General features: G+C 49.3%; 1 protein-coding gene across 1 annotated transcript; it reads left to right on the top strand.

Annotated features, from left to right (window-relative positions):
* The first annotated feature begins 45,902 nt into the window (after positions 1-45,902).
* Positions 45,903-120,269, top strand: LOC138580284 (tumor necrosis factor receptor superfamily member 3-like). The gene is made up of 5 exons (XM_069650697.1): positions 45,903-46,567; positions 47,701-47,829; positions 88,510-88,629; positions 118,836-118,897; positions 119,266-120,269. Exons 1-5 carry the CDS (start codon positions 46,414-46,416, stop codon positions 119,356-119,358), a joined length of 558 nt encoding a protein of 185 aa, XP_069506798.1. The 5' UTR covers positions 45,903-46,413; the 3' UTR covers positions 119,359-120,269.
* Positions 120,270-141,097: the final 20,828 nt, after the last annotated feature.

Genomic DNA, 141,097 nt, shown 5'->3' on the forward strand with positions numbered 1-141,097 from the left:
GGAATTTTGAGGCCCTCAGCAGCATCACATTTTATTGCGGGATTGTTAGAGGATAGGTCCTCTAACTTGTGAAGTTCCTGCCTCATCCAGATATGGTTTTTCCTGAAGTAATGTCTCTTCACAGGTTACAGGAGTTTTGTGGGTGAAACCTAATATACATTTGCTTTGGTCAACCCCCACATCATGTTTCCCAGACATTTTCTGTGTGAGCAGTGATATCTTTTTCCATTGTGGCTTTTTAAAGCCGTTTTTATTTGCAAACATGTGTAAGCCGTTTTTGCTTTTAATGTTTAAAGTCCTGTCTTGCAGGTCACAGGATTCTTTGTTCCTCCTTCTTGGGTGAATTTAAATTGCTGCTGGTCCATTGATAATAATGGGTAGGCCCCTTTCTCCATGGTTCTTTAATTTGACATGAACAAAAAGAAAAAGCCAGGCCGTTTTTGGTTACAGTGTTTAAATTCTTGCCACTCATGTGAAATAAAAGTAAAGCTTTGGTTTAAGTGTTTAAATGCTGCTGTTCAGGTGAAAGGGATTTCTGTTTGGGGCCTTTAAATGCACTCCACACTCCAAGCTCTACATATCCAATGTTGTCTCACTGAACACCCCCCCCACCACCCCTTGCATTTTCACATCAAAAATGAATTATAGAGAGGCCACCAGGGGGCGCACAGGCGATGGCTGCCTGAAGACGCTGCTCCCGCCGAAACTGGGCCGTGTTGAGGGATTGAGCCCCCCCGTAACCCCCTCACGAAATATCCGTGGTTCTCAGTGGCGGTGAACCCCGGGGGACCCCCTCGGGCGAAAGAGCGACGCCGAAAGACCCTTGGGTGCCCGAGAATGAGGCCTCATGGCCCAATGAGAGAATCCACGAGGCCCCGCCCGCCTCCGGAGTTGTGCAGGGAGTCGTGGTGCGCGGTAGCCGTTGAGGCCTGCAAGCGCGCCTGACCTCTCCACTCTACCCTGGTCACAGAGCATGCCAGCGCTCCAGCGGGGACTCCACCGTCGGGGCCCTGCGGCACAGGAGAACGGTACCAGTGCGGAGCGGAAGCCCCAGGCGACGGCGACTCGAGCCGCGGACCCGGACCCGCCAAAGGAGAGGCAGCCCGCTTGACCCGAGCTCCCGAACACAGAGTCGAGCAACGGGGCGCCGAGGCCCCATCCAGCGGACCCTGGCGAGGGCCATCAGAGCGGTGGACAGCGGACAACAGCGGGACACTGCTGGTGAGAGGCCCAGGCAGGAGGAGACTTACGCAGGTGGTGGCCCCTGGGCTCCTTCCGAGGGCGAGTGCCCGCCTGGAGACGAACTCTGAAGTAAACATGGCCGATAGTATCTAACCAGCACGCCGCGGGCGCTGCGCCCCCCTTCCCCGGGGGCCTAGCCTGGACCCTCATCCGATCACAATTTGACACACATCGTCGCCACCTCCCCACCACAGGGACAGACGACCACAAACAGCGGGAAAAGGACATGTAAAGAGTGTGAGGCCCCCGCCGGAGGCCGGTGGGGCGTGTGCCAGCTCAAAGATAGCTCCCTACGGAGCGGTTTTGCCCGAAGGAGAGAGGGTAGTCTCCCAGCAGGGTCATCGCTCCTGGCCCCCCGAGGACCACCGGCCGGAGAGAGAGAAAGAGAGATCAGATGAGCTGGCGCCACACACTCCAGGAGTACCGCTACCAGGACGCCAGAAGGGAGATTAGCGGCCCGGAACAGACGACCAGAATGTCCCAGCCCGAGACCTCGCCCCTGCCCACCCTTACAATGGAAAAGGGCTTTGCCTCGGTCCTGCAGGAGATCAGAGACATGCGGGTGGACATTGCCCAGAAAATGGAGAACATGGACCGTAGGGTGGACAAGGTCGAGGACAGACTGTTGCAGCTGGAGACCAACCAGTCCTCGGCAACGACCCAAGAGATGGACATGTCCCTGAGAATAGCCGCTCTAGAAAAAAAGAGACGAGGAGAGGGCCAGGCAAATGGACGATTTCGAAAATAGGGAACGGAGGAACAACCTCAGAATCTTTGGGGTGCCGGAGTCGGACAGAGAAACGGAAAGAGAATTAAACCGGGTGGGTGAGGAACATCATCACCCTCCTTTTCTCGGACGAGATGACGACCGAACCAATGTTTGATCGGGTCCACAGAGCAGGGGGCAGGGCTGGGGGCCCCCGGTCAATTCTAGTCCGCTTTCATTACTACACCGAGAAATCAAAGGTTCTGGAGGAGGCCAGAAAGACACGGGAGATTACCTACAACAATGCACAAGTGTCCATTTTCCAGGACCTCTCTTCATACACGCTGGCCAAATGCAGGATGTGCTGCCCTCTAACACAAATGCTAAAAGGGAAGGGGGTGCGCTATAGATGGGGGTACCCCTTCTCCCTCTCGTTCGAGGGTCAACGGTTGACCCTGATTACAGAGGAGGACATAAGGGGAGCCATCCAAGAGTATGTGTCAGACCCATCCCCGCGGAGAGAACCCACGGGATTCGCAGCGGAAGGAGCTAGAGAACGCAGGCCACAAGGAGAAAGGAGAAAGAAGACGGATCCACGGAAATTTAAGAAACTGAACCCGCCGTCCCCGACGACGGACATGGAGGACGCCGACCCCAGACACGGAGGAGCGATCCGGTCGGGCCTGGGGTAGTCTGGTAGCTGAAACACCAATCTGGAAGTGAAAAAGGGGTACGGGGAATCCGGGCGAAGAACTTGGTTCACGATCACGACGTCCGGCCTGGCTCAAAGACGAGTTGACTTCCAGGACCATGGGGTCCAAGGACGTAAGGGGCCTCCCAGAACAGCAAGTATGTCGGCTACCTGGGGGAGGGGGTTTGGGGGGGCGGGGGGAAGTAGGGGGGGGCTCGAGGAGGAGTGATTTCTGACATTAGCCCAGCCAGAGGTGGTAGGCTGGTGGTCCGGCCAATTACCAGCAATGGTGGAACTATTTGGCTGGACGCCGGGGTGGGGGGTGGGGGTCAAAGGAATAGTTGGGGTTGTTCAGTTCAGAGGGGGGACCAGGGGGCAGTTGGGGACAGGTTTAAGGCCCACCTGGGGGTGGGGGGAGGGGGCAAGGGAGATCAGGTTATAACACAAAAAGGAGCAGGAAAGGAAAAGTGCCATGAGTCAGCTATCCAGTAAAATGTTGATCCTAGACAATGGCTGAGGACCTGCCTGTCCTGGGCGTGGGTTCCCTTAATGTGCGGGGGTTGAACACCCCAACCAAAAGATCCTTAGTCTGCAGGGAATTCAGGAGGGCAAAGCTTGACCTGCTCTTTCTTCAGGAAACACACTGGGCTCGGGGGAAGGAACTGAAATTGCGAGGAGGCGGGATCGGGGAGGTCCTCAGCGCATCCCACAGAACCAAGAAAAGGGGGGTAGCCATACTGCTAGCAAGGGATGTTGGCTTTGAAGTGGAAGCCACGGTGAAGAACCCAGAGGGCCAATATCTGCTGGCAAGGGGCTCTTTGCGGGATTCCCTTCTGACTCTGGCAGTTGTGTACGGCCCCAATGAAGGCCAGGCGCAATTCTGGGAGGGAGTGAAGGACAGATTGAAATTGTTTGTTCACGGGATGTTGGTCATGGGGGGGGGGATTTCAATATGGTCCTAGACCCAACCACGGATAGAAAACGCTTGGGGCCCCAGCCCACTAGGCAGGGCCGGACTGGGAATGAAAAGTGGCCCCGGAATTTTTTTTCAAAGTGGCCCCATATTCCGCTGAACGAGGGAGCACAGCGTGTGAGCCCAACCCTTCTATGAGGGTATTGGGAGTATCCTCCAAGAAAACTTTGAATAAAATTAGTCAAAATGAGTGCATTTAAAGCATGTTTTAAGTTATATGGATTACAAAGTCTATTTTAAATAAGTTCATGATCTCTCAAAGTAGATCTTCAATGATAGAGGGACCTGGGACATTACACATTTTGCAGATAAGAAAATAGAATTCTTCTGGTATTAAAGGTGCCCAGACAACATGCATCCATAACCCATTTCACCCTATTCCTGGGATGGGAATTGCACACAGATAAAAGACATTCTTAAACGAGCATTGGCAATTCCATCAGTTTTGGCTTTTGTGTAGGCATGGGAAAGGCATTTGCCAGGCACTTCCGTAGTGGTACTAACTGTCCATTGATAGTAGCAGCTGCCAATTGATGAGAGTACCTCGGCATATAATAGCACGGTCTGGTGAATGCCTAATATTGATACACAAGCTCAAACTGTTGGCTTTTCCAATGCTTGTTTTTCACAGGACTTCAGTGAAGGACAGGCATAGTACTTTTTATTTCACCAGTAGCGTTTTTACAGTTCCAATACTGCTTTGCGAAAACACTGGCAGGCACGTTAGGCACACAGTTTGATGTTAAGGCTTCACAAAGCTAGATCAAATACATCCTAGGAGGACGTTTTTTGGGTGGAGAGGGGCAGAAAGCAGGTAGACATGGCCATAGGGATTACCACAGCCATGGGCAGTCAATGGGTGGGTAAATAACCAAACAACATGTACAAGCTTTGTGTCCCGCCTCACATGCCATTTCTCCCTAGCTGTACTCTAATGCAATAGTTTCAGCTTATAGGTGGCACTTTAGCCAAAACTAACAAAAAAGGTTGACTTGGTATGAGATCAGTGAGTCATGCCAATGTAGTGCCCACAATGTTCCGACAAAGAGTGGTTCGGCACCTGTGCCTTCAACCATAGTGGTTCGCTTTTCGCTGGCTACACGTCGCGAATGACACTGTGTTTGCATGTTGCACTTTTGGTTAAGGTAAAAGCCATATTGAGAGTTTGGGGCCTCATTTAGCACCATGCATGCGGCAAAAGGGGTGTATTTCTTACATGTGCCGTTTCACCATTTTGATTGGGATCACTTTTGTTTTGTAGAAGTGAGAGGACTGAGTAGACGGGCTAGACACTACTCATCCTTGTACTTCTGCAGGGCAGTAGTCATTTTGTCACTAGCGGGAAAAGTCCAAAGCTGCTCCGACCTCCGGTGGAACGAGTGGTGTAGAAAGGGCAGATGCACAAAGCAAGGTGATGAGTCAAAAGGACCAATACGAAGTCGCTCTCGCCTCCCAGCAGGTGGACGGCACAAAATGTGAGAGCTTGCTGACCACAAACCCCACATTCGAACAATAGCTACATTTTTCATTACAAGAAATTAATGTTTTGGCATACTGTCACACAGGACATCCTGGTTTGTGGTCGTAGCTTCAAGTCCACTCTATTCTGCCCTTTTCTATATTTAGCTTGCTCCCACCTGTGAGGCCAAAAACCTTGGGGTCATCTTCGACTCCACACTCTCCTTCTCTCTTCACATATCTGACGTCTCTAAGAAGTGTCACTAGCAGCTGCACCTCCTCAGACGCATTCTTCCTTGCCTCTCCTTCCCCCAGAAGCTCACTGTCTCCAGAGCTCTATTTCTCTCAAGGCTGGACTATTGCAACAGCCTCTTTCTAAATCTGCCTGCTTCTACTCTCCGCTCTCTGCAACTCATCCAGAACAGGACTGCGAGACTTGTCCTTGAACTCAAGCCCAGGTATCGTATCTCTCCAGGACTGAAATCTCTGCATTGGCTCCCAGTGGCTGCGAGGATTAAGTGAGGATTAAGTTCAAAACCCTCTGCATTGTCCATAAGGTCTTCTGGGGCCTCAATGTCTTCTTCCTTCTCGAGCTCTTCCCTCATCCGCCTCCAACTCCCTCAGGGTCAGACGCTTCTCCAAGCAACAAGTCGGTGGTAGATCTTTCTTCGGCTGGGGCCTCCCTCTGAAACAGCCGCCCTGCCTCCCTGAAACTTGAGGCGAATCAACTCTGGTTCCAGAAGCACCTCAAAACCTTTCTCTTTGCTTCTGCTTGTTCTCCTCCTCTCCCCTGCTGACTTCCTGGCTGATACTGAAACTGCACTGGTTACCTGTCCACCCTCTGATCTTGGGCCCAGGCCCCCTCCCCCGCCAGTCGCACTCCTGCACTGCCTTACTGGCAACCCCACACTTGGGGGCTGTTTTTCTGTATCCCTACAGTCCCACTACCAGCACTTGACACCCAATGTCTGCACTTACCCTTGCACTTGCCACCTGCTGGCCACACTTTTACTTTGTTTATTTATCTTATTATCCCATGTACTGCACTGTCCCCTCCCACCTCCCCCTCTGCGCTTTCCTCCTTCCCCTTCCCATGCACTTGCGCGATCTGAATGACACCTGTCCTAGTAGGATCGTTGTCTGTCTTCCCTCTGTTCCCCCTCCCTTGCCTCGTCGCGCCTTGAAACACTTGTGTATAGGCGCGTTATAAATGCTATATCATTTCACCAACTACAAAAGCAGCGAGAGAGGACAGTGATGTCAAGTAGCTGCAAGTTAGGCCTAGCACAAACATAACTATTTACTAAGTCAGACAACTCAGCATACAAAAGATGTGCACAGATGCTAGGTCCACTCTAGTGGGTAATTACATTACTCACTCCATCAGTCGCCACAGCCCAGTGACTCATGCCCGCATGGTACACAGCAGACAAATCGGTGCATTGCATGCCGCACACTCCCGAATTGTAATTCCTTGCAAGGAACACAACGCTCCCTGTGAAGACTCTTGCCTGTACACAGTAAATCATCCATGCAAGAATATTGCGCAGTGGCACCAAGCCAATAACTGCCAACATGGGGCCCCTTCCACTTGACTACAGTTGAAAGTACCTAGGCCTTCTCGGACAATCACTTTGCTTTCCATCCCAATGGTTTCCAATTGCCTTTTGTTCGCTGCCTCCCACTGCCAATTGAAACGCGTGGCCCAATTCCTTGCCCCTGTAGAGTATGTCAAAAAGTTGCTGTTTATCGCCCTAATCGCCAGCCCTTTAAACCCAAAGTCTTGCTCCTTGCCAAGGTCAAAACACGTGTTAGCTGGCTGTACAAACAAAGCATAAATACTGTCTGAATCCAGAATACTAACTATTGTTATTATATAGTGCATCAGGTTTTAAGGTAGTGGCGCAGGTGACCGGTTAGTCCACTAGATTAAATAATTGCAAACAAACCTGGTATGTCAAACAATAGAGCTCTGAAAAAAAGCAAGATTCCCAGTGTGACCGAAAGGCACAAACACATGAAAAAACAAACTGTTGCACTGTAAATGCAAAAGTGTGTCCAGGAAAACCACTGTATTGGAGATCTGCACACCGTAATGATGAAAACAGAATTTAAATCCTTTGTCACCTATAAGAAGCAAGCTGATGGTCAGCCTATAGGAGGGGTTGCCTGTGAGCCTTTCGTGACAATGCAAGGTTCTGCAATGGCAATCATGTATATTTGAAAATGACTGTCACTTCGCTGGGGCGCTACATGTGTTAAGGCTATGAAAATCCATCTACTGGGGAGAACTCCCGTTGGAAGAGTCCAAAGGCGAGCAAACCACACACTCTCACACAGGGCCAAGGTATTGCCTCTCTGTGGAGCCCCTATCTGGGGCTGCAGCTCTTACCTGTCAACGAAGCCCAATTATTGACTTCCCAATCTACGTCGCACACAAACGTTTATGATGTGATAGCTAGATAAGCTCGGAGGCGGGATATCGCTGTATCCATACTGCGGCCCTGTCCTCGGCTGCATGGATCTCGCTCTGCATCCACCGGCCAGACCTCCACAATGAAATCTCCATCGACTGAAATCCGTTTCCTGGCTTGGCAGTGCACACAGAGTCCGCACACTGCACACCTTCAATACAAAGGCAAAACTCCACTCACAGACCATGTAGAAAGCCCAGGAAGGGCATAAAATGCTCCTGAACAGGGGACCGGACAGATTAACCAGCCAGGTGGCTTTCTGCGCCCCCTGATGGTCTGTCTGACGCTGCCTTTTAATTTCGTAGCACTTAAAAGTCCTTCCCTGCTAAGAGGACTGGGCATAAAGCGCGAGTCACAAGTCCCAAAGTTAGTCCTTTCAGGGCACGTGTGGTTTTCTTCTTGCCTGGCCCCAGGCAGCAACCCAAATGCGCAGACGTGAGCCACACAGCCGGCATGTCCTGGGGAGAAATGAAGCAGCCTGCTGATGTCAAACCACCCAGGCTGGGCCGGATCATGGATGATGTTTCCATTATGTATCCTTCCACCAAGCAGAAAAAGAGGCCCTATGCCTCGAGGCCCACCGGGGAAAATCCCGGTGTCCCGGTGGGCCAGTCCAGCACTGCCACTAGGGATGCAGATGAAACCATGGCCCGTACCTTCCAGAGGGTCAACGCGGAGCTGGGCCTGGTGGACACCATTCCGACTCCCAGGACAGGGCTCCCCTCCTTCACATACTACTCAGCAATCCACACATCATACTCCCGTATAGACTACATCCTGGTAGACAAACCCCTTCTTCCACATGTCTCTGGCCACAGGGTTGACCCGGTCCCTTGGTCCAACCACGACTTGGTCCGTACCACCATAGTAGGGGGATGGCGGAGTGGCAGCAGAGGGCGATGGAAATGTAATGACTCCCTTTTGAAGGACGAAGTTCTGGCACAGGAAGTGCAGGACGCCATCTCGGAGTACTTCGAGTTGAACGACAATGGCGAGGTGGGCACACACGTGCTGTGGGACACCTTCAAGGTGACCTTACGTGGTGTCCTCATTAGAATGGGAGCCCAGAAAAAGAGGTAGAGGGAGGCCCAAGAAAAGTCCCTGAGGGAAAAGATAGCCCAACTTCAGCCGGGTGACCTCCCGGAGGCACCCCTGGAAAGGGATCAGATTGCCTCCCTAGAAAACTACAAACTCCAGTTGAAAGACCTCCTGCTACATAAGACTGAGCGGAGCCTCCAACTAGTGAAACAGAAATATTATGAGAAGGGGGACAGAGCTGACTAAATCCTGGCCTGGAAACTCAGAGAGATTCAGAGGAACAGAACGGTGAAGGCAGTGAAGAATGATCGGGGATCATTAGATCACGACACCCCAAACATTGGAGCAGCCTTTCGCCGTTATTATGAAAAGTTATACTCGGCAGAATATGACAGGGATGACACCCAGATTGAGGGTTTCCTGGACTCCATCCAGATCCCGTCCTTGACAGGTGAAATGGCGGAGGGTCTAGAGGGCCGGGTGACGGAAGAGGAGGTGGAGCACGCGATCAGTGGGATGAAGGTGGGAACGTCCCCGGGTGAAGACGGCTTCTCCGTATACTTCTACAAGAGGTTTCGGCTATCCTAGCCCCAAATCTGGTGAGGGTGTTACGGGGTGTTGGAGGGGGGCTCTCTGCCGGATACCATGATGAGGGCCATAATCGTGGTTCTGCCCAAAGAGGGCAAAGACCCCACTGAATGCTCCTCATATCGCCCGATTTCCCTCCTCAATATAGATGTTAAGATCCTGGCCAAGGTGATAGGCAAACGGATGGAGGGGATAATGCCCAAGCTGGTTCACGGGGATCAAGTGGGGTTCATAGGGGGAAGGCAAGTCTCTGATAACATCAGGAAGACGATAGACCTAATCCACCATGCCCAAGAATCGGACCTTGAAGCAAGTCTGCTTTCCCTGGACTCCGAGAAAGCTTTTGACAGGGTAGAGTGGAGGTACATGCAACTCCTCCTCTGTCGAATGGGCTTCGGGGCCCACATCAGGAACTGGGTTTCTGCCCTATACGGGCCCCAACGGCGAGAGTGCAGGTGAATGGAGAACTTTCCGACTCATTCCCTCGCACGCGGGGGACGCGGCAGGGATGCCCACTCTCCCCTTTAATATATGTCCTGACGATGGAGCCCCTGGCTATAGCGGTCCGAGCCCACCCCAACATTAAAGGGATTAAAAGAGGAGAGGTGGAGTTCAAGCTCTCCCTGTTTGCTGACGATATTCTAGCATACCTGGTGGAACCCGGCTCCTCGCTTCCCCCCCTCCTGTCCCCGATGACGACCTTTGGGCAATTCTCGGGGCTAAAACTTAACGCATCAAAATCAGTGTTACTCCCTATGAGGGCTCAGGACCCGGGGCTGGACCACCGGGATAGGTGTGCAGGGATTGTGGTGGGGAGGGACTCCATTAGGTATTTGGGTGTGCTCCTCACGAGAGATCTCTCAAAATTGGCTTCGGCGAATTATGGGCCCATTATGGCAGAGATTAAATCAGATCTGAGGAGGTGGGGAGGTATGATCCTGTCCTGGTACGGGCGCATGACAGCGGTAAAGATGAACATCCTCCCAAGACTGCTGTATCTTTTCACAGCACTCCCAACGGGGGTCCCTGACCAGATGTTCCGAGACTTACAGAGGGCAGTCCGAGAGTTTGTATGGCAAGGGCGGAACCTGAGGATAAGGAAGGCCATTCTAACGTTACCTAGGGAGGAGGGTGGTTTCGGGCTGCCGGACTTCCTTCTCTACCACCGGGCCGCCCAGCTAAGGGTCCTGTTGGAGCACATGAGGGAGGGGATGGGCATCTATTGGTCTCATCTGGAGAACATGGATGCCCACCCTCTGAAAGTGCGCGACCTTTTGTGGTTGCCGCGTAAACACATCCCAAATAAACTGCAGACCCACCCAACCCTGGGAATACTTTGGTCGATCTGGAAAGAGGGTCCCACAACTGCACACCTCACTTCATGGCCCTCCCCGATGTCTTCGCTCTGGGGCCACCCGCTCAAACTAGGTAGCAGGGGATTCAGGAATGCCCAGTCCTGGTCGGATGGGGAGCTGGAATGGGCGGGTCAACTGTTTAAGGAGGGCGAGTTCCTCGAATACGAGGAGCTGCGAGATGCCCTTGGGCGGGGGTCTCTTTCAGTCTTTGAATACTTGCGCCTGAAGGGCATCCTCTGTGACCACACTAGGGGCCTGAATCTGCGGAGACAGTTGACCCCCTTTGAAAAGTTACTAGACACGGCCACAACAAGGAAGGGGGTAGTATCCAAAATGTACCAGATATTGAATACTGTTAACTTGGAAGGGAGGAGAGGGTTTCGGGGTTCTGGAATGACTTGGCAGGAGAGGCTCTCTCGGAGGACGCACGATCCAGGGTATTTAAAATATCATTCCATGGGAACCTGTTCGCGGGGGTGTCCCCCAGATGCCCAAGAGGATGTGGCCAAGTGGGGACGAGGGGTCACATGTGGTGGTTCTGCCCTAAGGTACAGGGGTTCTGGGAGAAGGTACGGGGATGGATGGCGGAGGTCACCGAAGACCTACTCCCACTCAATCCATTGACGATGTTGTTGGGCCTCCCGCCGGAAATATATAGGTACCCAAGAATGTGGGAGACCATGTTGCGAGCAGGAAGAGTGGCCCTAGCGCAAAGGTGGAAAAGCCCGGAGACCCCCTCTAAGGAAGTCTGGCTAAAAAAACTTATGAACATATTCCTCATGGACAAACTGACGGCCATGGTAAACAATGAATCGAGCACCTTCCAGGCAAATTGGTATGGGGTTTACCAGGCATGGGGGTGGGATGCTCACTGACATTATGTGGACAACATGGGGCGTGAGGGCGATGGAGCCCAGAGAGTACCACTCAAGGACAATGGTGTAACCCACCGCCCGGGAGACAGCGGATCCGTCTAGGCCAGCATTTACGGGAACGCATAGCACAGCTCTAAGGCACCGAACTATGAGTACTGAGGACGACTCCTGCGATTGGTTTTTTGATGGGACACTGATCTGGGGGGAGGGGCGGAGTTCGGGAGGGGGGAGAGGGGAAGGAGACCACAGGGGTTTGATGATGATGTTAAATGTGATATTCATATTGCTCCCGATGTTGTCATTGTTTCTTTTTCTGAAAAATTACCAATAAAACCAAAGTTTAAAAAAAAAAAAAAAACAATTAATTATAAAAGGGCAGTTAAAAATACCACAGTAAAGAAAATGTGGTTAAAATACTGGACAACTGCAAGACAACACCAACAGAGTGCAATCTAGCCAATATTGTACGTTCAAACCCTCCAACACACTTCTAAGTCCCAGTTGAAATGGCCATTAGCACCCTGGGCAGAGGTGCTGGCCAATCAGGAAGCTCATAACATGGGCTGGATTCCCTGGTTCAAGCCCACGTTCCGAGCTCAACCATGGTTACGCTTCCCTCACCCTTTGCCTCTCTTGCTCCCTTCCACCTTTCCCATACTGGCGTTAGCACCTGCGAGTAAATACTCGTGGGTGCTAAAGGCGATTGGAAATGAAGGAAAAAAAAAAAAGAAAACTTTTCTTCTGTCCTCCGAGCCGCGTCTGCATCACTTCTGATGCAGACGCGGCATCGCAGGACTGAAGTGACATTTTTTTTAAAAAGATGTACCTTGCGTTTCGGCACTTCGCCACACAAAGTCTCCAAACTATGTTTCCTTGTTGATGACATGATGGTCATCAACATAGAAAACAGACTTGGAAAAAATGGCGCTGCGCTGAACAGCAAGGTACGTTTCTTTTCTTTTTTTTTTTTAAATTAACCACCATTAGCACCCACGTAGGGAAATACACATGGGTGCTAATGGCCATAATGACGAGGAACCCGGGCCCTACCTGGTTGTAATGGCCCGAGGCCCAAGTTAATATGACTGAGCGGTTTCCGCGTCAATATGACCATATTGAACACTTTCTGCTATCGAGAATCTTCATATTTGATATTGCTTGATTTCCTAAATTCTGTGAGGCAGTTTTAAACACACTGGCCCTCATTACGACCCTGGCGGAAAGTAACTGACATGACCGCCATAGCGTAAATAGCGTTTCCGCCATTGCACGATGGAGTAAAGTGCGGCTAATTCTGACCCATCGGGCACGAGCATTACGCCATGGCGGAAGTGCAAAGTCCGCGATGGCGGAAATGACCCCAAAACGCCCCTTACCGCCATCGTACGCCGCCCTAGGTGCAATTCCGCCACCCATCTTAGCGGTCACCGTAATGAGCGGTCAGCGCAAATTACGGTCACCGTAAATATACGGAAACGGAAGTAAAAACATGGGGCTGGAACGGGAAACAGCACGCCGTACACCTATAAAACCAGAATCCCAACACAACCATTAAAAATCCGACCCTGAGACACATCCCAACCAGTTAGCCACCCCAGTTAAAAAAATAAATATGGGAAAAGTTGCTAAAAAAGCGTGCGATCGCAAGCGGCAGGTCCACTTCTCCCATGAGGAACTCACCGTGCTCACAGAGACCCTCCAGGAGAATGCTGCCGTCGTCTTCTCGACGCAAATGACCAGGACGGCACTTGCGAACAAGAAGGCCATATGGGCCCTGGTGGCACAGCGGGTAAGTGCGGTGGGGACCGCACCCCGTAACCCACAGCAATGCAGAAAGCGATGGGACGACTTGCGGATACGCGTCCGGAGCATACTTTCTGCCAACCGAAACATTGCCACAGCTACCGGGGGAGGATCGGAATCACCCATCAAGTTGACCCCCTGGGAAGAAATCTGTGCCTCCACCATTGGAATGGAGAGCATAGAGGGAGTCGGAGGGATGGAGAAAGGAGTGCAGACATCCGAAGAATCAGGTAGGTGCCCCAAATAAAACAATGCTAAATCCACAATGTCCAATCATGTGAAGTACCATGTGTCCCCATAATGCAATAGAAACACATGTCCAGGAGAACGTCCACATACATTGCCATGATAGCGCCCTTTAAAAGTCAGATTAAATACATAAATAAGTAAAAATCCTAAAAACACCCTCTACATGTGCAGCATGCACACCCTAACTGCAGGCTGCAAAATAACTGCATCCTCAATCCACACAAAAATGAGACCACCTCCAAGGCCCTGACCCAAATCACCCTCAGGTACCACCCCAATGCATGTGATACATTGCCATTCCAATTTCCACAGACCCATAAATAACGCTCGCCCTCCTTTACTCCACCACAGGGTCCGATTCAAACGACGAGCTTCAGGACACCCCTACCAGCACACCTGCAAAGAGGGCCAAGACCAACGGCCAAAGACCCTCCACCTCAGCTGCACGGATCAAGACACGGCAGCAGCACAAATCAAGTGGCAGCACACTGGAGGGGACTTCAACAGGCACCCCAGCAGCCAGCATGTCCACAACAGCAGCACCACAGGTCCCCCCAATGGATGCCACAGAAGGCACTGCTTCTGGTGGCAGCAGCACCATAGGTGACACTGCTTTCATGCCAGCATGCTCCGACACAGAAAACGGTGCTGTCGATGTAGGACCCATCCATGACCTGTCTCAATCCCCCTGTTTGTTTCATCCCGTACACCATGAGGAAACCACGCAGGGGCACCCACAAGACGACGACTGGCCAACCCCCACAAGGCCTGTGGCAAGGCAACATGAGGTGATCAGCCCCTCTGTGACACCACCGCAAATGGGCATGGCCCAGCAGAGGCAACAGTCCCTCGAGCAGATGATTGTGCAACAGCAGCAACTGGCCACGCTCCTCAAGGAGCATGCTGCTGAATGTGGGGGTTCTAAGGCAGCCATTGAAACATCTACTGCGACACTTAGGGCAGAAATGGAGCGAAGTACCGAGACACTAAGGGCACAAATGGAGGGAAGCACCGAGAGCCTGAGGGGACAAATGGAGAGAAGCACCGAGAGCCTGAGGGGGGAACTGCATGCGACGTCCAAAGACGTATGTGGTGAACTTGCCGCTGTGCGCCGTGTGCTCACTGAGCTCTCACAAGCCCTTAGGGACATGCATGGACGTGAGCAGGCAGAGACATCATCCGTTGCAAGTTCCGTCCAGGGCAGCCCCCAACGTAGATCTGGGAGGAACCTGCGCTCCACAGGCAGGGGTGCCCCTGATACCCGGAGAGGGGGCTTGCAATAGCGTCTGCCCACTGACAATGAGCATCTTTGGACACTGGTGTTCGGGGGGGAGGTAGGAGGGTGGAGGGGGTGTGTTGGGCTTTTTTGGGTGGCGGGTCGATTGGGTGTGTAATATCATTTCACATTTGCCATACATTTCTTCATATTCATCCAATGAGATGTGTGGACATTGATATTTGTGTACGAGGCCTTTCTTGGCGTACAGTCCACATTGTGCATGTTCCAGACACACACAGTGCCACAAGTCCCGTGTCCATGTAACAGCCACCAGGCGTGAGTGATAGAAGCATGCATCTATGAGATTCTGTCATGATCTCTGCTTCCAAAAGGTCAGGGTTTTCCCAACTCCCTTGGAAGCAGATCCATAACCCAGGTTCCGAGTGCCAACCAGTCCCAATTGGGACCTTTTGGACCCAGTCCTGGCGCCAGTGGCACCAGGCTCATAAATATGCCCAGTCCCAGCGCTGGAAGCGCCGGGCTCATAATGCTTGGGTGGACTTACCTTCAGCAGACCATGCTGCTTACTTGCCTGCCAGTTGAGCCTCTGATCCTCTTCTGTTTGGAACTACTTTTCCTGTTGGGTGGGGCTGGAGCCACTCCCTAGATTCAGAACACTGGAACTCTTCTGGAAGGCAGGAACTCTTTTCTTACCAGGAACTCTTTTCTTACTTAGGCGTGGCTGTGGAAGGAGACACCTAAGCACTACAGGAGGCTATTTAAACCACACCCGGTGGATGAATCTTGCTTTGCGTTATTCTGCAACCTCTGCAGCAGAACGCTCATCGTGTCTTCTGCATCCGGTCCTGGGCCTAAGGAAAAAGGCTTACCATCCTGAATCCAGTCTTCAGCAACACCTATAAAGACAAGAAAGAACAGGTTAGCATTCCGGCATCTGAAAGGCAAAGGCTTACCATCCTGAATCCAGTCTTCAGCAACACCTATAAAGACAAGAAAGAACAGGTTAGCATTCCGGCATCTGAAAGGCAAAGGCTTACCTACTCTTTGTGCGCTCCGGAGGTCTTCACACTGCATTCCGGCATCTGAAAGACAAAAGTTTACCAACTCTTCGCACGCTCCGGAGGCCTTCGGCGCTGCATCCCGCATCTGAAAGACAAAACAAGGTGCGTTTAAAGACATTGGGGAACTTTAATACTCACGTGCCATTACTCCTTTCCACATCTAATCCAGTGGGTATTCCGGCACCCTGCAGCCGCTCCGAACTCGTACCTGCAAAATAAAAAGACAGTTAGAGCGCATAGTGAAGCAGGCAACAAGCGCTTACTTACGTGCTTCCAGGCGCTTCTATTCATCACACGGGCTCCATCTTCAACTCACTTCAGCCCGTCATCCGCCATCGCCGGAACCCTGCAAAACAAGAGACATCATTACTAAAGACTTTAAAGACATTTGAATGACTCGAAACTTACCGTTCGTGCAGTAAACGACGGACAGCAGTCCTCTGAGGTCAAGAGGCCTGCGCTACCTATCCAGTGAAGAAACTGGTTACAGCACCCTGCCCCGAGGCAGATGGAGAGCTCGGCATTCACTTACCTAAGGTGAGAGCGTTAACCTTTGGGGGGTCTACAGGAGAGGAGAAGAGGAAAGAGATAGGGACACCCCAATAACCCCAGTTCATTAACCCCATATTTTCTATCTGCAGACATCTTACTCTACACGTCAGGCATACAGTGCACAGAGGTCCAGCCCAAAGAGCCAACCGGGTGCTACACATCACCTTTGAAGATACGGTAGTCGCCCAGTCAAGACCGGCGCCTCTGCGAGAATCAGGTGAGCGTTACAGAACGCAAAGCCCACCGCAAAACTCTCGCCCAGGCGCTATGGAAACCTCGGATACTGACCCCCTAGCCCGGTTACTTGGGGAACTAAGGGCAGAAGTGCATGCAGCTCGTCAGGAAACGAATGCTCTCAGAAGGGAACTAATTATTTCCAAGGAGAGAACAGACAATCTTGCTAGAAAAGTGCTACAGTCACAAGCCGGACAGACCCCGTTACCCGCATCAGGGGCAAATCTTCCTTCAACATCCTCTATGAATCCAGTGCAGATCAACCTACCTGGGAATGTACCTCTGCCTCCGCCCGAACAATTTTCTGGTGACCCAAAGAGGTTTGCAGTATTTATCAATCAGTGCCGGTTGCACTTCTTATGCCGGCCAGCAGCCTTTCCAACTGATCAAGCAAAAGTAGCTTTTGTACTTTCGTACCTTAGTGGCAATGCGGCAGACTGGTCGATCCCTCTAGTTAATCAAGATGATCCGGTTCTCCATGATTTTCAAGCCTTTCAGCTTAGTATGGAAAAACTGTTCGCAAGACATTCACAGGGGCAGGCCTTGGACAATGAGCTTCTTTCGTTGCGACAGGGTAATCAAGACCTTTTGGCTTATATTGCATCTTTCAATAGACTAATAGTGGAAACTCAATGGCCTGAGGACAAAAGGATTACGCTGTTTTATAGAGGTCTACGTGGAGAGCTCAAAGACGTTTTAGCCCAAGTAGTGAATCCCCCACAAGACTGTTCGGATTATATAGACTTGGTCGTTCAAATAGATCACAGGCTGCAGAACAGGAAGGCCGATCGTTCCAAGTTTGATGCTCGAGTATTTTCCAAACCGCCAACTCCTTCCAAAGGAGTAGACTCCGGGGAACCCATGCAAATAGGGGGTCTGAAAGGTCCTCTAACACAAAGGGAGCGGGAAAGGAGGAAACAGTTGCAATTATGCCTATATTGCGGAAACTCAGGGCACTTTCTTCGAGACTGTCCGGTGAAACCTGCCAAGAAGGCAGTAGGAGCTGCAGTTACCAAAGTTACAAACTCTGAGCAGGGAAACGACCTCGCCCGACAAGAATAGAGGTCCTCTTGCCGAGCGTGAAAACCAGTTCCGTGACCTCGCATTTCGTGATACCTATGGTCCTCATTAGCCCTGATAATCCGGATCGATTACATGCAATTGAAGCTTACGTCGACAGCGGTGCCATCGGCAATTATGTGGATCATGAAATGGTTTTGAGGATGAATCTAACTCTTTGTCCCAAGGCTGTAAAGGACGTCATTACTACGGTGGATGGTACGGAGATAGCCTCCGGGCCAGTAACGCATACCACTCAAGAGGTGACGCTAGTAAGTCAAGATGGACACCATGAGAAGATCGTGTTCGATGTGATCAAGGCCCCTCAGTTTCAGATTATTCTAGGAATACCTTGGTTAGAGAAACACAATCCTCTGATCGATTGGCGAGCAAGAACGGTCCAGTTTCCAGAATGTGTCTCTACTTGTCACCCTCCACCTGGTGTTGCACTGGCCGCAATTTCTTCAGAGACTCCCCAGTTACCTCCCGAATACCTAGAATACCAAGATGTTTTCCGGAAGGATCAGGCTAACTCTCTACCTCCTCATAGGTCTTATGACTGCCAGATAGACCTGATACCTGGATCTACTCCTCCTTGTAGTAGAATTTATGCCCTCACCGAGCCCGAGAACCTTCACCTTCGACAATACCTGGATCAATACCTGGCAAATGGGTTTATTCGTCCTTCCAAGTCCCCTGCTTCTTCAGCTTTGTTCTTCGTTCCAAAAAAGGAAGGAGACCTTAGAACTTGTATCGATTATCGCTCCCTGAACCAGATCACCGTTAAGAATAGATATCCGTTACCTTTGATCCCTGAACTCCTGGACCAAGTCAGAAAAGCATGCATATATACAAAGCTGGATCTTAGAGGAGCTTACCACTTGGTACGAGTAAAAGAGGGCGATGAATGGAAGACGGCCTTCCGCACCAAGTATGGGCTATTTGAATATCAGGTCATGCCCTTCGGACTTTGCAATGCCCCGGCCGCCTTTCAATATTTTATGAACGATGTCCTCAGAGAGCTCATAGATGTATGTGTTGTTGTTTACATTGACGACATCCTCGTTTATTCTTCATCGGAATCTGAACATCGGAAACACGTGAAAATGGTCCTCGAAAGATTGCGTCAACACAAACTTTTCGCTAAGTTGGAAAAATGTGTTTTCAACGTGACTGAAGTTGAATTCTTGGGATTCATATTATCACCTGGCGGAGTGCGTATGGATTCAAAGAAGGTCGATGCAGTTCTCAAATGGCCATCACCATCCTCCGTAAAAGGTGTGCAAAGCATGTTAGGCTTCGCTAACTTTTACCGCAGGTTTATCCCCGAATTCTCTCGAATAGTCCAGCCCATCACTGCCTTGTTAAAGAAAAACAAACGTTTTGAATGGTCTACCGAGGCGGAACAAGCTTTCCAGGATTTGAAGACTAAATTTATCTCTGCACCAATCTTAAAACACCCTCGCCCCGAACTCCCCTACATCGTGGAAACTGATGCTTCAAGCCTTGCCATGGGGGCAGTTCTATCACAAAAGACCCGGTAACCAATCAGTTGCATCCCGTGGCATTTTGGTCCCGCAAATTCTCGCCTCCTGAAATCAATTACACGATTACTGACAAGGAACTTCTGGCTATCAAGTCTGCCTTTAAGGCTTGGCGGCATTATCTGCTGGGGGCCCGACACACCGTTACTGTGATTACGGATCACCGAAACCTGCAATATTTGAAGACCGCAAAAGCCCAATCCTCTAGACAACTCCGTTGGGCATTATTCTTTGCCGAGTTTGACTTCATAATTACCTATCGACCTGGTACAAAGAACGGTAAAGCCGATGCCCTTTCTCGGATGGGAGTGGAAGAACACTTGGTCAACCCTAAACCTTTACCAATCATTCCCGAACAAAGAATTCTGGGTGTAATCGCCACAGAATCCATAGAGGAAGTTAAGGATAAAGCCAGGCAACTTGTAACTCCAGCAGACATACAGAATTGGCATCTGCAGGGAAAGGACTTTGCAGTAAAGGACAACTTATTGTATTTCCAAGAACGATTATACCTACCCAGCACAGATTTACAGAAAAAAGTAATCTCTTGTTATCACGACTCTTTAATGGAAGGTCATCCCGGTATAGCCAAGACCTCAGAAAAGATCAAGCGCTACTTCTGGTGGCCGTCTTGGAAAAAAGATATCAGAGACTTTATAATGTCCTGTGGAGTATGCGCCCAAAACAAGAGTCAAAAGGAAAGACCAGCAGGCCTCTTACGCCCTATTGACATCCCACCTCGCCCTTGGCATACGCTTTCTATGGACTTCATCACCGATCTACCTCCATGCTCCGGATACAATACGATTCTAGTAATCGTGGACTTATTCTCCAAGATGGCGCATTTCATTCCGCTCAAAGGCTTGCCAACAGCAGCAACTCTGGCCCGAGAATTTCTCGAAAACATCGTCCGACTGCACGGTTTTCCTTCGGTTCTAATTTCGGATCGAGGTAGTCAATTTATTTCTCATTTTTGGCGAAGTTGCTGTCGGTCGGCTCAAATTGATGTGAGACTATCGACCAGTCACCACCCTCAGACCGACGGACAAACCGAGAGGACCAATCAAACTCTGGAACAGTATTTACGCTGCATGCTGCAACAAACTGAAAAAACTTGGAAAGATATCCTTTGGATAGCCGAGTATGCCTACAATAACTCTGTCCATTCGGGAACTGGGAAAACCCCGTTTTTTCTTTTGTACGGCAGTCACCCTCGAACCTCGGAGTTGGATCCCCTCCAAGATCTTGAAACACCAGCAGTAGACTACCTGCATTCTACAATCACCCAAGCCTTTAAGGAAGCTGTTTCTCACCTTCAAAGGGCTAAAGAACAATACAAGAAAGGAGCAGATCAACATCGGAAGGAAGCCCCTCACTATCAAGTAGGGGATCAAGTCTGGTTATCCACCAAATATCTATCTCTAAAAGGGCCACGCACATTCAACCCAAGATACCTTGGTCCCTATTCCATCACTACCATAGTAAACCCAGTAGCGGTCAAGTTGGACTTGCCCCCGCACATGAAGATACATCCGGTCTTCCACGTCTCTCTATTAAAACCTGTGCAACCTCAAACCCGACTAACCAAATCTCCAAAACCTATCCTAGTGGATGGAGAACTCGAGTTTGAAGTCAAAAGCATTCTGGACTCCAAGATCTCCAAATCTAAACTATTCTACCTAATTGACTGGAAAGGCTACGGCCCCCAAGAGAGATCCTGGGAACCTGCTGAATATGTCCACGCTCCTCGCCTAATCAAAAGATTTCACCGAACATTTCCTGACAAGCCAAAACCCCCGGAGAAGCCTGGTTTGGGAGGGGCCTTGAGGGGGGGTACTGTCATGATCTCTGCTTCCAAAAGGTCAGGGTTTTCCCAACTCCCTTGGAAGCAGATCCATAACCCAGGTTCCGAGTGCCAACCAGTCCCAATTGGGGCCTTTTGGACCCAGTCCTGGCGCCAGTGGCACCAGGCTCATAAATATGCCCAGTCCCAGCGCTGGAAGCGCCGGGCTCATAATGCTTGGGTGGACTTACCTTCAGCAGACCATGCTGCTTACTTGCCTGCCAGTTGAGCCTCTGATCCTCTTCTGTTTGGAACTACTTTTCATGTTGGGTGGGGCTGGAGCCACTCCCTAGATTCAGAACACTGGAACTCTTCTGGAAGGCAGGAACTCTTTTCTTACCAGGAACTCTTTTCTTACTTAGGCGTGGCTGTGGAAGGAGACACCTAAGCACTACAGGAGGCTATTTAAACCACACCCGGTGGATGAATCTTGCTTTGCGTTATTCTGCAACCTCTGCAGCAGAACGCTCATCGTGTCTTCTGCATCCGGTCCTGGGCCTAAGGAAAAAGGCTTACCATCCTGAATCCAGTCTTCAGCAACACCTATAAAGACAAGAAAGAACAGGTTAGCATTCCGGCATCTGAAAGGCAAAGGCTTACCATCCTGAATCCAGTCTTCAGCAACACCTATAAAGACAAGAAAGAACAGGTTAGCATTCCGGCATCTGAAAGGCAAAGGCTTACCTACTCTTTGTGCGCTCCGGAGGTCTTCACACTGCATTCCGGCATCTGAAAGACAAAAGTTTACCAACTCTTCGCACGCTCCGGAGGCCTTCGGCGCTGCATCTGAAAGACAAAACAAGGTGCGTTTAAAGACATTGGGGAACTTTAATACTCACGTGCCATTACTCCTTTCCACATCTAATCCAGTGGGTATTCCGGCACCCTGCAGCCGCTCCGAACTCGTACCTGCAAAATAAAAAGACAGTTAGAGCGCATAGTGAAGCAGGCAACAAGCGCTTACTTACGTGCTTCCAGGCGCTTCTATTCATCACACGGGCTCCATCTTCAACTCACTTCAGCCCGTCATCCGCCATCGCCGGAACCCTGCAAAACAAGAGACATCATTACTAAAGACTTTAAAGACATTTGAATGACTCGAAACTTACCGTTCGTGCAGTAAACGACGGACAGCAGTCCTCTGAGGTCAAGAGGCCTGCGCTACCTATCCAGTGAAGAAACTGGTTACAGCACCCTGCCCCGAGGCAGATGGAGAGCTCGGCATTCACTTACCTAAGGTGAGAGCGTTAACCTTTGGGGGGTCTACAGGAGAGGAGAAGAGGAAAGAGATAGGGACACCCCAATAACCCCAGTTCATTAACCCCATATTTTCTATCTGCAGACATCTTACTCTACACGTCAGGCATACAGTGCACAGAGGTCCAGCCCAAAGAGCCAACCGGGTGCTACACATCACCTTTGAAGATACGGTAGTCGCCCAGTCAAGACCGGCGCCTCTGCGAGAATCAGGTGAGCGTTACAGATTCTGACGAATTTCACGGGCCTCCTGTGCCTCGCGGACTCCTTGAGGTGCTGCCACATCCCCACCCTCATCATGACCATCTTCAGGTGCTTGCAGTTCTGCGTCAGGGGGCATGGCCACATTTCTAAGTACGCACATGTTGTGTAGCATGACACATGCCATGACCATCTTTGCAACCTTCTCATGGCGGTACAGGAGTGCCCCGCCAGACCTGCTGAGGCAGCGGAAACGAGCCTTCAGTAGGCCGAATGCCTGTTCTATGACTACACGGGTACGTGAGTGGGCATGGTTGTAGTCCTCCTCATGCTGGTTCTGTGGGTTCCGGATTGGTGTAAGGAGCCATCTCTTCAGTGGATACCCGGCATCACCTGTATGTGGACAATAAAGGATGTTTGTGGAATGACATTGCTACGTACGCATCCCCCCCCTTCCTGCCAGGTCATTGACGCATCACCTACCCCACATTCTCATGCATTAAATGAGACTCACCGAGTAGCCAGGATCGGTGCCCTGCGTGTCGCTCCATGTAGCGTGGTATTGTAGAGTTCCTCAAGACCATAGAATCATGGGTGATCCTGGAAATCGGGCACAACAATGTGTAAAGATCCTGTTGGAGTCACACACCATTTGTACATTGATAGAATGATATTGTTTCCGGTTGCGGTACTGGACCTCCATGGCATGTGGGACAACCAATTCCACATGGGTGCAGTCGATGGCACCAATGCAACCCGGTATGCCGCCAAGTGCATGGAATCCCACTTTTGTGTTTGTAATCTCCTGCTCCCAGCGTGGTAAAGAGATGTAGTCGTCTGTGTGCTTCAGGAGGGCATCAAGCACTTGGAATAGTGTCCGTGACAATAGTGGCTGTGAAATGCCATGCAACTGTCCGACTGTGTGCTGGTAGGTGCCTGTGGCCAGGAAGTGGAGTACAGACACCACCTTCAGTAGGGGTGGGATGGCGGTTGGGCTATCTATCATGCTGACAAGGTCAGCGTGTGTCATGTTGACAATGGCGGTTATGGTGTCCCGGTCCAAACGGTAGAGGGTGTGGATCTGCTCAGCAGTGAGGTTGAATGGATTAGCTTGGAGGCGTGGGATTGCGGGCTGCCTGCGTGGTGGTAGTGGCTGTGCTGGTGGGCCTTGCTGCCCCTGCCTTGCCCTCCTCCTCCTCCTGCGTCTCCTCTGTGCGGCCGGTTGTTGTAGTAGTTGGTGTTCGTCTTCTTCTTGGAGTTGGAGTACTCGCAGTGCTATCAGGTCCCCCAGGCCCAACATCGCTAGTCCTGTCGGTAGCATTTTGGAGTGGGTGTGGTTGTGGGAGGGGGTTGGGTGTGCAATTTATGTGTTTTCAGGCTGTATAGCCTCCACCTGTGGTGATTCATTCCACCTGTGCCAGCTGCAATTACTTTTGGGCGAGCACGTCCCGCACACAACGCTGCAATTTGACGCATGGCATCTTGCAATTACAATCATGTATTTAATCCCGATGGCAGTGAAATATTGGTTTATATGTTAATTCTGCTATGGTCCCATTGTTTCACATACTATATTTGCAGTCGCGAACAAACTTGTGAAGGGTCAGTGGAATGTAGTACTCGATCAACGGTGGACCCTCATGCAGCACTGTACCGACGTTCACCGACGGGCGGGGAGTCCCATTAGTGATTGAAGCCAGTTACCATTTTCACACACAGCCGCACTACATAGATGTATTTGTGAATTCAAGCGTTCACAGATGCCTTTTCGACGTGATGTTGCAAATGAGGAATTCGAAGGACAGCGCTTTTGGTTTTCAACTAGCGGCGAGGAGACGCCCACAGGTCTGACTGGAAATATAACGTTCTATTGTTGAATGTCCTTGGGACAGGGCCCATGACGAGAATGCAATGATTGATATGAATTGAATGGGATGCGCAATAGCGTAGTGGACGATAAGGCAGGACGTTCCCAAATACATGTTACTTCACTACACTAGAAATCCGGGCAGGAGCACAGTGGATTTTGCAGACTGCATTACGCACAGACTCAATGGAAATTTCAAATGTTATGTGAGTAAATATTCAGGCGTTTTTATACCGGGATGAGGGAATGATGAATGGATGCATGGACAGATGATTTAATTGAGAGTTTGCCATGTACATGGCTTTTTGGAATCTATCCCCTTCCCCTGCGCTATGTGATGCAAAGCTGCCATAGTGGGACCATCGTCTATCTGCCCTTGTTGAACCCTCCCTGTCTCGACGCGCCTTCAAACACTTGTGTCTATGCACGTTACTAATCCCATCTAATGGATTCTGTTTTAACAGACGCATGCACACAAACACTCGTTTGTAATAGTGTATTCACCTCGATTTATATCGTTATGATTCGCAAGTGATTTTGGGGTGAAATTAATCCTTTTGAGTGGGCTAGCATGCATATGGTTGTAGATTTAGTGTGTTGAATGAAGTGAGTAATACATATGAAGTTCGGATGCCCATACTATTATTTTTTTTTTCATTTGGGTGACAGGTATCTCCTCCCCTTTTGCCGCTGCCATCTGTACGCCACTCCTGCAGATGGCTTTTACAGTCGACACCTGCAGCTTCGAGTTAATCAGTGGAGCACCATTACGATCTTATGGGACGATCGCCAATGGGCCACATGCCCTTACGCAGTACTAGTGGCTAGGAGCAACATATCAACCTTTCAGCTGGACTAGTGCCTACTTCATGGGATGGCCCTGCGGTTCTAGGCGCTTCCATGTTGCCTTTTTGAACGTAAATGTAGCCCCTGTGTACCATGAAGGAACAGGGCGTCACACAAGAAGAAGCTGGTCATTTATTGCGGATGCAGCCCACAGTAATGAAAATTATTTTGGAGTTTATGAGCAAATAGCTGTATGGGCTTGGTGATTTTGATGTGCATTAAATTTATATTCAGATATTAACCGTGTAGCGTTATTCTTTGCTAGTAATGTAGCATATTCCGATTTGTGGCGCGATGTATTGTGAGATGATCTGCATTGGGTTCCGGCTTCTGAGTAGAGTTGTGTGGTACTGTACTGGCCGCGTTTGCCTACGAAGCCCAGTAAGGTCAGGGATAGGGGCTGCCATTATGACTGTTTTTATGATGTCATGCTCAGGGGCGGGGGATTAGCTTTTGTGCAACAGATGCCGGTCAGCCAGGTGGATTGGTGGAATGATGGGATTATCAGAAAATGGCTGGTCACAGGTGCCTGTGTTTGCGTGCGTTTCTTGGAGGGAGACTGAGGTCAGGTCCATTGGAATTGCTTCTGTATTCGTGCCATCTGTGCCCTACAGCTCCCATTGGCCCCTCTTGAGATGAGCCTGGCTGCTCAGTCACTCTGCCAACTTGTGTGGTACATGCTTATGCTGATGGTTGGTTTGTCTACTGGCAAGAGTACAGGGCTGGTGCAGTCTCCCTCAGGATACTGCTTTGAATGTTGATTTACACTGGTGGCAAGCGATGGGGGACTATTGTTGTTTTGTCTCATGGAATATTTCAGTTCATTTTGGTGTACTTGAACCTTCAAATGCCTGTGCTGCATCAGTACGGCAATGGTGACATGCCAAATATGGATGGCCACTCACAAGGCACTTGGAGCCCCTGCATGCATTTGTTCGTTGGCATGCATGGGTGACTTGTACATTTCACTGGTTGCATAGTGTGACTACGTTGCGCCTACGAGGAGTTGTGCAATGTGGGCAGGGAGTGGAGTACAGGCACTCAGTAGGGCCATTTACGGTTGGTTCGCGATGCCGTAATTCTCACCATGGCGGAATGGTACTTTCCGCCATGCTTGATGGCGTTAAGTAAATGTCCGCTAGGGTCAGAATTCGCGTACCGTTGCGCCATGGCGGAAATTACGGTTTTGCAAGGCGCGCGTGCGCGTACTTGGTGCAGTTAGCGTTGGCGTTCACTACGGTGTCGCTAATGGCATCGTACTTTACGGTGACGGGTCATAATCGCAACGGGCGGTATTCGATGGCGGTATTACATTTCCGCCATCGTTTTTCGAATTCCGCCAGGGTCGTAATGAGGCCCACTGTTTTTCTTAATGGCTTCTACACGCATCCCATGCTCTACAGTGGAAGGAGCTCCTGTAGTTTGGAAACAACTGGAAATGACTGAAAGGAAGTTCATCAAAGTGGAAGAGGAATGAGCCAAAGTACAACTGAAGGCCCCAGGCAACGGGGTGACCTTGGTTTCTCTGTAAACAAAGGTTCCGATACCATTCCCCCATCTTCATGAATGAGGCTGTAGGGGCGCAAGCGTACATATCTGCAGGAGATCCAAGCCCCCCCATGCCTTCCTTGTATTAGAGCCATGGGACTTTGTCCTGTCTAACACCATCTACTGTACCAGTAGCGCAGCAAGCATACAGAAGACGGTAAAACGGTATCCATTAAGACGACCATATCAAATTCCCCTTGAGTTGATGACAGCTTGCAGGAGGAACTCCCTTAAGGAATATGAGAACGGGTGAAGAAAACAAACTGATGACATCATAAGAAAGTGTGCACAATGTCTTGAAATACTGGACGAAGACGATGAATTTATTATTACACTTGTATTGCACACCTAACCCGCAGGCAACTGGGTGCATAAAATCGGTTACAGGTAATACATGCTTAAGCAGAATGGTTACATGGCATATTATGTTGGTTTCATGCTCGTAGACTTAAGAATTTGGTACAGATAAAGCAGATCACAAGTAGAGAATGCTTGGGAGAACAGTTACAAGGGTTACAAGCTTGAGAAAATGGTTACAAATTTGGCGGTCTTAAGATCTTGGTTACATATGCATTGGGCTTAGGAATTTGGTTATAGGTTATGCGGGTCACATATAATGCATACTTGAGAATTTAGTTACAGAGGCTGTGGGTCAGGGTGATGCAGCTGCTGGCTTTGTTACACATAAAGTTGGCTTTAAAAAGTGTGGTTACTTGACTAGTAGTGAATTACATGGGGGGTGTGGATCCTGTTGGGTTACTGGCCGGTGAGGTGAATGTCACTAGATGTCCTGAGTGTAGAGCCCAGAGGGGAAATGGATCCCAGAGGGGAAATGGTGAAATAAAGAATCAAGTGAACTTTAAAGTGTAAAAGAAGAACATTACACGATAGAAAGTGCTGCAGAAAATCAGAGTATAAAGAATGTACACATGCTGAAACGCAAGATAGATAAAGTCACTGTATAGGCTCGCTACAAGTAGTGAATAGAATGCAGGAGTAGCCACCATTGTACAGAGACTGGACATTGGTAGCATGAAATAATAAGCCAAGGAATCATGAAGAAAGAATGAAAGGTTGTGTCGCAGTAGAATAACAGGCTGCTGGAGCTGCATTGTGAGGCTGTCTGGCCTGAATTCAAGAACTGAGAAGTCGAGGTCAGCGATCTACAATGAGGAGGTACACGTGTGTGGAGGATGGATCTTCTCACGTTGAGGTAAAAGCTTGCAGAATTAACAGAATAATGGTCTCCTGTTACGTGAGCCAAGGATGGAAATAGGGTTTTAACTTGGAGTTCGGGACACGATACAGAGTGCCCTCAATCCTTTTGCATTCTGAGGACAAGACTACTCTGCAAGGTCAACTATAAAGAGAATTTCATGGCAGAACGCATGGATGATGAAAGATGTTGGACTAATTGTATGGTAGGACAGCCTCATGTCCTATCTACTTGCACCTGCGTCTTGACTTACGTGCTGCTAATTGAACCGAATATTCCAGACATGGCACAAGTGTGCCAACCAACTGTAGTAGTCTGTATAATGAAGGACCTTATAGCTTGGGAAAATCAATGAAACACTGTAACTGATTTGTCTTAACATGATACTCTGAAGAGGTAGTCATGAGTTGTCCACCTGATATCGGGCAACCAATAACTAACTTAGCTCCTATATGATTGTACATCTAGATGTGTCCCTTTACCAATCCCAACCCATGATAGGTTGTTCACTATTGTAACGTAGCATGACGTCATTCTAACGCATAAAAAGGTTTTATAATTGTATTTCATGCGGAAATCGCTGAGAGAATGAGCATACGTCCGTTGATGTTCGTTGTAAACTCCCCATTTTAGATAATTGCTAATAAAACAGCAACTTGACATCTTCTTGAGTTTTTCTGGTTATTTGTACTCCGACTTATTCTGGTGTAATCCCATCCACTACAGATGCACATTCCAAGGGCTATAAGCTGCTCCTGACTGCACTCGCATTCCTCTGAATGTACAAAAGCAGCACACTATTTCTATGAGCATGCATCGCACACACAAAGGACAGTTTTGGTTGAATGCCAGATCCAGGCACAGTCCGCCTTGCGACTACACTTCCCTGTCGTCTTTGAATGACGACACACCTGTACCTAAATGCGCGAATTTCCAAGACCTGTGCTTTTTTTAGAGCTGGAAAGTTTAGGGTATAAAGTATTTTCAGGCGCACAATTATAAATGAAAATTACTCTCACCTTAAGAAATATTGAGGGTAAAAGTCCCATGAAACAGAATGCAGGATGTTAGAGATGACTTGCAGAAAACTCCATCATTACAGAGCTCTGAAAATTCCCTCCTGAAGGGGACAAAGGGTGAACATGAGAGGAGAACAGGCTCTGCCAGGTGCTGCATGTCACCAGAGAGGTGGAGAGCCTTTTGGAGGAAGAGGAAGTAATGTGGAGTGACACCGTTCCACCCACCTCCCCTCTGCCACTCCCCCGGGGGGACTTCTGAGAGAACATTTAGGTCAGGTTCCTCTGTCCTCAGAACTGTAATGTGTTTATTCCCTGCATGGTAAGGACATGAGAAAAGGAAGAAAGATGATAGGAATAGATCAGGCCGGGCATTTTCACCTGGGAACGCCCATAGGCTTTGAATGCAGTATTTATTTATTTTCATTCTTAATAATGCGCCAACTCGCCCGAGGGCCTCAAGTGCAGCCTCAAATGTCCCCATAAAAAGAAGAGGACATGACTAAAGGACAACAATAAAGTTCAAATCTTCATAAGTGATACTATTCATGAAAGTACTTAATAGGAAAAAAAGGCACATGTTTCAGACAGAAATTGCAGCGCAAATCCACTGCTCTTTCAAGCCTTGGACAGCTGGGATTTACCCATTAAAATGGCAGCAGACACAGAGCTCCTACAAAGCACAAGCTAGCTACCAAAGCCAGTGGTAGAGGTGTACCAAAGAAATTAGTGGAACTGTGGTCTCGGCAGGGTAGGCAGAAGCATAGTGCAACTTGTGACAAGGTGTCACGACCTGGGGATTGCTAAGGAACTAGTAACTAACACTCCTATTGCAACTTTACACTTGAACAAGGACATGGACAAAACCTCTGTATAGAATGGTGAATATGGTCGTAAAAAGTAGAGGAAAGGTAAACAGACAAAAATAAAAGTAGTGTAACACCGCTCCCCACCGTTCCCGCTCATTTCGATCACTGACCCAAGTCCTTTTTTGTGCGTGTGAAAAAAAATGAAGCAGCATGTAAAAAACCAGGGCCATCTTAACAGTTTTAGGGGCCCGGGGCACAGACTGCCTTGGGGCCCCCCCACCGAAACCCATGTTGCCCCCTCGAAACCCATGTCCTACTCCCACCTCCCTCCATACCCATGTCCCCCCCCGCGACACGACACCCATGTCCCCTCCTTATCTCGAGTCTAATTCAACAGATACTCCGAAACAAGCAGCACCATTTAATGTGCAGAGTCCTACAAACTCCAAGGGGCATCGCCCACAGAGGCACGACTTTCCAAAGCCTGCATAGCCACGCACTGAACGCACATAGTTTTGCTAAACGGATACAACGCATTAGCACACGCATGCATTGGTGTGTTTGCGTGTGTGCAGGCCAGTAGCTACACTGTTAACATAAGAATTACAATTCACACTTTCATTTCCCCATAATTTCTACAAGAACTAAATAAGACACATACAACGCGACGCACCTGTGCAAATTCCTGAGTAACGTGTACAGTGTAGAATAATAAAGTTCCACCTCCTCTTTGATAATGTTATAAAATAAAAAATAAACCGCCGGCTTGCCGAATATATGTTGCTTGAGTGAGATACTTTGAGCATGCCAACTGGCGTGTACTTTGCTATAGCCCTGGGGCAACAACCAAAAGGCTAGCTAGCCCAGAGACCTGACAGCCCCAAAGTTAGTAATCCAGGTTTTGTTGGAGACCTAGCAACACCCCTGCCTGCATGAATTGTCACGAGCAGACACAGAGCTTCAGCAACACAAGCATGCACCCTCTCTTTTCTTTTCAAATGAAACAGAGCTAAACAACAGCAATATAATCCCAGCAGTCTAATCCCGGTTTCCTAATCCAAACACAAAGCGGCACATTTCCTAAAACCCATGAGCACTAAACTATGTGGTTTAACACCTATCTAAAGCTATACAGAATGTTCACAATTTCTGCAGGAGGAGACAGGGCGGGGCATGGAATCGGATAGCCGTTTCCACTGTGCATACGCCCAACATGATATTTTCACGCGGCAAATCATTGGATCACTAAGGAATCCATCTGTTTTTAGCACCTGCTAAAAGCTGGAAGTTTCCACAGGAATACATTGTAAATGCCTCCCTGGCGGCTTCAATGCAGGAGTCATTTACACTTGTTGCTCTATGAAGGGCAAACAAGCGCGTTAACCTTTTATTTGCCGCGTTTCACCATTTTTGAAATGCGTAGTGCAGATCATGAAAATTGCGCAGAGGCACCCAAAATGCAGTCCAATAGAGGCGATCCCATCCATGCAATTACATTTTTTTTATAAAATGGGGCCTACTACGTAAATCTGGACAGTCGTTGTATTGCCTTAAATCACAACTCGTGTAAAATCAAACACTGTGAGAGTTTAGAAACAGCTCAAACGTCAGCAATCCGCGCCATATCAAACAAAACCGGTCAGGTTCTAACCCTGGATGCTCCTTTCCCTCCACCTTGGTCCCATGGCTGAGAAGCAAGGCAATGAAGCCCTTTCACAGCGCTTAGGCACACAGGAATGCCTGTGGCTGTGCATAAACAAACTGTGGCAGCCTGGCAGGGGCAAACGCAAACCCGGTGCCTAGCTTGTCATTGGTATGGAAAGGGGTACACAGGTGCAGCTATCTAAAGGCCAGTGCATCCTGGGCACATGGTCTGCAGAGGAGCATGGTGTGGGCCACCCACACAGCTTAGGCATGGGTGCACTCCTATGACAGAGTGCTGCAGGGGCACTTTGTTCTGTTCAGGTTGTCTGAAGTTAACCGCGGCTAGCAACAGTACAACTTAGTTGAAACTGTCTGAAACCCGTGCCACCCTCAAGCCGTCACCTGTGTGGGCACTGGAGGACTGTCTGTGTGGGGCACGCAGCTTGATCTCACCTCCACCCCCCTCCCAGGGCAGGGGAGGGGCACGGTGTGCATGCAGCGTCAATGGCACAGTGCTCTGATAGTGGGGCCGCAGTTAACTCTACACAGGACTTCCTATACAGCTGCCCCTTAAGCATCCCCCTGCTGAACTCCAGGTAATTCAAGTCAAAGCACCTGGGTCGGATTAGCTTGAGGTTTGAGGAGGTGAACCCACATTATGAAAATTAAAGTATCACTTCACCAGTTCCCGACTGCCAAAGCAGAGTCTGTTTTAAAGTGACCTTTTTGGGTTTCATTAACCTCCTTGGCCTGACTACATGCTGTGTCCGGTAGGAGGTGGGTGCCTAACTGCACATAGTGAACCCCCCACACCTTGATTATAGATAGTGTCGACCCCGTTATCCAACCCTTCTCTGTCTACGTTACGAACCCACATGGTGAACCCCTGCCATCGTTCCCACAGATTCCAGCCACCCTAGAGCTGAGAAAAACTACAGTTTGGCTGCTCTAAATCCAACAGGGCAGAACGTCCTCAGCGCCTAGAGACCCTCAAGGCTAGAGGCGCTTTGTAAGTCAGGTATACGAATTTCAGAAGCAGTCATGCCCAGGCCAAGAAAAGGGAAAGAAGCTTACCTCACGCAAAGGAACACAACAACATATTCCCTCAGTCTGGCACGAACTGGAGGGAGCAGCCTCATTGCAACATGATGACCTGATGTGTTGAGTGATTGCATTTCACACATTTCAGGGGATAGCGAGCGTCGCTCAATGGGACTTGAAACCGCCGTCGTGTGAACAACGGAGAGAAAGTAGAGTGTGAAATACTCTTTACGTCTTGGCGTGAGGCGACACTTAACGCTGTCAAAATGTTGGCGCGGTTGGACCGGGAAATGCACCTTTCCGACTCCATACGCTAGACACGTAATGGGGGCTTCAAGTGCTCCGCGGTAAATGTCGCCAGAAACCAGAAAGGGTGGAGGCCCTGGGGCGGGTGTCATGAATTGTTGGAGCCATTTCTTTACCAATAATTGTTTTTGAGTGACAATGTCAGCGTGCACTCCTGTAATGGGGATTTCACTGTCTTTCTTAAATAGAATGTTGAGAGCAGGATTTCAAAATAGGGTGTCTCACTGACTCACTCACCGTCGTCCTGAGCCTCGGAAGCTCAGCACGCGTCCCTGCCTGCTGCTGCTGGCTTGTTCTGGAGGAGGCTGCAAGCTGCGCAGCAGTGCACTGCGCACTCCAGCCCAGTGGGCTGGCACGTGCCGTATTCCCTGGGGGTGGGGGAGGGGAACGCACGGCACAAGCAAGAGTTGTTGTCAACAACTCTTGCTCGTGGTCCTGCGTCGTTCTCCTCCCCCTCCCCCACTGTTGTTGTTCAGTCAGAATCATCTTTGGGAATCGAAACCATGGCCCGTGCTTGCTTCACAGATCACAGTGTCAGGAACAGGGGCCGGGCCAGGGCTGAACGCACACACAGAAATTAAAAAAAAACACACACAACTTGTTCAGCACTTCTGGGGCCCCCTCCAGGGCCACCAGGATGGGGGGCCCGGGGCACGTGCCCTGTTTGCCCCCCCATAGAGACGTCCCTGTAAAAAACAGACCAGCCAAAACGTTTTTACTCAGTTCAATAGCTAAGAGAGAAGGCATAACTTTGGGTAGCTAACTGGAGTTTTGTAGGCGCTTCCAGATCAAAATACCTCCATCACTTTTCTTATCACCGACGATCGACACCTATAAGGGACTTGCCCGGCCATGCTTACTCCAATGACCCATCGCACAAAACCCCCAGTGAGAAGCCCCGGGGGAGCTGGATCCAGTAGTCTGTCTTGCACAGGGCTCTGATACTCTTATCACAGCTCAGCAGGAGGAGTAGGACAGGGCTGCAAGGCATTCTGCTGTCCTATAAACTGTCCATGCGTGCCTATAGTAGCCCTCTCCTATGTGGCATCCCAATGCACACCATCTACCTGGCGTCTTGTCTGTCCCCCCCAAAACCACCCTCTCTTCCAGTAGCCTTACATCTTAAACCACCTACTTGGGGTGCTGCGGACAGAAGCTGCGGGGTGCACTGCTACATGCAAAGGGGGAATTGGGCAGGAACAAGACAGAGGTGGGAAACACCGTGAGACTCACATCTACTAAGAAGCTGCCCAATGCCCATTAGTCTGTATGGGTTGTGGTTTACCGACATTCTTCTGTTAGGGTGTGTATTCTGACAAAAGAAAAGGGCAGCGAGCCCAGTTTGAATGACTTGCTCAGAAGGGTGTCATGCTTAAATCACTATCAGAGACACAGTTCAAATATACAATTCTGTGGTCATTCCAATGTTCCCAAAATGCTCTATGCATTCATGCAAATCACCAGAATTGAGTTCCTTGAGGAATAGGTGCAGATCTGCCTGCACGAATGGTGGTGGGGGTGCTAGAGTACACTGTTAGTTTGCTCCATTTCCAGCACTATCCAAATGTGCATTTCTTTTTTTTGTATTTATTGACATGTTCAAGTTATACAAAGGGGTATTACAGAACAGTTTACAATAAGCAGATCCAGTGGATCATATTCGTGTGAAACATTTTCACCCCCAAAATAGGTAAACATGTAGTTTATTCAGAGTAACGTTTTCTCCCTCCCGCCTCCATCCTCGGCAAAAAAAGTTCCCCCCCTTTCTTATTTCATTGAAATACATTTAAAAAAATTAGAGAGTAGAGACTTGCTTGGTGCACATTATAACATATTCGGTAAGTTCACTGACATGGGTTGTTCGGACATAAAATCCTTGGGTCTTTATGTATGTCTTTTCCAACAGAACATATTAGAGTGTTCTCCCCAGGGGGGAGGGTACAACCTTTCACTTTCACTGTGCAGTTTACTGATTGTTTTCCGGCATGTACTTACAGATGAAGTCTCCCCACGACACTCAGATTGGGTTGAATTTCCATGCAGGGTTGCAGTGATTTTTTCCATAACACATATGTTTGATGGTACAATACTACAATAATCCATCCACCTTTGCCTGGTGTTTGTTCGGACTTCCATTTGATAACGAAGGTGGCACGGGCCGCCAATAAAAGGTAGGCTGCTAGGCCCCGGATTTTCTCTCTTTCGTCCTTACATTGGTCGAATCCGAAGAGAACCAAAAAGGGATCTGCAAACCTTGGGACTCCATCAAGATCTTTGATCCACCCCAGGACCTCATTCCAGTAGACCCTGATTCTGATTCTGGGGCAGTGCCACCACATGTGCCAGTAGTCAGCTATTCCACCACACTTACGCCAGCATAGTGGACTTAGTGACTGGAATGTTCTAGAGAGCCTGAGGGGGTCATATTGCCACCTGTGTAGCAATTTAATCGCATGTAGTTTGTATTGGCAGCCCTGCACATCCTAGCCCACATATTTGGGTCAATCTATTCCTCCAGATCCTTCGCCCATCTATTCTTCAGGTGCAATATGGAACCCCTCCCTGCCTCAACCAATTCCCTGCACATGGTGGATATTAACCCTTTCATTTCTCTTCTGGAATTCAGTAGTTTCTCAAAGGGGGCGAGTTCTCTATCCACTTTGTCTTTCCACTCGACCCTTGTCAGGGCTCCCTTGATCTGCAGGAAGTGGAAGACAGGGAGGGGACCCAGCCCGAGGTTCTCCTCCAGTTACGAAATGGTAATAAAAGGACCCATTCTTCCATAGCTGACCCACCCTTTCCAGGCCTGCTTCAAACCAGGTAAATTACATTTCTAAGAGCACATCTCAAAAGATTTAATTCGGACACGTATCAATAAAGAACTCTGATTATTTCTTGTTGAAAAGGTAATAAGATGGAGCCCCCCTTATTTGACTGTCATATGCACCATTCAAAGATGGTCTGGTGTCTACGGGGGAGGGGCGGGGTGAGAGGTATGTGTCTGTGTGTCGTCATTATTTTCCATATAGACAAAAAGATTGCAGTGGTAGTGACAGCACAAGTAGCTATTTATCTGTGGATGGCGCTCCCTCAGTCCAGGAATACGGCTGGGTTTCCCCGGAAGTTGAATCCTGCAAAAATGGCCTCCCTTCATGCTGGATCCAAGGAAGCCAGAAGCCCATGATCTGCCGCACAGCACAGCACAGTAAAGCAGCGGTTCTCATTGCTGCAAGTCTATCTTCCAGGCGCGGAAGAGCTCTCCTCCAGTTTGCCTATTCTTGTTATGTTTTGCATTTAAGCACATTATACTGGGATTAAGAGTAGATGGCGGCAGACACTGCAGCGAGATGGAAAGTGGAGGTGGCTATGGTCTGTGTCACAGCCAGTGCTCCAGAAAAGATTTTGTGTGTGGGTATTTTACTCCTATTTTTAAAGTTGGAAGTAAAATGATTGTTTAGGGAGTTCAAATGCAAGTCTAATTCCCAATGCGAGTACAAATGTTTTAACTGGAAATCAGAAATGTTTTGTATTCATTGTTTCTTTGCACCTGGTTATTCATACACATTAAAATACACAGGTCTACTTCTTCCTATCAGGCAGTAATAATAGTTTCTTCCTGTGGTTCTATGTGCACTACTGGTCCAAAATATCCATGGAGCTGTGAGGGTGAAAGCTGGAGCACTAGGTCATACTGCCTGTTTCCTATTTTTTGTTGGGAGTATTTTTACTCCATATTTTTATTTTTTCCAGAGTATTTGCCTATTTGTTTAGGGAGTATATGTGGCCGATAGTCCCCTTAACTATAGAGATGGTCACAGTTTAAAATAGGTGCAAATATGGACTGATTGAAGCAATGATAACAAGCAGATGATGGTGTCGTATATTTTTAACTGCGTTTCTTTGAGTGTTGATAGTATGATATGACATTTATAACGCACCTGTACACAAGGGTTGCTAGGCGCCATATTACAGTTGTGAAACGCAAAAGAGATTTCATAAGACATTGGTTTACATGCACGTACCTGTAGGCTATCAAACTTTAATATAGACAGTGGATCATTAATCTGATAGAGAATTGGGGAGGATAGCTCAGCGGCAGCGTGCGCGTCTTGGAAGCAAGACGACACGAAGCAACAGAGTTCGATCCCCGGGTCCGCGCTTAAAAACCTCTGGGTGTTTAAGCGCGTTATAAATACGTAACTAAGACAAAAAAAAAAAAAAAAAAAAAAAGCACAATTACGCAACTAATTCCTGTAACAGCGCCTCGATGCCTGCGGGCTGTGTGAGCGCTATATAAATGTAAAATAAATAAATAAAAAAATTAAAAAAAATTGTATGCCATTTCTTGCCTATCATTTCACACTAACATTTATTCTCTGCAATGTAATTATTCTAGAGTTAAATCGATAAGAAACCTCTCAAAATTAACAATCTTATTACATATCACACACATTTATTATGAATATCCTTTTTGTTAAAAAAGTAATCGCTTTAATATCTGCACCCTGGGCTACAGACATATATACCAATGAATGTGTGATAGGTTATTTCCGGTATCAACCAAGCGCAGTCAAGACCGGGACCCCCTCTAGTAAATACTGGTACTTGTTGGAGGCTACCATTCAAAGAGGGGGAAGTAAATGTAAGGTAGATACCGAAGAAAAGAGGTATCAGAGTTAGTTGAATCAGCTGTAAAAGATAATGTCAGATAAAGGTCAAGTCAGAGAGGTGACCTGCTAGGTCAGATGAGCTGATGTCTGTCCAGCTTCAATTCCTTGACGAGAATGCATGTAGTCGTCCGAAGACAATGCCGCGCATGGTCAGAATGATAAATTAATAAGCAATTGTTTTGTTATTTTTATTGTGATATAGTTTACAATAAACCTTAAACAAACATTAAGAACAAATGAATAAGTAAGTAAAATACCTAAGAAACGGTAATTCATTTTTTCAAATTATACATCAAACGCAGTTAAAGAACGACACAAAGCAATGATTAACGAGACATTCTCTCCCCACATGAGCATGGACCAGAATACGTTCTTAGACGAGACAGTCCCAGCTTTTAATAAATTCCTTTTGCCTTATCAAAGATAGACTGGGACATTCAATAACCCAGTGCAGTACCGTTTCCAACAAGTCATTAGACATACAGAAGCGACAAGTCCCCGTGTTCTCTACTAGATCTGGTAAATTCCAATGAATGGTCCTTTGCCTATTAGGAAGTTAGTTAAGTCTGAAGCGCATGTATGTAGTGCACAGTTTGTTGCAAGGAAAATTTAATTAATAAGCAATTGCGGCTCAAAACAAACATTATCAGATGAAACTTGTCTGAATAAACAAAAAAGGCCTCCAGGGGGTTATTCAGAGAATTGTATTATTGTGTGAATCGCCATACACCACCATGATTAGACACCATCAGTCTAATGTCTACCAATTGTAACTGAACATTACTTTTTAAGAATTGACCGTCAATGCAAGTGATTGAATTATTGAAAAAAAAGAAGAGGAAAATAGAGTCGCCCGATTAGGAAATTGCTAATGCATAACTACGTTCAAATAATGCCAAAATGCATCTAAAAAGATAAGTGAATTATGAATAAAAAGAACAACTAAGTCCAACTATAAATAAAAAAGGATTGTGGGTAATGACTTACCTGGGGGCAACATAACGCAGTCAGTCCATAACGATAATTTTGACCATGCGAGATGGTGCTTTATAAATTTTCGTCAGGGGAAATAAATGTACAAACCTACTAATTTTGCTCAAACACATTACTTTAAAGGTTTATATAGGACAAGGCTAGGTAATTGAATTATTTTTAGCATATTTAATTAAAGCCTGTTACCTTTATAAAATGAAGAATTTTTGCCCTGTGTTTTTTATTTTGTATTTTTTTACACGTTTAGCCTATCACTTGCCTTATATAATGCCATCCATAGCTCCACCCCCATTGTGCAAGCCACTCCCCCTGACCACAGGAGAATGGTTCCCAGAGTAATTGTTATCCATATTTTCTGCCCTGGATAAGCTGCCACTGCGGGGTCCACATGCCCCGTGAATCCAAACGCTGGGGGTGGTAAGAGAGCAGGGTCAAATAACTCACCAATCAGGCATGACTTTCTTTTTTCTTTCGAGGAGGGGTTGTTTGAGGCAGTCGGACTCAGTCCATGTTATCCCGGGGTAGTGGCTTTAAACTAGAGTCAAGGTTGAGTGTACCACATTGTCTAGACTGGACCCTATCCAAGCCCTTCCTGCCTCACACACCTCTCTGGCGCGGCTACATTACAGTGGATGGAGTCACTCTGACATTTTTAGAGAAGGGTCTCAGTCCCACTTGTGATGACGGGACTACTGCTCTGCAGGTTGCAGAAGTACATGGGTGAGTAGTATATAAAATGCCTGCTCCGCCCCACTCTTCAGGTGGGGTGTGAGCTGAGGCAGTTGCAACACAAGAAACACCATTACAGTGGTAAAAGAATGTCCAACCAAGGTTCTAGAAAAATAGGTACTTCAAATCTATCCATTCACAAAGCACTTAAGACCCACTGTGTCAAGGAAAAACAGAGAATGAATTTTGAATCATTTATAAACACGCACACAGGGCACTAAATCATCCTGGCGCAGATGGAACAAATTCAATGAACAGGGAGCAGACAAGACCATCTGGATCGTATTAAAAACAAACAGAAACTGAGGAGGGATCCAAAATCTTAGGTTTATTTGAAAAGATAGGTTTTGAGACCTCCTCTAAAGCTCATCAGCGAGTTAGCTTGTCTCAGGTATAGTGTGAGACTATTCCACAATCTGGGTCCGGTCACTGAAAAGCACCGGTCTCCTCTTGATCTGCACTTCATCCTAGGAATTACAAGGAGGAGTTGATCCTCTGACCTAACGGTGCGGGTGGGTTGGCATTGTTTCAATTTATTTATCTGATATACTGGTGCCATCCCATGCAAACATCTATAGGCCAGGCAACCAGTTTTAAATTTGATCTGATCTTCCACCGTCAGCCAGTGTAATGATCGACGGAGACCAGAAGTGTGAGTGTTTTTGGCTACATCAAAAACCAATCTCACTCCAGCATTTTTTGCTTTTTGAAGGCGATGGATTTGATTACTCTGTGCTCTTGCCAGAAGTCCATTGCAGTAGTCAAGGTTTGAATTGACCAACGCCCCCACCACCACCGCCCGATCTACTCGGGGCACCTAGGGTAGAGCTTGGCGCAAAAGGCCATTATAGAATACAGACTGAACCTTGGCTGAGACCTGGGCATTGCATCCCAAATCACTCTGCCAAATACAGCCCAGATTCTTTACCTTGGTAGAATATTTGAGGCTGGCTCCCAGAAACTGGGGGTGAGGGGGACATTTTTCTCCATCAAGGAGATGTTTAGAGCCAAACAAAATCACCTCCATTTTCTTTGGGTTCAGTTGCAGCCAGTTTTCTTCCATCCATGTACCTATTTCCTCTAAATATCTAGTAATCAGGGCGAGAGCTTCCTCTGCATCATCGAGCCTGATGTATAGCTGAGCATCGTCAGCATAAGAGTGAAACCTGAGATGGGGTTTTTCCAGGATATTCATCAGGGCACGAAGATAAATATTGAACAGAAGTGGGGAGAGAGCCGAACCCTGTGGCACACCACAGCACTGCACACCACAGCACTGGAGGAGGATTTCTGAGAGAAATCTTCCAACCCAGACACTTTGTTGATGATCAGTGAGAAAGGATGTAAACCACTGAAGTGCACCAGGGTCCACATTAACCAGATCCTTTAAACGATCCAGCAAAATGCTGTAGTCCACCGTATCGAATGCGGGTGAGAGATCGAGCATTACAAGAAGGGAGAGTTTCCCCGCATCCCCTGCCTGCAACATCTCATCCCAAACCGCCATCAGTGCAGTCTCTGTCCCGTGTAATGGACGGAAGCCAGATTGCAAAGGATGGAGCAAGCAATGTTCTTCAACAAAATCCTGTAACTGTTTGGTAACTACTTTCTCCAGGATTTTGCCAGGCCAAGGGAGACCCGCAATAGGGCGAGAATTGCCATAGTCTTCAGGGTCCAGGCAGTCTTCAGGGTCCAGGCCAACCTTTTTCAACAAAGGAGTGACAAACGAAATTTTCAAAGCATCAGGGACCAATCCCTGGGTGAGTGAAAGGTTGACAAACTTAGTCATGAAAGTTGTAAGCTCCAGACAGAGTTGTTTAGCAACCAAACCTGGCAATGGAAAGAACACATTAGTTTGTGGGTTTTAGCTCAGACAGGAGTGTTGTAATGTCCTCAGCTGATACTTGCTTAAAACTGAACTGGGTTATTGGTCTCATATTTTGTATAGTTTGGCTAGCAACCTCACATCGCAGGGTTTTATCTCGGTTTCTGTGAGTCCTAATGTTTTTTTGAATATTCAAAATGTCTAAAAAGGTTCTTTGAGCCATTAGTGTGGTTCAAAGATGAGGCCTTCACTGGTGCATATGTATTCGGATTAACATACTCATTAAATAATTTTTGAGGATGGTTTATTGCAGTTGAGATTTTTGTTGATAAAAAAAGTGATTTAGCTGTAAACAATGCCTTTTGTAGCTAGTTAGAGCTTTATTTGTCAAATTAAGATGTTCAGTTAATTTTGAGCAATACCATCTATTTTCATGGTATTTGTGTTCTTTCTTTAGCTCCAGAAGATCTCTAGCGAACCATGCTTTGGAAACTTTTTTTAGTGACCATGTTTTTCACAGGTGAATATTTTGTGCAAATAAGACACATAGCTTGAGTGCCTTCTTGAAAGAGGGTGTTACAGTCGTTAAGCTGAGTACACTTAGTCAGCACTGTACTAAGTTCCGTGCCAGGTATGGCATCCAGGTCTTTTATTTCTGCATCTGTTTAGTCCTTGCGGAAACTTGGGAAGGGGCCTTGCACTGATCTGTCTGAATATGAAACAACCTGAGATCATAGTCTGTCCAATGAATAAGGAGGGTATCAACCAAGCTGATCCCTTTTCCTCTTGCTAGCACTAAATCAAGGCAATGACCTTTTATATGGGAGGGCAGAGGCGTTGCTAGGGGGCGGCTGAGGGGGTTATAGCCCTGGGTCTTTTGGTTGTAGCCCGGATTGAAGCTCTGGAGCTACAAGCAAAAGGCTAGCTTGTCCCAAGTCTCGACATTAGTGTAGCCCCGGATCCTTTCCAGACATAGAAACACCCCTGTGGGAGGGGTTAGCGGCCAATGATAAAACCTCATGTTGGGCTAAAACATCATGTAATAGTCTGGAGTCAGGTTTTGTTGGATCGTCTAACCATATGTTAAGATCACCGATGCAGAGCAGTTCCCTATGTTTACTGCCTGTAAAACTGAGAAGTAATCTAAACCCTTCAGAAAGAGTGTAGCTGACCCAGGGGGCCTATAGATTAATATGATTTGTACAGTGTGTTTAGGATTCAAGGAAAAGGAAAAAGTGCCAATCTCTGAGGAGTTATCCCAATCTAAGCGCCTCAAGTAATCAAATTTTAAACGGGAACAGTAAATAATGTCTATCCATCCACCTATTTTACTTGCCCTATTGATATACTGAATAGAGTAGCCCTCGTGGACCACTTTGTGAAAGGTAGAGTGAGAGGTGTCAAGAAACCAAGTTTCAGTAATGAATAACACATCCAGCTTATGGGCCTCAATTAAAAGACAGATCTCCACTGCATGCGCAATGGCTGATCTGGTATTTAACAGTCCTCCTGATATCGACAACTGGTCAGTTATGTGCAGCGATGTACTGCCACACACCACTTTGCATTTTTCAATTCCCAAAGCACGTATTTTAGACAGGGCGCGTACAGAGAACGACCCCCTATCTATATTTATGTCCAGAAATGAGTCTCGAGAATACATAACATGTGGCATGCTTGAATATTCAATATTACAATTAGGGACAAGACTTACAACCCCAGGGAGGTGGCTAAATACAGGATGGGAGCATTACACGCTGACCGCCGTAACCAGGCCAAACAGGGTTCTGCGCTGACGCGGGCCCATTAAGGCCTGGGTCGCGTGAAAGCCGCATCAATAGAAGGCGCACCGGCAGTGGGGATGCTGGGAAATGAAGTCCCACAGCCACGCACCAGGTGCTTTTAGCAAAGTTCAAGGTTTTTAAAAATCTGTAAGTTAGTAAACAGCACAGGAAAGAAAAAAAGAACACTTTAAATATAGCTTATAGTGCTATTTAATCCAAAATTACAATTTAATTTTTCAATACAGCTAAAGTACTAAAGTAATCAATGGTCTAATGTACATATCAGCACCCTGGTGACTTTGTAACATCAGGGCTGCCTTTAAAGCAACAATACCCAGGGAACCTCTCTGGGAGGGTTCCTGTGCCCTGGAAGGAAGATGTTGGCCTTCCTCAGGGGGGATCAAAAGTTAATCTTGCTTGGCATTGTCCCACATGGCTGTTGTGGACATTCTCAAGAAAGACGGCTAATATACATCAGCCCTGTCATGTCTGAAGCACTGCTCACAATGCAGACATCAATATGAGATTCAAATGTTGTGACTGTAAAATGGTATGATCTTATTAACTGAAGGCACGCCCTTGCACGCACACACCAGAAAAAATGCAAACTGCTAGGGAAAAAGCCCAAGACCTGCTTGCAAGGCGAACAAGTATTTATTTCTACAGAATAGAAGCGCATCAGCAAAGAACTCTGCTGCCTCCAAATGTTCTGAGCTCCGTATGCATGTGCAGCACTTTATAAGCACAAACAACGTCACTCATGATGTAATTACATATAGTACAATACTACAATGCTGATTGGAGGAGCCCTATACATGTAGGGCCTGCTCCATTTGGGATGCCAGGCCATTGGTCCATCTTTATCTGTCCATCTCCGTCCACATGGGCGCTGCTGAGCTCATCATCTGCGGAGAAGCTGGCCTATCAATTAATTAGCTATTTGCGAAAACAATCTTATTTTATCGTTGTAACAATACACCTGGCATTTACAGGGATGAGCCCTGGAAGAGAGCCGAGGTCACACTATCTCACATACTACACTCACTCCCAGACAGATCAGCAACTCCCAAGGTCCTCCACCTTTGTTTTAGGCTATCATTTGACTCCACCCTGCACCTCGCTGCACAAATGACGTGACCCATTTGTGAAGGCGATACCCTTGACTTCTGATCGATCGAGGGGTGTAATGGTTTTATGGTCGGTGGTCTGGGTTTGGATGGTACTGTGGCATGCGGGGGTCTACGGATGAAAGCATTACGAAGATGTATTTCTCATGTGGGTATTGTTGGGGGAAGGAGGGCCTTGCTATCTGTTCTGTGGGATGGTACTGCCAAGAGGCGCTCCCTTCTCATGACCTTGCAGGGCACATTCTTCCCAGGGCGCAATGGCCTCTAATTTAGTGATCAATGGAGGGTGTTATGGATCTCTGAATCATGGCCAGGGTGGGGGTGATGTCCGCTCTCATGCAAGGGATCTAATGCTAACACATAGTGCTGCTCGCCGCACCTGGGCCTAACGTCTAAGATGGCTGTCGTTAGTTAAGCTGCCGTTCACCTCTGTATCTACTGTATAGATTCTAATACATGCAGTAAGGTGACTGTGTACCCTCCTCCATATGCACTGCCCTATCCCCTACTTTCTGAATGTGCTCTCTAGCATTTATTTCTCACTCTGTATCGCCTAGGGAGTGGGGGGGTTGGAAGACCCTCTCTCCTTCCCAACATTACCACCATGTCATAACTTAATATGGATCATATTTATAGGTTAAATTGCCACGAGGCTGATAAGGGTACACAATTATTAGGTTTTCATATCAGAGGTGGAAACGATTAAAAGGCAAGTGCTGCCTGCTGGAACTTTGTGTTACAGCAGCTGTCAGCAATGTACATGAGACATTTGGACCTGATCTGCTGCCACTGCAGGGCTGAAATGTCATGAGACAGTCTCAGCAAAGGCACATGAGTACACTATGATTTTGGCTTAGAGCATTATGAAAGTACGTCCTGGTTATCAGACCTCCCTTTCAGAAACAGAATTACCTGCCCCATTTTATTTATACAAATCAATATATTTCAGGCTATCCCACCCTCGCTAGATAGCATTCCGTCACAAACGTAGGTTTTATGGGGGGAAGGGGACATATTTCATTCATATGAAGATCTGTTATTCATCACAAAGATTCATTTAGGTGAATGTGTGCTTTACAATACAAAACTGCAATTAATAAGCTGGCCAATGCCATCTGTACCACTTGCATTAGGACTGCTTGCAGTAAAACTAAGTATTTATTCTGAGCACGCAGAACAGTAAGCTGCGTGGCTTTGGCAAAGAATGTCTACAGGCAGGTGCCATCACACATACACCGCTGAAGTGGGGCTCTAACGCAGTAAGGGGGTCTACACAAAGTGTCTGTTGTCAAGTGACATACCCAAGCTGTTCAGCCTGCCCCAGTTATAAATCCCACACCACTTTGCATGTTGGTACTTGTAGGAATAACTATATAAAGAGGGGAAAAACTACAGGTACATTACACCACCTCAAAATGGCAATCTAAAAGCTACGATATTCAGAAAAATCCATGTGGATGAGACCATTTGTTTAAATCAGTATACACGATCAAGGAGTGATATAGGTGAGAAGTCCGTGCAGCAGTTTGCCAACTTATTCGGGTTTATAGCCCTCCTCACCAGTTCCAGCTTGTCATGCAGATTACTACTGTGCGCCGGAAGCGGAAGCGGGAACATGCTCTGCTCCCTATCAAGGAAACGTATCCCAGTCGGCCAAATACAACCCCATTTACTGAAAGGGACTAGAAATGACGTCCTGGGCCCTGACGTCACGGGGCGGCGCATTCTGTACACCAATGACTGCCCCCGTTTACGATATAGCGCTTATTTCCTCCGGTTTAATTACTGGGATTTCGCTTAATTTATAGGAAGCCCCGTTGCTTCTCCTGCTTGGGTTTCCCCAGCATTGCTCAGCCTGCTAAACACGTGCCTTCCTCTGTTTCTGGTTTATCACTCCACTGTCATTCTGCTCCACACACCCCGCGCCCCACCCCACCCCCCCGAGCTCTCTCGGGGCTACACCTTGTTCGGGATGACTTTCAAGGAAACTGGTGATTAAGAGGGACTTCCCCCATATGGCCATCCCAGCCGGAGATAAAAGCCTGTCCCGTTCGCTGTCAAGTCCGGGCAGAGCGAGAGTAGGAGGGGGGAGTCCTCATACCCAGACAGAAGGGGAGAGCCTCGCGAGAGAGAGAGTTCACAGACTGGACAAGGAGAGGTTATGGGGGCGTCCTAATATCGAGGGACAAAGAGAGAGGGAGAGACACACCCTTTCATATCGCGATATTAATAAGCGGGCGCATCGCTCTCGCAATAAAGTTCCTGCGGTACCACAGGGTAAACGGAGTTATAGGACCATACTGCTCATAAAATATCGCAGAAACGTCCATGTCCTATTACGACAGCATTCCGGTCACAGAATAGGCACATTCGCTTGAGAACGTCGAACAGTACGCGTGAGAAGAGTACAGCCTTTAGTTACCATTGGGTATTAATTCAGGACCTCGCGGGATAGCCCAGTCTCCTCTTGCTCGCTAGGGCTCAGGATCTAGGGCTCTGATACAGAGGGGCTGTGTGCAGTGCACCCAGGCGGCTGCTGCTTTGGCGTCATGAGGCGAAGAGGGGCTCTCCAGGCCCTTTTCCTGCTCCCACTCTGCCTTAGCCTCCTGGGTACAGTGTCCGGGAGTCCACCCTGTGCCACGGGTCACGAGTACCAGCCCAGCACGGTCAGTGGAGGGCGCTGCTGCTCCAAATGCCCACCGGGTGAGCCTTACCCCACCCCCTCACATCCCTCAAACCTCTACTCTCTCCATAACGTTTGAGTGAATTCTCTACTGGTATGACACCTTCGCCGGTGGAACTGCTCCCCATTCTGCTCACTTTCCTCCATTACACCTCCCTTAATTCTTTCTCCTTCACGTTCTCCACTTGCACCTCTGTCAGCCTCCCCCGTCCATCTCCTTCCCGCTCCAATGTGTCTCCTTCACACATCCCACCATCTTCTCCTCCCCATCTCTCCCACCCCTTCGCCTCCTTCACACATCCCATCTTCTCCTCCCCATCTCTCCCACCCCTTCGCCTCCTTCACACATCCCATCTTCTCCACCCCATCGTTCCCACCCCTTCGCCTTCTTCACACATCCCATCTTCTCCTCCCCATCGTTCCCACCCCTTCGCCTCCTTCACACATCCCATCTTCTCCTATCCATCTCTCCCACCCCTTCGCCTCCTTCACACATCCCATCTTCTCCTCCCCATCGTTCCCACCCCTTCGCCTCCTTCACACATCCCATCTTCTCCTATCCATCCCTCCCACCCCTTTGCCTCCTTCACACATCCCACCTTCTCCTATCCACCTCCCCCTTTGTCTCCTTCACACATCCCACCTTCATCTCCTACCCATCTCTCCCTCCCCTTCGCCTCCTTCACACATCCCATCTTCTCCTATCCATCTCTCCCACCCCTTCGCCTCCTTCACACAACCCACATTCTCCTATCCATCCCTCCCACCCCTTTGCCTCCTTCACACATCCCACCTTCTCCTATCCAACTCCCCCTTTGTCTCCTTCACACATCCCACCTTCTTCTCCTGCCCATCTCCCCCTCCTTCACTCATCCCATCTTCTCCTCCCCGTCTCTCCCTCCCATCTGTCTCTTTTTACCACTCTTTCCGTTGCATATATGTCACCATTACCTGCCTGGTTCTTCTCTCCTGTGTCCATCCTTCAAGCAGGCCCTCGACTTTCTTTCCATGTGCCTCTCCACCGTTCCCATGCTCCATGTCTGTGTCCTTCACTCGTGTTTGTCTTCTTGCCCTCTGTTATCAGCCACTCCCACAGTCCCTTCTCCTCCCTCTGCTAAGCTCTGAGTAATCATGTCCTCTCTTGCATGTACAGGTCACTATATGACGAAGCGGTGCACTCCCCTGCGGGACACAGAGTGCCGCCCCTGCCGTGAGGGGGTTGCCTACAATCCAGCCTGGAATACCAAGTACCAATGTGAGCCCTGCCGGCAGTGCCACGGAGGTAAGTCACATTTCAGTATCCTCCCGTACCCTGGAAAATCAGCCTGCCTACCAGTGCAGTGGGTCTGACTGTGACTGTGTGTAGAATTATTACTGGAAAACCCTAAATAGAAAGGGAGAAAAGGACCCAGCGGCATAAATAACCTCCGACTTCTGCAGCAGGCTACCAGTTGGATTCGCAGCTACACATGACTGTTTCCAAGAGGCTTGAACGAGGAGTGTGACTGAGCTCAGCATGGGCTGGTGTAGGGACGCAACAGATCTTGTTAATTGACATTGGGTTGCGGAGGGTGACATCTTCTGTCCCTAAACATTTTTGTAAATTAACAGCTATTAGCACAGTTTATAAGCCCAAACTCTCGGTGTACCACACACAACTCTGGCGTCCTCCCCGAAATCGTGAATGGATTTCTTGTCACAGCTGCAGGGGCACCACAAATCCACATCTTGTTGCCTATATTCAGTTCCCTGGTTTCCAGTTTTGGAGTCCGTTGCTGGTCGTGCTTTCCTCTCAGTATGTTTGGGTCAACAACCAAAAGCACAATTGTCTCATAAGCGTATGCCCCCTTTCACTCCGCCTGCATGGCGAGGATGATGGCATAGGTGCCGAGTACACGGGGAAAGAGCGGGCATTTGCCCCCGTTCTCCTTGAAGAACGGGAGCAGGGGTGTCATGTTGCCCCCTGTGGAGATTCTGCAACCAACACTCTCCCAAATCACTGGGCGCAGCGGGGCGTCTGGCCCCTCTCCTGCTGGCTCGGTGTTGGTGAAGTCTTAGCATGCATCTGGCTAAATTAGCAAGGGCTGCGCCCTTCAAAGTGGGAAGACCACCTCATCATCACCTCAGCCTTGTTTAGGGATTGGCAGGGGACACACCAAAGCTATTTGCAGGCAAGATAGAAGTAGTAAATCCTAAAGGTGAATGTTGCAAAGACAGCTCAGCAGGTTCGATGACTGTTGCTGAGATTTTATATGTTTAGACTTGCCTAACATTGTGTGTTTTTCTAGCTCCTGCTGCTAAATGTGCTGTAAAATGCCCTGATTATTTACTAGTAATCATCTTTACCCCAAGTCCAGGTCTTCCTCGTCCCAGTCATCAGGGGAGGAAATAATTTTCAAAGTGGCCCTGTGTTACACATTTTCTGCAAGCACAACCCTTTTCCTATGAGACATTTGGGAATAGGTTACCACACAAAATAGCCGCAGGGTGCAGAGACCTACCGGGGGAAATCTCCAGAGTTCCAAATAGGACAGTCCACCCCTGGTAGTCATTCACTAATGAAGGTGACTGGGACGAGGAAGACAGGATGAGGAGCTAATGCCCCGATCACTTACCGGTAATCATAATTACTCTTAGTCCAGGCCTTTCTCGTCTGTTACTTTCATTAGTGAATGACTGGGACGAGGAAGACAGGACTCAGAGGTCATGTGTTGTTTTAAACTGGAGATGTGTAGCGCTCCCTCGCTTCGCATGGTGTGCACATTTCTGCCCGACCACCCTCTATCGAAAAGCAAAATGTGGTTCCGCCTCCATAGCAAAAATCATGTCCATTTTACAGGCCCTTATTGGTCGGTTTCTTGTGCCGTCACGCGGGTGAGTTTTTGCGTTGCCATTGCTGACACTTTGAGGCATTAAACACGTTCTGGCTGCAGAAACGGAGTCCCCGCAACCGCTAAATACGTCCGATTTTGACAGACAATGATCTTGTTAGGTGATGTCTGCATGGATGAAACATGTTTGAAGGCAGGCAGAAGAATGTTTTTTATTACATAAGACCTATCACTCTCGTACATACCTGCCTAACCTCCGGGTTTTACCCAGAGACTCCGGGTTTTTTCGCTCTTCTCCTGGGAAGAGTGTGGAGTTTTCCGGCCGTCCCGGCGTCTCCACTAGATGTGTGTGCTTTGATCCTTTTCCTGCCATGCATGCAGTACTGGCAAGTCTGTCCACGCTTCCTAACAGCACATCTGATGGGAGTGAACGTTTCTTTGCTGCCAACCCCCGCACCCCGCAAATGCGCTCATGTTTGCCTTCAAAGCGACTTACCTGTAATGAAGGGCAGACATTACGGCCTCCGCTATGGCAAACATGTGCTATGCCAAACATGTGCTATGCCACATGTGGATAAAAAAAAAGCAATTGTGCGGTGTAAGAGAGATTTCTTCATCACGTTGATGATGCCCTCAGTTTACATACACCTTCACATATATTTGTGATATGTTTTGCATGTTTCGTGCTTATTACAATCATGTTAGTTTATTGAACACATACAGCAAACTTAAATATATTGCAACGTGTGAGCGTAACCATGCGAACGTGTGGGCGGGGCATTCTGGTGACGTAGATCTCCGGGTTTTTCCATTTTGGAATGGAGGCGGGTATGTTCTCCAACAAAATCCGGATTACAAGTTTTATTTAAACTTCAGCCAAAGCCGCGAGAGAGCGCTGTGATGACTTGCCCCACCGTCCACCCGCAACTCTGGAGGGGGGATCGAGGGATCAGGAAATGTGTGCTTTGCTCGTGACCTGAGGGGATCCTTTTATAATGCCAACAGGACGCAACATATCAATTATTCTGCGTCAATCTGTTGACATGTGCGCACCCCGCCTTGGCATGTGCACATCCCTTTTTGGAAAAAGACCTGGATTTTTTTGTGTGTGGGCAAAACATGGTATGTGAACCGGTAACGTAGCTCAGTGGGCTGACCAGCAGCTGCAGACATCTGTGCAGGTCACGGGTTAAAATCCTAGCAGAGCTGGCCAGCCACTGATCTTTTTGGGATAGATACAACGTGGGCCATGGACGTGCGTAATTACCCGCAGGTTAAATGCATATAATCCCACCTTTCTTTACTGGGCGCGGAACATCTATCCTGCTCATGGGCCTGCAACATTTGGCTCGCCAGATGTTTTGGACTGCAATTCCCATGATACTGACTATTGATTATGCTGGTTAGGAATGATGGGAGTTGTAGTTCAAAACATCTGGAGAGCCATAGGGTGCAGACCCCACTGCAGGTTATGGCTCTCAGCAGAAGGCAGCTTCTCGGACTAGGGTTGGAACCGGTTGCCTATGGGGTGCTCCTTCCAAAATGAATTACCCGCTTGAGCTGTTTTTCTGTGATCTAAGCCTGTGACAGCGTTTACAATGTTCTCTCGCTGCAGCCTGGACACACTACGGGCTATGTTGGTGCGATTAGAACCTGCCCCCCCCCCCCCAGGTCACGCGCTGATGTGTATCTACAGCATTCGCATTAGCTTACTGAGCAATCATACCTGTCCCGCATGATGAACGTAGATATTTGCAGCAAGCGCATTAACCCAATGAGTTATCAGAGCTTGGATCATGGCACCGTGTATTCTACATACACGCGATTCCCCCTTAGTGTGTGTCTGGGTTGACACTGTGTGCGGTGCTCCCCCGGTACGTCAGAGTCCCAGCCATCGACGCACCTCGAGCGCCAGGGTTGGGCAGTTTGCATAGCAACTTGTGACGCGGAACGAGGAGCCACATACGTCACCCTCGGCTTCTCACCTCAGGGGGTTGAGCAAGTGGCTGCATTCCAACCGGCGCGGCCGGGCTACAATAACAAGCTCCACCTGGTAACCTGCCTGCTCTCCCGATCTAGTTATTTTATCTCAACCCACGGCCTCACCCCATTGGCTCGCAGTAGGTTGCTTAACCAATCACATTCTACGCCCTGTTACGCAGGGCCCCACCTACTCATGCCATGGCAGGAGTTATATGGCTCTGAGCGCTGGTTAAACAGAAAGAAAGAGGGAAAGTTCAAGCAGGCCAAGCAGTGCTCCAGTTCCCGTGAAGAGGGTCGTGGGGGAGAATGTTATGATCGTCTGCCGGTTGCTCTGGAACTAGACGTTGTCATCCCGGCTGTTAATGTGCAAATTGCCATCGGCGTCTGTAGAAGTCAATGTTAGGAGGGGTGAACAAGGGGGCACACGTGAAACAAGGGGGCCAGGAGGTGCGGCGGCTTGAACAAACAAATATGGGGCAACAGGCAAAATTGGTTTTTAGTAAACACATATTTTTCCAATCTGTTTGTAGTTTTTTAAAAAAGCCACATAATGCACGCACAGTGACGGTTTAAGAAAAAGAAAAGGTTTGAACCAAGTTAATATACACTATGAAAAGGTAACTTGGTGTAGTGGCCTCTAAGGACGACAGGACACTCAGGGTCTTAACTGTCTTTATTAATAACACAAACTGGTGGGCATAACTTGTCCTTGAGTAGGGCAGGGGAGTTACTCACAGTTCCAGTCTGGGCCTTCCAGTTACTTCACTGGAGGCAAGGTGTGCTCATGGATGGCACGCTGTGAGCTTCCAGGGCCCCCATGTGGCCTCCTGTGGCCGTGGACTTATGCCCTGGAAGCTGGGCTGCAGAGGCTTCTTTGGGCCTCATTTATAGTGGCTCCTTAATAGGAGCAGCGCTGTAAACCGACCTCTTGGTCTGGTTCTCTGTCAGAATGTGGCGGCAACGCTCTCCGATGTTTTCTCGCAGAGCGCGGGCTCGCGAGATCCCGTTACATTGAGATCTTGCGAGATCGCGCTCCCGCGATCACTTGACGTCCCCACACACCTCCTTTGCTGGGAAAAAGGATAGGATGTCATTCCATGACAAAGTCTGCAAACTTGCTGGGTTTCCTTTTCTCTCTTTGAGGTCTGCCTTGATCCGGAAACGGGGCAGGGCTGCGGGAGCACTCTTGGGGAGGTGCGGGTGATTCAGGTTCTCCTTGTCTTGCCCTTTGCTGTGACTCCCTGAGTGGAGTTGGGCAGTGGAGACTTGAGAACTCGTCGCCGTAGGGTGACTCTGAGGCATCTCTTCCTGACTGGTGAGGGTTTTCGGATGGCTCTTGTTGGTCTGGGTCTTCTCCGGTTTCCCAGTGTGGCTGCTCAACGTATTCTTTTCTACGGTACGTGGCCACCCTTTCTAGATTCCATTTCCTTCCGTCGCTGGTGCAGATGTGGTTTGACCCTTTCTCGATGACTTCTATGGGACTGCTGTATCTGGAGCTGGTCGAAGTGTCTTTGTGAGGGAGACGTATCTTTACCAGGTCGCCTTTGTCAACTGTTGTCTGGCGAGCGGCTCGACGCATGTCCCCTTGGGCCTTCATGGCTTTTTTGTTACGCTGCATGCGGAAAACCACATCTTCCATGTCCACATCTTCGTCAGCCCTCACTTGATGGAGCCAAGGTGGTACTAGTGTGGATGCTGCCCTTCTCCCCCTTAACAGATGGAAAGGTGAAACGCCGGTGACAGCATTGGGGGTGCGGTGGGCTGCGACAGCCTCCTTCACTGTCTTGTATGGGTTTAGGCCCGAGGCATGCGCTAGTTGCAGCGTCCCTTTGATGAAGCAGTTCGCCCGCTCGACCAGGCCATTGGCCTGTGGGTGGTAGAGACTTGCTCTCCGCTGCCGAATGTTGTTCAGGTTGAGGAATTTCTCCATCTCTCGAGAGACCAACTGGACTCCATTGTCCGTCACAATTTCCTCGGTGAGGCCTTCGCGCTGGAATATGGTGGTGAGTGCTTCGATGACTGTGCTTGTGGTGATGTCCGAGGTGAAGTCGACTTTGACCCATTTAGAGAAATAGTCGACTGTGACTATCCCATATTTATGTTCTGGGGGCATGCTGTCCAGGGGCCCGCACCACACCCCTTTGCGGACTTCGGTGGGCAGCATAGGGGCTTGTCTCACAACCAGACGCTTGTCACTGTTAGTGTACTCATGGCACCTTTCGACCATTTGTCGTATGTCCTGAACAATGCCTGGCCACCAGTAGGCGTTGCGTATCCTGCGTCGGGTCATGTTGCATCCCAGATGGCCTGAGTGAGCTCTGCACAGGATCACTTTGCGAATTCCGCTGGGCGGGATCACTTGGTCGCCTCTCAGAATGAGACCGTTCATACTGGTGATTTCGTCGTTCACCTTCCAGCATGGTCGTAGGCCTTCAGGGATTGCTCTTTCGTCAGGCCACCCTTCGCGGGCCCAGGCTGCTACGCGCCTTAGAGCATCGTCCTGCTCGAACTCTTCCTGCCAATGGCGCTCATTTAGGTCCATGTACTCGCCGTTCCTCAAGTCACCTATAGAGGCTACGACACATTCATCTTCCATGAATGGGGTCCCAGGGGCGTTTTGGTTGAGGAGCCTGGACATGCAGTCCGCTTGCGCGTTTCTCCAACCAGCAATGTGGGCTATCTCGTATGTGTACTCTTGCAGTTTTGCAGCAATCCTGGCCAGTCTCGGGGTGGCAGTCTTGGTGCCGCCCAGGATCAACATGTGGATGAGGGGTTTGTGGTTGGTGACCAGTCTAAATTTCGTGCTCCAAACATAAGATCTGAAGTAATCGACGGCCCAGGCACATGCCAACATTTCTTTCTCAACGGTGGAGTAATTCTTCTCCACTGATGATAGGGCTTTTGATGAAAACGCCATGATATTTTCAGTGTCGCCCTTCTTCTGGGTCAGGGTGGCCCCCAGCCCGTACGCGCTGGTGTCTGTTGTGATACAGGTGTCCCATTCAGGGTTGAACGGTTTCAGGCATGATGCGTGTAGAATTCTCCTTTTGATTTCAGTGAAGGCTTTATTTTGTTCTGGCACCCAGGAGTAGGCTGCCCCCTTCTTCAGAAGCTCCCACATGGGGGACGTGGTTTCGGAGAACCTTGGGACGAATTTTGCATAGTACTTGGCTAGGCCCAGGAACAAGAGTAGTTCTTCTCTGGACATCAGGGCCGGGGCGTCTGTAATGGCCTCCATCAGATTCTTCTTGGGGCTCACCCCTTCGCTTGAGATGCAGTACCCAAGGTATTCTACTTTGCTCACTCCAAAAACGCATTTCTCGTGCCTTAGATGGACGCCTGCCTCTTGAAGCTTGCTCAGGACTGCCCTGAGTGCTTTTTCATGGGTGTCGTTGTCCTTGGCGTACACGAGGATGTCGTCCTGAAAGAATGAAACATTTGTGAGTCCTTTAAGTAGAGAATTCATCATCCTCTGGAATGCGGACGCTGCCGAAGACAAACCAAAATGCATGCGGGTATATTGAAAGGTGCCGAACGGAGTGATGAGCGCCGTCAGGGGGCGTGAAGACTTGTGTAGAGGAATCTGGTGATAGGCGTCACACATGTCCAGCTTCGAAAAGATTGCCGCTTCTTTCATCATGAGGACAATTTCGTTAATGCTGGGGAGCAGAAAGCTATCAGTGACAACCTCTAGATTCAGGCTTCTCAAGTCGATACATATTCTGAGGTCGTTGCTGGATTTCTTTTTAACTAGAACCACTGGACTCAACCATTCAGGCGATTACACTGTCTTGATGGTTCCTTCTTCGACCATTTTCCAAAGGTGGGCCTCTAATGTAGGTCTCACCGTGGCAGGTACTGCTCTAACTTTGTGTTTCACCGGGACCGCGTTGGGTTTCAAATGAATTTTGTGGACAAAGTCTCTCACTTTCCCCGGGTTCTCGGAAAACAGGCTAGGAAACATCTCCTTGAAATTTTGCGCTGCTCCTGAGGAGACCATGAGTATCTGTTCCGAAGTGCTGGGATCGAGTTTAATGCTGAGTCTCTGTTGATCGTCCCTTCCAAGCACGGCTGGGCCTTTGGGTGAGAAGTACACTTTGGTGGTGGTAGACCTCCCTTTGAAATCAATCCGGGCTCTGATGTAGCCCAGCAGGTTGACAGTTGCACCTCTGAAGACCGTCGGTTTTTGCCTGGTCGTTCTGATTTCCACTTGTGCTTGGCCCATCATTTCCTTATACATGCCGATGGGGAGGATAGTGAGGTCTGATCCCGAATCTGCCATGACACGTGTTTCCATTCCGTCCACTTTAATGTTGCAGTGGGGCTTTTCTCTCCTGGCGTGGAGGGCGTTGACGATGATGACCATGGGTCTGTCCTGTAGCTCGTCATCATTGCTTGAGGTGCAGTCGCCATTGACGCGGGAAATGGTTTTCTTCCGCCACGTACATTGCGGAGCCACGTGACCAATGCATCCGCACTTGGAGCACTCCTTATTCCTGTCGGGGTAGTCAGGATCATTCGCCATGTGCTTGGTACTGTCGCATCTATAACATTTCGGCAGATCCTTTTGTCTGGTGCCTTTATTTGTGGGGCTGTCACGGGATTGCTTGTCTCTGCGCCCTCTCCATTGCAGCGCCGCAAGTTCTGGTATGGGCAGGTGGCTTCCCGCCTCTTTGCGCCTGCTGGAGGTTTCTTCCTCTGCCCTGGCAATTTGAATGGCCTTGTCGAGGGTCCTTTCTTTTTCTTGGATGAACTTGTCCTGCACTTTCCTGGAGTTAGTGAGAACGACCAGCATGTCGCAGATAACGTGTTCTGCGTTTTCGCCGAACGCGCAAAGAGAAGCCAGCTCCCTCATCCTGGTGATATAGTCGTCCACAGGTTCGCTCCCTTCTTGTTTACGGGTGTAGAACCTCAGCCTGTGTAGCACCACATTCTCTTTATTGGTGAACCTCTTCACAATGCGACGGGCGCCTCCTTGTAGACGTCGTCGTCATCGACTACTGGTATGGCTGTTAAGCTGGCAAAAATGCGCTGACCTTCAACCCCCATTGCGTTCAGCAGCATTGCCGTCTTCCTGGCGGGGGCATATCCCATGGCGCCCACAGCCTCCAGATACATGGTGAAAAGGGGCTCCCATTGCATCCACAGAATTGCTGGGGTCCCAGGTGAAGGGAGAAACGCAGGGGGCGGTGTGGCGCCTTGCATGGTGGGCCCGTGGGTCTTTTGGTATCCTCGTTGCCAATTATGTAGTGGCCTCTAAGGACGAAAGGACGCTCAGATGGGTCTTAACTGTCTTTATTAATAAGACAAACTGGTGGGCATAACTTGTCCTTGAGTAGGGCAGGGGAGTTACTCACAGTTCCAGTCTGAGCCTTCCAGTTACTTCACTGAAGGCAAGGTGTGCTTATGGAAGGCACGCTGTGAGCTTCCAGGGCCCCCATGTGGCCTCCTGTGGCCTTGGAATTATGCCCTGGAAGCTGGGCTGCAGGGGCTTCTTTGGGCCTCATTTATAGTGGCTCCTTAATAGGAGCAGCGCTGTAAGCTGACCTCTTGGTCTAGCGCTCTTCCAGAATGTGGCGGCAACGCTCTCCGATGTTTTCTCACAGAGCGCGGTCTCGCGAGATCCCGTTACATCGAGATCTCGCGAGATCGCGCTCCAGCGATCACGTGACGTTTCCACACTTAGGTTCAACGTTTGCAAAAAAGGGCCCCAAAAACGTCTAGGGTCATTGTTAAGACGGATTTCTGAACTCTGTCCTGGTGGCGCAGAGGTTCAGAAGGCCAACCTAATTACTTGGAACAGGGTAACCTCTGGACAAGCCAGACCAATCAAGGTAGCGATCGCGGCGGTCAAGACTAGGTCTCAAGAGGGGTGAGGGTGACTGAAAGCCCGCAATGAGCACACAAAGCAAGAGCGCTTACAAACTACTCCAAACAGTTGTTTATATCAAAAATAGATACACATTTATTATAAGGCCTTGAAACTAATAACCACAGTAAAAGCAGCGATATACAACGATATTAAACCAACACATACACTATCCACCCAATATATATACAGAATACTCAGTTTCACAGCATTAGCAGCACGAAATATGTTATCCACCTGCAGGGGAAGGAAAACAGGCAGTGCGAACCAATGCGTGTGATATGTCCGCCTTCTGAGGCCCCTAACTAGATGGTAGTCCAATCCCTACGAAGAGTGGAGCCTAGCGCTCAAAAGTACCTGCACACGCCGGTGCCAATGGGCAGAAGGTGAAGCTCTTCGGAGGACGTTGAACAGCTCTGTAGGGAGCTCTAATGAAGGAGAACACGGTCCGCGACTCTAGCGCAGCCTCCACTGTGAGGCAGAAGCAGGGCGCGAGTACGGACAAGGGGTGCTGTATTTACAGCGGGGAAAAGCAAGGGGCACTGCAGGAGGGCGACCAGATCCTAGCTAATCTACTCACCGGTACCCGAAGCAAGCAGGCCCGAGCTTCTCCTCGATAGATGCAGCTTCTCGCAGGTTCTGAAGAGCAGGGAACGTCTCGTCGTCGTGCAGAGAAAAAAGACGTCCCGATCGAAGAAACAAGCACAGTTTTGTCGCCACAGCAGGGCAACGGAACGGCCGGGTGTATTCAAGCCAAACGAGCACTGCTCACCTCTAGCTTAGGGTTGCTAAGCAAACGAAGCGTGTGAGCGTGCCCCGGACTCAGAATACCACCCAACCTGTCGGCGATTACAGAGCAGGCCTCCTTAGTAAGCTGGTCAGTCAACTGGATGGCCCAGAGACACTTCCGAAGGCTTACAGCAGGAGTTGATGAAGGTGCCGGGAATAGCTGGTCCTGCTATTCCAATAGGTCGAAGCGCCAGTACAGGCCTTCTTGTTCGATCTTAGGTGGAAAGGGCTTCACCGGACGACAGCAATGAGGAGCAGAAGTTCTTCAGGGGGTCACCAGCGATTCCTCGGTCCAGCCTCGTGTTCGCAGGATACTTGGCTCCTGTATCCCTGGGTTCGTAAGAACTCAGGAGATCGACATGGTAGTGGTGTTTCCAGCTCCCTCTCATCCACGGTTCCCTTCGCGCCAAAACGGAGGGGAGCCAATGGGAGATCCGCTCATCAACACACATACCATACGTGGACCAATCACGGACCACAGTGGTCCCAGGCATTCACACCACCCTAGACTCTCTGGCACCCAGGATGTGTATTGGGACCAGACAGCCCAGCCCACATCCTGGGGGCACTCAAACGACATGTAGAAGCCCGCGAAAGCAACCGTGTTTCGCGGGAAACTACATGCCCAAATAAGGAAGGCCCCGGGTCGCCTGACCCGGGGGAAGGTAAAGGGAGCAAGACGGACAGTGGACGAGACAAAGGAGCCTCGTGGTCCGGCCATTTTGGGTAGCCGGGCCACCCTTTTGTGTTCGCGGCAAAAAGGTGCTCAGAACGGCAAAAGGAGCTCAAAATAAACCAAATGATCGCTGCCACCAGCCCAGTCCCTGAATGACTTGCACCGATCCAAAAACCATCCTATAAGAGTGTCTAGGGTCTGTAGAAGGCTAGAGACCCAAGAGAGCTGTAACTTAGCTTACAGTGCCCTCTTGTGTCGTGTTGCACTAAAATGGCGACACGATAAAAGAAACTACGGGAAACAGCGTTCCCCGGTACTGACTGTCTTAAGGGCATGTCAGTTTCCCCGTAAGAAAGGAGCGAAAGCCCAGAGGAGTACAGCAGAAGGCTGCACTTCTCTGGCAAAGTCAAGAAAACAGGTTGAAAACAATAGCAAAAAGTTTAGGGGTTGCCACATGGAAGGAAAGTTCCCTACAATAACGAAATCTTTCCTAACACTCGCCCCTCCCAGACTATGGACAGGGGGAACTAATCCACCCCTGGATGAGTCTCTTGTTCAGGTCGGTAAAACATTCTGGACAACCCATCAGCATTGCTATGTTGGACACCTGGCCTATGCTCAATAGTGAAGTCGAAGCCTTGTAGACTTATGGACCACCTAAGCAACTTTGGATTCTCCCCCTTCATGTTCATTAGCCACTTTAACGGCTTATGGTCAGTCTGCACAGTGAAGTGGGTCCCATAGAGGTAGGGCCGCAGCTTCCTTAGGGCCCACACAACAGAGAAACATTCTTTCTCTACCGTGGACCATCTGAGCTCTCTGTCCTTAAGCTGGCGACTAATAAAACCGATAGGGTGTTCCTTACCCTTCTCATCTACTTGTGATAGTACAGCTCCTATCCCAGTGTCAGAGGCATCCGTCTGCACGATAAAAGGTCTTTGATAATCAGGGGCCCTGAGCACAGGGGCCTGGCACAAGGAGTCTTTCAAGCCATTGAAGGCCTTCTCACACTCGTCAGTCCAAGTTACCTTCTTGGGTTTCTTCGGAGTTGTGAGGGCAGTCAGAGGAGCAGCTATGGTGCCATAGTCTGCCATAAAATTGCGGTAATAACCCGTGAGTCCTAAGAAGGCTCTCACTTGGGTTTGTGTAGTGGGGGTAGGCCAGTCTTGTACTGCTTGTACTTTACTGGGGAGAGGCTGTATCCTTCCTCCACCTACTTCATGCCCAAGGTAAACCACTGAGCCTTGTCCAATCTGGCATTTACTCGCCTTTATGGTCAAGTGGGCTTTCTGAAGAGCCTGGAGCACAATCCCGAGGTGTTTCACATGGTCTTCCCAGGTGGCACTGAAAACTGCTATATCGTCCAGATATGCAAGACAGAATTCGTCCAACCCATTCAACACATGATTCACAAGCCTCTGGAAAGTGGCAGGTGCATTCTTCAATCCGAACGGCATTACCCGGAATTGGTAAAGCCCGTCGGGAGTTGAAAATGCTGTCTTCTCCTTGGCATGTTCTGCTAAAGCTATTTGCCAATAGCCCGCAGTCAGGTCAAACGTGCTGAGGTACTTGGAGGCACCCAAGGTATCCACCAGCTCGTCAGTTCGAGGCAAGGGGTGAGCGTCTGTCTTGGTGACAGCATTCAGAGCCCTGTAATCCACGCAGAACCTCAATTCAGAAGTGCCTGCTTTTGGAACCAGAACCACAGGACTGGACCAAGGACTACTAGAGGGTTCAATCACCCCAAGGTCTAACATCTTGTTGACCTCGGTCTTAATATAAGACCGTACTTTATCCGACATCCTGTATCCCCTACTTTTGGTAGGTACACTGTCTCCTGTGTCAATGTTATGTTTGCACCAAGGTGTCAAACCAGGCGACTGTGAAAACAGGGGGGAAAACTGCCTAAGCAAACTTTTCACCTCAGCCTGCTGATCAGAAGTCAGGTGAGGGGCCACTCGGACACCCTCAACGGAGCTATCTGAAGGACCGCTTTGGAACAGGTCGGGAAGAGGTTCTGACTCCTCTTCCTCAACGTCTGACGCCAGTAGCAGTGCTGCGATTTCGACTCTTGGGACGAAAGCCTTCAGCCTATTTACGTGGAACACTTTTGGAGCCTGTCCAGGCCTTCCAAGGTCCACTAAATAGTTCACCTCACCCAGGGGCTCCACCACTGTGTAAGGGCCTGACCATTTGTCCTGTAAAGCGCGAGGCCTTATAGGGTTCATGATCAGGACTTGCTGACCAGGGGTAAAGTGAATTAAGGAAGCTTTCTGGTCGTACCAATGTTTCACCAGCGCTTGTCCGGCCTTCAACTTTTCACTAGCCAAGCCCATCAGGAGTACCATCCGTTTTCTGAGCCCTAGCACATAGTCAACTACATTGGTAGTAACAGGGGGAGTGGGCATCTCCCATCCCTCTTTGACGATGGCTAAGGGTCCCCGTACGGGATGACCGAACAGAAGTTCGAAGGGGCTGAAGCCAACACCCTCCTGTGGTACCTCTCTGTAGGCAAACAACAAGCATGGTAAAAGAAGGTCCCATTTCCTCCTCTGGGGCTCCTCCAGAGCCCCAATCATGCTCTTTAGCGTTCTGTTGAAACGCTCCACCAGACCATTGGTCTGGGGGTGGTATGCAGAAGAGAACTTGTAGGTGACCCCACATTCTTTCCACATAGCCTGCATATACTTCGACATAAAGTTGCTGCCACGATCTGACACAACTTCTTTAGGGAAGCCAACCCTAGTAAATATGCCGAGTAACGCTTTTGCAACTGACTTGGCAGTTACAGTCTTTAATGGGATGGCCTCAGGATACCTGGTTGCATGGTCGACCAGCACCAGGATAAACCTATTGCCTGAGGATGTTTGCGGGTCAAGGGGACCAACGATGTCGATCCCTACCCTTTCAAATGGTACCCCCACAACTGGGAGCGGTACCAACGGAGCTTGGATTGTCGCGCCAACCTTACCAGACAACTGGCAGGAGGCACAACTCCTGCAGTGACTTTCTACTTGCACCCCCATCTTGGGCCAGTAGAAGTGCATAGATAACCTTTGCTTGGTCCTCTTCATTCCAAGGTGACCAGCAAGGGGAACTTCATGCGCCAACTGCAGGAGGAAGGGTCTAACAGAAAGGGGAACCACCAACCTCCTATGGTCTCCTTCTGTAGACTCTGTGGGCTCACTGTACAGGAGTCCACCTTCCCAATAAATCCGATGCTTCCCAGGAGGTTCACCCTCAAGCTGGGAGCAGGCCTGTCTCCTTAGGCCTTCCAGAGATGGGCACTCACGTTGGCCCTTACTGAAGTCGTCCCTATCAGGACCTCCTTCAACTAACAAGTCTTTTAGTTCAGGATGGTCGTTGGGGTCGAACACTTCAGGCATCGCCACCTCCTCGTCAGGCTCGGGCGATTGACCAACTCCCTCCACCGCAGTGGTAGGCGAGTTCGGGGGAATATTCTCTTTCCCCCGTCGGGACTTGTTGACTCCTTTCGCCTTGGGTTTCCCCTTCGGCTGGGGCGGCGTATTGGACTTGGCCAATGCTGCCCGTGCTTGAGACCGTGTGTAGGGTCTTTCGGCAGTGTCTCCTACGAGCCCTAGAGCTCTGAGATCATTGCCCAACAAGACCTTTCCCGGGACGTTTCTCTGAATGCTCACTGGAATCCTAACTGCTGTACCATTTAAAGTTAGATTAACAGGGATCACGGGAAACATACGGAGGGGGCCGTCAGCCAACTTAGTGGGCATCAGAGTAGCTCTGGCAACTTCCTCTGAGTCTACCAAGGTAGAATCCACTACAGTTCGACTGCACCCACTATCACTAAGAGCTGGAGTATCCACTCCATTGATCAGCACACTGTCTTTAAAGTAGTGCTTGGTATTATCCGGAATCCTAGCATACGCCTCTGCGACTTTAGGCTCCCAGGAACCCAGGGACACTAAAACTACCTCAGCCTCTATTCCGCTGGGAAATGAGTCTGAGGAGAAGGATGCTCCTGTAATCTCTTCTTCCTCGTAGGAGGAGAAGGCCAGATTAGCGGAGTGGACCCCCAAAGGTCTAACCTTACAACGGGGATCCCCCTTCACATGGTCAGTTGCTCCACAAGAAAAACAAGCCCCATTGGGTCTGTTTACGTAGGGAGGCTTATTATAACCAGAGTTCTGTTTCGGAGGCGAACCTCCACTACCCTGTGAGTTCTCGGATGGCTTACCCTTATTTTTCTTTTTGTGGCCCTTATGGGAAGAAGATTTAGCAGATTCCCCACCCTCCACATCTTTGGACTTTTTCCCTTCCTCCTGCTTACCAGGATGAGTTTTGTCCTTATGGGACACTCGATGTGACACCCATAAATCTGCTGCAATGGCCAGCTTCTTAGGATCTATCTCCTTCGAATCGGCCAAATGCTGCTTAAGCTCCGGGGAAGAAGAAGCAAAAATGTGTTCCAGCATGACCAGATTGATCATGCCTTCGAAGGTAGAAACCTTATAACCTTCAACCCAGCCAGTCAAGTTTTTCAGGGACTCAGCTACATACGACACCCAAGTACCACCTTCCTTTTTCTTATACTCTCTAAACCTTTTCAAATATTGGGTCGGAGTCTTCCCAAACTTTAAAATGAGAGTCTGCTTCAACATTGCAAAATCAGCGCGCTCAGCCTTCGACATTTCCATAATGGCACTGCAACCAGAATGGGGCAGTCTGCTGAGTAACCATGCAATCTTATCCGCATTATCAACCTCTTGAACCTCGCATGCATACTCAAACGCATTTAACCAGTCCATAATGTCATTTCGTTCCTCATACACACTGAGCAGATCTTTTGGAAACCGTGGATGAGAGGAAGCCCCAGAACCATGTCCAGGACCCTTGGACCCATTTGCGAACTGAAGCTTGGCCAGTTCCAACTGGTGATCCCTGTCTTTTTGTTTTTCTGCCTGGTCGATTTTCAGTTTGGCTATGCTGAATTCAAGCTCCTGCTGCCTAAACCGCAGCTCTTGCTTCTTGAATTCAAGCATAGCCTCCCCATCAACACTGGCAGAGGAAACGTTAGACATTACATCCTCCCTGTCCTCGTGGTCGTGATGGATCAGTGCAGCGGCAGAACCGTCGGTTCTGCCAGTGAGAGCAGCCCCACCACCTTCTGCACTGTCCTCGGAAGTTATAGCGTCAAGCTGCGCTTCTTGCCACGCCACGATTCTCTGGATCATTTCCAATTTAGTGCCTTGAGAGGAAACCCCTCTCTCCGCACACATCTTCCCCAATGTTTCAGATTTCGAAGCATTTAAGGTTAATAAAGTATTCGTTTCCATACTGTTGATAGGACTATGGCCTTTTTAACGTTATATTCAATACTTTACTGCGTGTCCTGGTTGGAATAACCTGAAAACGCCTTAGCTCGTGCGCAACACTGGATACCTTCAGTCGTATCCCACCGCTGTACACCAATTTGTTAAGACGGATTTCTGAACTCTGTCCTGGTGGCGCAGAGGTTCAGAAGGCCAACCTAATTACTTGGAACAGGGTAACCTCTGGACAAGCCAGACCAATCAAGGTAGCGATCGCGGCGGTCAAGACTAGGTCTCAAGAGGGGTGAGGGTGACTGAAAGCCCGCAATGAGCACACAAAGCAAGAGCGCTTACAAACTACTCCAAACAGTTGTTTATATCAAAAATAGATACACATTTATTATAAGGCCTTGAAACTAATAACCACAGTAAAAGCAGCGATATACAACGATATTAAACCAACACATACACTATCCACCCAATATATATACAGAATACTCAGTTTCACAGCATTAGCAGCACGAAATATGTTATCCACCTGCAGGGGAAGGAAAACAGGCAGTGCGAACCAATGCGTGTGATATGTCCGCCTTCTGAGGCCCCTAACTAGATGGTAGTCCAATCCCTACGAAGAGTGGAGCCTAGCGCTCAAAAGTACCTGCACACGCCGGTGCCAATGGGCAGAAGGTGAAGCTCTTCGGAGGACGTTGAACAGCTCTGTAGGGAGCTCTAATGAAGGAGAACACGGTCCGCGACTCTAGCGCAGCCTCCACTGTGAGGCAGAAGCAGGGCGCGAGTACGGACAAGGGGTGCTGTATTTACAGCGGGGAAAAGCAAGGGGCACTGCAGGAGGGCGACCAGATCCTAGCTAATCTACTCACCGGTACCCGAAGCAAGCAGGCCCGAGCTTCTCCTCGATAGATGCAGCTTCTCGCAGGTTCTGAAGAGCAGGGAACGTCTCGTCGTCGTGCAGAGAAAAAAGACGTCCCGATCGAAGAAACAAGCACAGTTTTGTCGCCACAGCAGGGCAACGGAACGGCCGGGTGTATTCAAGCCAAACGAGCACTGCTCACCTCTAGCTTAGGGTTGCTAAGCAAACGAAGCGTGTGAGCGTGCCCCGGACTCAGAATACCACCCAACCTGTCGGCGATTACAGAGCAGGCCTCCTTAGTAAGCTGGTCAGTCAACTGGATGGCCCAGAGACACTTCCGAAGGCTTACAGCAGGAGTTGATGAAGGTGCCGGGAATAGCTGGTCCTGCTATTCCAATAGGTCGAAGCGCCAGTACAGGCCTTCTTGTTCGATCTTAGGTGGAAAGGGCTTCACCGGACGACAGCAATGAGGAGCAGAAGTTCTTCAGGGGGTCACCAGCGATTCCTCGGTCCAGCCTCGTGTTCGCAGGATACTTGGCTCCTGTATCCCTGGGTTCGTAAGAACTCAGGAGATCGACATGGTAGTGGTGTTTCCAGCTCCCTCTCATCCACGGTTCCCTTCGCGCCAAAACGGAGGGGAGCCAATGGGAGATCCGCTCATCAACACACATACCATACGTGGACCAATCACGGACCACAGTGGTCCCAGGCATTCACACCACCCTAGACTCTCTGGCACCCAGGATGTGTATTGGGACCAGACAGCCCAGCCCACATCCTGGGGGCACTCAAACGACATGTAGAAGCCCGCGAAAGCAACCGTGTTTCGCGGGAAACTACATGCCCAAATAAGGAAGGCCCCGGGTCGCCTGACCCGGGGGAAGGTAAAGGGAGCAAGACGGACAGTGGACGAGACAAAGGAGCCTCGTGGTCCGGCCATTTTGGGTAGCCGGGCCACCCTTTTGTGTTCGCGGCAAAAAGGTGCTCAGAACGGCAAAAGGAGCTCAAAATAAACCAAATGATCGCTGCCACCAGCCCAGTCCCTGAATGACTTGCACCGATCCAAAAACCATCCTATAAGAGTGTCTAGGGTCTGTAGAAGGCTAGAGACCCAAGAGAGCTGTAACTTAGCTTACAGTGCCCTCTTGTGTCGTGTTGCACTAAAATGGCGACACGATAAAAGAAACTACGGGAAACAGCGTTCCCCGGTACTGACTGTCTTAAGGGCATGTCAGTTTCCCCGTAAGAAAGGAGCGAAAGCCCAGAGGAGTACAGCAGAAGGCTGCACTTCTCTGGCAAAGTCAAGAAAACAGGTTGAAAACAATAGCAAAAAGTTTAGGGGTTGCCACATGGAAGGAAAGTTCCCTACAATAACGAAATCTTTCCTAACAGTCATTTGGTCATAAAAAGTGTTTTCCTTGTGTTTTTCCTTGAACGTCTTTCCTTTTCGTCTTTTGTTGCTCTCGCCTAAAATCAATGTACAATGCCAAACAAGAGCAAATAACAGTCTACAATCACCACACTCTTTTCTTTCATTAGGTACCTTGAAGGTCACCCTGAATTGCACCTGAGCCAACACACAACATGGCAGTTCAAAGGTCTTCCATAAGGTGCCCACTCAGAGGTTTTAATAGATGACCCATAACAGCGCTCCATCTAACCCGATAACATGGCAGTCGGGTACTGCTCGCCCCCCACCTGGCAAGATAACATACCATCCCGCTACTGCCGAGCCTTGGCTAAATAGCTGAGGCCAGACTAGCTTTTCTCATTTGTGGCATAACAAGGCTGCAGTTTACTTTCAAACATTTCACGGCAGCAGCTTTCTGTGTAATATTCTTGTTCCTTTGCAACCGCTTTTTCCTCCAGTCAACTCTCGTTTTCCTTAGCCGTTCATTTTCCTGCATACTTAGGTCTCACTCCCCGAACCTCCCAGAGCCTCGCACTCTGGGCGAAACACATTGGCAGTCGCTGCTGATGGGCTGCAGGGAGTGCCGTTATGCTTCCTTTTTCCACCAGCCCAAGCTGGAAGCTAATGACCACAGGGCGGTGCCCCTCCTCTTTTTTCCATGCTGCCCCCGCCGTGCTAGGCTAATGGGGCCATTTGCCTGTGGTCCTCTTTACCCTCCATCAGGAGGTTGGTTTAGGCACTGCTCGATCGCCTGAGTGACCGCCACAACAAAACAAGGTTTTTGCCCCTATGCCGCCCCCACTAGTGCCAAATTGGCGTACTATTCGCACCCTCGCCCTCTCATTGCGTCCTGGTACCACCCATGTCTGACAGGTGAATCCCCCTTCTCGTAATACCTAGGCACCCCGAGGTACATCAGCCTGTGCCTTATTTTTGAGAAAACCAGCACCCCTGCAAAAAATGTTTGCCATTGCCATGTTCAGCTTTCTCAGACTTTTCCCATCTGAGTTACAATTGGCCTCTCTCCCCGTGTACATAGGGGTCAATTCTGACCACACCAACTCGCAATCCCCCAAGGTCTTGCACAATGCCCACTTTATGCAGCACATATCGTGCCGCCGATGACCTCTGCCCAGTTGGGCCAGGTCATTCCCCCCCCTAGGTGGACTACACTTACTAAGTCAGAGGTGGGGGCCTCTTCTTTGATCAATTGCACCACTGTTTTCTCCAGTTCATTCCCTCTCATTCCTTCCTTCCCAAACCAAAGGGTGTCATTCTTACTTAATGTCCTCTTCCTTCTGCTCCTTGTGACCTAGCACCGTTTTCCTGCCTGATCTATCTTTAACCTCCTGCAAAAACACGCACCTCCTTCCCCTGCAGTCCACGTCAGCCTCCATGAGACCACCCCTGAAGAGTATCTAGGATGCTACCATCATAAACGAGTTCATCAGAGGCCACCGTGCCTTGAGCTTGATAGGTGTGGGGGCCGTTTCCCCGACCTAGGTTCCACTTCCCTTCTGCTTTGCTTGCTCCCTCTGCTTGGGGACGTGTTGCTCCTTACTTCCATACCGGGTGGCCACGTGGTCTCCACCGCATATGCTGCATGCGTGCCTGACCTTGCACTTGGCTCCACCACGTGCAGCTCCCTTTTCTCAAATTTCCAGCAGGTTGTATCCTTCTCCGATCCCTTTTCCCTGGATCAAGCACCTCCCCCACCCTAAGAGGGGTACATTCCTATATCGCTACTCTCAAAACTCCTGTCACCCCAATACGGGTATCGACTCCTAACTGGCTGCTGCTCCCCCACTGGCATGCTCTCGTGGCCATTGCTGGATATCATCCTGTGGATGTACCCTAACACATCCTCGTCATCCCAGTTCATGCTGGGAAACATTTGCATTTTTAACCTGAACCCCTCATCGTATTTGAGCCAGGCATCCCCCCATACTCCTTCTGGGCCTCGTGGATGCGCTGCCCATACGTGATGAGTGCAGCACCGCCACCTGGGTTCTTCACCATGATGGAGGTGTACCTCCTGAAGGCATACAGCCAGTTCATGATGTTCCTTTCCTTCCTCACTCTTTTCCTGCTATCTCTCCTGTCATCCTCCTTCTCGGCCTCCATTACTATGTCCAACTGTACCTTCTCCAGCACGAGTAATGTAAAAATGTCGAAGAACACGTGCTCCATATTTTCTCTTTGTCTTCCAAGGGTACGTACCACACTAAGCCCACTGCCCTTGTAGCCATGGGCGTGCACCCTGGGTCCCTCTTGACCCCACCGCTGAAGCAAGGTTGTCTACTAGTCTGCCCGCCCACTGTTAGCCCCTTCTTCCAAACCCCCAGGCCTCCCCTGGAAATCTCACTGGTGCGTGACTGGCTACCTCCTTTGTACTGTGCTCTCCCTTTCTTAGTTGGGAATCTGCGCACCTCACCTGCTGCAATTGACTTGCTGCGCCCTTCACCTGCCCGCCACCGCCCGCCATAGCTACATCGTCTCCCGAATCATGGGCCTGCTTTGTTCCACCAGCGCTATGTTCGTGCACCCTTCATTACTTGCCCCTGCCTGAAAACCATAATTGTCCTTGCAGGAATTCACATTCTTAACCTGCCAGTTCTCATGCAACCCTTTCAGCACTCTTTCTACATGCACTTCTACCGTCTTTGCAATTCTCTCACCCAATGCATCCTGGTCTGCCTCTGCTGTTAAGGCCCCTAGTGGCTCCTTGGCCCCGGCATTGACCTGCTGCTTCTGCTTCAGTGATTCCCTCTCGCCATTAGCTTCTGCCACCTTCCACAATGCCTTCCTGGCTCTTTGTGGTCCCTTGACCAAAAAAGGGTCAGCCCCTACTCTGCCCAGGACTGGGGAATTAAAAGGTAAGAAACAGGGAAGAGTCCTGGCTGGAAATGGATTTCTCAAAGAAAATAAATGGCTGCCATTTTAATTCAATGTCGGTTATCCGAGGAGCTCTCGGGTATGTATCACTTCTCAGTCATTTAAAGTCAAAATCTAGGGTGTTAATGCATGTAACTGCACATCGGTGTATGTGTTGGAACAATTCACCTTGCACAAAAATGTAGATTTGTCATTTAATCTACATTTATTCTAGCAAGGTTTAGTACATAGAATCATAGTACATAGAAATAATTAAACGTAAATACCAAAAGACAAATGGCTGCCACGTTGCCCTATGCCTTGTGGCCCTTTCCTCTAATGCGTGGGTCCCCATCCTGCTATTCGTTGCCTTATGTATGCCACAGTGGTCCCCAGCATTCAGCCATCCCCAGGCGCTCTCTTACAGCTGCGCTCTGCCCGTAGGGGGTGGGAGGACTCACCAGTGCCTCCGCTTCAATGCCTCCTTATTTCCACCACTCCGAAGTCCACTGCTGCTGGACTGCAGGTCTTACCCATGTCTTGGCTGCCTTCGCTCGTGCCGTGCCACTGGTTGCTGCCAGAAGACTGATCATGCCCCGCTCATTACGTCCGAGCTCCTCCCTGCATCACCCGAGTCTCCTGTTGATTGTACGCTCTGTTGCAGGTTCTGTCTCTTTAAGACAGCCCTCCTGGGAGAGTGTCACGGGAGGACGGGACGTGGGGGAAAAAGGGAAGTTGAAGGGAGGAGCAAGAGGGGGTCCTCAGTTTCCTAATGTTCAAATAAAGAGTACGTACATGAACCCGAGGCCCCAAACAAATACAGGGCCACACCTCCACTGCTTCAGACACTTACTAAAAGACATAGAGACACGGCCATCACAGCAAAGAGGAACTGCACAAATATTAACAACACCAGATGGGTGTTCTTTTTCTTCAAGGGACCCAACCCTGGTCCTCACCACACCACCAAGCACAGGGTGAGGCCCAGCCACCGCGCAGACCCCAAGACCTTGCCCCAACAACTTGAATGGGCACCAACACATTAGGTGCACAATAGCAGGCTGTGAAAGGACCCTGACCCAGACCAAGGACACACACCTACCTACCGCCTCAGTACCACCTTTGCCTTACTCACCATGAGCACGTCACCTGATCATGCTGGGCAAGCCCCACAGCCCCCTGCATCAGTAACCCGGTCGATGACGACGGCATGGCGCATGCCCCCACCTTTTTCCATGACCCCACAAGCAGACAAAGGCCTGGGGTGGGTTGAATGGCTCGAGGACTTCAACAACTTTATAGCAGCTGCAGGCAAAGAGACCTCCCCACGCCTAAGCAGCATGTTTATCAACACGGCTGGCACCGAAATAAAAACATTAATCAAAACCATCCCGCCAGCAGAACACACTGACTTTGCAGCCTTAACAAAAGACTGGTCATTGAACCCAACAGGGACTATGAATGGTATATATTTAATCAATGCACCCAACGCATTGACGAAACGGTGGATGAATTCATCACTAGACTCCAGATCAAAGGAGCACACTGCCAATTTCACGCATTTTCCCTAGAGGAAACCATTCGTCTAAGGGTAATAGAAGGGTGCCTCTCTCCCACATTAAAAAAGCAGCTTCTGAAAAAGCCCCTCACCATTGAAGAAGTTAGCGAAATGGCTAGAATCCTCGAAAGAGTTGATAAGCAAGCTACGCAGATGACCAGCATGACAGCACTCAAGCAAGAGAAAAGTGACGTAATAGCGGCAGTCTACATGGGTAGCACCAGAGTGGGCGAAAGACCCAGTGGATCAAACTATGCATCGATCCCACGAATGCAAAGGCAGTGCTACAGGTATGGGATGGCCTATCCCCATGCCGGGTCTTGCCCTGCACTGACCTAAAAGTGCGGAAACCGCGCAGGGAAGGCTACTTTCAATCGGTCTGCAGAGAAGGCAAACCTTTTCCCACACCACAAACAACCTTGTCACCGCAGTACAGCTCATTCCAAAGGACACCTCCAAGTCAATCATACCAGGCACGCCCGTATCAACAAGGGTCAAGGAGGTATGTGAGAGTGATAGAAGAAATCTATCCGAGGACGATCCCCAAGAATATGAGCCACCAGAGCCAAGCCCACGGATTTGCAATGAATATGACAATCCACCGCGACCAAACTACCACGCCATGTCACAAGTTAGCCAAGACTACGAGAGTGATCACTATGACCTATACGCACAGGACACATTCGTGAACCTCATCATGGATGAAGATGAAGACGAGAAGCACCATGGATACCGGTAGACATATGCGGCAAATGGTTCTGCTTCCTTATCGACTCAGGGGCCACAGTAAACATTATGGGGGAAAAGGAGTTTCAACAACTTCAGAACAAACCCCTACTAACGCAGACGCCCTGCAGAATATTCCAATGGGGTGCCGACACCGCTCTACACATTGATGGATCATTCAAGAGACGGCTCATCCATGGTGGCAAGTCAACTACCACCATAATACAGGTGATAAAGAGCACGACCAAAGGGCGACGCCTGCTGAGCTACAAAACAGCTTCCTGCTTATCTTAAATGTTAAATGTTAAAGGTATTTGTACCGCGCACCGTCACCAACGGAATTGGTCCCCAGGCGCTCTGGCGGATCTGCAAACGACAAGGTGGGATGGGTTAGTAAGGTGAAGAGGGAGTAGGATAGTGAGAGGAGTGGTGTTCTGTTGGCAGCTTCAACTCGGTATACACCGGGTGCTGAGCTTTGGTGCAGGTATTGGATCGGTGTCAGTCCGCATGTGCTGTTGCTCCGGCTTATGTGTTGTTGCAGTCTTGTGAAGTGCATGCGGCTTGTGGTGCGAGAGATGGTTGTGTGAGTTTTTGGGTGAGATAGGTATGCAGAGTTTGAGGTTATATTGGTTAGTGGGTTACATGACCTTTGGCATGCTAACATTCACAGTTTTGTTTAAGTGTGGCACTTGTTGGCCTTTACAATCCTATCCAGATGCGGCGCCGGCTGGTGTTCACAGTTCTAAGTGTGGCACATGTTAACATTCAAGTTTCATCTAGGCGTTGGCATGCTTTCCTTCAATCAAAGTCCCATCTAGATGCGACGCAGGCTAACGTTCACAATTCTATCTAAGTGTGGACATGCTAATATTCACAATTCTATGTAAGTGTGGACATTCTAATGTTTAAAATTCTATCTAAGTGTGGACATGCTAGTATTCACAATTCTATCCAGATGCGACGCAGGCTAACGTTCACAATTCTATCTAAGTGGGCACATGCTAATATTCACAATTCTATCTAAGTGTGGACATGCTAGTATTCACAATTCCATCCAGATGCGACGCAGGCTAACGTTCACAAATCTATCTAAGTGTGGACATACTAATGTTTACAATTCTAGCTAAGTATGGACATGCTAGTATTCACAATTCTTATGCCTAATCAACAAACTTGTACATGAAGGTGACACGATCAGCTCGACAGCACCTGGATGCGAAACCCAAGGACACATCTATAACATGGACCATGCACCACCCATGAGCCCAACCATCACAAAGGACGACATCCTGAAACAATTTCCACGTCTATGCCAAGGCCTGGGCAAAATCTAAGATCCACCGATCAAGCTACACATTGACCCGGCAGTCCACCCGGTCCCACATGACCCGCGCAGATTTGAGTTCCACCTCCAAGCGGCGGTCTCCAATTAACTTAATCAACTCCTACAGGATGACATCATAGAACCGGCCACTGGGCCGACACCATGGGTCTCTTCACTCGTGTTTGTCCCAAAGGAAGGTGGTCGCCTGCGACTATGTGTCGAGTTGAGGGGGGCCAACACAGCCATTCAAAGGGAATGCCATCCAGGACCCAAGATCAAGGACATGATCGTTCAACTGAACAAAGCTGTTCTCTTTTCAAAACTAGATCTGAACCAAGGATACCACCAGTTGGTACTCCATCCCGAGTCACGACGAATGACCACTTTTGCATCTCATGATGGACTGTTTCGTTATAAAAGATTGAACTTTGGTATATCATCAGCCGCTGAAATCTTTCATGAAACCATCAGGCAAATCATCCGACCTGTAAAAGGGACTTTGAATTACAGCGATGACATCCTTGTATTTGGAAAGACTCGCAAAGAGCATGACAAAGTACTCCGCACTGCCTGCACAGCCGTACAGGATGCTGGGCTAACCCTAAATCTGGAAAAGTGTCGATTCAGTAAGTTCAAGCTCAAATTCTTTGGCCATATTTCCTCAGCTGACAGGATGACCCCCGATGCAGACAAAGTTTCCACTATCTTCCGCCTGCAGAAACCCGAACAAGTGGCCGACGTAAGATCATTCCAGGGGGTGGCCGGATAATGCGCCCGTTACGTACCCCACTTTGCCAGCATCACTAAACCCCTAAGGCGCCTGCTACAAAAAGAAATTCCATTCGCATGGACAGATGAATGCCAAAGTGCATTTGACACCATTAAACAAGCCCTTGCCAAAGCCCGAAAACTCGCCTACTTTGATCCCGACTGGCACACTGAAATTGTTGTAGATGCCAGCCCAATGGGCCTAGGGGCCATCCTTGCACAAATCAGCGGCCCAGATACCTACCCGAGGCATGTAGTAGCCTATGTCAGCAGGGCGCTGGCTCCACCTGAATCGGCATACTCCCAGGAAGAGAAGGAAAGCTTGGCAGCCGTCTGGGCCTGTGAACATTTTTATAACTTTGTTATCAGAAAAAGATTCACACTTATCATGGACCATCAGGTGCTGCTATCCCTCTTCGGGAATTTGAGAATGAAAATGCCCCCCAGAATCGAACGATGGGGCATTCGCCTACAGGAATATGATTACGAGATCATTCACCGACCAGGGGGCGAGAACAACCCAGCGGACTATCTGTCCAGGTACCCGACTGGCAAACCAGTCCCTAGGCCTGGTGACACTGAATACGTAAGCTACGTAACCGCCAATGCACTACCCCCCAGCCATTTCCATTGAAACCATTGCCGCAGCCTCAGCAGCAGATCCTTCCATGGCCTTAGCCATAAGCCTGACGGAGATCAATAAGTGGAATGACTTTCGATGTGCAGTTCAGAGACACCCTGACGCATGCAGAGATGAGCTTAAAAAGCTTGCCGAGATTCACGCGGAACTGGCTGCTAGTGATACCAGCGACGCTCGGGTCTGATATCATCAAGACGGCCCATGAAGGTCACAGGGGTGCTCACAACACCAAAAGACAACTCAGGTTCTACGTCTGGTTCCCCTTCATGGATGATATGGTCGACCGGTGGGTGAAGAAGTGTGCAGCCTGTCAGTGCACTGCAAATGCAGAACCCCCAGTGACGCTCAGAGTGACCACAATTCCAGATCACCCCTGGGAACGTGTCGCAGTAGATTTTTATGGCCCACTCGAAACGGGTGAGTACCTGCTGCTCTTCATTGACGAACACTCCAGGTTCCCCATTGTAAAGAAGGTGAAAACCACAGCATTCGCCCACATAGCCGTCACTTTCACCAAAGTCATCATTGAATGGGGGATCCCAAACACAATAAAGTCGGACAATGGCCCGCCTTTCAGTGGACACGAGTTCAGAATATTTGCAAGGCATATGGGGTTCATTCATGAAAAGATCACGCCACGCTGGCCCCAAGCCAACGGAATGGCAGAAAGGTTCATGGCCTCAATCAAAAAGACGATGCAAAGAGCACGAATTGAAGGTTCAGACACCCATCAAGCGTTGTGCAGAATGCTGAGAGACTATCGGAACAAACCCCATGAGGTCACCAACAAAACCCCAGCTGAATTTATGACGAAATACCAAGTTAGAACCATAATTGTCAACAACCCAATAACCGGGACTGAACCTGATCGAGAGGTCATCCAAAGGGACGCTGAATGAAAGGAGAAAACCAGAATTCAGACAGACAGCAGAAGGAGATGAAGGAGTTTCAAGTAGTAGAATGAAGTATGGGTCCAACAAAACATGAACAAGAAAACAGACTCACAGTTTGCACCGGAGCCACTACAAATAATTGCTGTTAAAGGGACAATGATAACAGTAGCCTATGACCCAAAAGAGGTGACCAGGAACAGTTCTTTGTTCAAGCACGTCATGAGGGGAGAGGAACGAGACCTCCGCCTGTCAACCCAGACCTTGAACACTATGACGCAAATGACGAAGAGTGGATTCCCCTCGAACCACAGGGTCTACGTCAGTCGGATCTGAATGACAATACTGACAGTGGTTCAAGTCAAGAGTCACAAGGACGGCCTCAAAGGGTCATCAATAGACCTCCGAGACTAGTTGAAGAGTGTTAAGCCACAATTAAAGGAGTTCAAGTTAAATCCCTTGCAAGGACATTTTCCGGGGGTGTTGTTGCAGGGTCTGTCTTTTTAAGACAGCCCTCCTGTGAGAGTGTCATGGGAGGATGTGACATGGGGGAAAAAGGGAAATTGAAGGGAGGAGCAAGAGGGGGTCCTCAGTTTCCTGATGTTCAGAAAAAGAGTTAGATGCAAAATCCAAACCTGGTGTGCCTCCTTTATTTCTACAGGCCTAACGGCTTAACACGCTCCAGCACAGACTCCTGCACAAGGCCGATGAACTGCTCGTTGTAGTGAAAAGGGGAACCCGCACCCTCCTGGGGCCAGCCCTTAATGCAATAATCACTCCTAATCACTCTCCCACACAAGTAAGAATCTATGCGAGGCACAATTAACTCAGTCTGGAAGAAAGCCAATCACACAGAAGATTTGATGCTTGCAATTATTACTACAGTGACTAATCAGAATTAAGCAGCAGTTTTCAATAATATGGGAATGAAAGTGCAAGCTGAATAATACAAATGATCAGTTACAGATGAATAAGCAATGAATCTTACGCTCCTAGGAATCGTGGATGGCGATACGATAGAACCACACCCAGGACCCACGCCACTCAGTGTGCCTGGCACCGTTCAGGGACTGGCCTAGTCCCCTGAAAGCCTGCACCAGAGCGGGGATGTGATGCCAGGAGCCTCTGCCCTCTAGTGCTGGCTGGTTATCCAGGCGCTGTCTCTCTCTGTGCGCGCGTCTCACAAACAGCCCATGAAGAGTCCTCCCCTAACTGGCCCAGGTAAAGTTCTCTTATTAGGGGCTGCATGTCAATCACTATGACGTAGTAGCTCTTCGAGAATCTTCTGGGCCCAACCTTTTATGCAGCAAAACATGTTTTCGTCTGGAAAGTTGCAACTAGAAAAGGCCAGTCTTGGCTCCCAGGCTCCGTGTACATTGTTTTGGGAAGGCCTTCTGTGTTATCAGTGCACCTGAAGAGAATGGCAGTGCCTGGCTCCTAAACGCTGCCCATGGCTTCTTGCAAAACTAGATATTTATGTCTCCAGAAGGGCCTTTGCAGTTAACCCCTTGCAAGCATGCTGGCTCACTCAGTCTTAAAGGCCTGGCTGGTTCAGCATTTTCCTCCATGCTTCTTATAAGCTCTAAATACACGCAAGATAGCTCAGTAGGTCAACGCAAGTGGAGGCTAGTGCAAGTGCCTAGATACTTTTCATGACATCCGGTAAGAACCACTTATGTAACGCTGATGCTGCGCACCACTCTTCCTTACGCAGCCTGATGGCGAACTGGGATTTATGCAGAGAAGAAAACACTGATCCTGCTGCAGGACATGCAAAGAGACTGTGCCCCCAGCGCAGTTACTAGATATAGGGGCTACTTTATGGCCCACTTCCTTTTCCTGCCTGTGCCTCTTTACTGAGGCAGCAGGCGCGGTCTGGGTTCGGCCCACATGCCCTGGTATGCCTTGGTGCTTTGAGCCCCTTTGGGCTGCGCCATGTGCTTTCAATCCATTTAACAGAAGAGAGGCACAGAGTACTTGGGTCTTTAGCAGTGGGTTGCAGGAGTCTCACTTTGCTCCATAGAGATGTTTGCAGTTTGACGATACCTCCTACGTCGGACTGTGTGCAGTTTCAGTGCCAGTTGCTTAAAGTGGCCTGAAAATCCTATTGCTTTTTGCAATTCACTACAACAAAAGTGTGCTTTAAATGCACCCTTCAGATCTTACACAAAGGTTCAAATTGACTACATCTGAGCTATATAATTACATGCAAATACCAACTCGCTGAAATCACAATTTAAAAACGATCATGATTTTCCAACTCTTTCTGCGTCGTAAATCAATGTGATCGCTTAAAAGAATGTAAAGAAATCTATTTCAACGCTATGCCTAGTTATTTTGTCACACACTCCCCACTCACTGCTCAAGGTATATTCCTAATGGGATAGAGATGTTGACCCAATGGAATCGGAGGAATGGACGGGGGTACTTTCCTTTGATTGTATACCCCTGGGAGGGGATCGTCTTGTCCAGACTCCGACTGATCCGGTTAAAAATACTCCCCACGATCCACTACTCACAGAGACGTTTCTATGGGACGGCAACATGGGCACTTGCCCCGGGCCCCCACCTTGGAGGGGGCCCCACAGGGCTGCCTCGTCTAAGAAGCAAGATTCCATTGTTTACCAGACTTGAATAGCACACATCAGGTTATTTTATGGGGTGCTGCTGAGGCTCTAAACCCATTGCCTATCTGTTTTGACAAGTACATTCTGCCTTGATCAATTCATCATGTAATGCTTTATGTGTTTGCTTTGGTATACATAGTTTGTGTGTTACTTAAGGGACAACTCTGTACCATTATTTCCTTCCTGTGGGAATTATGTTGATCATGTAATAGCCAAAGTTGAAATGCATATTGATAAATTGAGTGCCACAATGGTTGGTATCAGGTATTAATATCGCCACATATATGGTCACCGTAAATAATATTGCCGGGAAAATGTCGTGGTGATATTATTTGGGTGACCATATAAGTGGCGATAGGGGCAAAAAAAAAAAAGAATTAAAAAAATAAATAAAAAATGTGGGAGTTGCGGGGGTGTCCCCCGCATGTTCCATGCAATATTGTCGCCACAAAAAACGGCCATTTTTCGGCGATAATTTTGTATGGCGACATTATTACATGGAACCCAATGGTTCAGATGTTAGCTCAGTGTGTTAAGCACTCATTGCAGAGAAATGTGTTCATATGCAAGATTAGAATACCACATTCCAGCAAGGCTGTATAAACCTGCCTCCAAATGTACTTGGTTTTGCAGCATAACAGGTGCTATTATCAGCAATGGACCTGCTCCTGAGAGGGGTTGCTATCAAAACTAACATGTCATCCATATGGTGAAGGTCTAGAAATTGGTTTGTTCAGATGTGGTGTTGTAAAACCTAGGCAATCACCTCCAATGATGAACATGAACTGTTAGTCCAAGAGGTGATAAGTATCCAAATTCAAGACTGTGGAGCCAACACGTTCATACTTGTATCCTGGCTTTGCCAGCAGACGATACAGTGATCCTGGTCCAATCATCTAATATCTCTTACATTACTGTGCTGTCTTCTGTGAGGTTTGCCTCCTCACATGCTGGTGGCATCCTCTAGCCCATTACTTGATCTTTCTTCTTACGTAGGCTATTTGGAGTGGAAAGGTGGTAGACAGAAGAGAGCAGGCCAGATGTTGCAGGCCTCAGGCAAGCATATTTTAAGGTCTGCTTGTTTGACACAAAAAACGGTTTGCTTTTTTTGTAATGTTTTTCTGCATGTTAATAAATGACAATTTCATAAGCCAGTCTTTTGGAAGTATTTAAAGCTTTAAAATACAAAACACAAACCCAGATTAAATCTGTTAAATCACATTGATTGGTATGCTGGTCCTTATATACCTCCCTTGATGATGGAGAGAATGAAGCTAGAATAATTTCCGTTTTGTGTAACACCCTTCTATAATATTTTGTTTAAAAAATTGTCATGTTTGGTAATGTGATCTGTGTACTTATCAAGTCAGTTTTGTAAAATTTGATTATTTTAGTTCATGGTAAGAACTGGAAAAGAAAGTGTTCAAATGCAGAATTGGAAGAGTTGGAACAAATCCCAACTTTACCCATTAACCAATGTGTGATCCTGGGCATCTCATTTAATCTTGTATTGCATAACCTCTCAAAATTGCCAGTCCATAAACCTTTCAAAATTGTCAGCCCTTCAGAGTGATTTCCTTCTCAGGGTAGGATCTTCAAAAAAAGCCCCACTCATAGTTTCACTGGCTATAGTGTTGCTTCCACTATAAAAGTGAGCATTGATAAATTACACACCACAGGCACTTGGTCCTTTGATCTCTAACGACAACACTGTTTAAAAATCATGTCCCACTTCTAATCTCAGTCTGTCTGAAGACAGACACCGTCCTGGTAGCTTCTAATCTGCATCCACTACCCATGCTACGGTATGTGTAGCTTTCTTTTCCTTCCAGTTGGTCTCCTCTATCCATGCATGAGCACGTTTACATTCTGTGAGCCAGCTAATGTGAGTTCTCTGTCTATTCTGGGTCACATGTACCTTTACATATGGTCTTGCATTAACACTGCAGGCTGGATACCTTCCTGGATGCTATTGAGAAAAGGTATCCTGTATCTATACTAGAATAAACATAACCTCTTCGTAGACTGCTAATGTTGGCCTTCACATGCTACTTGTTTAGCATTTTGATTAGAGCAAGAATGCAGAGGGCAAGGGGAAATGAATAGAGTAAACATGCTTATTTTGAACGCTGCAAGGCAGCATATCAACCTATAAATTGTAATTGTGACAAGAGGTGGTGGGGCAACCAAACATTCTTGATCACTGAATTCCTTTGGTTGCGTGGAGGGGAGCCCCAAAGATATCCGTGCCCAGGGTCCCAAAAGTGCTTAAAATGGTCCTGACTACTGGCAAACAATGCCTTTTAAATGTGGTCGCTGACGTCAGCATCATTGTCTCCGATGGAAAACTGCGGAGGGAACTTTTTTGTTTCAAGATACTTTGCCAATGACCCAAAATACAAGTGTTTTGGGATTCATTTCTGACTGATCTACCAATGGACACGGGCAGCGAAATACCAAGTGAACCTAAAATGTTAATGCTGGGTGTTGGGGTGACGATACGCGATGCTGTTGACCCGGCCAGCTATAATGATGGCGAAACAAAGCCTTGCCATTAAGTGAGGAGCTGAGGAGCCCGGAGTCTCCACACGGCAATCTGGCGTGGATTATTGGATGCTAATGAAAGACATTATAGAGCACGCGCATATCCTCACACATGTGTTCAAATATGAAATACATTGTAAATTGCTGAATAGTACAAAGTATGAACGGCCGATGCTGCGCTGTTGGGATAACCGAGTAGACGCAGTGCTTGTAGCTACCTTAAGGACTCGTCTTGACGGATGGTTTTTGTTTTGACCTAAAGGCAGTGGTCGAAGTGTAAGAAAAGAAGTAGTGGAACTATGTTCCCTGCTGGCCGGCCTCGCTCCTCACAAGCCCCTTTGCCCTGCCCCCTCCCACTCACAATACAAACCCCCAAACACATTTACCTGCTGTTTAAGGGAATGTTCAGTGCAGTGCACTGAAAGTGCAAGTTTTAACTTCTTCCTACACTGTTATTTTAAAACGAAACCGTTCTGGAACAGTTTCTTTTTAAAATAAAAGTGTGGGAGCTGTAACACTTAATTTAAAAAAGTAGAGGAGCACCGCTCCCGTTCAATTCGACCACTGCCTAAAAGTTGTGTTGCAAAATGTAATACAATATTTTCTAAAAAATAAGATCGACCTTCAAGTAGGGCAGGGGTTGGGCTAGATGCTTGCTCATGTGCAGGGGGAGGGTGCTGCCCACATGGTGAACATCACATCTTGGCACCCAAGAACCCACAGTTCAGTTTCCTAATAACCGCTGTCAGAATAATATGAACATTTCATTTCGATTGAGCAGTTTGACAAGCCAATATCAACTTTAAATGTATACCATGTAAAAGGAAGGGGCACAACAATGGCACAGTGTTTGTGCGCAAATGAGCACAAAAAACAGAGGTCCAAAAATAAACGGTTGGCTTTAAATTTAAACAACGTGTTTCACTTTGAACATTTATTTTTTGCTGGTTCATGTTAAATTACTTTGTGCCCAGATTGTGGGAATCCCCCTTTTAACATAGATGCCCCCTCCCCCAGCAATATTCATGGCCCTTTAATTCTGTAGTGCCTGTTTTATTTTATTGCACATGAGTTAGGCGCTTATACCACTGAATAGTGTTTCAAAGCCCCACAAGTCTAAATGGGAAGGGAACAGGGCAAAAATAACAGTGGCAAAACCAGTAAAAAAAATAACAATCATTGTCCTACCAGGCCTAGTGGCATTCGGACGTGCAAGTGCAGTAAGGAGAAGTGCAGAAGATAGGGAGGAGAGGGGGGAGCAGAGGAGTGGACAAGTGCTGGTGGAGGGCCTGGAAGGGAAGTGCTAAGGGCAGCCAAGGAGGAGAACCTCAGGCTAAGTGCTAGTGCAGTCAAGATGCAGGGTGGGATGCAGAGCCGCTAAGCAGGGGCCAGCAAGGGCAGTGCAGTGGGGGGGAGGGGTGCTGGTATAGACTGGGATGAAGGACCTGAAATCCTGTGAGATTCATGAGGATCAGGCCACCAGCCACAGCAGCAGTGGGGCGATTAGCAGGGAAGGGAAAGAGGGAAGTAGGTAGAGAACAGCAGAGTTTTGGCAGAGGTTTGAGCAGTTTCCAGAACTTGAGGAGGTCCGGCTCGGTCTGTGAGGGGCAGGGAGGCTGTTCCAAAGCAAGGCCCCAGCCGAGGAGAAAGACCTGCCCCCCACTTTGCTTGCAGAAGCGTTTGACAGTCAAAGCGTTGGAGGTAGAGGAGTGTAGGGCTCTAGCAGGGGAGCCTTTAGGGGAGGGAACGTTGGAGATTGCATGGTCCCAGTCCCCAGAAGGCCTTGTGGATGAAGCAGAGGGATTTGTATTTGATCCTTGCAGCAACCAGAGCTAGTGGAGAGATTTTAGGGCTGGAAAGATACAGTCCCCATGCTTGAGGCCAAGGATAAGTCTTGCAGCCCGATTCTGGATTAGCTGGAGGGAGTGAAGGGAGGAAAGGGGAAGATTGAGAAAGAGAATGTTGCAGTAGTCCAGCCTGGAAAGGACCAGAGCTCTGGAGACATTGAGCTTCTGGGGGAAGGTGAGGAAAGGAAGAATGCCTCTGGGGAGGTGGAGCTGGAAGTGGGACTTCTTTGTAAGGTCCATGATTTGAGAGATGAAGGAGAGAGCTGAATCGAAGATGACCCCAACGTGTTTGTCCTCACAAGGGTATACAGTGATAATAACAAATTCACAATAGCAAAATACTTTTCAGTGAATAAAAAAGAACGAAAAAATATCGAATTGTTGGATGAAAGTATATATGGGGGTGGGGTAAGGGCTTAAAAAAGGGGAGGAGGTTTGGGTGGGGTAATAACACTAGGGAAACAGGGGGGCATGGTGGGGACCCCCCCAAATTGAGAAAAAAAAATCAACACTCTTTTGTTCTTTTTAATTCACTGAAAAGGTTTTTGGTATTTGTGAATTTGTTGTAAACACACAGAACCCTCACAAAATGGCAGGGGTACAGGGCCCAAAGAGGGTGGAGGAAAAGATGGAACAGGTGTCCCAATCAGAAGGATCTCCGTCTTACTGGCATTAAGGCAAAGATCGTTAGCTGCCTGAATGGCGGACAGACAGTCAGGTGTCAGAGAGGAGGAAGAGGAAGTAGTAGAGGGAAGTTTGAAGGAAGAGTTGTGTGTCATTGGCATAACACTACAATGGAAGAGAGAAGGAGGAAATCAGATGTGTAAGAGGGGCAAGATAGATATTGAAAAGCCAAGGTGATAGGATGGAGCACTGAGGGATGCCACAGGTAGAGAGTGAGATGGTGGAGGACAAAAGGCCCAATTGCAATTGGGAAGGGCGATTACTGAGAAAAAAGGTCAGCCAATCCAGTGCCCGGTTAGTGGTGCCGAGGGTGTCCCAGTCATTTTATGAGGATGGAATGGTTGACCATATCTAAAAAGGTGGAGAGATCAAGGAGAATGATGACAGCAAGAGAGTTGCAGTCGAGATTTTCAAGCATGGTTTCACAGGTGTTCAGGAGAGCAGTTTCTGTGCCTCTGGATGCCTGGAATCCAGATTGATGGTCATGAAGGCAACCAATATGATCAGTGTGGAGGGTCAGTTGGGGGAGGACCAGCTTCTCCAAGAGTTTACCCAGGAAGGGGGTAGTCAAAAGAGGGCGATAGTTAGTGGGCAGGAGGGGAGAGCCGACCAAATTTTTAAGAGAGGGTGCGCAAGGGAGTGCTTGAGGGATAGTGGGGAAGAGCCAGTGGCTAAGGTGTGGTTACAGAAGTCAGCACGAGCCGGGGCGAGAGAGGAGATGTTGTCCTTAATAGTTCTGGAGGAGCAGGGGAGCACCTGTTTGGAGGAGACCTTCATAGAGCAGACCACTTTAGAGTCCTCATCCAGTGCTATGGGCAGGAGGGACGAGAGTGAAGGGGGTGGAAGGAGAGGAGCCAAGGGATGCAGGGGAGCAGGCAAGGGAGTGGAGGTAGGAGTGGGGCAGAGTGAGGACAGGATGTCCTGAGTTTTAGATGTGAAATGAGAGGCCAAGGTGGTGCAGAGAACCTGGGAAGGGAGGAGAGAGGTGGAGACTGAAGCTGGATTGGGGAGTTCCTTACAGATTTTGAAAATGTTGGCCGTGTTGTTAGTGGCTCCGGCGATGCAGGTTTGGATGTGGGCCAGCTTCTTGCAGCGGATAGAGAAGCGATATTGCCTTTGGAGCAGGCAGCAGTGCAGTTTGTCAGAGGGTAAGCCCAAGGTATGCCAACTCTACATTTAAGTTTCAGAGAGGCTAGATCAGAGTTATACCAGCGGTTGTTCTTGGAGGCAGTTTTTAGGCAGATCCTCAGGACATCGGCAGGGATGTCAAGGGTGTTACAGATGGAGCGGTGCAGGCCAGCAAGGACAGAGTCAAAGGGAGAGTCAGAGGTGGGGGCGGGGGTGGGGGTGGAGGAAGTTGGAGGTGAAAGCAGTGACTGACACTCACTTCATAGGTTGGATGATGGTGAAGGAGGCTGGCAGTGCTGGGAGTGGCTCGGAGAGAGGGCCAAGAAGTCCCAGGTTAGAGGAGAGAGTGGTCAGACCAAGGGAGGGTGGTGGTGACCGGGTTAGAGATGGGATGTTTCCAGAGATGTAGGCATCCAGGGTGTGACCGGCAGAGTGGGTCGGGCTGGAAGGGAGAATAGGGAGAGAGAAGGAGTCACAGAGGACACAGAACTGAGGCAGACGATTCAAGCGAGTCGAGGTGGATGTTGAAATCAGCAAGGAGGAGAAGTTTGGAAGAAGAGGTTGGGAGGCAGGACGCGAGGTCAACCCATTCAGAGAGGAAGAGAGAGATAGGGCCAGGGGACTTGTATATAGTGGCAAGGGTAAGAGAGAGTATGTGGGACCCAAAGCTGGCAGACAAGGCATTCAAAGTAGGAGTAGGATTGAGTAAGTATGATGGAGGCAGGGACCCACTCAGGGAAGATCCAGGCCACTCCACCTCCAGGCCTGTTGGGTCTAGATTTGGAGAGGATTTTGTAACCCTCAGGAAGGAGATTGTCACGAGCAGTGACAGAGCTGGCATTGAACCACGTTGCAGTAAGAGTGAGGGTGTCTAGATCAAAGTCTTCGAGAAGTAGGCAGTTGTCAGGGGAATGTTTGACAGCAGAGCAAGTGTTTAGAGTAGCTAAGTGAAACTGGTTGCCACCTTAAAGTTTTTCCTAGGACGGGTGCAGGGGAGTGGTACTTCCGTCAGTGGTGGAGGAGGGGTGAGAGGAGAGGAAGAAGGAGTGGCAGGAGAAGGAAAGAAGTTTGAGAGAGGGCAGGCACCAGTCGAGAAGAAGAAGAGTAGGTTGAGAACCTTGGGCCATGATTTTGCCATTGTGATGGACATTAATTGTACACCTAGAGGATGAGAAGTATGTCAGGAGTACTTCCCACCTAATGCCACCATTATTGGGTGAGGAGGGGAAGGAGTGGAAACCAGATGGGGAGTGCATAGGTCAGGATAGGGGACAGAGAAGAGGATGTCCGTAATAGTCTGCCTGGAAGTGGCATTGACGTAGGTGTCAGCAATAGGTAGGCCTGGATTAGCCAGGCCTGCTTCATGCCAGGTGAAATGACAGGCTAAGAAAACAAAGGGCCTCATTACAAATTGGGCGGTGTGGGTAAAAGCTAGTGTGTTGTACATGGGATCAAAACAATAACAAGACGTGCGGCCAGCAGGTGGCAGGTAATTGCATGGGGGTTGATGATGCCCTTTCACCCACTAGAAAGTGGAGCTCGAGCCTAGTCTTCCTCAATTCCACTTGTGGAATTGCTTTGATGGTCAGGGTTTGAGAATGCCAGGGCAGTGTGTCGAGTAATGAGAAGGAGCAGAAATGTAAGGAAGAGCAGTCAGCATGGAGGAAAGACAGGGAGTTGAGAGCAGAAGAGCTCAGATTTGGGGGGGTCCAGATGGATGCAATCAGCAAGGTAATGATGGGGGCGGGGGGTGCATGAATAGTTTTAAAGCCGAGCAGTAGGAACCTAAAGAGGGAGCGCATTGGGCACCTGGAGACCATGCAAATGGTAGCAGAGCGTGGTATAAAGCATCATAACATAACATTTACAAGAGATCCATATAGCTTAAGGATGGTACATTGAGTACATAGTACATGGTACATTGAGGTGGAGAGAGGGTCTTGGTAGGTTGAAGAGTATACATATAGCAAAGTTAAACACTTTGTTGAGGGGATCGAAGGAATACAACAGAGGACCAGTGTGTCGGCTTGAGCAGCAGTCCACTTTCTGAGCACCCGAGTAGAGATCAGAGTTTTTGCAGCATGGTGAGTGAGGTGCAGGTAGATTTTCCTTATGGTGGCAATGATGAACTGAAAGAGTTTACGGCCACCAGTAAAAAGGGCCCCATGTTTGCGGGCCCCGGGTGATGGAGTGCGGAAGCGAAAGTGGAAGGAGAAGGAGAGACGGTTTAGCGTTGGAAGCCGGGAGAAAGATGACTTCTGTCTTGGTGGAGTTTAGCATAAGGTGCTGCACAGCCATATCTGGTAGTGGGTGGTGGTGCAGCAGCGGGTGATCCTTTCTGAGAAAGCTGGGATGAAGGAGGGAAACTAGAAGCAATGGAAGAAATTAGTTTACCCACAGAGGAGGTGCAGGAGTGTGCCCAAATGTTAACGTTGGGGATAGGTATAGGTAAGGACGTGTTAGAGTAGCTTGGGATGGAAAAGGAGTGGATGGAGCGATAGCAGTCCGCCCAGTTATGTGCAGTACCCTTGAAGCCAAAGAAAGAAAGTGCCTGGAGGAAGGAGGGGTGATCCACAGTGTCGATGGCTGCAGAGAGATCAAGTAGAATGAGGATGAAGGAGAGGAGAGTGCTGAAGAGCGGTTAGAAAGTGGGGGACTTAGGCGACAGCAGAGTATGTGGGCCGAAATCCGAATTAGAGGGAGTTGTAAAGTGTATGTACCTTGAGTTATTAGACAAGGCAGGTGAAGACAGGGTTTTCTGGGGATTTTGGATTGGTGGTATAGGACAGGTCTGCAGAAGGACCCGCCATTCCTTTAGTCAGAGCATAACTCTGGAGAGTTTATAATAGGCTGGAAAGATACCTGTTGAGAGAGGTGTTGAAGAGGGCAGAAGGAAGGTGACACATGCAATCCCTTTGATCATTTGGGGTGTTAAGGATGGGTTGTCAGAGTGAGGAATGGGTATGAATTTAGTAGGGGAGGTTGGAGTGAAATGTGATAGTGAAGAAATGGTTGTGTTGATGGGCAGTGGGAAGTATTGGGGAGGGAGCTGGAAAGATAGAAGAGTAAACAGGAAGTCACATATTGTGATTTTGAAGAAGGAAAGGGCATAGCAATCAGGAGGATGTGTAGTGTTTATTTTAGGCGGGGAGCATGGACTGGGCGGTTAAGGGTAGTTTCAAGGTGCGAGCAAGACAGGATATTAGATTTGTGTACTAAGAGGATGTTGCAGGGTCAAGAGCGGTAGTGAGGGCGAGTCTTTGTAGCCTGTAGGAAACATGGGTGGAGAAACCTACAGCACTATGGTGGGCTGGCGAGCAAACCTAAACCGGTTTATGAATTAACACTGAATGAGTGCTAGGCCTGGGACAGGCCAATAACAAGATATTTACTATCATGGATTTCCCCCCCTTCTCACCTGGATCCGGTGTTTGCCGGTGTCTTCGATCGCTGCCTTCTTGCGAACGCTCCTGGTCTTGAACAGCGCTGCTCGAGTCTCGTCTGGTTCCAGGTTGCGTTTAGTTCCAGGAGCGCGGAGTCCAGGAATCCGGGAGTCTGGGAAAAGCTAGTAATGCTCGGGATCAGGTAGGGGGAAAGGGTCAGGAGCGGGTAATAGCACTGGGACAAAAGAAACAATACCGCAAGCTACGAACACACGTCTGAGGCTACTCTGCAATAGCATTGAGACGCGCTGAGCCGCGCAGGCGTGGTCTATAAATAGATCACGCCGCGTTCAGCGCATGGAGCGAGCAAGGGCTTCAGCTCTGGACGGCCATGTTGGAAGTAGTACGGAATGTAAGCCCCGTTGAGACAAGGACCAGGAGGTCCAAAAGGGGTGTGATCTGAAGTTCATGACAATTTACCCCAGAAATGTCAAGGCCGCTGAAGGCTTCACTTTAGTTGGCCACCATCTTAGCAGCATTTGAAAGCAGGTGCACTCTTCTACCGGTGGTTCTCCCCTTTATAGCAATGAACTCCAAACGTTAACAGAGCGCTGGTTACAGTCTTTGTTTTATACCAAACTAGTGTACAGGCCTGTGTACATGGGCCAAAGGGCAGGTTGACATTAACACAGTAGGACCACTATATATCCTAAGGCAACAGCTCCCTCTGGCGGTGACAACAGGCGAAGATGCTGCATCGGACAAACATACATCTGGCCTTTTATTATATTTTTAGCTATTGCTATGTTCTAGTGCCTTTCTTTTTCTATGAGTCTAATTAATTCTGTGTCTAAATATTTATGTGTGCATATGCTCTGTGTGGGCTAGCACAGCAGATAGAGGGGCGGCTTGACCCCATCTGCACCAATAGCAAGTAGTGCGGCACGGCAATATTGGAGCGCGCTGTCACAGCTCTGTGCGGGTCTCTGTGCTGCACTAGCTGGGCTTGATGAGTCCCAGCTATTGCAGCACATGGAGGCACATTAACAACATTGCGCGTGGGTTTCAATAGAAGGGGGAGTTGCCGTCACAAATGACGCGCATTTGCAGAACAGGGTACGGTGGTGCCATGAGTCAGGGTTCATGATCAGGGCCAGGTCTGAGGTGTGTAAGAAGAGCTCTGTGACTCACTGTTAATGGAGGCCCTTTCACTTATTTTTAATCACTATTGCCCTTTTCTTCTCTCCACAGTTCTGGAATACCGAAGCCAATGCACCCTTGCCACAGATGCCATCTGCACATGCAGGGCTGGGCTGTACTGCGCCACTAAGGACTGCCTGCAGTGTCTGAACACTCCCCCAGAGGATCCAGGTGAATTTGGAATGTGTGAATGTCTGCTGGAGGCGTAGTGGGGTATAGGAATGCGGTGCCTAGGGGCTGTAAGGAGCAAGAGGCGGGGCAGTCAGCTGCCTGAAGTGTGTGTGAGTGGCAGACGCCCCAAGGAACCAGGTTTCCCTCAGTCACAGATGTACACTAACTGATTGTCATGCGAGGCCACAAAGCAGAGGCAGCCTGGTCTTGCAAGACTCTCGTACAGGGACATCCCTTCCACAAACAGCCAGGGTTAACTAGCATTGCCAAAGCCTTTTGAATGGTGTGCGACTATCCACATGCGTGGTTAGCTGGGTGATGGGTGCATAGATGGGTGAGGCAGGGAGTGAGTGGACCATGGCCAGTGAGGGGTTGAATTGAATGGACTGATGGGTGCTGGAGTGGGTGGAAGGGAATCAGTGGAGGATTGCAGGGCTGGGCGGATGAGTGAGTGGAGGAGCCAACCTAGACACAGCAACATATCCCTCCATACACTGCCTTGTAACATTGCATTACGGTGCCTGATAACTTGCCATCCATAAATATAGTCCTCATATAACAGTTTTTTTTTCTTCTCTATCTTGCCAACAGTGCCAGGTATAACACACACAAATACTTGCGTTATGCATACATTGTCATAGTTTGGCCCTGGTACTAGATGCCGGCAATATGAGTGCTTTACATACATTGGCCCTCATTCCGAGTTTGGTGGCAGTCATGGTGCTATTTGCGCCATGACTGCCACCAATAACAGTACCGTGTCCGGTTTGGTGGTGCAATGGGGACTTACCGGTGTAGTCAGACCTTGGCGGGACCGGTAAATCCCCATTCACCAAACCATTCCCCATTCCCATTTGAGCCCCCAAAGGGCTCAATGGGAATGGGGAGGGTGCAAAAAACGGGCTGGCGTATGTCAAGCCCGTTATTTGCGCCTAGGTCCCTTAACGGGTCCCCTACATAACGCCAGGTCAGACCAGGCGTTAAGGAAGGGACCTGCTAAGGGAGCTTGTAGTAGGGTGGTAAGGGATTACCGGCACCGGTCTCCTTACCGGTGCCCGGAATCGCTTACCGCCCTACTCGGAATGAGGGCCATTGTCCTACTTTGCCTGACAGCAGATACTTTGAATAAAAGACAGCCGTGACTCCGATCAAGGCTGGAGTATGATAAACAATGCTTTCTGTGTATTGCAATGCTAAAATAAATACCCAGCCTCCGTATGAATTGGGAAAAGTAATGGCTTAAATGGGGAAGATCCTATCCATGACAAAAATGATCCGACTGTTAGTGTACCGCGGCTAGACTTGTTGAGCTTAATCAGTAGTAACATCTAGGTAGTTCCAGACTATCACGCCCATAACATGGATAACACTCAGACACACTGGGAGGGGAATACAACATGAAACTCTGCCACTCCAGACCAGTGGTAGAAGTGAAATAGGCAGGATAGGCAGAAGCATAGTGCAACATGTGTCAAGGTGTCGTGGTCGGGGCAATGCAATAGTGTAACTGACTTGTAACTACGGCTCCTATTCCAACTTTACACTTACACAGGGACATGAATGGACAAATCCTCTGTACAAAATGGTGAATATGCTCATAAAAAGTAGTGGAATGGTAAACAGAAAAAAATAAAAGTAGTGGAACACCGCTCCTGGCTGTTCCCGCTAAATTCGATCACTGCTCCCGATCTTTCTCAGTCAAGGCAGGTGAGACCGCCCCTGAAAGAATGACCCCCAGCATATGGTCTCACTGATGCACAATACAGTGGACAGTGACATGCATGCAAACTTAGCGTAAAAACCAAAATCAAATGATTCACCTAGGCAGGGCTTAGTATGTGACCCTTCCAAGGTGTGTCACAGTGCTTTGGGGTTGTTATGACTCTCTCTGCGACAATGGTGAACATCCCTGTGCCTCTTAATCCAAACGAGTAAGGGTTTAAAATGAAAAACCCACTTAAAACAGTGTGAGATGCAGCATTTTGGTCGTCCTGTGTAAACATTTCACAGGCAGGCAAATGGGAGCAATAATCAATCCTCACAGTGCTCAAAACGGGAAAGAAAGCTGTTCCCACTCTTTGAAAGCCTGGGCTCTGCTACCCGTATCACAGTTCTTATAGGACCCAGAGGGAACACCTTGGTATGCCAATTAGGAAACAAAACCCCAAATCATCCAGCGAGTTTGCATGATGCCTAAAGGCCTTCGACAGTGGCTGATTCCTTGAAGAGGAAACTTATTTCAAAATTGGTGACGGAATGGGGAGCCTGGTGATAAAGCTCTGTTCAGTCTTAACACAAACTGTTCCATGACTGCACTCCCCTGTTTCTTTTATCTGCTCAGTGACTGCGCTCCCCTAACGCCCCCTCCCCCTCCAGCCTACTTCTGCAGGAGTCTGTCCTGATACATTCTGTTTTCACGATCACTGTCTTGTGGCCAATGATGGATTTGACTTTTATGGACTTCATTGATTCACAGTGTGTCACCCTTTCTCATGGTGGCCCTGAATCATGCTGTTCCCATCTTCATCTTGTATCCTGGCTTGCAACATTATGTGCTGCTACTGACTTCTGAAATTGTATTCGCTCTCCTCTCTTGCTTCTCCACTCTTTTTGACTGCTTACTCTGTTATCTCCTCCTCTTATCTCCTCCCCTCATCCCCTTTCTTTCTTCTATGCACTAAGTCTATCAGAATTGACCCTGGACCTAGTATGATAGCAACCTCATCTGTCTCCACCCCCTTCACCTTACTTGCCCCCCTCCGCCCCCAGCACTAACTGAAATGTCGTCAGGCCTAGTACGATAGTCGCTTGTTTTGTTCCTCCCCTACCTTTCTGAACCCCTCTCCCTCACCTCTTGTTTTTCTCCAGCTCTATCAGAAATGTCGTCAGGCCTAGTACGGTAGTCGCCTGTCTGTTTCCATTTCCTTCCCACTCTCCCCCTCCCTTCCTTATCTATGTCTTAGCTCTTGCACTATCTGAAATGTCGTCAGGCCGAGTACGATAGTTAATTTCACATCCTTACTGTTCATGGCCTGTAAGAATGTAATTGTATTTTCCCTTGTTCCCTCCCTTGCCTTGAACGCTTTGAAACACTTTGTGTATAGGCGCTATATAAATAAACTATCATATCATATTGTTCCTTCTTGTACTTTCAGGACGGGAAAGTTATGACGAGCCTGTCTACTAAATGGCAGTTTATTCAAACTGTAAGCGCAGAATCGCTTCACACTGCCCCCTGCCTGCTTTGCTCCTCTCGTCTCTTCCTTCATTCGCCTTCCAATACCATCACAAGGAAACAAAACACTGAAATACAGGCCGGAAAGGCCCATTACCTCTCGTCAGGGACGTGCACAGGGTTTTACGCCCTCCAACTTCAATACCCTCCGCTTCTTCTCTCTTATCTCCCAAAAGCCTGCGCTCACACTCCCCCGGGCCATACCAGGTGCTCTACACAGAAGGAGGTGGGGAGGGGGGTCCTCTGTCCATAAACTGAACTTCTCCTCAGGTAACACAACAACCTACCCTGGGATGCGAGCTGAACCACCGTCCTCCATTTTGGAATTTCATAAACATCCGCCCTAGGAACGGTAAAATGGATGACACCTGCTTTTAGTCATTACAAAATGGCTTTGACATACATTGTCTGCCAAAAGCAGGAAAACCCTATACCTGAATCGAAACCAAATTTCCCCAGCCACAGCAAAGTAAAACAAATACACATTCATACAACATGTAAATGACACCGCATTGCTACATGAACATTTCAGCCAGTGTTATTTTCCTTCTCATTTTCATTTTCATTTTTTCTTTTATGTTACAGGTTCAGACTCCGGCCTTTAGCAGGCCCGCAATTACATGCAGGGTTTCACACGCCCCCTTTCCAATCACCCACCAATCACACCACCATCCCAACTATTAAGCGACATGACCAGTATAGCAACCCCAACCCCACCCACTACCTGCACACAAGGCTTTGCTTGTGGCAATTCCAGGTTAAACACGCTCAATGGCTGAAAACAAACACTGATCTCTGCGCACAACACCGTGATCAGCATTTCATTTATGCGATGAAGCCGCGCTATAGTGGGGCTCGAGAATGGCCGTTATGTCCGAAGCAGGCTAGCCAAATAAACAAAAGATAACCAGTGCCTGCGAGGTAACTCAGCAGGATTCTACACTAGAGTTTCATAGGCATGGCATGGGTTTGAATCCCCGCTAAGGGGAAGGGGAATAAAAAAAACAAAGGCTCCCTTCCCTGATATCCAGGAATTGTGTTCTGCGGGGCTAAAAGTAAGGGAACGATGGAGAATTTTCCTGAAGACTACAGGAACGTTGTACCCTTTAGTTCCTGCCTACCTCGACCTCTGGATAGGGATCAGTGTGTGATGAGGTGGGTTAAGTGCATAGAGAGGATGGGTTTGAGCCATTTGATTAGCGATTGGCATGGTGCCACACTGGCACATAGGATTGCACCCCTGTCTGAAGGGTGGCCAAACAATCCAAGTAACAGGTGCTCACAGTACTATCCACCGGTGGTTACTGCGGTATCCGTAAGCACATAATGTTCTTTTTCCACACCAGACCATCCTGTTGGTGTAATTCCCGCCTCAGGAAGAAGGTGACCAATACAACCCAACCAGGCTCCACCTCTGCCTTAGCACTGCCATCTAATGCCCACCTGTTCCCACCACACTTCAGGTATTCACATTAATTCATAGAATCCAGCGCACAAGTAGCGCACGCGGCTGGCGCACAGCGTGCGCCTGCGATAGTCTGCGCCAGGCACGTGCGCTAAAACAGATTTCCGCGCACAGCGTATTCATGGATTTCAAGCTCCCAAAACAGCCGTGGCGCAGAGAATCGCAGCGAGCCTGCAGCAGCGCCAGTAACGCCCCCAAGAACGCCCTCGCGCACGGAAAAGCCATCAAAAGCGCTAAATCATCGCTAAGGGCTGCGCTAACCCCGGACCACTTCACAGGGCAGGCAAACAAGGAAAGCAAAGCGGGCAATCTCCAAATCAGGAGTACGCGGGAAGTACTACACGCGACTAGGCAGGGAACGTGAATCACAGGGGTACGCGGGAATCATCACACGCGAACAGCCAGGGTGCGTGTATTACAGGGGTAGCGGGAAGTACAACACGCGATGGGCCAGGGAACGTGTATCACAGGGGGACGCGTGAAGTAGAACACGCGATAGGCCAGGGAACGTGCATCACAGGGGTACGCGGGAATCATCACACGCGAACAGCCAGGGTGCGTGTATTACAGGGGTAGCGGGAAGTTCAACACGCGATGGGCCAGGGAACGTGTATTACAGGGGGACGCGTGAAGTAGAACACGCGATAGGCCAGGGAACGTGCATCACAGGGCTACGCGGGAATCATCACACGCGAACAGCCAGGGTGCGTGTATTACAGGGGTAGCGGGAAGTTCAACACGCGATGGGCCAGGGAACGTGTATTACAGGGGGACGCGTGAAGTAGAACACGCGATAGGCCAGGGAACGTGCATCACAGGGCTACGCGGGAATCATCACACGCGAACAGCCAGGGTGCGTGTATTACAGGGGTAGTGGGAAGTTCAACACGCGATGGGCCAGGGAACGTGTATTACAGGGGGACGCGTGAAGTAGAACACGCGATAGGCCAGGGAACGTGTATTACAGGGGTACGCGGGAATCATCACACGCGAACAGGCAGGGTGCGTGTATTACAGGGGTAGCGGGAAGTTCAACACGCGATTGGCCAGGGTACGTGTATCACAGGGGTGCGTGGGAATTATCACATGCGAATAGGCTGGGTGGGCCCCCACAGGTGTACCCTGTACACCCTCCCCGGCCCCTGCAGGCAGCCCACAAAACAGTGGACTACCCTGCACACCTGATCATGTCCCCCTGCACCCCCATCCACCAGGGGCACCCTCCACCAGGCCCCCACCCATGTCTCCCACCACCCCCACCCCCCAGCAGTGCAGGGGCACCTGCCATCAGGCCCCCATCCATGTCTCCCACCACCCCCAACCCCCATCCACCAGGGGCACCCTCCACCAGGCCCCCACCCATGTCTCCCACCACCCCCACCCACCAGCACTGTGGGGCACGTGGCCAGCAGGCAGTCAGGCAGCAGCCGATGGCAGGTGGGAGCGTGCTCAGGGTTCTTGGGGACTTAAATTCGGCCTCCTGGCCAGGAGCGTGGTCTTTCGTGTTAGAACGCGTGGACAGCCTGATAGGGAGCGATTTTGCACCTGAAAACCCCACACTCATCGCGCGAAAACCCGTCACCAGCATATGTGCGTCAATAGTTACCTGCACGTGCAGTGTCAAAGCGTGTGATTGGTGAAAAGTGAGCGACACGCAGGAGTGTCGAAGCGCGTGATTGGTGAAAAAGGATCCACATGCAGGAGTGACAAAGCGTGTGATTGGTGAAAAGTGAGCTACACGCAGGAGTGTCGAAGCGCGTGATTGGTGAAAAAGGATCCACATGCAGGAGTGACAAAGCGTGTGATTGGTGAAAAGATACCTACACGCAGGAGTGCCAAAGCGTGTGATTGGTGAAAATGGGCCAAGCACGTACACGCCGTAAGTGACGATGTACGTGTGGGCCTGTATAAAAGGTAGTGTTGAACACAATTTCCTTGTACGTGCTTTTCGTGGAGAGCGAGTGGGTGAATTCGGTACTTCTTGTCGTTTCACACGCGATTTACTTCACGGCGTTTCCAGTTCGTACTCCCTGTTACCTCTGACAGCTCTTTTCTCTTTTTCCTCTTGTACTGGTTTTCCTGGGCCTGTTCCCTCAAACAGTGTCCCCTTCTACAGTTGTCCTGTCTCCTCAGACAGCGTACACCTCTTCTTTTGGCGGGGGTGTTGCCAACCAAAAGTGCTATTTTTTCACGCTCTTTTACCTGGCAGACGGTGAGTCACGCACGTATCTAACATCGGTGCTTGCCCCGTGTGTAGCCTACCCCTTCAGAGGTCAATCTAGGCCGCGTGTGACACGCATACGTTCATTGTGTTACTGGATGCCACAGCGTAGTGCAGGGTTTTCCATCAGCACACGTGGTCTAGGAGGGGTATTGTGCACGTTCCTTAACTTTTTTGGGGTGCCTGTGCGTTGCGTGACCCGTCATCTTTCCCCAGGGGTGTCATATAGCCTTGCCACTGCACTAGGGTACGAATACCATCTGGTACCCAACCCCTTTGACACCCAATTGCCCAGGACAATTGTGCACACCCACTCCCATACGCACAATACCATCAGTGCCATGGTTGGGAGGCGTGCAAGCCGTAAGGGTGGCAAAGGTGGCCGAGCCACACGTGGTGGCCGTGGAGGATCCAACAGGGGACGTGGTTGTGACTTGCAGGGCGCCCCTGTTCCCCCCAGTCTGGAGGAACAGTCAGGGACACCCATGCCCCCCCCCCCCCCCCCCAGTTGAGAGTCATGTGGCTGATACCAACCCTGATCAGCCCATGTCGGACCAGGCCATTGTGGCACCAGACCTGTCCGAGGGTGATTCCATCGCTGACATCCAGGTCAGCAGGTCCACTGCACGTGCACCGGTGCACATTGGTGTCATCAGGGCACGCGCATCTATGCCAGATAGGTCATCTGCTGGCCCCCGTAGCCAGGGTGTGGCTCAATCCACCCCACCTCTCATACACCCTGCCAAGACTGTGTCGGTCCTAGTTCATGCACCTCAGATCAGGCCTGACCCCATCCCACTACCCCCAATGCCTGCACCTACTCCCATGCTGAGTGGGCAATCACACACACCCAGTACAGAGTCCACCACGGCTCCTGCCCCTAGTGTCCACAGCGGCGTAGGACACTCTGGATCCCCACCCCCTTCCAAGCGCAAGAGGAAGAGTGCACGTCCGGCACAGGCTGATGCCCCAGACACGGCTGCACAGTCCGGCCCATCAAGGAAGCCAAGCTTCACAGACGCCGAACTTAATGCACTTGTTCAGTATGTGTCAGATCATGATAGGGAAATGGTCATCGTTGCAGGGTCCAAGACCACACATGCCAGACGCCAGGCACACTGGCAGACCATTGCTGACAGAATAAGTGCCCTTGGAGTAGTGAGGCGCACAGCTAGTGATTGCCAGAAGCGCTGGAATGACCTTAAGCGCAGGGCAAAGGAGAAGCTGGCCTCAAGTCATGCCGCAACCTTGGTGACTGGAGGTGGGTCCCCAGCACAGGAAATAGAACTCACACCACACGAGTCCGTAGCTGGATCCTACGTCACCGAGGGACAACTCCAAGGTGTGGGAGACCTCCCTGATTACGAGGCATCATCCGGTGAGTGCACATGCATGTGTGTATTATCCATGTGCATGGTGTGTGTGTGAAGCATTCATGTTGGGTGCCTGTCAAGGGGGTGTGTGGCAGAGTTGATAGTGGCACCCATGTGCCTCATCCAGTATGTTCAGTGCAACACCATCTGGCCACAGCACTATCCCTACTGGCAACAGTGCACATATGGGCCAACACCATGGAAGTCGCCCTTGATTAGTAATTTTGTCACTACATTGTTGCTCATACTCCCCTGTCTATTCATCTGATGTCTTACATACCATTCCTCTCCTTTCCCCCAGCCATTCAAGTTTCATCTTCACATGCCTGACATGCAATGATACCACATGCTAATGCGTCCTCTGTATATAAATGCCTACCAACATGCAGTCATACTGTGGATGTAGCCTTGACATCCACCTCCTTCCTGGGTCCTTTGGTACCGTCTGGTTCCAAGCCCCATTCCCTCACACTCCATGCTGCTCTTCATGGTCTATCTTCCATGACTTCTACAGTTCAGACCATCGTGCCCTACGCACGACACCTGCTTGCCAAAAGTCAAATGAGGGCAGCCTGCCCTCCAATGCGACCCACCCTATTGCTGACCAGTGCATCTGAGCCTACTCTAAGCTAACTCTCACTGACATCTGCTCATACATGCCTTTGCCTGTCCCATAGACCCTTCACATGGTCCCTGTCCTCTCTCCTTGCTCCTCTTCCACCATCATAGGTGGGACCCGTTGGGGTGTACTCCTGGCCTCCTTCCAATCCTCAGATACCACTATTGATGTGCATGGTAATGGGAGCGTCTCAGTCCAAGGCCCTTAGGCCAACCTCAATCTCCTTGAGAAATGCTACCCACATCTCATCAACTTCCTTACCTCTCCTGCTGTCCCCCCTCCTCTCTCCTCATCAATCCTGCACTGCCTCCCTGCACCCTCCCATGAACCTTCTCCGCCTCCCACTCCAACTCCTACACATGCGGCACCTCTGATCTCTAGCACTCCCCGTAAGTCCTACAAGGCTGTCAACCTCCTCCACAATTACACTCCTTTCACTGCGGCTGCATCAGGCATTCCTCCGATAACTGTCACTTACATGAGGTTATGCACCTTGACATCCTTGGTCTCATGGAAACATGTCTGACGGCCAGCTCTGTCTGCATCCTTGACCCTCTCCTTGGCCCGCCACTACTGTGCAGGGGGGGTGTGCCCTTGGCTTCCCTGAGGGTATTCCTGCCACTGTCACACCTACTTAGACCTACTCCACTCTGGAATGGCTTGTGTGAGGTTTCTGTCCACCACACCTTGACATTCTCAAACAGTGCGTACTGTGTCTGGGAAAACTGGTCAAATGTACTACTTCCTTTCTGAGTGTCCTCACCTCTCCTCCTCACTCATGTCCCCAGACACAGAATTCCTCATCCTTGGTGCGGTACGCATCCACCTGCATGCCTGTTGACGCCCCCACGTGACCTTTCTGTGACCTCAGCAACTCCCTCTCACCCTCTAGACTCCCGTCTGTCCCTACTCATTCTGCAGGGCACACTCTTGATGCTCTGATCTCATCTGACTTTCCCCTCTCCGTCCATCTCTGCACTCCTCTCTCCTGGAGTGATCACATTCTCCTCTCCTCCCAGCTCACCCTCAACACCCCACAGGCAAAGCCACCCTCACCACTGTCACACACCTTCTTGGTATTCCGACCCATGAAGTGTGTGTCAGTCGAGGCTCATGCTGCCAAAATCTCCCCCCCATCCAGCTCCCCCTTAGGCTCACTCCCATCCTGACAGGGCCCACTCCATGCTCCACTCCATGTCAGGTACACTGGATGTCTTAGCCACGGTCATGACCACCTGTCTGAAGCCCCATGCCAATGCAGAGTCCTGGCATGACTCGGATCTTGGGAACCCAAACCACAGGTGCCGGGTGGCAGAGAGGGAATGTCCTGCATCATGGCCATCCTCTGGCAAACTGGCCTGCCACATGCCCCAAAGGCAATAGCGCCTCACCCTTCTCACCAAGATGAGATCCCCAATCCAAGGGCACATATCTGCGGCATGTGACAACTCTGCAGGACACATAGAAATCTGAAAGGACCTTGCCGAGCCAGAGGCAGTGTGTACCTCCCCTGTCCCCTCCGAGCCCACAGCACAGCATGATTGTCTCTGTACCCCTATAGGCCACCCCCCCAGCACTTGTCTGCGCCTAACACCATCTGCCCTTGACGTCAAGTCCTACTTACCTTGTACAGCACTTCCAGCCGCCACTCCCCCTTGCACTTCATTGTGCCACCCACCCCTGCACTTGCGTGACATGAATGACACCAGCACCAGTAGTATTGTTGACTGGCATCCCCTTCTGCCCCACCACCCCTCAGTGCTCCGCTGCACCTACAAACATTACTTGACCGGTGCTTCACGAATGCAAAATTATTCCGTTACAGGTGTTGGGGAGGTGGAATCACAATGTTTACTGCATTATGTTGATGTAGACAAGGCACTGTGCATCGTTGCCAATTTGGACTAGCAGATCCATGTACAACATGTATACTAATTGATGTGACGATGCAATGTCAGGACCAGAGTGGTTGAAATCCAAAAAAGTAGCCCTCCTCTCCCTCTTCACTTGGTGGCTATGTCACATGCCATGTGTGTGATGGCATGTGCCTTTGACATGGCAATCACCGCCCAATGTGTGATGGCAGTGCTAGGCATCAAGGTGAGCAGGCGTTGCTCTCCAATCAGTACATAGTATGCCCTGAGCCTCCCCTACAGACCCAGTGATGGTGAATGCATAGGAGGACTCCCAGTCATGTAGGACATGTGTCGTAGGACTACTGCCTATGTTGTTCATCAGCCCTTGTTGCATGCCATGGTGCTAATGCCTGTTTCCATTTTTCTCTTTCATGTCTTTGCAGGGGACGAAGCACTTGTTGATGCTGGGGATGTGGTGGTGGAGCCGTCCCAGGAGGGCAACCCGGGCCGACCTACCACAAGTGAGGGACGTGGTGTGTTTGTGGGTGAAAACCCACAAGTGCTGCAGGCCGTGCTGTCGAGGGGTGTCTCTGGGGGTTCCTCCCCCGAGCAGTATTCAGGTGTAGACTCGGAGGATGACACCTATGTGCAGTCGCAGGTGAGTGTTCTTGGGAGAGAATCTCCTCTGTCCGACCCACCTGCAGCCAGGCCATTGGCCTCAATGGGGATGTCAGTGTCGGCAGATCAGCCTCTGGTGGTTACGGATGCAGGGCCACACCACCCAATCTCTGATCCTGTTCCTGGGGCTGCAGATCAGAGAGGGAATGCAGTCCTGCAGCCTGAGGCCTTGCCGGCACAGCAAGGCGCAGTCCGCCTTGCCCCAGGCAGGTGTGGTGCCCGTCAACGTGGTGGCCGTATGCCACCTGGCAATACCGTATGGGAGCAATCCATCTACGGTATGGCCACCCAACAGGCAGCATCATCCGAGATGATTGCACAGGCCATGGATAGGGTGGCCACTTCCATTGTCCCCCCAGAAAGGCTGATGGAGCGACTGGAGCAGGCTACAGAGTCCATCTGCCAGGCACACAGGGAGGATATGTTGGCGTCCAACATGGACAGGCGGGCGGCACTGGCGACTCTGGGGGAATCACTTTCCATGGAGTCCCAGCGCCACAGGGAAGCCCTGAGGGAAGAACTCCGTCACCTCAGGTCGACCCTGTTAGAGCTTGAGGCTTCATCCCATAGAAGGACAGAGGAGCAGCTGGAGCGTCTGACACGGACGCTCTCGGCCGAGATGCAGGCAACTCGTGCGGAGGTCAGGTCATCCCGGGAGTTACTGCATGGGGACCTCCGCATGATTATAACCCAGAACCAGAACTACCAGACCCGCCTGCTTGCAGCCATGGAGGAGCAAACTCGTGCTTTGCGTGGGCTGCCTCCCATTGTCACACCATCTTCTGAGGCAGCTCCCCCACCTCCAGAGTCAGCTGCAGGGTCTGGGCAGAGCCATAGCGACTCATCTCCCACAACAGAGTAGCCGTGTGGGCCACGAGCCTATGGGGTGTTTTCCTTTCCCATGATCCACACAGGTGGATTGTGGCGTGCATCCTGTCCTCGGACCTCATAGGTGGCCCCCCCCCCCCCGCCGGCCCTTTCATGGCCATTTTTTCTCTTTTTCATTTTTATTTTGCAAGAGTGTTGCCTTGTGTGGGTACCTGGGCATACACTGTATTGTGGCTGGGCACATGCAGGCTTGTCCTGAGTTTGGTTTCGATGCTTGGGTAGCAGACATCCACACCCCTCCTGCTTCCCTTTCCATGGGCTTGCAAAGGGTGTGCCCAAGTGACAGCAAATTACACGGTGACATTGGACTCCCATGAGCTGTTGGCCAGTCCATAGTCAATACTGTGTAGACATTCATAGTGTTCATTGTTGTTGCACCTAACTATGCATGATGGTATGATATGTGCCTCTACTTACATATGTTGCTCATGTTTTGCAGGTATTTCACACAGATCTTCACAAGGGCATACTCTCTGGAGTCACACTACATGTCGGTAGATGTGCACTGACACTTTTGCATGGCGCCATCACTGTACATCTGGACGGTGAGGACATACCAGCTGAATCAGGTAATGAGACTACCATTGATTACATGCAATGTGTCTTGTTTGGGTGGGCTTCAGGGTGGGTTGGTGTGTAATTTGATAGAAATTACTCTTACACAGGTGTGTAGTAGTGGCTCCAGGGCGGTTAGCTGCTCAAGTGCGGCTATGTTCCATTTGGGGCACTGCTATTTGTGACACTGGTGTCATGTTGTGATGGCCAGTTTGTTTGCTGTCACATACCATGACATGGTGTCCTCAGTGGCGGGACTGTGAAGGGAGTGGGTGACATGGCAATGTTGTCATGTAGTGAATCGCCCGTGGCAATGCATTTTAGATTGAAGGAGTTGTGTCTTTGCGTTGTGATGCATAGCTGGTGTATGTGTAGCTAGGGGTGCACACATATTGACACTTCCATGTTAACAATCTCAGGCTGATGTGTATCTGACAGTTCATTGTCAAGTAATTTTCGGAGATTGTCAGGTAGAGTCATCATTGATTGTCAGATGGTATGTGCCAGAGCAGTGTGCACTAGCCAGCACTGTGATTCCTAGGTGAAGAAGTTGGCCACCAGTTGCGTACGGGCTGCCTCCCCCCGTGCCCTTTCCCCTCCCATGCGCAGCGGGCGTGCATGTGGTTGTGGATGTGGGGGCACCACCATGTCCACGGGCAGGCCCCGGCGTGTTGCAACGTTGTGCAGGACACATGCTGCCACTATGATCCTGCACACTATTCGGGGAGCATATAACAGCTGCCCGCCAGAACGGTCAAGGGAGCGAAAGCGTGACTTGAGCACTCCGAATGTGCGCTCCACTATGCCCCGTGTAGCAATGTGGGCTGTGTTGTACCTTACCTGGGGTGGCGTGGTGGGGTTCCGGATTGGGGTCATCATGTGGGGGCTGATAGGGTAGGCACTGTCCCCTGCGGAGGTGGTGATGGGTATCATTAGTGGTGTTGTGTCATGACCCAGTATCTGACATGCATGCATGTGGAGTGGCATTCATGCTCACCAAGCAGCCATGTATCTCCATGCTGGCCAGCCTCTAGGTCCCGGCATAGGGTAGACATTCTGTAGATGAAGCTGTCGTGGGTGGACCCTGGATAGTTGGCATATACTGATGTGATTATTCCCTTGGCATTGCATACAACTTGGACGTTGATGGAATGCCAGTGCTTGCGGTTTCTATAGATGTGCTCTGTTGCCCTGGGTGGACGTAGAGCCACATGTGTGCAGTCAATTGCACCAAGCACTTTGGGGAATTGAGACACACCATAGAATTCCTGGATGCACGTCCGCCTTTCTGCATGAGTCCTGGGGAGATATATGTGCCTGCGGACTGAAGGCCGTGCAGTGATGATGTTCAAGACCTGGTGTAGACAGCGTGACTGCGTGGCCTGTGACACACCACCCACTATGGCACTTGTCCGCTGAAAGGATCCAGTGGCCAAGAAGTGCAGTACATTCAGGACCTTCTGCAGGGGGCTGAGTGCTTGGGAGCACAGGGTGGGTGATGTGAGGTCATCCTCCCACTCACTGACCAGGTCCAGTATGATGTGTGCTGGAAACCTGTACCTCCCATACACCTGGTCATCAGGCATCCCGAATAGGCTGGTTCTGGGTGTGAATATTCTGGCCCTGACTCTCCTCCTCATCCTCCTTTGGTAGCCCACTGCCACTGCTGCTAGGAACGGTATGTTCATCCTGGCATCTGGCTTGTTTATTGAAAAGTGCGCAAATTAATGCCTTGCGCGTGTAGTAGGCAGCGTGTGAGCCTCGCACCCCTGGAATCGGGTTCCCACTCCTATCGCGTGTGGAAATTCCCACGCTGCAGGCATACAGGTGAGCTGACGTACTTGCCTGTGTAAGTGGCCGCGCGCCCCTGAAATACACGTACATAGGCCAATGGCGTGTACGCGCACTTTTGGCCAATTACACGCGATGACACTCTGACGTGCAGGATTTCCACGTGTGCTCCGTCTTCACGTGCTGAGTGGGGAACGCCCGTGCGGATCACGTCAGACGCGCTTACGCGATGAGGGACTCTGGTCCAATAGAATCGCGTATGCGTGCTGACGCACTTACGCGCTAAGGGCCTTTCCTCGGATTTCACGCTGACGTGCAGGAATTTCACGTGCCAAATCACTCCGTATCAAGCTGGCCACCCGAAAACACACGGAACACCACGCTCCTGCCCCGAAGGCCGAGTTACTGCCCCCCAAGTGCCCTGAGCAGCCTCCCACGTGCTATCTGCTGCTGCCTGCCTGCCTGCCTGCTGCCACCGTGCCCTGCCATTTGGTGCCTGCACATCAGCCATCTGCAGGGGTCCAGTTGCTGTGTCCACCCGTGCTGGAACTGAAGACTCCCAACTGGGATTACATCGCTCCACAGCCCAGCCCCAGGACCCAGTTGCCCACCCACACCTGCCTCTGGGGTTGCCATGTCGGGCACTTCTACATCTGGCACCAGTGGCAACCCCAGGCCAGAGGGGCAGAGGGGCACCAGCTTCACTGCCACCGAAGTTGGTGTCCTGGTGGAGCATGTCCTGGGGCAGTATGATGCCCTCTTTGGATCGTCCCGCGCCAGCAAGGAAGGACGGGAGAGGATCTGGGCCGACTGTGTGGTTGCCATCAACGCGGAGGGGGTGGCAACCCGCAACGTCTTGAAGATCAAGAAGCGCTGGGAGGACTTGAGGTCCAGGACCCTTGTGAAGGCCCGGCGCCTCGTGGAGGGGGGCCGGGGCCACATGAGTTCCATCCAGAAGAGGGTCCTGGAACGCGTACGCCCAGCGCTCCACGCCCAGATCCTTGAGAGGGAGACCCGTCTGGAGTTGAGCGGTAAGTGTCCAAGCATCACTGTGTGAGACAGGGCATGTTGCGGTGTGCTGGTTCTATGATACTTGCCTGTATGTGTGCCATGTGCCATGTATGCATGTATGTGTGCTGGGACATCATGGTAATGCATGTGCGACCAGTGATGTGTGACCCACATGGTTGTTGCATGTGTAGAAATGCGGCATGGGGAGCACTATGCAGATTTGGGACATGAGAGCATGCCAGTCTCTGTACCTGGACATGGATGGGGGTGAGGATGGGTGCTGATGCCAGGTACATATATGGTAGCCATGTCTGTGTGCCTGACCTGCATGTCTGTGACTTGTGCATGCCATGGATGCATGACTCATGTGTGTGACAATGCACAGATTCAGTGACGCACCCACCTTACCCTTGTTTTGCCTGTGTTTGGTGTGATTGTGGCCAGATGGATGTGACTGAGGTGTAGTGTGTGCATGTGATATGCATGAGCCATGATGCATGTGAGTTACATTTCATTGAATGTTTCAAGAGTCAATTGGACATGCATGGAAATGTGCATGGCATGCACCATGCCTGTTACTGTGTGTGTTTTGCCTGGACTGACCCATGTGTTGTGGAGGGACATGATGGAAGTGTACTTTGACAGGGGTGCTCATCTGCTATTGCTTCCTGTCTAGGGGACCATTGTACAGTAGCCTGATGCTTGTGTTCTTTGTCTCCCTCTACGCAGCGGCTAGTGAAGAAGAGGGCGGAGACGGCGCTGTGGAGCAAGGCGGCGGGGATGCCCCCACGGCTGCAGCGGAAGGGGTGGGTGAGCCCCCACAGGGGCCTGCTACGGCGGGAGACGGTGAGGAGCCATCCAGGTTGGTGGTTTGCACAGAGGAGGAGGAGGCCGACACTGGTGCACACATGGGCCCTGGTGGGAGCATCCCTGCTGGTGCAAGTGGTGCAGTCCAGGGCCAGGGGCAGGAGGCAGCACAGGTCACCGTGGAGGGGCCTGTGCATGTCGCTGTCCCTGACCCTGTGAGTGCACCACCATGCACCAGCAGGGATGCCCCGTCCCAGGCCCGTCCGCAGGTAGAGGGGATGTCCATGTCAACTGACTCCCCTCCACCTGCGGCCGTGGGAACCCCTGGCCGCGTGGAGCAGGTCCTGATTGGGGTCGCGATGCGCACGGCTGTGATTCGTGATGCCGTGCGTGCTTCCCGGGAGGAGCACGCACGTCATCACGAAGTGCACCGTGCCGACGTGGCCCAATTGGGATCGGCCATGTTCGGGGGGTTCCTGCATGTGTTGGCCAATCTGACGGCCCTCTCCTCCTCTGTGCAGGCTATCCACCAGTCGTTCTCCTTGCCGTCTTCCGGCCCAGATGCCACCATGGCCCCCTGTGGACCTGCCCCGACCAATGCAGCCAGCTCGGTGGGGATCCCATCCCTGCCACAGTTGGGAGTCGGAGGTCCAGCAGGGGTGGACGACACAGCAAGTGGACCCCAGCAGATGGAAGATGTGCCGGCATCATCGGGCAGGGCACGTGCACGACGGCGTCGGTGGTTACCATCAGCCTGGATGCCGTCGTGCTGGCAGAGGCAGTGGCGTCGCAGGCAGCAGCGGGCTCGACGTGGGAGGCATCATGGCTCAGGGCCATCAAGATCGGAGGGGCAGGCATCGGCCGGAGGGCAGGGCAACCCTGGCATGGCGGTGTGTTCCGTGTGGGAGGAGTTTGGCCAGCGGATAGGTGCGGAGCGGCAGCGGGCGGAAGAGGAGCGGCTCGCCATGGCCAGGGCGGAGATCTCCATGCATCAGGCATTGAGGCGGGCTGAGTGCCTCGAGGAGGCTCGCAGGGAATTTGGAGAGCACATGGGGTTGTCCCTGCGAGACCTCGGGGCCAGGACTGAGTCCCGCCTCCAGGACATTGACGTGGAGTTCGAGGATGCCCTGGCCAGCATCACCAAGTGAGCCGCAGGACTAGCCCGCTGCCTTTGTATATAGTTTTTTAGTTAGTTAGTGCTAGGTTTCCTTTATTTTTTTTTTTTTTTTTGGACCGCTTGGACAATGGCCACTTCTTTGTACATATTTTTTTAAATAGTTAGTATTAGGTTTAATTTGTGGTGTTGGGCTCATGGACCCTTGAACAATCCTGTAAATATAGTTATTTTTTGTGAGATAAATTTTTTAACTTTCATATTGGTCACACCATGTCGTAATGGTTTATCTTTCATTTCATTCTACATGTGTTTACTTTGGACAAAATCTATTCATTTTTCTATCCTTTGTTTTTTGGTTTCTCATTTTTGTTCCCGGACATGGACCTTTTATTTGCTTTACCAGATAGTTGTCAGAGTTTACTTTATTTTTATTTTTTAATACATTTTGATATTATCTTACACTTGTGTCATTTTTTCTTTGGTTTCTTACATGCCATGATATGGGTTTTGACATTGACTTGCACCCATTGTGTATGTGTGTGTGGCGGACATGTGTTCTTTTGCTTACTTGCCTTTGGGGTTGTGTCATGTGATTGCATTCACTATGTGGGTGCATGCAATCCTTGCCTGGGTGTTTGTGCTGGGTATGCTGGTCATTACTGCCATTATTGTGTATCGTCAGGACCAGGGGCCAGGGGGACATGGGTGGGGGCCTGGTGGCAGGTTCCCCACAGTGCTGGGGGTGGGGGTGGTGGTAGACATGGGTTGGCCATGGGTGGGGGCCTGCTGGCAGGTTCCCCACAGTGCTAGGGGTGGGGGTGGTGGGAGACATGGGTTGGCCATGGGTGGGGGGCTGCTGGCAGGTTCCCCACAGTGCTGGGGGTGGGGGTGGTGGTAGACATGGGTTGGCCATGGGTGGGGGCCTGCTGGCAGGTTGCCCACAGTGCTGGGGGTGGGGGTGGTGGGAGACATGGGTTGGCCATGGGTGGGGGCCTGCTGGCAGGTTGCCCACAGTGCTGGGGGTGGGGGTGGTGGGAGACATGGGTTGGCCATGGGTGGGGGCCTGCTGGCAGGTTGCCCACAGTGCTGGGGGTGGGGGTGGTGGGAGACATGGGTTGGCCATGGGTGGGGGCCTGCTGGCAGGTTGCCCACAGTGCTGGGGGTGGGGGTGGTGGGAGACATGGGTTGGCCATGGGTGGGGGCCTGCTGGCAGGTTCCCCACAGTGCTGGGGGTGGGGGTGGTGGGAGACATGGGTTGGCCATGGGTGGGGGCCTGCTGGCAGGTTCCCCACAGTGCTGGGGGTGGGGGTGGTGGGAGACATGGGTTGGCCATGGGTGGGGGCCTGCTGGCAGGTTGCCCACAGTGCTGGGGGTGGGGGGGGTGGGAGACATGGGTTGGCCATGGGTGGGGGCCTGCTGGCAGGTTCCCCACAGTGCTGGGGGTGGGGGTGGTGGGAGACATGGGTTGGCCATGGGTGGGGGCCTGCTGGCAGGTTCCCCACAGTGCTGGGGGTGGGGGTGGTGGGAGACATGGGTTGGCCATGGGTGGGGGCCTGCTGGCAGGTTGCCCACAGTGCTGGGGGTGGGGGTGGTGGGAGACATGAGCAGGTGTGCAGGGTAGTTCCCTGTGGTGTGTGCTGCCTGCAGGGGCCGTGGAGGGTGTACAGGTAATGCCTGGGAGCTCACAGCCAAATCGCGTGTGCAACTTCCCGCTCACCCCTCAAATCCACGTTCCCTGCCATGTCGCGTGTGGAACTTCCCGCGCGCCCCAGAAATCCACGTACCCGGCCATTTCGCGTGTGCAACTTCCAGCGCACTCCTGCAATCCACGTACCCGGCCATATCGCGTGTGGAACTTCCCGCGCGCCCCTGAAAACCACGTACCCGGCCATTTCGCGTGTGCAACTTCCCGCGCACCCCTCGAATCCACGTTCCCTGCCATATCGCGTGTGGAACTTCCCGCGCGCCCCAGAAATCCACGTACCCGGCCATATCGCGTGTGGAACTTCCCGCGCGCCCCTGAAAACCACGTACCCGGCCATTTCGCGTGTGCAACTTCCCGCTCACCCCTCAAATCCACGTTCCCTGCCATATCGCGTGTGGAAATTCCCGCGCGCCCCAGAAATCCACGTACCCGGCCATTTCGCGTGTGCAACTTCCAGCGCACTCCTGCAATCCACGTACCCGGCCATATCGCGTGTGGAACTTCCCGCGCGCCCCTGAAAACCACGTACCCGGCCATTTCGCGTGTGCAACTTCCCGCGCACCCCTCGAATCCACGTTCCCTGCCATATCGCGTGTGGAACTTCCCGCGCGCCCCAGAAATCCACGTACCCGGCCATATCGCGTGTGGAACTTCCCGCGCGCCCCTGAAAACCACGTACCCGGCCATTTCGCGTGTGCAACTTCCCGCGCACTCCTGCAATCCACGTACCCGGCCATTTCGCGTGTGCAACTTCCCGCGCACCCCTCGAATCCACGTTCCCTGCCATATCGCGTGTGGAACTTCCCGCGCACCCCTGCAATCCACGTACCCGCCCAGCCCATATCGCGTGTGGAACTTAACGCGCACCCCGGTATGCACGCACACGTTTATTTTTTCTCTCTGCGCGTGTCTGTGTTTGTGGGTACCCCTTTGTACGTCATTTGTCCAGGAGGGCAACAGTATTGTACATTGGTCATGTCTGTATATAGGTGCTATTTGTTGGCGCGCCTTTTAGCGCACATTTCTTGCAGGCGCAGACACGCTACCGCCTGCTTTCTTGTGGCGGTCGTGTTTGTGCCTGTTTGTGCCTGTGCGCTGCTTTGAGCGTGCGCTTTTTTGCCCTATTCTATTCCATGAATACGTGTTGTATGCGAGCGTGTGGGCGTTCCGCGCACTTGCCTCCTGAACTTTCCCCGTGCCGCCCACATTCTTCCCCATTCCGAGTGTTGTGCCCCATTTTATTCCCCATTCCGAGTGTCCCGCCCTGTGTTCCGCCTACTTTAGAGCTGTGCGCTGCGCTCGGAGTGATGGCGCAGTGGCCGTGGCGCACGACGTTGGTTGACCTGTGCGCCGGCCTGCGCCGCGCGTTATTTCCGCGCACGTCCTCTGCTTTTCTTGCGCAGGGACTTCCATGAATCGACGTGCGCTGGTTTCCCTGCGCTTTGCGCTGATTTTCGGCGCAGCGCACGCATTGGCCCCTCTGCGCTGGGATTTTCGGCGCACATTTATTCCATGAATCGGTATATGTCAATTTACTCGCACACCAATGGGGCGGGGAAACAGTGGAACCGATACAGCCAAGGGACAAGATCGGGAAAATCCCTGATAGGCTAGAAAAGCTCCTAAAACGGAACAGGAGGAACAATGGCTAAGTCTTAGATAGGCACCAACAGAAAACACACAGGTAATAAACATAGGACTGACAAAGATCAACAATGGGATAGATGGAAAACCAGGAACAACAGGTCAAGTGTAAGACCGGGTCAGGAAGGACTGGGAAGATCCGTGGAGAAGAGGACAGACACAGAGGGCGTTAGACATAACCCGCAAGTCTCCTCTTCCTTGTCCCAGTCCCAACGAAATGAAGGCGGTCCGTCTTCCCAAAGACCTTTTAACTAGAAACAAAATGCGTTCCCACCCTTGCCCCTACTGGCTCCAGAGTATATAAGATGGCTGCCAGCACGCCCACAGTCCTGTTTGTTCTGCTGGCCCTTGGGCAGGCGTTTCACATAGAGAAATCCTGCTGTGGCCATCTTTCTCACCTCACATTTTGATGTCTATGAACGGGCGGTTGCTCCCACCTCCCCGGCTAGTTTTGGGGATAGAGGAGCACAGGACTCCATGGTACCCATTCTAGGAACTGTAAGTTGGTCAAGGACGAGGCTCCTGATCAGGGCCAGCTGAAGAGGCCAAGGGGGACAATTTCAACACAACGGTTGCCCCCCCCCCCCCTTGGTTAAGAGAGGAGAACAAAAGTCTTAGCCACCCTTGGAATGCACACATTACAATGGAGACAAGGGGGTTACTAGCCGTTGGTTATCACAAGACAGCCAGCAGGGAGCTGAAACACCAAACGTCACCTGAAAAGGACGCTTAAATTTTCTACTCCCTTCTCACACGCAGTCTCGTGATTAGTGCTTCTTTATCCGCAAGGGGCTGATGTAAAGAAAGGCGATGCCCAGCTTGTAATGTGCGGGCTCAAAGCGCACAAAGTCCCAAATGAAAAGCGTGGACTGCAGCGCTATACGACCATTAGCTGCCAATATTGAGGCAGTTTCTGGAGACACCACAGATGCTCGAGGCCCCTTTCAACTGAAAAAATTCAAAGGCCCTGACACCATCCCTGCTCTCGACCCACAGTTTTAGCGAAGTTAGCTGGGTGGATCAAGGAGGGGCCCGTCTCCTGCTCATTTCTCATCGTTCGGCCCAGTAGGGACATAGAGAAAGACCTCCTGGGCCTACGCTGGATTGTGCCATAAAGTGACAGTGTTTTTGTCCTTACAAGAAAAAATATTTTTAAAAAGGCAAAACGGTGTGCAGGTGTTTGCCCAGACTGATGCTCAGGGGGCATAGTCTGTCTCTAGCCTCAGTTTAAAGCCTGGCTCCAGGGCACATGGTTGTTTTCCAGCATGGGACCTCACACGCACTTAGGGAAGAAAAAGTGTAGGGACCCTTACTCTTCCAGCTAATCCAGCTCTCCCCATCATGCTTCCAGGACGAGGCCGAGTGGATCTTCCCAGAAGTAGAAGGCTCTAGGGAGCTCTTGAGAGAAGAACAGAGGCTACTTTCACTCTGGGGCAGGGCCACCACTCACCACAGCATAGACTCTCCTCCCTTCCTTCCGCTTGTCCTATTCTTCCTCATCATCTTCATCATCCTCGTCTAATCTCCACTAAACCACCAATGAGTGCAAGAACCTGAAGGGGAAGTACCTTGATCGGGAGTCTGTGAGCAAGTTATAGGAGCACGCGGCATCCAGAATGTAGTTCTCAGGGGGTGAAGTCACCTGTTCCAACTCGAAGCCAACAGTGCAGCAATTTAAGAAGCAGTCATGTTCTTTCCTTTCCCCTTTCCATGACAGTTCTGGCCTTTAATATACGCTCTACACTCTGAGCCCACAATAGCAGGAGCCATCTCCTCCAATGTGACTGTGGTTCCCCTGACATTGCAATCCTTATTCAGGACCGCTTCCAGCTGGGCCTTTCTGTTTCCACCCTTAGGGCTCAGAAGGCATCTGATCGCGCCATTTGAGCTCCTTGGGTAAATGGCCCAAAGATCAGACCTCATCTCTAGGCTACTATGTAATTTATTTATCTCTTGCCCCAGGATTAAATCTTTGGCTCTACCTTGGGCCACCCTCTGGTTCTCACGTCCTCCATGGTTTCCTTTCATGCAGACCGCCTTCTTGGTTGTTATCACTTTGGCCAACAGGCTTGGGGAGATGGGTGCCCTCCTTGGTGCTGTTTTGTACCTTTCCATACATACAGAGGCGGTCACCCTACATCCTGATCCCAGGATCTGCCTAAAGGTTGTCCCTCCTTTCCAGCTTTCTCAGTTAATTGCCCTCCCCTCCTTCCCACTGTGATACCTCAGGAGGTCAGGGATCATTGCTCATCATTGGACGTTCAGGGTGTGATTCTGGCCTATCTGGAGAGAATCTCGCCCTTTTGGTCTTCAAACAGTCTCTTGTTCTTATGCAGTAGTCATTGGCTAAAGGACACAACCTTTCTGGCGTACTCTATTGCAGGCTTCCCACTACTGGGCAATGCAATAGGGAGATCTACCAAGAGGGGGCGAGAGGATGGCTCAGGGGCAACGCATTTGTCTTAGAAGCAAGACAACGCAGAGCAACAGAGGTTTCGAATCCTGTTCCCATGCTTAGAGACTGGTTTCGGGTATTGAGCATTTAATAAAAGCTGCATTAATTAATTACCAGAGCAATGGCCACCTCAAGGGCTGAGGCCAGTGGAGCCTCCTTGTTAGACATTTGCAAGCCTGCAACCTTGGCTTCTTGGAACATGTTTGCCCATCGCTACTGGATTTTGATTCCTGGGTAGTCAGTTCATGGGTGTGCCCCTGACGTTCAACATTCTGTTTTTTGCCGATGGGCCATGTGTGGGCTTTAAATGTCCACTGGGCTTCGCAGTACACCAGCGCTGCCTTTTATTTCTGACTGTACAGTCGCATTTATTTAGGAGTGGGACAAAGAAGGAGGAATGTGGGGGTAATTCTCAAATTACTTACTGGTAACCTTCCCCACAACTGTCCCACTCTTCCTGGTGACAGTCCTCACATCCTTCTTGTCCCTTCTTGTGTGTTTCGGTCACCCTGACCCTAGGACACGGTCACAGGACTATGAGACTGTCTACAGCTGTGGGGTGTGGCGGTAAACACATTTTACTTCTAGAGGTTGAGTGAAAGTGTCTGGGGGAAGCTGAGCAGCCTTCATTTAGTAAAGACTGTGACGAGGAAGAGTTGGGACTAGAAGTAATGAATATTGCTGTTAAGTGATCTGAGCACTGTTTTCACAGGATCATTTTATCTTTTAGAACTACCACGCAAGACCTGATTAGGGGAAATCCTACAAATGTATGGATTATAGTTAACGATGTGCAACCATTTCTGAAGAAAACACTGCCACCAGAAACCACTGCTATATGTTGCGGTGTTCCAAATCATACTTGGCAACATTCTGTGACCAAAAAGATGTAGGTTTCAAAAATAATACTTAACATAACAATTACATCACAGGAAAATACAAAACATATTTGTTGACACCACTGGAGCATTCTAAAATGCACAACCCATCAAACAGCACAACATGGAAAGATGCTCAAATGTGTAATTGTGAATGGTAAATTAACACCAAATTCAATTACCTAACTTCACAGAAGATTATCACACAGAGCTGGTAGGCAACGTTTGCTGCTACTCTGTAGTGGCAGCCCGGGTAGTGCATATTATTCCTGCAGTGCAGGTTGAACACTGAACAACATGGCAACTGATACCCTCCTCAATCTGATAGGCAGATGCTGTGTGATGGTGGCACGCTCTGCAACTTGCCTTCACTATTGGGTCACCTAAGGTATGTCCCGGCAAGAGTGCAGGGCAGAGTCATGTAGCTGTCAGGTCCGTGGGTTGATCTGAGCCCATCACTCAAATGTATCACTTACCTGCCCACTGCACAAACATATTAATTTGTTGCATGCTTTGTCCTGGACCTGGTCTCAAGCATCCTGCCTTAGAGTCACATAAATGACCTGTCCCTGTAAAAAGCAGTAGGATCTGTCACCCAAATCTGTAGGTGGTAGGACAGCTTAAAAAACAGTAGCCAACTGCCTAAATCAGTAGGGTTGGCAAGTATGCATAAGTAAATCCAAAGGACAAATAGACACAAATTTCATGATCCAACTGTTACTCTGTGGTGAAAATAATGAGGTCTGGGCAAAGTGAAACACCCAAAACATGTATCATACACATGTATACAACTGATCAGGTGCGGATACGGACTGAAATGCATGTTTTCCCACCATAATTCCACGAAGGACAAACATTGCTGCGGATACAGAGACTCACAGGCTGGAATGGACAGCATGTGCTGGAGCTGGAGTGACCAGAATTCTGTAGGACTACAGTGTTAATGGTACAAAAGATGGACTAAAACATAAATAGGACTCCAATAAAACTATCCTCCGACTTCTTTTTAGGTGGCCGGTTCTGATGCAAAGTGCAGGGGTGTTTTGCATTGGAGGAGAGAGGCCAGGGAGGACATGGGGGCATATAAGTGAGCAAGATAGCGGTGCTTGCCCCGATTTTGGGATTTGTGTATTGGTTCAAGCAAAACCGTGATGGAAGCCACCCGTCCCTCAAATCCCAGTATGGGATTTTGAAATGTAAAAAACTCTTGGGATGCTGGGACCAAGGGGAAAACTACTGGGAGTGTCCCGGCCCAACCGGGACGTCTGGTCACCCTAGCTGGAGCCCTCTTTGCCACATTGTTGCCAGGGCTACAGGAACTCTCAGTAACATCTCATTGCCAGATGCCTTCTCCACCTCAGCAGACAGCTTCTAGATCAAGGGCTAGACGGTTCAGGGGATGCATGTATTGTGGTCCAGGTCGCAGGTTCTAACCTCAGCCTTTCTTTTGTCATAAGCAAATAGCACTACGGTTCTGTGACCGTGCCGCTCTGCTTCACGTGTTGCTGCAACTGTTAATTCTGACAGCGACTTCTTTGAGCAGGAGTTTCATTGCTCAGCACTAACTGACGCATGATGCTCTGCCAGGAGAGGCCCTCAGGGATGCATGAGCTGCTTCCCTTTAGCATGGAACATGCCACATGCCTACAGTGCCCTCTATGGGCACCCCTTGCACCTGCAAGCTGACACGAGGTAGCTCGCTAAAAGCCAGTGGCTTCCGGAAAGAACAGGTGGTGCCAGGTGGATGTGGGAGAGTGAGGAGAGCTTACAGAAGCAGAACCAGAACAGGAAAATAATAACACCGGCTGACCTGCCCATGCCCCAGTGAGGTACTGCCTCCTTTCAATCAGCAGCACCTCCCACGGGCTCGCCGATCAGTACACATGATTAACCGGGTAAAGAATACGTAGACTGCCAGTTTTGGGGGTGAAGATGGGCGGGCAGTGGGCGGAGCAAACCATAACTATTCCAATAGTGATGGGCGGGTCGTACTGCAATCAAGGTACTCCTGTGCACCCCCAAGTGCCACCTCCCCCACTTCTAGTCCATCTCCTTCTATCCCTGAAAACCCATGTCTATACATGTGGCTGATTTGGAGGCTTACACCAGCTGTGCACTAAAACAAACAAACCATGCTTTAATTGAACTTAGTAGTAAACAAAGGCTGCAAGTATTCAAACAATATCAGTTATAGATGTATTTACAAAGGTCACTGTGTAGCACAGGGAACACAAACCAAGTCTACATAGTTGCTTGCAAACACATGACAATGCATAATTACTCAAGTTAGATAGTTTTCTCATTGATAAAGGGGCAGGGCTCTCTTTTAAGCCAGGCAGGGACCTGTCCAATTGCTGAGGGCCATCGCTGCACTGCCCCCATTATAAGCAGAATGTGCTTTGCACAGCTCTGTGCTGCAGGTTGCAACACTTGTCTCAAATTGTCCATCTCGTGCTATATATAGTCACTCTGGGGCGGTCCTGGTCAATAGGAACCAAGTACAATTATAAGGGGGCACTGTGCGCCACTCCCTGGGTTCATATGCATACATGGCATTTGAAATTACGTTTAAATCCTTGTTATCAGACAAATCTAGTGTGAGAGAAATGAAATGGGCAAGAGTAAAGCCAAGCTATGCAGTGGAAATCAGTAATGGAGGTCAAATGAGGAAGGCGACTAGATAAAATGAAGCTTAGAGCCCTAGCATATGTTCAGTAACTGGGGCTTAATTACAGTGCCCCCTCATCCCTGTAGGCATTAGTATATCCACGCCTACAGCTGACTCCTTCATGTTGAAAAAAATACTTGTCAGAATTAGAAAATGAAGATTTACACAATTCTAGCCACTACCTCATAAATACCCCGCCAAAAAAGTAATTGTAAATGGAACCCAGAGGAGCAGCAGAGTGCATGAGAGGTGTGGTCTGTGAATAGCTTTCGGATGGACGTGTTAGTTCCAGGGGGCAGATAGGCTGTGCTGTTGCTGCAATGCTTGGCCTTCAAGCCCATATGAGGGACCCAAAGCTTTTTTCCCACCTGGCTGTCCCGGATGACCAGGTTTTTAGCCAATACGGGATTACAGAAGATTCTGGTGCTCCGTTTGGCGACACAACTACTGCTCCGCAGGAGTACATCGTTGATTGGTGGCTTTGATGGTTACACAGTGCCGCACTACTACTAAACCAGCACTGACCCCAATCGTACAGGGGAAACAGGCGCAGCCCCACAAGCATACCTCCTGCGCCTCTTTTGGTAGCATGGGCCAGGGGCAGGCTCTACTCTTCCGGAGGGGTGTGAGCTAGCACAGTAGCAACCCAAACAACAATAGCACATTGGTACCAAAATATAAAGAAATGTCAAATCAAGAAACTATAAAAATATAAAACTTTAACTATAAATACACACAACAAATAAAAACACTAATAACCCACCCGTGAAAAGGAAAACGCAGAGAATGCAGGCTTCGGAATGAAGGGGGATGCTGGGTTTGAAGAGAGAGGGCAGACTGGCAAGAATTTCAGCAGCAAATGTTTAGGTTCAAAGAAGATGTCCTTTAAAAGGCAGAGAGCGGGGGTCATACAAGGCACTAGGGCACTTTAAGGCAGGCCAGAACAACTTACAATACCTTTATTTCTTGTTTTGGGGGGTTCAACAATGTTGTGCCAGGTATTCAGGAGCTTGGCATAGAGTTGGTGAGCTTTTCGACTAAGTCCAACATGCAGCGCGGTCCAAGCAGCAATGACACGTGGCATGAAAAAGCTTGGGACAAGCAGGCAATGTCCAGATCGGCACAGATAAAAAGCAAATCATGGTGTCAAACAGTTGCAGAGGCCTAGTCCGCAAAGCAGTTTAATTCCCAAATGTCCCCTTTCGGATGGGTAGGGAGAAGACCTTTCCTCTTCTTTGGATCCTTCTGTCCTCACCCCTATGGCCACTTTGGTATAGATTGTATCCCCAACAGAGTTCCAGATGAATCCTTCTTTTCTTGCAGTCCTAAGATGAATCAACTAAGGGTAGGAATCCCCCTTATAAAGACAAAATGATACAGTGGATTGGCCCAAAGCAAGCCTGCTGTCAGGGCTACAATACAGGATGCCTAAACAAGTTTCCTTTGCCTTCTGATGTCATACCCAAAGTGCTTTGCCTGCAGGAAGTGGTGAGGGAGCAGGAAGTTTGGGGAGCCCCAACAAAATCCATCCAAGATGGTGGAACCCCTCGATGGGATATGCCTCTCTTCTGGGATACTCTTACTCCACCCTTCCTTTGCCTGCCTAGTTCAAATGATCGCCAATAATGTGCACCCTGGTGTGAGAGGGTAATTGTCATGTCAGGACTGTCTTTGAAGCACCAATTCTCATGGGACCAACTGGCAATAGATACGGACTCCTGGAAGAAGGTGTTGTAATTTCTCAGGGGATCAAAAGAGAAGATTCCTGATCAGGGTTGCACATGGTTGATGTGGGTACACCAAGGGCAAATGGGTAATACATTGCCAGTCCTGTCATGAATGGGTCACCTTACCTAGCTGACAATAACATGGCATCCAAATGCTTGTGGCTTTATAATTGTGTAACCTCAAAAGCCACCATGTCATAAGTAGACATGGCTTATGTTTAGAGTTTAACATGCTACCAGAAGGCTGGGATGGACAATTATTATGCTGTAAACCAGAGGTGCAGATGACTAAAATGCCACTTCTTCCTGAAAGTTGCAAGTTTGTACTCCTGCATTGTTTCAAGTATGCACATGGGCCCTTTGAACCTGCCCTGCTGCTACTGCAGGGCAGGCAATGGGGGTCAGGAGATGGTCACAGCAAGTGTATATGGGTGCTCTATGTTTTTGACAATGCACATTATGAAACAGGGTGTCTGGTTAGCAGACCCCACTTTCAGAAATAGAAATACTCACATCAATCTATTGCTAAAAGAATAAAAAAGATTTAGGCTATCCTGCCCTCACCAGTTAGCGTTCTGTCACACATGGATTGCCCATTATAGTCTTATCGGCTGGAATTTCTGGCATATTTTATGGAACGGATTGCATCAGATAGGCCATTGGGGACCAACACCTGACTGAGTGGGCTGGAAGTGAGATGGGAGCAGATGCCTCGTGTGGCACTTTAATCCATAGTTAATGAAACATTTGTATTTTTCCCACCCCTAGTTTCAAGGTATATGGGGATGTTCACAGATAAAATGCTACAAGTGGCCAAACATATGTTTTTGTGGGTGGGTGTTTGTTGTGTTCATTATTATTATTATTATTATTATGTCGTTATTACTATTAAATCAACACCTGATTTTGCAGAGAAGATAACTTTTTAAGTTACCTCTCATTTTTAGTTTTGGCTATTAGATGTTGCTGAAATGTCTGCATTTAGCCAAAAACTATGTTTGCCACTATAAAGCAGATGCTGATGTACTATAGCTGTCTTAACCAAGTATTCCATCAGCCACTTGATTTATAAGCAGCGTGTTTGACCTTTCACCTGTTCCTTGCACTGAATCCCTCTTAAAAACAAGCCTTGGCAAAGGCAACAGTTTGAACTGTTATAAAGACCCTAAATAGGCACTTTCCAGGTACTACCATAATATGTCCAGGTACGAGCACAATTTGCCAGATGTTTCCATTTTATTGTCCGGTAGTGTCGTCATGGTGGCACCTGAAAATCTAAAGCCCGTGGCTACAGAAAAAAGATAACTGTTAGTTTTGCCAAAGCATGTTTCTGCTAGTCTGCAAGACCACCATGCTCTCTTTCACCATTGCTCAACCTAAAGTTCCAGGTAGTCCTGAAAGATAGCAGCCAGTAACATAAGTTTACCCAGTAAAGAGATCCTTTGTGTTTTTGTTTTTGAAACAAGCTGTACTTTGCCTAACATAGTATTTCTACCCTTTCATTTCTCTAAAGGAATTAAAAGACACACTGCTGCACCATCCAGGAGACCATCTCGCCAGCATGGGGCTGCCAAGGTGAGAGACCGTTATTATATCTCACTCCAGTTGAGATGAGAAAAGAGTGCTTGGGAGATGCAGGGAGAGAGGGCAGGTGACAGTCGCAATGCAGCAAAATTCCGATAAAGGAACGTGTTGCAGTCAGGTGATAACAGCAGTGTATTTTAGACTTAATCCCATAGCTCAACGAGTGGTTTTTTCCATTGTGCATCCGAAGGCAGCAGTCTGCAACCTTGGGCTCTCCAGATGTTTTGGACTACAACTACCACCAGCCCTAGCCAGCATAGTCAATGGTGAGGGATCATTGGAGTCATAGTCCCAAACCAGGTTTCAGACCCTTACCCTACAGAGTCACACTTTTTTACAAGGTCTTCTTTTCTGTGCAGGAATGTCGTCACTTGAAGAGGAGGAGGAGACGGCAAAGACGCCTTCTGAGGAGGGAGAAGCCACACCAAGGGAACCTGCCCTCCACCTTTTAGATAATACTAAAAGGACAAACACGGTGGAGTGTGCCGCGTGTGGATCAGGCTAAGGACAGTTCAAACGCAGAACTTGTATATACCATTACTAGCAAAGTCACCAAGGAAAGTCTAGGAATGTACCTACTGTCAAATCATGCGGATGAATCGCGCACACACCTGCTCTTTTTAGAGCATTCTGTGTCCAAGAAGCTCGACTGTCACAAATCTGTGTAAACCTTTCCAAGATGGCTGCTGAGCAGTTCATGTAAGATGGAAACGCTGCCTCAGGTCCTGGTTGTGGCCTCACTGTGGTATGTGAACACGTCCTAAGTACTGGGTTGGCACCAGCTGTGGACTCTTGTGTGCCGCCTCATGCAAAAATCAGCACACAATGTCACCACAAATCCATTAACGGACGTGGACCATAAACCCATGGCCCGTGGCCCATGGCTATCTCGAGCTCTCCCTGAAAAGCACCGTGCTGGGAAGTCTAATCTACATATTGTGTACATTGCTTGGTTAACCTGGACAGTCTTGCTGGAGTCAACCCAATGTGTCAAGGGATTTGTGCATTCCAGCTGCAGGCCGTGCCAGGAGGTGTTTCTTTTTTTAGGAGAATTGCAAACATTCACAATCACTTGCTCAGGATTCATGATAAATTGGACGTTCAAACACCAAAGATGTTGTAAAGTAACATTTGTTCTCAATAGGTTTCCATATGTGCAACATTCGTAGTGGAACCCTGCTCCTGACATCTCATTCCTCACTAGTATCCACACCTGCCTGTAGGCCACATACTCAATGTTGATGTATCCTATATGCCGGTCCGTTGTCTCCCTCACTATGCTGTGTATTTCACTCGGGACTCTAAGAACTTGAAACCAAATTTTAGCATGCAGATGTCAAATAAATTTTTATAAAATGGACAATCCTGGGTGCTGATGCCTATGTCAGTGGCCGGTAGACTGGCGTTAATTAAAATGATACAGGTACCCAAAATGCTATATACATTTGCCAACGTACCGATATGGCCGGGTAGGTGATTCTTTGAGGACCTTCATAGTAACACCTCTCAATTTCAATGGCATGCTGGTGCTGTATGGAAGAAATGGGTTTGCAATGGCATTGTCTTAGGACATGGGTGGATTTAATGTACCTAACACGGAAGTGTACTTGATGGCTGCCCAGGTGCTATTCGCCACCCACTCGTATGGCTCTGAAGGGGCTCCACCACACGTTAAGCTGGAAAGGCAGGTGGCTCGTGGCCTAGAGTTGAAAACACTGATACTCGATAACACATACAGAGACGACTGTCCGTATGACCCAGTGCAGACTACTCTGGGAGCCTGGAGATGAATATATCTTAGAGTGAATGAAAAAGCTCCATACTATCGTTGGTTATCAGTATGGAATTTCCCACATCTCTCCCCTATGCGGGATGTAGCAATGCGAATACGATGGGATGCACTGGGTTATCGCACCATAGGTGACCTGTTCCCAGATGGGAAGTTCTTGACGCTGGAGGGTTGGAGACACGGGAGGGATGCAGGGGGGTAGGAACTGCTGCAGTTTTATAGGCTGCATGTAGTGGTACAAAACAGGTGGGAAACGTATCCGGCGGAACCCTCAGAAAACAAGTTACTAACTTACATTACTAACTCTTAGCAGGTGTCGACACATATTAGCTACCCTATATAGGGAAATACTAATTGGAACTCCAATGGGGCAAGACCCCTCACGTGGGAAATGGGTGGCCGAGCTAGAGCATGAGATCACAGACGGGCAATGGCTGGCCATGTGAATATGCGCATGAAGCTCATCCAATATAAGATCCTACATGAGCCGCACTATACAACTCAAACGATCAGAAGAATATACGCGGACAATGCTGGCATATGTCTGCGATGCGGAACAGCAGAGGTCGGACATGCTAATATCTTATGGAATTTCCCAGACCTGGCTCGTTACTGGGAACAGGTATTCGCCAGTATGTCGGAGAGCGTAGAAAGACAGTTGCACAAGTCTCTGATGTCTGCATTAAATGGGTTGTGGCAGTATCTACCGGAAAGAAGACTGAGAGCTTTTCTGAATGTGGGATTTTTGGCTTAATGCACAAAACACCCATACTTGCTTGTAGTGGAAAAGGTCGCTTTAATGTGATAGGCCAAAGCTCACAAATAACCGCTGACCTGGCTCCCATGGCCTTACAGACTAACAAATGTTTTAAACAACCAATTTAATAATAATTCAACACTTTCATTTTTCCTCAACAAATAAATAATTAAATAGTTCCACTTCCTCCCTAACTATCCCTTGGTCCTGACCATCCCTTAACATCTTCTCAGGGCATCCCACTTTCTACACCGGGACCATGCCCCTCCAGGTTCAATACCTGTTCCCCCGGGGTAGCCCGTTTGTGCAAACGGCCTCACCCCCATCCTTTCCCGTGATATTCCCCCATTGTGCTTCACTCCCCCCACATCTAAAGGGGCCATGCCCCCGGCAACAGCAAAACCCTCCACTGAGGTGTTCTTTCTGCCCCACCCGTACCACTTCTTTCTACTTCCAACTCCTTACTATCTCTTCCACCTGCAAGGTCAAATCCGCCAGATAATAACTATTCCCGTAAACTGAAGAGTGGATACCATCCTCTCTGAAGATCTTGAAACCTATCATAAACTATTTCTTTGTGTTCCAAAACCTTCACCGCCACCGAGGCACAACATTTTTCCATCTCTCTGTTTATTCTCTTCCTTGCCTGCTCTAATGCTCCCTCGCTTCTCGCTCCCCTCCAAACTCTCCACGGCAACAACTTAGTCCAAACTACACATGATTGGGGCCACATTTCCCAGACCCATACCAAATCCCTTTTCATTTACTCAGCAGAGCGCACCTGTGTCTCTTACTAGTTTGTTCTCCCCTGCATCAATAATCGCCCCCTCTGGATACCCATAGCGACCCTTCAGCCCCGCCAACCTAGGCAGCAGCTGATCCCAGTGAAGCCCCCCTAAACCTGACCACCTTACCAGAGCCACTTTGTAGCTGCACCCCAATAGCTTGCCAAAAACCCATCTCTCCGCCTCCTTCCCCGCCCACTTAACAATAGAGTGGCCCACAAATCAAATCTGCAGCATCTCCCCCGAACTCCGCGCAGCATCTGAAAAAGAAATTACAATGTCACTTTCCAGTCACGACCACCCCACTACATTCTGCCCTCCCCTAGACCCCTGACCATATTTCAAACAGCCCCTTTACCCAGCCCTAATCTACCCTTTGTACTTCCCAGACCTCCACCGTCCTAAAGTCGTCACCTTATCAACCGATAAGCCCAACCAGCTATCTTTAGATGCCTTACCAATCCTAAATCAATGAGTTCCACACTCTTCCACATTTCCCCCACCGCTACTAACACCTTCCTCAGGCAACCCATCCTCAGCTGGCCATCTCCTTCTTCCCTCTACGGAAATACCCCTGGTCCTCTCCTACCTGTCACCCTATACTTTGCACCTTTAAAACCCATCCTTTAAACAATGCACCTACTCCCACTTAGACCCCCTTTCTCCTCTATCCTATTACCCTCCTGCTCACCCTTGCCCCCCACCCTCCCTCACCTTCCTACTATGTCCCCATGTTGCCCACCCTGCCTTACTCTTCCAGCACCTTGCGTCCATTACCCCATTTTTCCCACCTGCACCAGGGGCCCTAGGGCACCCCCGTCTATGCAGTGCCATCTCATCACTTCCCCCTGTGCACCAGGGGCGCTCCTGCACCACCGTACATGCAGTCACCTGTATTCTTTACCCCCAGCTGCACCAAAGTTCAATTGAGCCAAGTTCCTCCCGTGCTGTGAATCCTCAATTCCCACCATATCCTGTGCCCTGTCTCCTGCCCCTCCTTCGAACCGGGGCTACTTCCATACGCTCGAAGTTGCGATATCCTCTTAACCTCCGTCAGTCTCTCCTTTTTTAACTCTGTGCCGCTAATGGCCCCCTCACGTCCCCCTAAAGCTTGCTCACCTAGTTGTGCGGCAAGCGCGAGGGCTTCGCCACCGTCTTCATGACCTCCAAACGACGGCCACCACCCCTTAACATTTTCCATAGTTACATCCCCCCGTGGCCCTCCTCCACCCTACCTAAGCGTTTTCCTCCTCACCCCTCCCCTACCCCCTTGGGATCGCCCCCAAAACCTCTCCCCAAACTTTGCGCCCCCCCTCCTTTTCCGATAAACCGATGCCCAACCTACAGGAACCCCCCACTTTAACTGGCATGCGGTCCTTCCCCCCCACCTCCTATCCCCGCTTCTCGCCCTGTCCCACTGTCCCCTGCCTGCAAACAACATGTAATCTGATGCCGACCCGCACACCTGCTGCACTCGTGTTTAAATTTGCACATCACCCTTGTGCAGCCTTCTTTATTGAAAGCCCAACATGCTGCTGAGGGCTGACCCCGGCCTCCTACCCCCACCCTTTCCGAGGCGGGCGACCAAGAAAGGTCCGGTAAGGCACGGGTAAGCCGATTGCCGTGTGTATCGTTGGAGCTGGCCTTGTCAGCGCCATCCATTGCAACCAGAGATCAATAGCTATCTCCCCCAAACCGCCTGACTGTCCTCCACCTACCTTTCTCTAAACTCCTCGTCATAACGCACCCACGCGAAGCCCCCAAAACTTCTAAATGCTTTTCTAATCACATCCATGTATTTTAGCATAGCCACACATCTCTCTGGAAATTTCTCACAGTAGACACTCGCGTAGATAATAAATGCTGACATCCAATTTTCAATTGTCACTGGTACCCTTGGGTGCGAGGCCAATTCTCTCTCCTCTTCCTTAGAACCCTTCTTTGCTCTCACCTCCCTATGAAGCAAGTTAAACACATCCACAAATTCCCCTGCCTGAATCTTATCCTTACTCGCTGTCATCAAATGTGCTCCCAAAAGTTTTGTGATGCCCATGTATGGTAGCTTTTTCTCCTTGCCCTTTACCTCAACCTCTTTTTTTCTTTTGAAACCTGTACCTCGAGCGCCAATGGCTCAATCACCTTGTCTGTCTGTACCTCCACTGAGCAATTTTCCCTTTCTCCCACCAAGGCTCCAATAGCCTGTACACCAATCTCTCTCTTTACCCCTTGCAGACCTGACCCTTCACATCTTGCCCCCGTTCTTGTGTCCACCCTCTGCCATGCATTTGACCATTCTCCTTCCCGCTGACCTCTTTCCGCCCTGCCATCGCCCGTCTGCAGCCTGGCTCCACTCCGATGCTCCTCATCTCCTTCTTTACTGGGCTCCTGCTGCGGGGACAAAACATGTCAGCAGTCTCACCCAGCCAATTATTCCCCCAACCTCTTGCCCCCCAACCCTCTTGCTCCTGTGTTTCACAATCCCACCTAAGGCCCCTTCTCGCCCTACACATGAACATATAAGGCTCCTACACCTCTAATTGGTTTGGATTCACAAATTCACTGGAAAATACTGGGATTAACACACTTACAATGCAATTTGAACATTGTCAAGACGAAGTTCATGGCAAATACAACCAGACTTCAATAGTTATTCATTAAAAATAGATACAATTTAATTTAATAAGAAATAATGTTAAAAGCAAACATATAAAAACTCACAAAGTGGCCAGTGCTTCAAAAAGTGCTGAGTGCTAATCACCTATATGCTAGCAATGTGCAAAATATACAATATATTCGTATCTCTTATGGATACTGCAATCCCATTGAATAAACAGATATATACGTATGAACCGCTTCAGGGTTATTAAGACCTTGATTCGTTAGTACATAAAACCACACCATATAAAAAACCAGAGAACTTTGGTGTGAAGTAGCTCTATTATCCTTTGTTATTGATGCCTTGGTCAAGGAGTACCTACAGTGCACCTCATACACAGTTCTTATATTCTACTAGATACTTAACATTAGTATCTATAATTTCCCTACATGTTTCATTCCTATAATATTTGAGGATGGTGTTAGGAACTTCTTCAGGGGAGTGAATCGGTCGGTGCAAAAGAGCACCCTGTGCCCGATTCGTGATGGTATCAAAATGAAGCTTGACAAGTCGATATTGACGTGGTAGTGTGAGATCTTGGATGTAAGGTCCCAGAGGGCAATAAAGCAAAGTAAGAGTCCTCAAATACTTGTCTTTAATACAAGGAATCATATCCAGGCCAAACCTAAAGTCAAAAAAAGCAGACCACATTCTCATTAGTAGGAGTCGCTGCTTAAGTACATCATTCATCATTAGAGTAGTTGGATGTACTAATGGGCTTACCGTCTATTAGTGCTGGTAAGTCATCATACAAGGGCTGCATTGAGTCTCAGTGAGGCAGTCCCGTTATTCCCTAGAAACATACAAGCAAAAAGACACATAGTCCTATAATCCCAATTAGGAGACAAATTAAGTATTACTAGATTTCAAGTTGAAATGACCCTCATCAAGACTTACTTGACGGGTACATGGAGTTTGTACAGGATAGTCATCTTGTCAGGAAGATAGTGGCCTGGACTCTTAGTAGAGTCCTGTAATACGAACAATCAAAAATTCAAGGTTCGTATATTAAAGGTAACAAATTAAGTAAAATGCAGGTGCACTAGTAACTTCTCCGTTAACTAATGGGATCCATCACTGCTAAGAAAAAAGAAGATTAAGAGTAAATCGAGCTAGAGAGCCTATAACGAAAGCACTGTATCCAGTGTTCTAGATAGCTATGCTTAAAGTAATGGTGCAAGTGGCTAAGCACTGCTAGTCATGTTGAATAGCATCCAGCTCTTGCGTATATTCAAAAAAGGTAACAGAAAAGAAAGAAATTGTATACTATGTATTCTGAAATTCTGATAGCTGTTCAAACTATATTGAGTTATTCGCCATGTTGATAAGATATGCAGCGCTTGCCCACGGGTTACAAACCATAAATAATGGCAGGTCGTGGACAAACAGCGGGTCGTGCACAGATGATCAAGATATAAACATATGCGGCTGCCTCCGGGGTCTGTACAGTAAACGAGTTTAGAGGATCATGATAAACGTAGAAATGTGTAAAAAACAGCATTGGATTACCTAAATGGCTCCTCTCTGTCCGGCACCAGTGCGAGTAAGCTAGGTGCGCGTACTCCTAAAGTGAAGCAGGAAAAACCGTTGATACGGTAACCCGACACGCTTTAGTCGATTCGAGCTTGGGTCTGCGCATGTGTTTAGGGCGTAGCACTGATTTACGGCAAGTCAATTAGAAATTAAATGTGTCTGCGCATGTGTATAAGGCGTAGCAATGTGTTACCGCAAGTGAAGAGATAAGCACCCCGTTCCACTCCCTTCTCGCCCTACCCCTCCTCCTTACCGACCTATATCCTTCATCCTCCCACTGCCCCACATATTCTTCCATCCCTTCAACATCACCCATGAAATACCATTGCTGCTGCGAGCACATGCTCGGGTCGAGTAGAGCCTCTTCTTGTGAGCCCGGGGCATCCGCTGCCGCATCCCAGGGGGGGAGCCAGAGCCCAGCATGAAATGAGTAAAAAAAAAAACAATTCTTTTTTATATTGGAGGAAATGGGAAGGGGCAGCTCACATGGTCAGACTGGACCATAAAACGGTCTTAGGTACCAATGAAAATATAGCCAGCAGTTGCAAATGGATATTCAGTCCTTTAGCCACAGACTGAACCCTACCCAAGGGGTTGTTTTTTTGTTCAAATGTAAAGAAATGGTGATATTTAAAGAATATGTATTCAGCAACAATGGTCAAAACTACTAGCTGCATAGTGAAGTAACTCCTCAAACTGGCCCACAAAGTGGCATTTTGATTGGCCTACACAAGCATTTGGGTTTTTTGGTACGGTCATCGCCCTATTGCCCTATAGGCCAGTCCAAGCCTGCCGGCTCATCCATAATGGGTGAGGGGGCGTCCACCCACTGGCCAACTCACCCATTATGGGGGAGCCAAGGAGCCAGCCCAGTGAAACACTGAGCACTCCCTCCCTCCCTCAGCTGGCTGAACTGTCAAAGGGAAACACAGTTTGCCTTTGACAGTTAATTTCCCCATCCGCACATGATCACTGAGCCATGCAACGCTGGGGGTGTTTTGCTTCGCCAGCCTTGCATAGCTCATTGGAAATGCTGGCTGGTGCACTGCATGCATGTATGTGCGAGGGGGTGCTCCTGCGCCTCCTCGCACATACGGGCAGAGTAACCTGGAACGGGGCATTTTAGCAACCACGCGCAGGCCCCTGCAGAAGGTACGTTTATGGTGATTTATTTTTTATTTAAATGTGTATGGATGTGTGTATGCTTGTGTTATGGGACTGTGGTGGGAGCAGGATGGGTGGCAGCACTGGGATAGTGGTGGGAGTAGGGTGGGGAGAGCCCAGGGTCTGTACTGGGAGTAGGGTGTGGTGACGGCACACACAAAAGTTCATGGCGATTTCTACATACTGTCCATCTGGCACTTTTGGGGGGGGACCCGGCCTGCCCAAACTTTGGTCAGGGGTGGCCCAGGACAAAAAAGTTTGAAGACCACTGCTCGAGTGTCCTCGCGCCGTCCTAGGAGGGGCCATTCCTAAACCCTCTCCATATTCATCCTTTGCAACAGCAGGGGCTGCTCTGTGCCCTCCGCCCGAAATCCGCCTAGCCGAGGGGGGGTCGTTCCGCGCCCCTCCCTAACCTCACTAATTGATGGGGACCGCACTCTTCTGCAGGTCTTCCCCCTCTGCCCTGACACTCCTCTCTGCTCCCTGTCACCTCCACCTTTGTGCCCTGCCCGACCTACACCTTTCTGGACACTCCTGACGTCCCCTTCATCCACCCGTTCCTTATCCCCCAAACCCCTTTCCGCCCCCTCTCCCAAGTGCACTTCCACCCTGGATGCTCTCCTGTCAATCTCCCTCGTCATCTTCCTCCCCCTGGATTCCCAGACCTCCCCTCTGCCCGCCGCTGGGCTACAAGCCACCACCGCCGCAAGCACCCCATCTGTATTAGTAAAAAATGGAAAGATCACTATCCACCGAAGGTAGATGACTGGCTCAGGGAGTTGACGAATGAAAAGACATGTATGTATTGTCACAACCACGCACGTCTCGCCCCATGCGCATATGGAATGAATTCACAGCGTACTTGTCCAAAGATAACAATCCAATATAGGTTCAATGCCGTGCAGCCCCGAGGCCCTTGTTGAAATGGTGTAGTAATGTTGACATGCTAACTGTTTAACTATGTATGCTGACTGCGTATTCTTGCGATCTCTGACTACTAAAGAAGTAAAAAAAGAAAAATGGACAAGCACAAGAAGGTTTAGTAACTCACCAATAAGAAAGCACTTGGTACAGCATTTTAAAGATCATGGAGACTATCTTTTTGGACCAGCAAGTTGATATGTTCTATATATATTTCCAATCACCCTCTTAAAGTGTGCATGATTCTCATTCAGGTCAATGAGCAAATTGAATTCCGCTTTCCCCTTATCTTGAATGCTGAAAAAAGTGCTGCTCTCTAATGTAAGGGCAGCCTGTACTTCGCAAGTTCGATTACACTGCAGGCCCGGCCTAGCCTTTCATTCTTTGGATTCTTTCAAATTGGGGAATAATAGTACCTGTAATTAATGTACCCAGAAGCTGGAGGGGTCTGGCGTGAGGCGCTATAAAGCATACACATTGTTATTCAAGTGATAGCCATGGGTATATTAGAGCCATCGCTGAATTGAGCCCCCTTCCTGTAGGCCTTTCAGCAGCCTGTGAAGACCACTAGAATACTCCCCAGCTATGGAGGACCAGCCTTCACACACAGGACAGTGCGAAACATTCACAACCAAGGACAAACCTAAAAATTCCTCACCTCTCCCCCAACCTCAAAATCATATGGGCTGCCTACTGACTAGGGTGCAATGAATTTGGTCCTAAAGAGACCCTAAAGAGAGCATTGATGACCGTAGCACTGTGAGGATTTAATGGCTGTGAGATGTTATGGCGGCATAGACACAATCATTTCTTGACTCGCAGGCATGTTTCACAGTAGACAGAGTGCCAAAAACTTGCTTTGTACCATCGTTAAAATTTCACCTGTAAGTAGCATGGTCACACCTCAAGGTGGAGTTGATCAGTGAGGGTATTTGAGTCTGTCACGGCCAATATGAGACTGGCACACAAATTCCATTTTTAAAAGTACCATTTTATAAGGGATCCTTACAGAAAGGGGTCATCTATAGAAAATGTAACTCTACAGCAGGATCTCCGAATTCTGAAGTTCAACCAATAAAATCAACAAATGTCACTTTGCAGGGATCCCTTTTGGGATATACTCTCCCTTCTCAATCACTTAGTCATGGGTGTTTGAGCTGTCCCACACTTCCCTCTTGCCTCCTACATCTGTAGATGCAAGTCCTCCTCCTTGACTCTTCGGAAAACCCTCCTCCTGTGTCTCTGGGCCTGGAATGTGGTCACATGATAGGACTGGATACCAGCATTAGATAAAGCTGAGTGAGTTTGAAGGGAGACGCAGAGCTTACACCACAAGGTTGGCCATCTGAGCTCCTCTACAGCTCAGGCCAGGTTGCTTTCCCCACCTTCCGGTCTGGGGCCCTGCCTCTAGTCTGAATAACCCCACCCTCATCTACCTCTTTGAGAAGTTGAAACTGTCTCATGCTTGGGGTCAATCTTAAAAACCCAGACTCATCACACCTTCACCACTCACACCCATCAGCATTACAGTGTGTGTGCTCTTTCCTAACCACACTTGGATCTGTACCTTCTCTATCTGCATCCTCTCCCCTCCTAGTATCTTCACTAACATCTTCTAGGATATTGTCCTCCTTTCCTCAATTGGCCTCCTCCTCGCTCTTCACCTTCTCTTCGCTCCTCCCTATGTATCATCTTCTCCGCCATCTTATTCCCCTTCGGTTACTCCTCACTGCTCCCAGTACTCCTCCTCTCCACCTCCTTGCCCTCCACCTCCACCTCCTCCTCATCCTTCCCAATAGTCCTTTGCTCCCTGTCCTCCTCTCCACTTCAGTGTTCATCTTTACCTCCTCCTCACTTCTTCTCATGCTGCGCTCTCTTCAGCCCCCCTCCCCCCCTGCTCTGTCATCGCCTCCACCTGCTTGTAACTTCCACCAAAACTCTGCATTCACCTCCAAACTCTCACGCTCCAGCTCTCAAGGTCTGGAATCCTCAACTTCATGTCGCTGCTGGCCTGGGAGCTTGCCTTCATGTAGGGCTTTTATTGTTAGGTTATTTATTGAGCGCAGGCCTAGCTTCAGGAAGGAATGGAGCACTTTGCAATTATAGGGGAACATGGCGAGGGAAGCAGAGAAACAAGGGAGCGGAGAGCTCACGACAGGAGAGCTTCAGGGGGCAATTTGTTAGCAAGGGATCTAGAAGCAACCGAGAGAGGAAACGGTGGGGATCAGATCACCCTGTCTCAGGCAGGCTGGGGAGTGGAGGGTGTGTGGACCAAGGTGTCAGGGAGGAGCCATTCCTTGAAGAGGATTGCCCTCAGCTCCTTCCTGAACTGTAGAGGCGAGGGGGTGATTCTGATGTTGATGGAGAGAAGGTTGCAGAGCCTTGGGGCATAGGCATAGAAAGCCTGTCTTCTAGTTCTTTCCTTCCTGAATGGCAGAGTTGAAGTCAGCGCATGTCCTTACTTATGTTGGATTGTAGGCCCCCAGAGATGCTGAGCTTCTCGGTGAGGTAGCTTGGAGACTTCAGGATGACAGCCATGTAGATGATGCAGCAGGATTTGAAGATGATATGGGCTTGCAACAGGAGCCAGTGCAGTTCGATGTTGGTCGGGAGATGTGGTTGAATTTGCAGTCTTTTGATGAATCGTGCTGCCGCATGCAGGACACATCTCGGGGGTGCCAGGGAGGTCACTGGAAGGCCTTCCAAAGTGGCATTGCCACCACCCAGCTGGGAGAAGACCAGGCTTGGACATCAGATCTGAAGTTGTTTTTGAGATGAAGGGATTGATTTTCATTAAGAGAGAAAGTTGGTATCAAGCCGCTTGTGTCTTCCTTGCTATGTGCTGTTTGAAGAAGAAGAATCTGTCAATGTTGAACCTAAGGGACATTGGCATAGGTGGCCAGCAGGGTTGGATTGGCCCTTCGACCTCTCGGCCTGTGGCCGGGCCGAAATCGTCCCAGGGGTGTGGGGCCGGTTTTTTGGCCAAGCAAGGGCTGATTTGAAAAAAAATAAATAAATAAAATCTGTGCCTGAACCCGGCCAGCAGTCTGGGTTAGGGGAGCCAGTGTGAGGAGGGAGTAGGCGGGGTGGAGGGAGCACGGCAGACCGAGCAGTTCTATTGTCTGCCATGGGCCGGGTGACTGATAGGGAAGAAGACACTGACTGAGAGGGCCTGCCCCTTCTGGAAGTGTGGAAAGCCCAGCCCCCTTCACCCAGCACACAGAGTGCCAGGGACGACACAGACTAGGAGAGAGGGCGGCCTCTGCTGGAACAGAGGAGACAGAGCACACCACCACCCCTCCTTCCCCCGCACAGTTACTCAATGGAGAAGTGAGGACACTGTGCTGCTTGTAAATAATGTCATTCAAATGCAAATATGCCACTGAGTTGCGACTTATTTCCTGGGAGTGGAGCATGTTCTTTGTACAATCCTTGTACAAGACTTCAGTAAACCTGGCCTGGATTAATGCAGGGAGCTCTGACACTGACCCCTTTAGAAGCACGCCAAAGGATCTACGCGCAATCATCAATGCTGGGCACAGCAAGTGCATGCAAGGGCATAGCTCTGCTCAGAGGAAGGAAGGACATGTGCCTCCCATTCCAAGGGCCATTGCAATGGTATGTGTGAGCTGAGCATTCATAAGTGTCTCCCCGTACCAGGGGAGACACTTACTCGGAGAGAGCCCCTGGCTCTACAGGGACAGGGAAAAGCCCAGCACTCTCCCTGCTGCACACACAGTGACAGGGACGACATGGACTAGGAGAGAGTCCCTGCCTCTGCAGAGACAGGGTATCCGGCATCCCCTGCACACACACTGCAGAGAAGAGAAGATAATGGTCGTGCCTCTGCAGTAACAGAGTGGAGCAACACCTTTTTCTTGCTCGCACACAGGTAAAATACCAACTGCAACTAAGTCCCTGCTTTTGCAAGAACAGAGGAGAGCCCAGCTTCCTGCACACACAGTGTCATGGCAGGCACGAACTAGGCTAGAGGGCATGCCTCTGCAAGACCTTGTCCACCAGTTTGTGACAGTGTGCCGCGGACCACGCCAGCAGCCAGCCAGGACCAGGACGGTGGAACTGGCACTCTGGCAGGGGGAGGGGTTGTTCTGGGGGGCGAAGGGGGCAGCATAATTCATCAAAGCAAGGTAATTCTTAGGTTGATAAATCAGTATCAACACAGGTTGGGTGATATTGTATGCATATTTGTTATATAAAAAAAGAGCTTAACGTAAGTGCTATACAATAACATATTATTAATTGGCCTTGGACATCTGCTTGCATTCACAGTAATTTGCCAATATGGATCTATACACACAGATATTAATGATACATATGGTGATCCATTCTTGTATAAAATGGATATCACATTAGTGAAATCAGAACCATTTTTTTCGTAGTGTACTTAGGGACAATGCTATTTGATGCCACTTCCAATTTTGTCACGGGGTCAAAGGTCATGTTTCATCACTTCCCGGGATGTCACTTTGGGGTGGGGTCAAATGACATCACTTCTGATGATGTCATCAGAGATCGAGGGTCGTGAGATGAGGGGTGGGCCACTTTTTTGAGGCGAGGGGTGGCCCACTTATATTTGGGTGTCGGGGCCTATTTCTTGTCCCAGTCCGACCCTGGTGGCCAGCTGACATGTGAAGTCCTCAAGATGCATAGCAGAGAGCCAGGTCTGGATATCAGGGTGTTCGGTGTTGTTGGTCAGCAGTATGAATTCACTCTTGGAGGGGTTGACTTTCAGGTAAGCACTAAGCATCCACAATGCGTATTGCTTTGGGTGAATGGCTCCTTCCTGATTGGCTGGAATGTCCATAGGCTTATCCGAGCATGCTCAGTGATTGGGAAGCCTTCTAGTTCAGACTATAAAGAATAAGTATTCCAGTAGCCTAGCCACCATCTTCAATCTCTTTATAGACTGGTCTCCCTGGTGGATGGGCTGCAGCTGCTGCTCACTCTCTGCTTGCCTGTTGCTGTAAGGTCCCTCCAGCCGGAATACATTTTGGCTTGCCCCTGTAGTCCAGAAAATAGCTCACCTTGTGATTTTCCATTGATTTTAGACTGGGGAGGGGCTGCGGCAGATTCTCTCTTTGTGCCTGCAGCGGTGAGGGGTCCATGAGTTCTCAGCTTTTCAGGACGCTCCTTAGTTTGGAGAAGAAGTGGCATCCTCTCGTGAAGTCCGATTGCCACACAGGTCAGGCCTGCACTTATGTCTGCCACTGTGAGTTTTAAATGTATGAGGGGTACAGATACCCCTTGATTATGATCTTTGTGGGGTAGAAAGCACTGTGGGGGACTCATGTCCTACTCATAGCATTCCTGCCCCCAAATCTGTGTTTCCGTAATCCGTTCTGTCTCTTCCCTCACTGGATGAGTGCAATTAAGGGTAATGTTGTTCGTCTCCGTGTGGTTTGATGGCAGGATCCAGAGTACTTGGGCATGGATCAATCATGCTCTCCCATGTCCCCCTTGCCAAGAGGGACCTGACTAGTGTTTCTCAATAGTCTTCTGCCCAAATCCATAGTTGACTCTCCTGGATCATTTCCAGGTTCCCCCATCTGAAACCTATTGGGAATTCTGGGATATGTAGTCATTGAATGATGGCCTTCTCTAGCGTGGGGTGATGTGGGCTGGCTTCGAGGACCTGACAGTAAAATGTGTGCAAAGCATGAGGCGTATATACAGCTTTAGACGTTTCTTTGATTTAGTTTGGGGCATCCTGGTGAGCAAAGGAGACTTTCAGATGCAGTATCACAGCTGGCACTGGGACTCCAAAAGCCTAACGTTGAGCAGGCCTGGCTGAAGATGTGTGGGTGCCCATTTCAGCATGATGTTTGGGGGCACCCTGCTTAGAGTGAAAACATTCGAGGCAACCCTGTGGTGAATACCCAACCATAGTGACAAAGCTATCAGCAACTATCACAAGTCGGCCACAAACAGCTTAAATACTAAATGCCCACTGAAGAGCTATGAAACCTTCTTCGTCTGATGTGGTGGAACCAGTGTTAGAAGCCAATGAGGTGATAACACTTCTGCATATCCCATGGGAAGTGTTAGACGGGAGGGCTCCAGGAACCACAGCTTGGAGGGCTCCAGGAACCACAGCTTGGAATGCGAGCGCTGCAAAGTGCACATTTTAAGCCCTAGAAAGAAAATAGAGAAAGGAATATATTGCCATGTTACAAGACTGCTGACTGGCAACACGTGGGCAGTTGCTGGTTGCCCCCCCTCTCCCGAGGCTTGACACCCCTTTCATTTGAAAAGGTTGAAAGGCACTAGCGCCACCTCTGACGTTGAGATTCGCGGCTGTCAGGGGCAGAGGGCTTTCTCAATTTAGGTGGGGAGGATTGGTCCTTAGCTCTACAAGGAATGGCGCTCCTGCAAGACATGTTTTGCAGGAGCACAGCTCTTTCTCTTGGCCTATTCCATCCCTGGATAACAGATTCCCAGAGTGACACATCACCGATGTTCAACTATAAGATCACAAAGCCCATACAGGTTGTAGGAAATGTGTGTACAGGGTGCCATCTGGTGCTATAGTCTGACCTTTGCACACAGCTTCTTCTAATGCACTGTGTGCTTAAAATTTCGTCTCACTTCTGCTTGCTTACAACTTTTTCATTGTGTGATGCGAGACAAATTAGATGACTTTGAAAATAACCTTATGCATTTTTATTGCATTTTCGCTGGGCTTGATGCAGTCTGTTACCCGAAAAGGCTTTCCCTGGTAAATAGTGGGGTTGCAGTAGCATGTAGTGGCAAATGTCCATCTTGGTGGCATTTGTGTTCTAACACATGGTGGTGTCTATGTTAGTAACATTCCCACATTGTGGCTGGATTAGGCCACCCCCATATACATCAACATTGGCACAGAGACCATCTCACAACCAGCTAGCAATGAGGATGGATGGTCTGTGACTCCCATCTGTGATTCTATCAACAAACTTTGCAGTTGTCTTTTCAGAACCACAAAAGCGTCTGGAGACCATGAAAAGTGTCAGCGGTGCGTGGCACAAGTCCCAACAACATAACATAAAATAAAATAACATAGGCTTTTCAGCTATACGAAGAATAGGCAAACTGCCTTTCCCAATGCAAGACATTGGGCCTCATAACAGGTCCGGCGGTAATCCTGCCGGTGCTACTGGCGGGTTGCAGCCGGACCTGTAATAATTTACTGGTGCCTGACTTCCCGGTGCCACCGGGCTATAACAAATCTGGCGACCGGGTAGTCAGGCGCCGGTACATTTGTTAATCCCCATTCCCATAGAGTCCTATGTGACTCTAGGGAGTAGGGACATAGAAGCACGGGCACCGTTAGCAACAGAGCCAGTGCTCCTGTGACAAGTCTTCCTACCGTGGCCGCTGTGTCCGGCAGGGTCAGACCTGTCGGGCACAGCGGTCCTGGTAGGCAGACTTGTAGTTTGCCAGTCCAGAAACAAGGGTGCCAGTGAGCTTACCGGCACCCTTGTTTCCGGACCGGCAAACTTGTAAAGAAGCCCATTGTTTAGTGCGCTGCGGTGAGAAGAAAGAAAAGTAGGACAACAAGTCTGGCAAACAGTTGGTATACCAAAATAGCAATAACCACCAGGATAGTTCCACTGTTCCAAGCCGCTCAAGGCGCTCGTCGCACCTCCCGCCATCTCTTGGCCTGATTCACCTGCGCCCCTCGTCGATGGTGGTGCTTTGCTTCTTTCTGAGGCTCTGTACTGCTCCTGTTACGCGGGGTCTGGTCTTGCTGACCCAAGAGAAACAGAACGTTGTCTTCTTCATTTTTTAAGAGTTCCCTTTTGGTTTCCCTGAGCGCCATCTTCTTTAGCTGTTTAATTGACATGAAGTTCATGAGCTGAGCAGTTGAGTTCCGAAAATGAGCAATGTAAACTTAATGGGGAAAAAAAGTACCCGGTGGATGTCCCGGATGCTAAGAGCCTTAATTTCTGCCACAGTGGTCTATATCGGGAGCTGAAAACCTCGATAATAGTCATCAAAGCTTAACTGCAAATAGATTGTGGCTCTTTATTTTGCTGAAATCCAGAAACTTGGACCAATTTGAGTACAATGCACTAAGAGCAGAGACTGAAGCATAAACACTCAGTTACTGAATAACCCTTTCAGAGGGATTTCTAGTGGAATTAGCCAGCTATTGGGTACTCACAGCCTGGAAGGAAGTGTTCTACTGAATGATAACAATGGACCAGCTTTGTGTAGTATCCTGGGCCAGGTAAAAAGACAAGGAGCAGGAAACAGACTGACCCAGGTAAGTTAGAAATAGAAAGGGGATGCTTTATTCTTCATAGTTACAGCTTAGCAGTATAGAGGTGGGAGAGAAGGTAGCATGCATCCACTCTGGTCCCTGTCTTATCTCCAAGTTCCTAACTGACATTCACAGAACCTCTAAGAGTCCAGGGTTCCACATACCTCACAGCCTTCTCACAGGCTTCACACTGAAAACACTCATACACTCAACTCACTACACTGTGCTTAGAGAGAGAATTTTAACAATGTCCAGCTTAATATGTGGGATCCATCCAATTCTTTCTTGCTTCTGCATAGACATTTGTCCAGGTTCCAAAGGTGAAGGTTTCATCAACCGCTCCCCTTCCAGGTGTCCAATAGAGGTGGTGCGGTGTACGCTAGGACTGACTGAGCAGTCATTTATCTAATAGACAACCGTCGGGAATATGTGTAAAGCCCCTTTATTAAAGAGAGTCGCCCGGCATATAACACATACAATCTGCGCGCACGGCATAGACTTTGGGCTTGCTCACTGAATACAAAGCTTCGCAATCAATTCCTGTATAAGACGGACACTTATGAAATGTACATTTATAACTCCAGCTGGGCACAGAACACATCTGATCCCCTGACAACAAGGCTGATAACAGTCTCACATAGCAGGACTGACTGCAAAATAAAAAGAAACACAATAGACATGAGTGCTCATAGGAGAAGTGGGACTAATCATGCCACCCAGAAGGGCTGGTTGGTAAATGGAGGTTGAGGAGCTGATGAAGCTCCAGGCAGAGAGCAACCCAAAATCAACCAGAGTGAAGGCCTCGCGGCTGCCCTGAGAAGGCGTCCCTTCGGTCCCTTCTGACAAGGTGGGCGATCTTTCCTTTTGAGTGGCCATTCAGCTTGCCAGAAACAGACCACTCCTCACGCCTAGTTCCTCTCCAGGAGGCTGCACTGGTCTCAAAGTGGAAGCTTCAGCCAAGTGGGCAGGAGGGTCCCCAATCCTTTCGTAGTCTTTGGAGTGGACTGACTGTTGACATAGCATATATATTTTTTTTAACTTTTATTTAACTTGCACAGATAATCACATCACGTTGATTTCAATTACATTGCTTATCGTTACACATGTTCGTTTTGTACTTCATTGGAGCATTACATATTTACATTTCACAGCTCTTAAGTGTCCTCTCTCAGACTTGTATCCGCCAAGTATTGCGTGAATCCACCCCAAATGTCTTTCGGGCGGTAAGTCATTGGTAATAGACCAGTGTATACCTCTTCATTGTCATTTGTCCAGGTCCTGGCTTTCTCCCAGTCTCCCAACACTGGGGGTTCATTGCTTTTCCAACGCATTAATATCACACGTGTTGCTAGTAATAAACTCATATTCAGAAATTTGCGTCTGATTGGGTTAATTTTACTCACAATGCGCAGTACACATATTCCCGGATCCCAGTGTATAGGCTGGTCCGACAACTTGCATCTTACAAACGTCAGCCCAATAGCCGGCAAGCCTTATGCATGACCACATCATATGGAATATGCCTGCTTCTTCACTCCCACATCTAGGACACTTTCCTGACACTATGTTGTACATGCTTTTAAGTCGAGCTGGGGATGAAATAAACCCTGTTAAGTATCTTATAAGTTACATGATATGCTTTTTGTCAATCTACATAATTGCGACCAGTGTGCGTCTGTAAAGGTGGTTCCTAGATCATGTTCCCACTCTCCTTTAACATCTGGGGTCTGGGCTTCCCTGATGGATTATTATTATTTGTTTACTTTGTTTTATTGGTTTTAGAACAAAGTGAGGAAAAAAAGACATATCTTATACAGCACATTAGTTCCCCCCAAACATCCCTCCCGATCTCCCTCCCAAACACTCCCTAGCCCAACCCTTATGAAAAACAAAAAACTAGAACCAGGACTTGCCAACAGGATCTCGTTGACCCATCTTCTCGTGTGTTCCAGAGTAAGTCTTTAGGCCCACTGTATTCTGAGTGAACAATGTTTTCCAATGACTGCAGCGCAATACGACTCTGCGTTTCCCTTGGCATCAGGCCCTCAAGGGGGCTTATCATCTGAGGAGAGGAATAAGTCCTACATTATTGAGTTACAAGTCGTCATGTCAAGTGAGCTTTCTCTCCTTCCTGTTCGTAGTGCCTCCTGCCAGACCGCTGCCTCCGTTATAGTCCATCTTCTGAGGTCTTTCCACCACACCTTTACACTTGGTCCTTCCGTATCTTTCCATTTCATCGCTATTCGCCTCTTAGCAAGTGCCCAGGCTAAGTCCATCATCCTATCTTTTGCTTCATTATTTTTTTTGCGGAACTGTAGAGGTCCAGAAGGCAGGCTTATATGGTCCAGGCCTGCCCTGTGAGCCCTTTCCCTTGTAGGCATCTCTCTATTTCTTGCCAGTATTTGGAAATCTTGGGCAGTACCAGAACATATGTCCCAGGTTAGCGTTCGTCTCTCTGCATTTTGGACACCTTTGTATGGTGGAACCTGGGAAGTGGGATATTTTTTCTGGGGTTCAGTATGCTCCATGAAGTATATAGAACTGTAATTGCTCTAGTATGGCATTCCTGGATATCTTTTTCGGGTATAGTTTTGCTTTCGCCCCCAATCTTTATCTGAAATTGTTTTGTCAAGTATCTCATCCCATATTTGTTTTCCCTTGTTTTTGTCTTTAGTGTGCTCTTCTGTGAGCGTATGATATATTCTGGATACCATATGACTGTTGACATAGCATTAAGTACCTTTGACGAAAATTGCAGTACACACATACGAAACAGTCACCTTGGCACCTCCTAACAAAAGTCTTTAGCTTGTATGGCTGAACTTTACACACTGAGGTATACTGCAAGTATCACGTCAGTAAATACTGAGGATAATCCAGTGATCCATAAACATCTCTTCACAATTTGCAGGTTCTGTGCTATTTATTGTCATAGAACAGTGCAACGCTTAAATTCAAGTGTTTGGGCATTTGTTACATCCACAAATACATCCTGTTATCTGCCAACACGCGTTTCGACCTACTGGTCAAGGCATACGTTCTGCATCATCAACTAATTGAAATATCAAAATGTATTTTTAGGAATCAAATCAAACATTTGCTTCAACCATTTTTTGGGGGGTCAGAACATAAAGGCAAAACAAACAAAAGTAAATTGTCTCATATGATGATATTCCATCAGCAAAAAAAGAAGAATATGATATAAACAAAAGTCGTCACATATAATAGTGTGTCACAGCCAAGGAAAGAAGCAGCTTATAAACATAAACAGCTTACCCAACAACGTCCTAGGCAAATGCTTTTTCCTAGTAATCTTGTTTGGGAGTGGTCTTCATTATAAGATGATAAGATCATCTGTTATTTGTGAGTCAAATTGAAAACATAAAATCAGGATCATAAACTGATCCTCAAATCATCATTGTTGAGCGTTGGCAGATTCTTAATATAATCTAGGACAAGAATAACTCACCCTTTAATGAAGTTCTCGCAATAGGAAAGTCAAATTCTTGTGTTCAGTTCAAATCAAATGTCCAAATATCTAGAGAAATGTTCAAATGGATATCCAGTTTGGGTTTACTGATCTTATATCATGCAGCCTTGTGTTCCCTTAATGACCCTGAATCTTCATTTAAAGTACGTCAATTAAGAATTTGGATTCTGTAAATCCATAGTTTCTGATTGAAATTCTTACCTCAAAATAGTAATTGTTATACATCCCAGCTATTTTTCAGCTATGCTTTTGGCATACCGAGCGTGTCACATCCGCCATTTTGTTTATTTATACTATCCTCAATGACATAATCGCAGAAACATGTGACGTCATTCCACGGTGCCATGTTTTTCCATAATAAATGGCATATGATACTGTATTAAGTTCTAAACCTATGATACTACATAGAGATGTACAGAAATATGAAAATGACTCGGAAATGCATATAAGGAACTTCTTATACCTTGAACAAACAATCAAGCTATGAGTGTCCATTAGGATAGTCTTAGAGCATTGCATAACACTTAATTCTGTGAATGGACAACATTTGAAAAACAGGAATGATCTGATTAGCAGTTTCTTATACCCCTCATGTTTTGGCATCAGTATGTTATTTGCTGTATACCATATATGAGCAATATTTATACAAGCGTAGCTGTACCACTAGAGAAATTCTTATATGAAGCCAAACATTTGAATTTGAACAATAGCTCCAACATTGAAACAATGGCAATTCCTCTTAAGAATATTGATCATGTTTTTAAGAAAATCTAGGTTTAATTATAGAAAAACTGAGAGTTCATGATCTGTATTCAGTCCAATCAGAGTACTCC

This window comes from Ambystoma mexicanum, chromosome 3p (assembly GCF_040938575.1).
Source record: "Ambystoma mexicanum isolate Mex_15411 chromosome 3p, UKY_AmexF1_1, whole genome shotgun sequence".
In the NCBI taxonomy this organism is placed as follows: Eukaryota; Metazoa; Chordata; class Amphibia; order Caudata; family Ambystomatidae; genus Ambystoma; species Ambystoma mexicanum.

Excerpts from the sequence above, each read along its gene's own strand:
- LOC138580284 (XM_069650697.1), top strand. The coding sequence starts at position 46,414 with ATGAGGCGAAGAGGGGCTCTCCAGGCCCTTTTCCTGCTCCCACTCTGC. Across the intron at positions 46,568-47,700 it reads CTGCTCCAAATGCCCACCGG|GTCACTATATGACGAAGCGG; the intron begins GTGAGCCTTACC and ends TTGCATGTACAG. Across the intron at positions 47,830-88,509 it reads CTGCCGGCAGTGCCACGGAG|TTCTGGAATACCGAAGCCAA; the intron begins GTAAGTCACATT and ends TTCTCTCCACAG.